At 45.5% G+C, this 144179-nt stretch overlaps 2 protein-coding genes across 4 annotated transcripts; one reads left to right on the top strand and one right to left on the bottom strand.

Annotated features, from left to right (window-relative positions):
• The first annotated feature begins 34624 nt into the window (after nt 1–34624).
• On the top strand, nt 34625–88378 carry NUBP1 (NUBP iron-sulfur cluster assembly factor 1, cytosolic). Its single transcript, XM_073647744.1, has 11 exons — nt 34625–34752; nt 34830–34934; nt 45930–46063; nt 68583–68651; nt 70732–70764; nt 75965–76055; nt 77404–77558; nt 80818–80928; nt 85307–85409; nt 86682–86765; nt 88114–88378. Exons 1-11 carry the CDS (start codon nt 34722–34724, stop codon nt 88143–88145), a joined length of 948 nt encoding a protein of 315 aa, XP_073503845.1. The 5' UTR covers nt 34625–34721; the 3' UTR covers nt 88146–88378.
• A 7218-nt stretch (nt 88379–95596) lies between these two features.
• On the bottom strand, nt 95597–128062 carry TVP23A (trans-golgi network vesicle protein 23 homolog A). Of its 3 annotated transcripts, XM_073647738.1 has the most exons (7): nt 127976–128062; nt 125262–125341; nt 117089–117233; nt 116509–116598; nt 99214–99339; nt 96678–96806; nt 95597–95764 (listed from the first exon to the last, which is right to left on the bottom strand). In XM_073647738.1, the coding sequence occupies exons 1-7, from the start codon at nt 127982–127984 to the stop codon at nt 95756–95758; spliced, it is 588 nt and encodes a 195-aa protein (XP_073503839.1). In that variant the 5' UTR covers nt 127985–128062; the 3' UTR covers nt 95597–95755. The 3 variants fall into 3 exon arrangements, 2 of the variants coding, with proteins under 2 accessions (XP_073503839.1, XP_073503838.1); XM_073647737.1 differs by having other exon boundaries at nt 95597–96806; XR_012250735.1 differs by lacking the exons at nt 95597–95764; nt 96678–96806; nt 117089–117233 and having other exon boundaries at nt 99296–99339; nt 127976–128032.
• Nucleotides 128063–144179: the final 16117 nt, after the last annotated feature.

Raw genomic sequence — 144179 nt, 5'->3', positions numbered from 1 at the left:
TATTTGTCACTGTATATTAGTATAAGGGAGGACACTATATGCAATAAAATAATGCTGCACATAATAAAGCAGGACACTGTAAGCTAAGGCATATTATAGGGGTTCAGCACTGGGGCGGAGATGTGTTACAACCTAGGTTTGGTAAAAAATTGTATATATACCTGCCATATATATTTCTACTTATGGGAAGCTACGCCTCCCATTAAAACCCTAATAACAGTAAGGGTATGCTGAGAGTTGTCTGGCAAACAGAAATGTTGTAACCTATCACCACTATGCAGACTAAACAAGGACCACAGTTTTATCAGACACATTCAGAGAAAGAATAACCATTTACATTCAGTCACTTACGGGTGGTGACCCCATGAACTCAAATATATCCCTAGAAGAAATATGCGGATCGATTCTTGTGACTTTGGCCAGATCAGTAGTCTCTGGCTGCTGGATGGGAGGCTCACGAAGCTTTTACCTTCAGCATTCCCTGGCACAGCTTTTGATTAGCCATGGCTGGCATGACGTTATCTTTATGGCATGCCGCTATGATGGCATCGGCCCAGACCAGCTAATAAAAAGCCAAGCTGAGGATTCCTGAAGACAAGATTCACAAGCCTCCTATCCAGCGGCCAGACACTATTGACCTGGCTAATTGACCAGAGTCCCACAAATCAATCTGTCACTCTCTAATCCCTATCTATCCCACTGTGACCCCCAACTAGTCAATGATTAGCCAGTCAGTCCGCTATATTGTAAAATATAGCCAACATATAATATAGAATTAACCACTTTGCCCCCACTTAAGTTATAACTAGCCACTGTTCCCCCAAATAAAACAAAATAGCCACTTTGCTGCCTGAAAATGTTATTAGCCACTACGTACCATATCTGGAAATATAATTGACTATTGTGCCACCTAAATATAAGATTTGGTAAATTTAGCCACTGTGGCCCTTGAAAATGTTTGCTGCTGTGACCTTTGTAATGCAGCGACTTGCTGGCATTACGGTAATGGTCCAGGATGTGTTTTACCAGACCATGTACCTTCCCCCTCAGGTGAATGGTCACATGACTGTGACATAGCACAGGTCCTGCGCGCACAGAATGTCTGTCTGATCACATGACTGTGACATCAGAAAGGTCCTGTCTGTGTCTGTGTGTGTGTGCACGGGATGGATATATAAACCCTGCTTGATGGGAGACAGGTGTGTTCTGTGAGAGAGGCATAAGGCCTGTTCCCGTGTGTGTGGGACACCGACCGTGTGAGGCCTAGTGAGGCCGAGTGAAGCCTGGTGCCTGAAAGGTCGAGACTGGATCCTGTGTGGATGCTAGTGGCCTTGAAAGGCAGAGGCTTGATGAAGAGTCCTGAAAGGCAGAGCCTGGATCCTGTGTGGATGTCAGTGGCCTTTGAGGGAACGACGGCTAGAGACCCCCACCTGGGAAGCCGCAAAGCCACAGTGGTGGCGGATTAAAAGGACTGCAGCAGCTAAACCCGGCAAAGGTAATACCCTGTGTTATATGGACATTAATATGGACATTGCTATGTTATTACCTTGCTGAAGGCTGTACCTGGAGCAAGTGGGCCGGTCTGCCACTTGGCTCGTGAACATTATATATATATGTGTGTCGGCGTGCCACTGAGTTGGACCCGGTGAACTGTGGTTTATGAAGTGCAATAAACTGCAGCATTGTGAAATACCGGAAGTACATTGCTGGTGTGCTTTGATTTACCCGGTGCAGCGAGTATCCCCAATTATGATGACTAGTGCTGCCTTACACCTTCTAAAGAAAAATGACGCCAATAAGAAAAATGCAGTTATTGTTTATGCCTCCAGAATACAGGTGCATCTCACTAAATTAGAATATCATCAAAAAGTTAATTTATTTCAGTTCTTCAAAACAAAAAGTGAAACTCATATATTATATAGAGTCATTACACACAGAGTGATCTATTTCAAGTGTTTATTTCTGTTAATGTTGATGATTATGGCTTACAGCCAATGAAAACACAAAAGTCATTATCTCAGTAAATTAGAATAATTAACAAAAAACACCTGCAAAGGCTTCCTAAGCGTTTAAAAAGGTCCCTTAGTCTGTTTCAGTAGGCTCCACAATCACGGGGAAAACTGCTGACTTGACATATGTCCAGAAGGCAGTCATTGACACACTCCACAAGGGCCCAGAGTTCCAATTTTCATTTGGAAATCAAGGTCCCAGAGTCTGGAGGAATAGTGGAAAGGCACACAATCCAAGCTGCTTGAGGTCTAGTGTGAAGTTTCCACAATCAGTGATGGTTTGGGGAGCCATGTCATCTGCTGGCGTAGGTCCACTGTGTTTTATCAGGACCAAAGTCAGTGCTTCTGTCTACCAGGAAATTTTAGAGCACTTCATGCTTCCCTCTGCCGACAAGCCTTTTGGAGATGGAAATTTCATTCTCCAGCAGGACTTGGCCCCTGTCCACACTGCCAAAAGTACCAAGACCTGGTTTACAAACAACAGTATCACTGTGCTTGATTGGCCAGCAAACTCGCCTGACCTTAACCCCATAGAGGATCTATGGAGTATTGTCAAGAGGAAGATGAGAGACACCAGACCCAACAATGCAGATGAGCTGAAGGCTGCTATCAAAGCAACCTGGGCTTCCATAACACCTCAGCAGTGCCACAGGCTGATTGCCTCCATGCCATGCCACATCAATGCAGTAATTGATGCAAAAGGAGCCCCGACCAAGTATTGAGTGCATTTACTGAGCATACATTTCAGTAGGCCAACATTTCGGATTTTAAAAACTTTTTCAAGCTGTTATAAAGTATTCTAATTTACTGAGATAATGACTTTTGTGTTTTCATTGGCTGTAAGCCATAATCATTAACATTAACAGAAATAAACACTTGAAATAGATCACTCTGTTTGTAATGACTCTATATAATATATGAGTTTCACTTTTTGTTTTGAAGAACTGAAATACATTAACTTTTTGATATGCTAATTTAGTGAGATGCCCCTATATAAAAAAAGAAATAAGCACCCACACCTTAGAACATCTCATCCATGCATAAAAATATTTTTGTATCTCCATTTTGTATTCATTTTTATAGAATGCTAAATTTATGAAGAAGAGTTTTTTGTTTTTTTTTAAAGCTTCTTTTTAAACCTAAATCCAGGAATTTTCCACATCTGCCCATTTGCAGACCAAATCTTGGTTTTATAAAACCTAACATACAATATTCACATTAAACTGTGCCAGTGTTTCTCCAGACAGGTTATTACAAGCTGCACAGTGATCCCTCTGGCACAGCTATTACTATAGTGTGACTTTATAGACTGATTTCAGGGCAGGGAATTATTATACATGTTCTCACAAGCTATGTGTATTACTGCAAATAATGCAAAATTGATTTTGCATGATATAACCTAATTACAGCAGTGATGTTTCCTTCTTTTTAGCTTGTAAAACTTGAATGACCATGAATCATTATGACCAATTTGCTATTGACATTCATCACAATGACATTCATCACATTGCACTATTACACATTTTTAAATTCTAAATCTATAAAATCACATTTTATAAATCATTTTGTCTCAAATATATTTGCAAATTTATATTAAATCTTAAATTATGTAGCCTTAATGTTCTTTACAGATATCTCATAAGTGCTACATCAATATCAGCCTCATTACCATCTACTGTAAATGCAGTATACTATAATTCCCCAGAAATAAAGAGATTTTTCACTTGGAGTGTTTATTTTTTCGCCTGTATGAAAGTGCCCAATCATAAGCAGGAGGCATCATGCAGGTGAAAAATAGAAAACATCCCCAGAGAATGTCAGAACCAGTTTTCTCAATTTGATATGGTAAGACTGATTTCCAATCAGTTCACACAGTTCTAGCTATGCAGGGGGAAGAGAGGAAAGCTGTGTGTCACTATATACACCATTTTACATGTGTCACAGAGATACCACCACAGAGAGGGGCTAGAAAATTGCGGCGTCTGGTTACACAAACCCCTGCACGCATTAGATCTTCTTCTCCTTCCTATTAGGAGTGCAGGTTTTACTTGCTCTGTTATTGCAAGGGTTAATGAGTTCTGTATATCTCCTGAAACTCTCCGTCCTGAATTGTCTCAGCAGTTCAGTGTTGGCCACTCCTCTCAGGTATATATGCTCACCTTTTGCACTAGGGAATTGCGGATGATAGTTACAACTTCCTGTTTTGGTGGTGAAGGAGAGCTCTGAATTAGTAGCAGTTGGTTGGTGTAGTTTACAGGAGATATCTGTGTGGATTTGGTATTGTGCATTTATCCTAATCCTTTCCCATTTGGTTTACCCCTCCTAGTGTTCCCTTGATTTCCACTCGGTTGTTTGGTGAGTGTATTTGTATGATTGTAGTTTTCTTTTATCCCTGTCTGTTTTATCCTATACACTTCCATACCTATCTGGGTAGGGGAGGAAACAGATCAGTGTGCATATAGGAGCATAGCAAGGTACGAGACCGCAGTATCTCCACCTTCAGGGATAATCTGGAGTACAGGGATAGCCTAGGGTCCTACTAGCTTCAGGGACAGAGAAGGAGCCCAATGTATCTTAGTTAGAGGGGAATAATGTCCCTCTTACTGGCATAGATGCAGAGCACTGTATGTGAAAAGCACTGATTACACATTACAGCTTTCATCTCACAGATCTGTCATGCTGTGAAATGAGAGCTGTAGCATGCAATCAGGATTTTTATGTAGATTTTCAAAGTAAATTCAGCAATTTAATCAGGCCTAAGAGATCTATTTAACATTGTATAAAGTTTGTATTGTAAAATCTGGTGACAGATTTTGTTTAACATACCCCCAACACCCCACAAAGTATACATATTTTTATAGTGGGAGCGCTGGTCCCTATAGCATTATATCTTCTCTTGGATCACTTTCCGTAGGTACTAACTACTGCATATTAAGAATACCCCACAAGATCTGACTATGTGATATGTTGTGACCCAATTCTCTAGTCATCTCAATTTAACCCTGATACCAAGTAATTATAAAGTTGCTCAGATAACTATTTTTTTTTCTTTTTCCAACACATCAACTTTAAGAACTGACTATTGACTTGCTGTCTGATTTATCCTACCCCTTGACAGAAGCCAATGTAATATGATAATCAAGAATATTTATTTCAAATATCAATGGTCTTAATGTAAAGATTCATCTACATAAAATATAATATAAACTAAAATCTGGATCACACATCATCAATAAGGATTGTAGGATACTCAGGTCATAGTTCATACACACAAATAACAAACACTTTAAAATATTTGACATATGATAAAGCATCAATTTTTTGCCTTTCTGGAATTGCACACTATTGTAATATTCATGTACTTAGCCACCGTACTTTCAATATGTCAAAGGCCGTGTTTGTGAATTCTCATAGCTAGTGTTAATACTTTGTTTATTTAATTAAATGGACTATTTCAAGAAAAATGCAAATTATTTGAACACGTGTTAAACTTTAATTTGGACAAATGTTGTCAATAGTTTCTCTTTGACAAAATAAGGAATGGTCACATATTTACCCCATGAGAAGCATTTAGTGTGACCATGTCTATTTTTACAAATTGAGATAGAAATTTATACAGGAATGCATTAAAAATCACTACTGGATGCATTTTACTCTATTAATAAGGAGATTTAACAATGTATAATGAAATCTTAAAGTGAAACTAGTCCATCACTAAGACTCCAATAAAGGCCCGGACTGGCAATCTGCCCTGGAGGGCAAATTCCCAGTCAGCCAATCAGTCTGTGGGCTGATTTCACTGATAATGCCCACCGTGATTTATCAATGTAGTCTCAGTAAGTGCACAGGTTGAAGGATGTGTGATGACTATCGCAGGTCCTGAACCATGTCGGCAGAGAGAGCTTTGAAGTGTCATATCTCCTCCTGGACCTGCTCCTAGGACATTTACTCTGTAACATATTGCCACTGTATTCATTCTGTGGGCAGCACTAGTGATGACATTAGGACCAGAAGCTCCGGGTGGCAAAGCTCTTTTCAGCCACAGAGAATTGGGGGGATGGGACCTAAAGGGCCATCTAGTCTGGCAGTATGGGTGTATGTGCTGTCCAGCTGGAGGAATTAGTTGCTTGCTTTGGCCAATAGTACAGCACAACACTCTTCTAAAACTCCCAATTAACTGCTGGAAGTTGCCAGTTATAGTATATTCTAGCTCTGGTTCGCTCCTGCTATTCTGCACTTGCTTTGCCTTTTTGATTCAGCCTGTTTACTGACAATTCTTCTGACTTTCAGTTTTTTCCTTTTATGTTTGGGATTGCTTTTCATCCAAAGGAGTGGGCTAACTTATAAAATTTGCCTAAGAACGCTGCCATGAATAAAGAATAGTATCTAAACATCCATCAAGAGCAACTTCTCCCAATGATCCAGAAGCAAATTGATGATGAACAATGATTTTCCCAGCATGATGGAGACCATGTCACAAAACAAAAAGTGATAACTAAGTGTCTCGGTGAACAAAACATAGACATTTTATTTAATTTCCATGCCTAGGAAACTACCCTGATCTTAATCCCATAGAGAACTTGTGGTAAATCATTAAAATGTGATTGGACAAACAAAAAGTCAGAAATTGTGATAAATATCATGCACTGATTAGGCAAGAATGGGCTGTCTTCAGGATTTGGCCCAGAATCTGATATCCAGCTGCCCTGGAGAATTTCAGAAGTCTTGAAAAATGAGAGTCAACACTGTAAATATTGGGTATTTGCATAAACTTGATCAATTTGTTAATAAAACTGTAAAAATGTATGAAATGCTGACAATTGTACTTCAGTAACCATAGAAACATGTGACTAATAGATCTAAAAACACTGAAGCAGTAAACTTTGTGAAAAACAAAATTTGTTTCTCTCAAAACGTTTGTCCACAATTGTACACTCTCTCTCCCATCTACATTATCCCCTAAACTGCTACCAGTGAGGGGAGTATTAATCTGCTACCAAAGTGGGGGGAGCATTGATTTTCGACATGTGATTGGCAGAGGGTTGATTTGTTTACAGAGGAGCATGTTGATCTCTTACCAGTGGTAGGGCGTGTTGGTGTTTTTCTGCTAACAATGCAGTATGGTGTTGATCTTCTACTAATGGGTAGGGGTGATCTGCTACCAGTGTATGGGAGTGGATGTTATTCTACTACCAGTGTGGGATTGTGTTGATATGCTACCAGTGATAAATTACAACTGGGTAAGGTTGATCTAATACTATTGTGGGGGGTGTTGATCTGTTACTAATGAGTGGAGGGGGGCATGTTGATCTGCTTCTGTTGAGGGTGGGAGTGTTTAACTGCTACCAGTGAGGGGGAGATGTTGATCTTCTACCAGGTAAAGGGAAGTGTAGATCTGTTCCCATTGAAAGGGGAGTGGTGATCCGCTTCGAGTGGAGGGCTGGGTGTTGACCGGCTACCAGTGGAGGGGTTGTTAATCTGCTACTAATAAGAGGAAGGTGAGTGCTCATCTGCTACTAATAAGGTGAGGGTGAGTGTTAATCTGCTACTCGTAAAGTGAGGGTGAGTGTTAATCTGCTACTAATAAATTGAGGGTGAGTGTTAATCTGCTACTAATAAAGGGAGGGTGAATGTTAATCTGCTACTAGTAAGGGGAGGGTGAGTGTTAATCTGCTACTAATGAAGGGGTGTTGAATGTTAATCTGCTACTAGTAAGGGGAGGGTGAGTGTAAATCTGCTACTAATAAGGTGAGGGTGAGTGTTAATCTGCTACTAATAAAGGGAGGGTGAGTGTTAATCTGCTACTAATCAGGTGAGGGTGAGTGTTAATCTGCTACTAATAAAGGGAGTGTGAGTGGTGATCTGCTACCAGTGTGGAGGGTGTTTATTGACTACAAGTGCAGGATGATGTCGATCTGCTACCTGCAGAAAGATATCTTAACTTTTGTGGGGGTATGTGTGGCAAGGCTCGTGAAAGGGTCCATATTGACCTTTAGGATTGCTACTTCCAATAGGTGGCACTGGAGTTCTAGTCCTCTTTCTCTCTGAAGGGACAATTTGCATATTTAATGTCCCAGATGAGAATTGCAAGGCTTAAAAGCCTCCTCACATTGGCATGCCAGGCTTGGCATGTCAATCTCCACAAGGAGAAATGTTACCCCTTGGAATCGAATCAGAAGCCTCTCACCCAGCCAAATCAGAACTTTGCACTGATGAGGGGCAGCTCCCCGAAACACAGTGTCTGCAAACTTAGTTTCTGTTTTGGCTTTTATCCTTAGTCATGTGGTAAGGCTCGTTAAAGGGTTGATATTGACTTTTAAGATTGCTACTGCCTATAGATGGCACTAGAGTTCTAGTCCTCTTCCTCTCTGAAGAGGCAACTTGCATATGGGGTAGGTGTGGACACAGCTAGCAGTATATCTAGGGAGAGGGGGTTTATTCTGATACCAATGAGGGAAGGTGGGTAGAGGGGTGGAAACAGATAATGAATTAATTAATTAATTGATGATAATGCTGCTGCCACTAGTAAGTAGGGTGGATGGCAAAGGGGATATGTTTAGTGGTGCAGAGGAGATATTTTGTGCTATACTCTGGTATTTATTTATACTGCGGTGGTTATTTGCTGCACAGAGGTATTTTGTGCTGTTTTTAGAACTCCTATAAAACGCATTGTATACAACACCATTGCAGGCACCGCTCCACTGACAGTAGCTGAGATAGCAAGAACAGCTATGATGGGATTACGGGGACCCCCACTTTTAAAATAGATGCATGTTCTAGTAGTGGGACCCAGATTGACCAGAGATTTAGGGCTGATCCTGTGAATATTTCATAAATGTCTAAGATCAGATTTCAATTGTAGGAGATGTGAGTGTGCTGCGCTGCTGGTTGGTGTGAAATAAGAAATATCCAGAGTCCAGGGTATGGTGAAAAGATTGCGGTTTTATTCTCAACGCGTTTTAAAGTATCTATAACTTCTTCATCAGGAGAAACCGTAGAAAGTGACCACATGAATGTTTGTGGTGCAGCGACCATGAGGTGCGGAGTGACTATGTGACTGGTGCAACCTCACAGTTTGCATTAGGCCACGGTCCCACTATCAGTATTCGGTCAGTATTTTTTCTCAGGAGTGGGAGCCAAAACCAGGTGAGGAACAATCAGAGAAAAGGTATAATAGAAACAAGTCACCAATTCTGCATTTATCACCCACTCCTGAGAAAAAATACTGACCAAATACTGATAGTGGGGCCGTGGCCTTTGGGTGGGACTGGTGTGACAGAGATTTTTCAGAGACTCATATTGACACAGGATGACAGGCTGTGAGCCAACAGTGACTTTGGCAGAAGACGGCTGGGCCTTCAGCAGGGAATGACATTCTCCTGTGCTGGTTTAAGGACTGCTTCTCTCATTTTTTGGATGGAGATCCCTTCACAATTGTTTGAGTAAAGCAGGAAGAAAATACATGAATGAATATACACTGTTTTTGTCATGACATGCATCTTATTCCTCATGCTTTACATAGAGAGGATTTATAATATCATTGACATGATACACTCAATCACAGTGCAAAAAAAACCAGGTAGATGAAGGTGATGCTGATTGTTGATTTCACGTTGTCCCTAAGGCTCATGCAGATGACCGCATAACTCGGACAAGTGCTAGCCGTCATTTTGATAGATCTCACTCGTCCCCATATTATCCTACCGGGCTCTGCACATGTCAAATTTTTTCTTGGGGCTAACTCGGAATTGCAGCTTGCACGATATGCCTCCGAGAATCGGATGGCACTCACTCCTTCAACTCAATGAATTTGTGGAAAAAGCTCGGAAATCGGAAATTTTTACGGACTGACATTATAGAGAAGGCGGATAAACTTTTTTTTTTTCTCTCCACCTGGGAACACATTCTGATCAAACTCTGATCAAAATCTAACCCTTGTAGTAAAATGAGAAGACCCCAATCCGTTCCATAAGAAATGAATCCCCCCCCCTCCATATTCTGATCCCACAATGACAATCATCTCTCTTCTCATGTTTCCTGACACCTGCGCATATTGACAACATTAACCAATATTTATTGCATCTGAAATAAATGATGTGGTCAGATCTGTGGAGCAGAAATAACTATTATTTAACATTGCTTAACATACAGGCTTATAGCATATCTTTCCAATTTCCTCAGTGGGTCATATACATATAATCCAGATGTTCACTTATTTTATGGATGCATTGCAGGAAAATGTGTGAAGCAGAATTCACAAGAGTTGAAAGACATCCAGATTCAACACTGCAAATCTACTTAGCAGTATCACTTTAGCTTCAGAAGGAATGTCAAGTAATACTTTCCATGGAGCAGCCAAAACTCAAGGATTTCTTACTGTGTGTAGGATTTTTGCAAAGTTTGTGTGAAGAAGAGGGTAACTGAGGGCACTGTACCCCATTAATTCATCACAAGGTGATAGGATACTTCATGCCCCTTCACACTTAATAATTTTATACAGCTATTTCCCAATGCAAAGATAGAAGAGAAGATAAATTGACAGATCCCATGAAATAAACTGATATAAATTTGTAAAATAATTTACAGCTATGTGTATAGATTTACAAAAAGTTTGCTTAAAACTAAGGCCATGTGCACATGTTGCGGACTTGTTGCACATTTGCGGTATGGATTCCGCACAGCAAGTTTACAGGACAATACAAGTACAGTAAATAGGTTTTTTCAAACTCCCAGTCACATGTTGCGGAAAAATAATCTGCATGAAAACAAAAGCATGGTCCCTTTTCATTCCGGTTTTCACACTATTCAATGCTTTGTAAATGGAGTAGGGTGAAATCCGTAACTAAATCCGCAACAAAATCCACAAGTAACACATACAAATCCACAGCGGAAATTTTCTGCAATGTGTGACCATAAGCCTAAGTCTAAAAGAGTTATCATATGGACATTCTGGAGAGGAGTACACATGTCCGGATCCACCTTAGTAGGTAGCGTTCATACGTTCAGTATTTGATCAGTATTTTACATCAGTATTTGTAAGCCAAAATCAGGAGTGGAACAATCAGACAAAAAGTAGAATAGAAACATGTGCAGGTGAAAGGGTGTGACCTGCCATGTTCCTGTCCCTTAAGACAGTTGTCGCATGATAAGAATAGTGTTGTGAGCTTTTACTGCGTTTTTGTCATGGGTGTATCAAGTGTGACAGTCGTTCTGGATCCGGCTGTAGACACTTGGCATTGCAGACGTCTTCTTGATCCTCTCATCTCTGTAGTGTAGTGATATCCTTCTTGCTTTAGGACCCAGCAGCGACCTCCACCTTCTGCTGCTAATTGACACACCCTTGCTTCGTAGTTAAAAACATTCAGTGTCTCCAGAGAGTCGCCAGTGATAGTTCTATGTTTCTCTGTCCATGCCTAGAGTGCTAGTAATTGGCTAGTTTCTTCTTGGACTTCCCTTGGAGGACAGTTGGCGTTATCTCTCTGGTGTCTTCTCAAGCTAAGTATATCCCCTTTGTTTGTTTACCTTGTTGTCTTTAGTTACAGTGGGGCCTAACTAGTGTTCACCCTGTCCCCTCCCTACCTAGGGCCTATCGCTAGGGGCAGTCAGGGATTATTTTACCTACTCAGTGTCATGTGCGGAACCTATATAGGGACGATAGGGTAGGCAGGGTGATATTAGATCTGCCTAGGGGTCTTCACTCCCCCTTTCCCTAGTTGTTGGGCTCCCTTCCCCCATTTTCCGTCATTGTACACTTGTTCCTTCCCTCAACTTGCGTGACAGTTTTATTGTGTCATGTGAAGTGTGAACTACGTCATGCGGTTTTTAGGAATGTATTGTGATATTGCATAGTGTTACAGGTACTGAAGCTGCTGTGAGGGTACTGTGAAGGTAATGCCTAAGGTTACTCAGATACACTCAGCTCAGGTATAAGGAAAGTATAGGAAAATACACAAATTAGTACATAGGATAAGAGGTAGTCAATACTTGGTACTAGCCCACATTGGGTGGGGGAAGGTGGTGATAAAAAGGGGAATCACTTTCTAATTAAAGGAGAAGTTAGTTAGAGAGTTTGTTGGTAACAGGTTCAAGGTGCAGTGGGCTGAAAGCACAGTGTGTAAAGTCGTTCTGGCAGTATAAGGTCGCACAAAACTCCCTGCGGACTTTCCTGCAATGTCCGGAGCATACAGCTCGATACAAGTACTATGGAGAGAACCCTAACCCTTTCCGTACAGAGGAAGATGGATGTAGGACTGCATGAGGGAAACGTAGTAGATCTCGGGAATACAGTCCCTCCTATCAGTCCCTGAGGCTGATAGGAGGATCAAGCGTAGAGATAGTCCGAGGTAAATGTGAGGAAATGATGGAAATGTACTGCGTTAATGAAGCAAGTGGCGAAGGGTGCTGTGCCCGATACTGCATGGTAAAGATTGATGTACTTGAACCGTCCAGTAAAGTTGAACTTGTTAAAACTAACCGAGTGTCCCCTGATATGTGTACGGCTAGAACTGGAACTGAAGACATGGAGACAGTGAAGGCCTCCAGCCTGCAAGTGAGTGAAGTGCTCCATATACCGCACAACACATAAGGAATGGGACACAATATTTTTGTAATGTGCCAGGGAGACATAGAGCAGCAGCTCGACCACGGCTACCACTCTCTGGTACTTACACACCACTTCTGCATTTATCACCCACTCCCGGTTTTGGCTTTCAAATACTGATGTAAAATACTGACCAAACACTGAGTGTGTGAAGATGGCCCACTGCCATGGCCCACCAGAGCCTACTGCAAAAAGATGTTCTGGCTCTCATGAGCTCAGTGGAGCTAACTACATTATTCAGATAATGTTTTTCTATACATTAAGGATCAGTTCACACTAACAAAGCTCTTAATGGGAGTCTTTAGTGTCAGAAAAGTATACTAAAAGGATGACCTTGAATACAATATCCTTAGATTTCAGTCCTATTTCAGTGCCCCACTGCACCCCACTCCTGGTCCTACTTCCTCTACTTCCACATTTGTTCCAAGTTCCAACATAGGAAGGGAGCTTCCTCTCACCTCTCCGTTGTACAGGTTGGGCCATTTATATGGATACACCTAAATTAAATGGGAATGGTTGGTGATATCAACTTCCTGTTTGTGGCACATTAGTATATGGGAGGGGGAAAACTTTTCCAGATGAGTAGTGACCATGGCGGCCATTTTGAAGTCGGGCATTTTGGATCCAACTTTATTTTTTTCAATGGGAAGAGGGTCATGTGACACATCAAACTGATTGAGAATTTCATAAGAAAAACAATGGTGTGCTTGGTTTTAACGTAACTTTATTCTTTTATGAGTTTTGTACAAATTTATGACCACTTATAAAATGTGTTCAAAGTGCTGCTCATTGTGTTGGATTGTCACTGCAACCCTCTTCTCCCACTCTTGACAAACTGATAGCAACACCACAGAAGAAATGCTAGCACAGGCTTCCAGTATCTGTTGTTTCAGATTCTGCACATCTCGTATCTTGATGGTATGGTGTGGTTTATGGGGTACAAAGATAGTGGGGCCATTCTTCATCAATGGAAACCTCAATGCCACTGGATATCTGAAATTGCTACATGATGATGTGTTGCCCTCTTTATGCACTGAAGATGGCACGTTCCCTGAGTTTTTCCAACAAGATGGTGCACCACCACATTATGGGTGTCAGGTCCGAGCATTCCTACATGAACAGTTTCCTGTAAAGTGGATTGGTCGTCGTGGGCCAGTTGAATGGCCACCAAGGTCTCCCGATCGAACCCCCTTAGACTTTTATCTTTGGGGTCATCTGAAGGCAACTGTCTATGCTGTGAAGATACGAGATGTGCAGCATCTGAAACAACGGATACTGGAAGTCTGTGCTAGCATTTCTTCTGCGGTGTTGCTATCAGTGTGTCAAGAGTGGGAGAAGAGGGTTGCACTGACAATCCAACACAATGGGCAGCACTTTGAACACATTTTATAAGTGGTCATAAACTTGTAAAAAACTCATAAAAGAAAAAAGTTATGTTAAAACCAAGTACACCATTGTTTTTCTTATGAAATTCTCAATAAGTTTGATGTGTCACATGACCATCTTCCCATTGAAAAAAATAATGTTGGATCCAAAATGGCCGACTTCAAAATGGCCGCCATGGTCACCACCCATCTGGAAAAGTTTTCCCCTCCCATATACTAATGTGCCACAAACAGGAAGTTGATATCACCAACCATTCCCATTTAATTTAGTTGTATCCATATAAATGGCTCACCCTGTAGAATCAATAAACATAGATATAATATAAAAAATGGCGTTTTCAAGCATAGTTTATCCAGACATTTATTATTAGAACACAAGAAAGACAGCTCAAGTCTAAGACTTACTATATTAGAGCACATACCTTATCACATTACAAATAGATATAAGAAAATAATAAATCGAGAGTTCTACTAGATTTTCAAGTTAACCACACTGGTACCTGAAGGGTTAAATGAAACCATTGAAAACCCAAGATAGGGTCTGAAATTCCCTCAGATCCACAGTCAGAAAGAGTCCCCTAATATAAAATTATTTTTTTTTCTTTTTTTTATTATTTGTATACAATTTTAAACATCATACATATACTCAACATAATTCACATTTATACACAACAAATGGTTCTTTTCTGCAAATTTGACATATGTGACTTGTAGAAATTGTTGGTTTTAATTAGTCATTGTTTTAAGCTGTGCAGAAGTTTCTTCCCTCCGCTATATAAGGGAGGTGGCTCTGTATAACACACTATACCTGATGAAGGAGTCAACCCGACTTTGAAACACGTTGTATGAATGAATAAAGATCCAGAGAATATACACCCTTGTCTTCACTCTGTGGCAGTGCCCAGGAATGACCGCTCCTTTCCTATTTGGCCGGCAATACTAGGGAATTGTGACAGTGTGAGAACGGTGCCCCAAGTCTAGACATCCCCTTTAATATTTCATTAATGATATAGTAAAACATTTTTCTGGTGCTCGATAACAGCATTAATGGAGCCAACACAGATATGTAACATACTGTTTTCAAAAGTAACCCAACAAATCTTGCTGTATCCCACTCTGGCGTTTTTTTTTTTCCACCGCTGGAGTCTTCCACCATCTTCACCGCTGGAGTCTTCCACAGTCTTCACCACTGGAGTCTTCCACAGTCTTCACCGCTGGAGTCTTCCACCATCTTCACCGCTGAAGTCTTCCACTGTCTTCACAGTTGGAGTCTTCCATCATCTTCTGCTGTTCTTAATGCTGCTCCAGTTGTCTTCTGCAGGTTTTGACCTGCCAAATCACTCCAGTGTTTGCTTGGCGAGCAAGAAGTCACTACTCAATGTAAGTCTATGAGAGCCAGAACGAGGCTCTCACAGCCTTACATTGAGAGTTTGTGACTGTTACCTCTGACTTCCAGTCACTCAGAAGCTGTGGTCTCAAGATGGCAGATTGGGTCCATTCATTTCTTTGGGAGCCATGTAGTACAACATTACCCCTGCTGTACAGTAGACAGGAAAATGTGAAGGTGCCCAAGGCTTCCCTGACAATATCAGGTTCCAGCAGCAGGACCTGCAGTCTATGTGCAGACTTAGGTAGACAACAAATTAAGTTTTCATATATTATTCTCACAAAATTCTGTACAAAGTGCTGGATTTTTTTTACTTTGCATTATTACTCTTAGTGCACAGGTCTATAGTAAGGTGAAATGGAGCCTGCAGGCATGGGACTTTGTAACACACCCAATAGTGACATTCTGAAGAATAAAAAATGTTGCCGTTCTGTGCGTTCCATTAACATGAACGTGTTGACAGTTTTATCTATGGAAAGTAGATCTGTCACTTCCAAAAGTCAGAAATTACATGTGTGATCCAGTTTAACAGTTTGTGCAACTGTAGACCGTGTACCGGGGTATGCGCCCGAGGATACGGTGAAGCCGTGGACAAGGAAAGCAGCCAAACTTGCCAGGTGGACTTTTACTGAAGAATTTAGATAGAATGGTTTTACAACAACCAAAAAGATGAAACAAGTTAACTCACACACAGTCAGGACTGACCAGGACCACTGTGCTGCACCACTTAGTATGCCCGAGAGTAGTGACTACGAAGCCGTAATTTATATAGTCGTGCACCTGCCTAATGTGGTCACCCAGCATCTACCTGGGACTCTGGAACAATCAAATGAATGTCAGAGGTGGCCTATTGGTGATGCAGCAGAGCAGCTCACAAACTTAACGAAATGACTGGAAACCCATAAGTTAGAACCTGGTTATCGATTTATATGCCATTGTGTTCACTTTAAGAACCGCATAGGCACGATGGGGCCTCTCCCCAGAACACCTCTGTATAGTCTCATAGATTCCGCTTTACTACTGTGGTTTCTATGAGGCTCAAGTGGTTCAAAAAGTGGTGTCAGAATACCCAACATGCAGAGACCAGCGCCGCTCCCGCAAGTGAAGTCTCAGGTCTCTAGGTATTCTGACATAGATCTGGTGCCGACTCTTAACTGCTGATCTCAGCCGACAACAGAGCGCGCGCTGTCATTGTGCACATCATGCAGGGACTAGCCCAGTCCATGAAGGTCACCGATGACGCTTTGTTTCAGGGAGGGGGCAGCAGCTGTGGCAGGGACCGCAGCCTCTGCCCCCTGATGATGCTTTGTGTGAGTATCCCAGCATGCACTGGGATTCTCAAATGAAGCGTCATCAGAAAAAAGGAAGTAGGGAAAAAAATAGAATAGCAGTAAGATTAAGACAGTGTAGATAGGGAAGGATATGGAATCCTTAAAGCAAGTATATTAGAAAATAGTTTAGATGATGGCACGAAATAGATAGGGATTTAGAAATGAAAATTACTTTGCCTTCGGATCACCCCTTTAAACACAATTTCGCTCATGTACAGTATGTAACTTACACATGAAATACTCATACTGAGTTATTTTTTTAACAGCTCGATCAGGTACCCACCACCCGTTTTAACAGAGGGGGGTCTTCAATCAAATCAGGACTTCTTCTGGTGTCAGAACTGATGTCCATGCTGCAAGAGTAGATCCTTCCCTGTTGGACTGTTGGACCTGGCCTGTCCATGCATTATGTGGAGGGAGATTTATTTTAAGCTAAGGCATCCATGGAAAAAGTGTGTGTAGTCATGGCTTCCTCTGGGTACGACAGCTAACTGCAGGAGTTATAAAAAGGGGTTGCTTTTGTGACACAATCCCTTTAATATTGACATCCTATTTTCTTGGGATGGCACCATCGAGAGTTACACTATAGTGCTCCCTACTGATTTTCCATTGATCATAAAGGACTGATAATACTGATTTTTTAGCAGTGCACTTTTCTATCTTACAGTGTATTTGATTATTTTCTTGTTGAGGTTTATTTAGGCTTTTGTTTAGGCGTTATTTCTGAGATTACTTAGTGCCATAAAAAGGAGATGCACTGCCCCCTGGTGTCAATAGAGTTAGCAGGTACTTACAAACGGGTGTTTTCCATCACAGTGTATGTCCATCCAAAACAAATAATGCTCATCACTGGGTGTACCTATGAGCCTAGTAGTAGTAGAAGTATTTTTAGTTGTCTTTTTAAGAGCTAAATACAGTAAATTTCATCCTGATATTTTTGCTTCTACCTTTAAGTATTATTTCAGTTTTGGTGTTTTTTTGTGGCTTGTATGAACAAATAGATATATTAAAAAATAAATCAGCAACATAAGGGACATTTATCAAGACCGGGCGTTTTGGACTGTCTTAAACCTCTAGGCCATTGGAGTAAGGTGCACCAACTGTATTAAGGCTATGTTCACATGTCTAGTAGTTATTTACGTTTTTGAGATGACAAAATCCAGTACAGGACCTAATCATTTGAATGGGGAAGGAAATGTCCTAATACTGTATGTCTTCCATTTGACTTCAATACAGCTGCAATCCATTTTTAGCTGGATCAAAAAAAGTGCACTGCACAACATTTTTGTCAGCCCAAAAACTGGGTCCATTTTTTTGAACGTTGAAGTGCTTGAGAAATAGATCATTATGGATGGTCATCTGTTATGTTGTCCATTATGGGATTAGTTTTTGTAGCGAAGCATATGCCCAAATGAATAGGGGTGGACCTGCAGTACCGTGCTGTGGCCTCTATGCAGTTGATGGAGCTGTGCTGTTCCACTCCACAACTAAGCACATCTGGACACTGATGGCATCAGGGACAGCTGATTGACGGAGGTGCCACTCCCACCGATCTGATACTGATTTATCTGAAGGCTATCAATATTAAATCCTGAACAATCTGTTTAATTTGTGGGTAAAATCTGAGTCTATGAATAGACTTTCCAATTGCTGAGATAGGAGATGACAGTATAATGCAATCCCCATAGGCCTCCATATAGTATAATGCACTCCCCATAGTCCTCTATGCAGTATAATGCACTCCCCATAGGCATCTATGCAGTATAATGTACTCACCATAGGCATCTATATAGTATAATGCACTCCTCATAGGTCACTATATAGTATAATGCACTTCCCATGGGCCTTTATATAGTATAATGCACTCCCAATAGTCCTCCATATAGTATAATGCATCTCCCATAGTCATCTATATACGAGGGTCAGTCAATAAGTAATGCCTCCTATTTTTTTTCTCCTTAAATAAGGTATTTATGTTAAATATTCGAATTTGGCACAATTCCTCAAACCTTCTTCTCCAATCCACAGCAATTGCAACTTCCTGCACCAACAGGTGGCAGGACTGTATCCGTTTGCAAAATGGCTGACCTCGATGTTCGTATTAGACAACGTTCTGTGATTGAATTCTTGCATGCAGAAGGTGAAACGCCCATTCCAATTCATGAGAGACTGAAAAATGTGTACGGTGATGCAACAGTGGATGTCAGTACTGTTAGACGATGGGTTCGTCGCTGTAACACAGCTGAAGGGCCATCACCGTTGGCTGACAAAATGCGGAGTGGCAGGCCAGTAACCGCAGTGACTCCAAGCAACATTCAGCGAGTCGATGACATCATTCGTGGTGACCGCCGCCGGGTGACTGTAGATGAATTGTGTGGCATTATCTGCCTCAGTAAAGGCAGTGTGATGAAAATTATTGGACAACTGGGATACAGAAAAGTTTGTGCACGGTGGGTCCCAAGAATGCTTTTTACCATGCTGGAATACATGCCCTTGTTAAACGGTGGACCAAGACTGTGGAAATGGATGGAGATTATATTGAAAAGTGACAAATTAATCGTTAATGTTGTGGTTTTCAACCTATGTAATTGCATTTGAATTTCTTGCCAATTAAAAGGAGAAAAAAATAGGAGGCATTACTTATTGACTGACCCTCGTAGTATAATGCACTCCCCATATGCCTCTATATAGTATAATGTACTCCCCATAATCCTCTATGAAGTATAATGCACTCCCCATAGGCATCTATGAAGTATAATGCACTCCCCATAGGCATCTATATAGTATAATGCACTCCTCATAGGCTACCATATAGTATAATGCACTTCCCATTGGCCTTCATATAGTATACTGCATCCCCCATAGTCCTCTATATAGTATAATGCACTCCCCATAGGCCTCTATATAGTATAATGCACACCCCACAGCGCTTTACAGACATTATCAGCACTGTCCCCATTGGTGCTTACAATATACATTCCCTATCAGTATGTATTTGGAGTTTGGGATGAAACTGGAGAACCCGGAGGAAACCCACGCAAACACGGGGAGAACATACAAACTCTACAGTGCTGGCCAAAAGTATTGGCACCTCTGCAATTCTGTCAGATAATACTCAGTTTCTTCCTGAAAATGATTGCAATCACAAATTCTTTGGAATTATTATCTTCATTTAATTTGTCTTCAATGAAAAAAACACAAAAAGAATTGTCCTAAAGCCAAATTGGATATAATTCCACACCAAACCTAAAAAAGGGGGTGGACAAAAGTATTGGAACCCTTTGAAAAATCATGTGATGCTTCTCTAATTCGTGTAATTAACAGCACCTGTAACTTACCTGTGGCACCTAACAGGTTTTGGCAATAACTAAATCACACTTGCAGCCAGTTGACATGGATTAAAGTTGACTCAACCTCTGTCCCGTGTCCTTGTGTGTACCACATTGAGCATGGAGAAAAGAAAGAAGACCAAAGAACTGTCTGAGGACTTGAGAAACCAAATTGTGAGGAAGCATGAGCAATCTCAAGGCTACAAGTCCATCTCCAAAGACCTGAATGTTCCTGTGTCTTCCGTGCGCAGTGTCATCAAGAAGTTTAAAGCCCATGGCACTGTGGCTAACCTCCCTAGATGTGGACGGAAAAGAAAAATTGACGAGAGATTTCAACGCAAGATTGTGCGGATGGTGGATAAAGAACCTCGACTAACATCCAAACAAGTTCAAGCTGCCCTGCAGTCCGAGGGTACAACAGTGTCAACCCGTACTATCCGTCGGCGTCTGAATGAAAAGGGACTGTATGGTAGGATACCCAGGAAGACCCCACTTCTTACCCCGAGACATAAAAAAGCCAGGCTGGAGTTTGCCAAAACTTACCCGAGAAAGCCTAAAACGTTTTGGAAGAATGTTCTCTGGTCAGATGAGACAAAAGTAGAGCTTTTTGGGAAAAAGCATCAACATAGAGTGTACAGGAAAAAAAAAGAGGCATTCAAAGAAAAGAACACGGTCCCTACAGTCAAACATGGCGGAGGTTCCCTGATGTTTTGGGGTTGCTTTGCTGCCTCTGGCACTGGACTGCTTGACCGTGTGCATGGCATTATGAAGTCTGAAGACTACCAACAAATTTTGAAGCATAATGTAGGGCCCAGTGTGAGAAAGCGGGGTCTCCCTCAGAGGTCATGGGTCTTCTAGCAGGACAATAACCCAAAACACACTTCCAAAAGCACTATAAAATGGTTTGAGAGAAAGCACTGGAGACTTCTAAGGTGGCCAGCAATGAGTCCAGACCTGAATCCCATAGAACACCTGTGGAGAGATCTCAAAATGGCAGTTTGGAGAAGGCACCCTTCAAATATCAGGGACCTGGAGCAGTTTGCCAAAGAAGAATGGTCTACAATTCCAGCAGAGCATTGTAAGAAACTCATTGATGGTTACGGGAAGCGGTTGTTCGCAGTTATTTTGGCTAAAGGTTGTGCAACCAAGTATTAGGCTGAGGGTGCCAATACTTTTGTCCGGCCCATTTTTGGAGTTTTGTGTGAAATGATCAATGATTTGATTTTCGCTTCATTCTCTTTTGCGTTTTTTCCTTGCAAGCAAATTAAATTAAGAGAATAATACCAAAGAATTTGTGATTGCAATCATTTTCAGGAAGAAACTGAGTATTATCTGACAGAATTGCAGGGGTGCCAATACTTTTGGCCAGCACTGTATATAGTATAATGCACTCCCCGTAGGCCTCCATATAGTATAATTCACCCCCCACGGTCCTCTTTACAGTATAATGCACTCCCCATAGGCCTCCATATAGTATAATGCACTCCCCATAGGCCTCTCTACACTATAATGCAGTGGGTGCTCATAAGATTCTTTGGAGAGGGGAGGAGGGAGATAGAGGCAGGAGGAGCTAGAGGCAGACACAGACTTTCTGCTTCTTTGCCTGAAATGACAAGTGCACTTTTAAATGTTAATTAGAGGTTACTTGATTAATCCCACCAGAACATACAGTTTATCCAGTTCATAAACAATAAAGATTTGTTCTGTGAGAAAACACAGATCTCACATACATCAAAAGCAGAAGAGGATTAATTAGAAGTCCAAAGTAATGAATAGGATTTAGAATCGGTAAAATATTTACGTTTCCTGGGAATGAGTCTCTTTGAAAGGGGTTTACTAGAGAAAATGAGTCTCTTCTTCATGAACTCGGTTTAAAAAGTAAATTATAATTGGGTGCTAAAGAGATTCAGCTCGGTTTTCCTTGTTGTTTTAACATAGCCTTGGCAGAATGAGGACTGAGGTCGGGAGAGAAGGTTTAATATAAAACAGTGCGAGAAAAAAAAATCTGAACAAACATGCATCACAGGATTATGAATCAGCCCTAAACTCAGCTCTATCGACAGCCAAGATATGCTTTATAATTTCCACATGTCGTCTGGCACAGTCAGAGAAATGTAGCAGAAAACCAATTTGTGCCGCTTTGCCAGGAAAAATATCAAAATTACTATCAAATGACATGAGATGGAAACGTCAAAATGTGCAGTAGATGAATGCAAACAGCGAATCCAAGAACTTGTTTTATTTTTTTATGGCCTGATGTGTTTGGTGTGTTTAGAGGAAATCTTGGCTTGTTGAAGTCTTTATTAGCACCCTGAGCACCATTTCATAGTGAAGACAAGCTAGAGTACATACAGTAGAGTTAGCTCATACTTGTCAAAGTCCAGCAGGCAGGGGAACATTATAATGAGGGTAATCTGGGCTATCTCCTGGGGCCCAGGGCTCCGGAGGAGCCCATGGTCAGATTGCCCTTATTATAATATTTTGTGTACCTATATCGGTGGTGCTTATCACTAGGCAGGGAGACCTGAAGCTCTGTTGCCGTAAACACCTTTTTGTAAAAAAAAGGTGAATGAAATGGGGGTGGCAGAGAGGACATTATATTATAATGAATTGAGGGTTGGAGAGAGGACATTACATAAGGAATTGGGAGGTGGGAGAGAGGACATGGCAATGAATTGAGAGGAGGACATGTAATTATAATGAATTGGGGGACATGTTATTTAATCCCCCAAAAATGATAAGGTTAAGTTCACACTATGAGTTTTTGATACACTTTTAACGCTACATATTTTCACTGGGCAATAAACCAGCATATTATGGTTCCAGCAAAGTGGAGGGGATTCATAGAAATCTCATGCCTACTGTGCTTATTTTTTACGCAGCGTAAACTGACTTGTGGCTCATGTTCAAAATCCATAACAAGTCAATTTCTCTTGCGGGTATGTAATGTGGCGCGTTACGGTAGCTGTGGGCGAGGAACTTGTCTGTAGTACCCTGGCACGTTACATGAAAGTGGGGCTCCAGGCTGGGTGTGTGGACCTTTGCTGTGAGGGCGCCAAACATGCAGGACATATGTAACTGATGACGTTGGTTTGCCAGAACCAGATGTTAACCAGTTCATGAAAGGAGACCACCAGTGATTAACAAACGAAGCTTTGCTAAACAGCCATTGCGTGGCAACTATGTGCACAGGATAGCGGGTACACAACTTCTTGCACATTTCTTCATTAATACAGAGCATCTCAATACACAGTCTCATTACTTCTTCGGTCTCACACATTCCTGCCTCCACTGGTCTCATTTTCTTCACCACCACCTAGCTTAGCACCACAGTACACTCTCTGAAAGTAATTTCCTCTTCCCGCGATTCCGGTCTGAATCTTCTCGTAGAGGAGAGGATTTATCAATATGGCCGGACTCAGCTTCAAGCTCTCTGATGCTTAAGGAATTCACACCCGGGGCACTCACTTTGTCTCGCATTTTATTCCATCCTAGCCCATTACCTTTAAGAGCTGTAAGCTACTTGGAGCCTTGCTGCTAAGAGTACCATCTCCACACCCATATCACTTGGTCATACTGCTCACTGATCAGTCCTCTGAGCTGGCACTGTCCTTCTCTCTGCATCTCTATAACTCTCTTTGGCACGGTCTGTTTCTCAGGATCATGCTATCTCTGTTCCGATCTCCTTTCTTTCTTGCCACAAAACACCCACAGCATTCGGTCTTGCTGAGCACTTAGACCAAATATCTGCTGTAGCTGCAACCTAGGCCCTGTCTGACTCACTACTACAGTGTCCATTTTAGGACATGATCAGATATCAAAATCAAACATCAGAATGATGTCAGTTTGAGGCTATATACCCTGTCTGAGAACTGATTCTGACAAGTGATTTTGACGAGTGATTCTGACGAGTGATTCTCACGAGTGATTTGTGACGAATGATTTTGACGAGTGATTTTGACAAGTGATTCTGACGAGTGATTCTGACGAGTGATTTTGTCAAGTGATTCTGACGAATGATTCTGACGAATGATTTTGACGAGTGATTCTGACGAATGATTCTGAAGAATGATTTTGATGATTGATTCTGACGAGTGATTTTGATGAGTGACTTTTACAACTGTAATAATAATAATTTTAAAAAAAGTAACTGTTCGCTGATGGGACTTGAACCTAAAATTCTGTGTCCCAAAATCAGTGCACTAACAACTAAGCTATTAACTTAGTTGTAAAAATCTATTTGGTTATATGATTTTCAGTGCAAACTTGTCTAAAACTCATTGGGACGTATGCACAGACTTCAAGCAAGCCAAATTCAAATTATGTTTGATTCTGATGTGTGACTTTCTTCAAACATCAGAATCAGAATAATGACTTTTAGTCACCCTGAGTATTTTCATGGTTGATCTCATAACACAGGAAAAGCTACCAGCTAGTATCATTTGACTGGATAGAGCAATGGTAAACCATTAGTCTCTGAAACTATAGGGTCAGAGTTCAAATCCTGATAGGAATAAGATTATTTATTTATTTTTTTTTTAATTATGACTATTTAGCACACAAACTACAGGGGTGTTTTACTTTTAATATCTGACACTCTGATTGTCATCCTGATGTGTTAAGAGTTTCAGACACGCTGTCTATTTGCATGGTAAATTACATAGCCAAAGTAAATTGGGAGGCAATAATTTACTACACATCTATTTCCAAGTGACTTTATATTTGAATAATTTCTTAAAGGGGTCTAATGATAAAATGTCTTTATTGTAAATTTTTATTTCCATCCACCCAAGTACTGGCTGCAAGCTCCCAATTTACTTTGGCTATGTAATTTACCATGCAAATATACAGCGTGTCTGAAACTCTTAACACATCAGGATGACAATCAGAGTGTCAGATATTAAAAGTAAAACACCCCTGTAGTTTGTGTGCTAAACAGTAATAATTAAAAAAAAAAAAATCTTCTTCCTATCGGGATTTGAGCTCTGATACTGTGGTTTGAGAGACTGATACCTTACCATTGCACGATCCAGTCAAGTGACAGCAACTAGTAGCTTTTCTTATCTTATGAGATCAACCATGAAAATACTCAGGGTGACTAAAAGTCATTGTGATTCTGAAGCTTGAAGAAAGTCACACATCAGAATCAAACATCATTTGAATTTGGCTTGCTTGCAGTCTGTGCATAAGTCCCAATGAGTTTTAGACAAATTTGCACTGAAAATCAAATAACCAAATAGAACTCCAAGGTTTTTACAACTAAGTTAATAGCTTAGTGGTTAGTGCACTGGCTTTGAGGTACAGAGTTTTGGGTTCAAGTCCCATCAGCGAATAGTTCCTTTTTTTTTTATTATTATTACAGTTGTAAAAGTCACTCGTCAGAATCACTCATCAGAATCACTCGTCAAAATCATTCGTCAGAATTATTCGGCAGAATCACTTGTCAAAATCACTCGTCAGAATCACTCGTCGAAATCATTCGTCGAAATCATTCGTCAGAATCACTCGTCAGAATCACTCGTCAAAATCACTTGTCAGAATCAGTTCTCAGACAGGGTATTTAGCCTCAAACTGACATCATTCTGATGTTTTATTTTGATATCTGATCAAGTCCTAAAATGGACACTGTACACTACCAGGAAGTCCTCTCTGATCTTGCTACATAGCTCTTCCCTCTCTTGGCTAGTCTCAACACTTAACTATGTCTTACCCTACTCACTGTCTGTTGCTCGGCAGAACTCAGCTTCCTCCAGTACAGTGCAAAACATTACAATACACCACATCACAATTCATATTACACATCACCATCACAATAACGCATGACATTATACACAGTACTGATGTCTTCAACAGGGAACAGGGCAATAGCATGTTCATTTTCTTACAGGTATGCTGAGTTTTCTGTGCAGATTTTCCCCATAGAATTGCATTTGTGACGCCTCTACTCGTAAAGCCCGTGTTTTACCCTGGGTGTTGGGGGACTCGGTGTCAGGCCCTGTGATGGAGAGATGGGATGCAGCCGTGGCCCGGGCCCGACCCGTGCTCAGGGCTGTCACATTAGAAAGAGATGGTATGGGCTTGTCCAGGTTGAGTGGCTTATTTAACGACTACGCCACCTGTGGTGCCTGGTGAAGGGTCACCAGCGCCGCTGCAGTCCGCCGAGGCCTGGTGTCATGGCGGCCTAAGTTCTCACTGCTCCCCACAGGCGGAGCAAGGCCTCAGGGCAGAGGGACAGGATGGAGGGGGTAGTAGTTGAGGAGAAGGGATCCCACGTCCCGCGGTGTGACGCAGAAATAACAATCCAGAGGCCATAGGGGTGAACTTCCAAGGCTTTACTCACTTAGATGGCAAAGGAAGACGACTCCCTGCTCCCCGCAGAGTCCTGCGCTCACCAGAGACGGGGGTCCAACGACCTCCAAGTAAGTCCATCATTCAGTCGTGACCCCACAGCAGAGTGTTCCTGAACTACAGACCAATTCCCTTCCTGTCCGTGTGTGTGCAAATAGGCCGGGTCTCCCTCTGAACTCCTCTCAGAACAAGGGCACGGGGGCAGCTCCGCTCCGTCCGATACCCGGTGGGATCCTCTGGGCCTAACCGGGCTTTCCCGTCCAGGACGTAGAGTAGCAAGGTCGGGTGTCGGTACCCCTCTCGCAGCCGGAGTCCCTCTGAATATATTAGGTCGGCGAGGACAGGTTGCGTACACCGCTCCGTCTGCATCCTGCCTGGGATCCATTTGCTGTGGAGCCACACTCTTAAGCTCCGGGCCCTCTTGATCTTGGTCCTTGGCCGGGTTGAGACATTCCTTGTCTGCAACCTACCTCTCGTCCCAAGGCCAGGGTACAAGGGCTGTGTCCCTTGCCGGTGCAGGCCCACACAGGATCTGCGCTCCCGGAGGGAGGTCACATTACACACAGTAGTCTGACAACACAGTACGACCACTAAAAGAGAGACAGACCAACTAGCAAAGGCTAGACAAAAGACTAAAGGACAAAGATCAAAGATGGCTTTCTATTAAATATGAAATCTAAAGTGTAACTAACTTGTAAGTCCTCCACCCTCACCCACTAACTGGTTCCTACCACTTTGTGTTCCCCAGTCTCCCTGTAACCAGGGGAGCAGCACCTAGTGCATACTAGCTCCCTCTGGTGGAGAAGTGTGGTGTTGGATGCAAAAGGTTGGGTCACGACTATCACACCGGCCTTACCTCAGAGGAGGAACACCACACTCCATTAAAGAAGTGCAGCATTCCTGTGGCAGTCGAACCCTCAGGGGCGCCACACATTCACTGAAGAATATCTGCAGGCAAAAAACACGTGTTTTTAGTGTGCTTTTACTGCTGAAACACACTAAAAACATATGTGATCCTCACATCAATGTATCAATAAAGTTTTCATAAAGCCAAATACTGGAAAGTATCAAAATCAAAGCAGTTTTATTTAAAGCATGACATAAAAAACACAGCGTAAAAAACACAATGAAAATGCATGTAAAAAAAACATACTCAAAAAGAAATGGAAAAAAAAAGCAAGTAATCTAATTTACCTAATAGGTGCCTTAGGCTATGTTCCCACAATGAGTATTTACATAGCTCTCAACTGTCCTGGATCTAGGGGGACAGTCCCAATTTGAAGAAACTATCCTGCTGTATTGGGAGGTCAGGGTAATGTCCCGTCTTCCACTAACTCTGTGCATTGTCTCCTGTCCTGCCGTCTTCACTGCTCAGTGGTTCCTCCTTCCCTGACTTTGGGGGGACACTAGCATCTCTCTGATCTCTACATAATTGCATTCAATTAAGTAACTTATTATTCTCTTTTCTTGAAATCTGGTCTCCCAGAGATTCGTACACCCAACCTGTATTATTATAAGCAGCAACAAAATCTATAAGTCACAGGCGGCACTGACTTGTCCAGGCAAATTTTCTCTACTTGAATGTGCACTGTATTCTCCCATTTTACAAGTAAATTGTATTGGTATACAGAAACACATATGTATATACCAGTGCATTTTTATCTACATGTATTCCAGAGGTCAGACATTTTTTCTTCCTATAAAATTACTAAAAAAAATAGTAAAAAAACAATTACAATAATGAAATTTTAGTGCAATTAAGACAAAATGTCACAAATCAGCAAATAACATGTACTAGAAATGCTGCATTTTTTCTGGTTTGGTTTTTTTTTGCACAGAAATTCAGCTGTGTTTATCTGTCGGAACAAAATGGATGTGCTTTTCTGAAAACTCTGGCACACTGTGTCTAAAGACATTGTTGAACTGTGCATTTTTGGTGCTTTTTTTTTCTCTATAGGCTTCTATGGGGAGCCTGAAAAAGCATATAAAAGGAAAATCTCATTTGTTTTTTAAAGTGCAGGATCAAAGTTGTACTATAAAAAGACACATTACAAAAGCAGTTTCACATCTGCTCCAAAGACGCATCAAATAATAGGGAAAATGCAGCAAAAATGCGACAAAAATGCAATAATCAGAAAAGATTGTTATTTCATTGTTTGGTGCAGAAAAAAAAAGTATTTACGTAATGTATGAACACGGTCTTAGAGATACTAAAAAGCACAGTCATCTCATCTAGAAACACAATTCTTCATGACTTAACCATTTTATTGTTTTAATTATGGGTTCCTATGTGCGTGATATATCCCATCAGGACATTCACCTTGGTGATGAAGGAAGCAGTTCAATTCTGAATTATTTGATGTGAATAATTATTGATATTTGGTTTGGTTTGTTACGATTAAATGATGTAATTGCTTTTATTTTGTTGTGCTGACACTGTCCCTGGCCAGATAATGTCTGCATGGCTTTGTAATTTGAATATATGTAGTCCCTTGGGACTTGATAGATTGATTATTATATTAGAATAAATAACTCGAGCAAGCCATGTATCATGTTGTCTGGATGGGATAGTGTGTACGCACATGAAGTTAAACCATTTTTGAAGATCATGACAATTAATATGAATGGGTTTAGGTGTAATAAGTATATTTACAAAATTGTTTGTGTATCATGATTGTGAGGAGGATGATAATCTATGGTGCGATTATTATAGGAGATTATATATGTTAATTATGCGTGTTAATATTTACCTGCAGGGGGGAACTCATTAGTGTACGCCCCTTGCCTAGAAGGTGAGATGATTGGTGGAGGATGTTTCTTTGGGGACCTTTGTGTCCCTATGTGGCGTATAGATGACATGATGGCGGCACCCTTGGACTCCCACAATATGGCGTCGGAGGTGCGCATGCGCTCTGTGGCAAGCGCCGCCGCGCGGTCTCCGTGGTTCCCCGCGAGGCGCGCGCACAAGGGTCATTGGAAGTGCACCCCCTGACCCACGCGCGTCATTGCGATTACCCGGATGCTGTGCATGACTCGGCGCAGACATGAGCGAATGTGCCAATTAATTTGACGCCGTGAAACTTTTCCACACTGCACATATAAAATGAGAGTCAACACATTGAAAACTTCAGACATGATACTTTCCCATTGAAAAAGGTGCAGGAGGCACCGAAACGTGCGTAGGGGCACTGAAGTGGACAGGAAAGTGCGCCGATAAGGTAACCATTATACTAATTTGGTGCAGCAGTCAATTAATCCCTAAACATACAATGTGTTAACAGCACTAGTTACAATGCCGTGATTTTTGATTATGAGATTATTGTATCGGTCCCTAAGTTACACCTCAAGCATCCTAATTTTCTACAACAGGAGATTGCTAGTATCAAACATTATGATTAAATGCTTGAGGACATGTGGATGCAGGGACTTGTACATTGAATCTTGATATGCTCTGTGGAATTCATCATAACAGCCATTAGTATTTTTGTTGTAGCGAAATAGCTGAAATATGAATCATATTTTGCATTGCGTTCAGGATAACTTACTCATATTATTGAGATTGTTTGACTTATGACAAGTGATACAGTGATTGAATGTTGAATCTTTACATGCTGCACCTGATTGAGATTTAAGAAACTACTTTAGGTGCTTTATATCACTTTTCTATGTCCTTTTGTTCTTGTTGTGAACTATTGCTGATACCTCTATACAAATAAAAAGGAATTTTCCTCATAAACTCATGCTAATGAGCATGATGATATATACAGTTATATGAAAAAGTTTGGGCACCCCTATTAATCTTAAGCTTATTGTTTTATAAAAATTGGTGTTTTTGCAACAGCTATTTCAGTTTGATATATGTAATAACTGGTGAACACAGTAATGTTTCTGCCTTGAAATGAGGTTTATTGTACTAACAGAAAACGTGCAATCTGCATTCAAACAAAATTTGACAGGTGCATAAGTATGGGCACCTCACCAGAAAAGTGACATTAATATTTAGTAGATCCTCCTTTTGCAAAAATAACAGCCTCTAGTCGCTTCCTGTAGCTTTTAATGAGTTCCTGGATGAAGGTATTTTTGACCATTCCTCTTTACAAAACAATTCCAGTTCAGTAAAGTTTGATGGTCGCCGAGCATGGGCAGCCCTCTTCAAATGATCCCACAGATGTTCAATGATATTCAGGTCTGGGGACTGGGATGGCCATTCCAGAACATTGTAATTGTTCCTCTGCATGAATGCCTGAGTAGATTTGGAGCAGTGTTTTGGATCATTGTCTTGCTGAAAGATCCATCCCCTGCGTAACTTCAACTTTATCACTGATTCTTGAACATTATGGTCAAGAATCTGCTGATACTGATTGGAGTCCATGCGTCCCTCAACTTTAACAAGATTCCCGGTGCCGGCACTGGCCACACAGCCCCAAAGCATGATGGAACCTCAACCAAATTTTTCTGTGGGTAGCAAGTGTTTTTCTTGGAATGCTGTGTTTTTTTGCCGCCATGCATAACGCCTTTTTGTATGACCAAACAACTCAATCTTGGTTTCATCAGTCCACGGGACCTTCTTCCAAAAAGAAATTGGCTTCTCCAAATGTGCTTTTGCATACCTCAGCCGACTCTGTTTGTGGCGTGCTTGCAGAAACGGCTTCTTTCGCATCACTCTCCCATACAGCTTCTCCTTGTGCAAAGTGCGTTGTATAGTTGACCGATGCACAGTGACACCATCTGCAGCAAGTTGATGCTGCAGCTCTCTGGAGGTGGTCTGAGGATTGTCCTTGACTGATCTCACCATTCTTCTTCTCTGCCTTTCTGATGTTTTTCTTGGCCTCCCACTTCTGGCCTTAACAAGAACTGTCCCTGTGTTCTTCCATTTCCTTACTATGTTCCTCACAGTGGAAACTGACAGGTTAAATCTCTGAGACAGCTTTTTGTATCCTTCCCCTGAACAACTATGTTGAATAATCTTTGTTTTCAGATCATTTGACAGTTGTTTTGAGGAGCCTATGATGCCACTCTTCAGAGGAGATTCAAACAGGAGAACAACTTGCAAGTGGCCACTTTAAGTAGCTTTTCTCATGATTGCATACACCTGGCTCTGAAGTTTAAAGCTCAATGAGGTTACAAAACCAAAAAAAGTGCTTTAGTAAGTCAGTAAAAAGTAGGTAGGAGTATTTAAAACAAGAAAATGATAAGGGTGCCCATACTTATGCACCTGTCAAATTTTGTTTGAATGCAGATTGCACATTTTCTGTTAGTACAATAAACCTCATTTCAAGGCAGAAACATTACTGTGTCCAACAGTTATTACATATATCAAACTGAAATAGCTGTTGCAAAAACACCAATTTTTATAAAACATTAAGCTTAAGATTAATAGGGGTGCCCAAACTTTTTCATATAACTGTATATATATTTTAAATGTATGTCTATTAATGTATGTGTGTTATTTAATAAAGCGATGACTTGATTAGATATATTTGAGTTATAATTTTTTATTTTTTTTTGGGGTTCCGTATGACTCAAAATGGTGCTTTGTAGGGGTGAATTACTGTGAGTCGTTGCGGTCAATAATGAATTGGCGTGTTCAGGTTTGCTTCGTTATGTATTCTAGAGGTCAGACATTTTTTCTTCCTATAAAATGACTAAAAAAATAGTAAAAAAACAATTACAATAATGACATTTTAGTGCAATTAAAACAAAATGTCACAAATCAGCAAATAACATGTACTAGAAATGCTGCATTTTTTCTGATTTGTTTTTTTTTTGCACAGAAATTCAGCTGTGTTTATCTGTCCGAACAAAGTGGATGTGATTTTCTGAAAACCCTGGCACACCGTGTCTAAAGACATTGTTGAATTGTGCACTTTTTGGTGCTTTTTTTTCTCTATAGGCTTCTATGGGGAGCCTGAAAAAGCATATAAAAGGAAAATCTCAGTTGCTTTTTAAAGTGCAGAATCAAAGTTGTACTATAACAAAACACATTACAAAAGCAGTTTCACATCTGCTCCAAAGACGCATAAAATAATGGGGAAAATGCAGCAAAAATGCGACAAAAATGCAATAATCAGAAAAGATTGTTATTTCATTGTTTGGTGCAGAAAAAAAAAGTATTTACGTAATGTATGAACACAGTCTTAGAGATACTAAAAAGCAAGACCTCAAATAGTGAAGCGTAAGTAAAAATAAAAAAGCTATGTCTGCTATGTCTATGAATGAATGAACAAAAAATAAATCTACATGTCCCAAGTGTCCTAGATACAACAGGATAGTCCTGGATTAGTCCTTGCAGTCCCCGCCCCTCTGACTTCTCCTCCTCTCAGGTTAGAGAGAAATGGTTAATGGGGGTGACCAGGGGCGTGGTCACAATTTGCAGCGGCTCGCACAGTGCGCCACGTAATTTGTCCCTCTTTCTATTCTGTAAAAGTTGGATTCGGTGAATTCTTCACGTTGCAGATTTTCTGCACCTATTATGTTAAATTAGGTTACTTGTGCTTTTTTACATGCATTTTTGATATTTTTGTCTCTTTTGACTACATTCACACCATGAGTTTTGTTATTGTAAATATTTATACTTTGCATTTATTATTACTTAAACAATTCATATATCTTTGATAATTTTGTATTTTAGTATTAGCTTTCTGCTATTCATAAGGCAATAACACAGGGCGGTGTATGTTATATAGAGGTGTCTTTGTGTAAAGCTTTCCTTGTTTCTAAAAGTATAGTTAATTAGACAGAGCCAGCTTTCAAGGACTTCTGGAGAATCCATCATTTATGACTCTGTTACTTCCAATTAAAATACTTCCTGTGTTAGGTAATGGAGGTAGCCATCCCTTCTTCTGGGGGTGTAATAAAATACGCATTGCTTGGGATCTGAGGGCAGACAAGAATTGTACACTCAGACACTGGCTGTGTGTTATTTTCTTAGCTCCGATGCATCGTATTTATTTATTTTTTTATTTAATTTGAACCAAAAATGGCAAATTTGGAGATAAATTGTATCTTACTCAAAATGAGCTCTTCTTGGAAGGGGCTACCATGACAATTTTTAATGTTGTAGATATTCTGCGCCATTTCAGCACCCATTATTTAAAGTGGATTACTTGCATTTTTTCATTGCGTTTTTGAATGCATTTTTGTCACGTTTTTGACGCTACATTTTTTTTGTCACTTTTTGATGTTTCCTGTTTTAAACAAAGCTGCTTTGTTTTTTTTTTATATTTCCTGATAGTTGGCTTTGAATAAACTTTACTAATACAGTCATGTGCGGATTACAAGCGCTTTTTCCATCGTGGAAGTGCACTAAAAACACACGTGCGTTTTTTTTACCTATGGATTTTCTGCATCTAATGCAAGTCTATCGGAAAAAAAACATCTGCACAGAAAACTCAGCGTATCCGCAAGAGGAATTGTGATGTTGCGGATTTCACGCTCCGCAGGTCAGTTTACTTTGAGTAAAAAAGAAGTATAGTGAGCAGGAGATCTCTATAAATCCCATCCACTCGGCTGGAACTGTAAGGCTATGTTCACACATCATGTTTTTTTCAGCGTTCATTTTCTGCAGCAAAACCTGATCTCTTGCCAGGAGGTTGTTCAGGATTTTTGTTGTGGTTTTCTTGCTTTCTTTTTTTTGGTGCGTTTTTCTCACTGTCCTTTTGTCTCTGTTATGCATGTACATAAAGTTCAGTGGAAAAAAAAAACCTCATTCTGGTTTAGGCACAAAAAACACAGAAAAAAACATTATGTGTGAACATAGCCTAAGACGCTGCATTTTCTGCTCAGCGAACTCTGATGCACCCCAAAATGATATCAGTAAAAATGATGACCTATCCTAAAAAAACAAGCCGCCATGCAGCCCCGTCATTGCCCCCATCACAGCAGGATGGCTCTTAGGAGGCCGGGGCAGAAACCACAACCCGTCACTACCACATAAAAGATTATGTCTGCTGGAGTACAGTGCAGAAATAACGGACTTGCCCAAAACTATTAACGGCTAATAGGATTAACTAAAAGGCGTTGCCCATAGCAACCAGTCAAGTGACCACTGTCATTTCCATCAGGTAGTTAGAAAAAAATGATAAGGAATTCTGATGAGAAGGACAATAAGCAGGAGTAAAGTCACAGCACAGATCACAGGAATGGTGTGCTCAGAAGGTATGGACACAAAGGAGCACGTATTGAACTTGAAGTGTTCCTGAAAGATGCTTGTTAATAAAGTTGTTGTAAAAAAAAAAAAATCATAACCAAATTGAGGCTTGGAACGCGACAATGCCGGAAGTAAACAAGTAGGAGCTAGTAGGAACAAGTGTTGTGCGGCTCACGTGGTGCGATGGCTGCTGTCCCGGAGAACGCTCCGCAGCGTGAGTGGGGCCGGCACGGCGGAGGCTGCGGTGCTTACTCCGTTCTTCGTGGGTTACGTGTCGTGTTTCTCTTGCAGACTGTCCGGGCACTGGAAGTAGTGATGCGGGGAAGAGCTCTGCGTGTCAGGGATGTCCCAATCAGTCCGTGTGCGCCTCAGGGGCAGCGGCAGGACCGGACCCGGGTAAGAAATGGCGGATGCTGCAGAGCAGTCGGTGACTGTCCACGTTTTGCATCACTATATCTCCCAGCATGTCCTTACAGGGCATGCTGGGAGATGTAGTATTACAATAGATGAAGAGGAAAGGATGTGTCATCAGTAAGTATGCCTGTCTGCTACTGACTGAGCAGATACACGAGCAGGAGAGACATAGGATACTGCTGATGGCACATGTACGGGGGCAGCGCTCGCCATCACCAGGGACTGCTGCCAGTCATCCCCAGCAGAGCTGCAGGTGGCCACACAGTCACTGGGATGTGCTACATGGAGGAACTGCATGGCCGCTCCTTATAGCCCCCCGCGTTCAGGGCGGCTGCGCGTGGCTCCCCCCGCGTTCAGGGCGGCTGCGCGTGGCTCCCCGCGTTCAGGGCGGCTGCGCGTGGCTCCCCGCGTTCAGGGCGGCTGCGCGTGGCTCCCCGCGTTCAGGGCGGCTGCGCGTGGCTCCCCGCGTTCAGGGCGGCTGCGCGTGGCTCCTCCCGCGTTCAGGGCGGCTGCGCGTGGCTCCTCCCGCGTTCAGGGCGGCTGCGCGTGGCTCCTCCCGCGTTCAGGGCGGCTGCGCGTGGCTCCTCCCGCGTTCAGGGCGGCTGCGCGTGGCTCCTCCCGCGTTCAGGGCGGCTGCGCGTGGCTCCTCCCGCGTTCAGGGCGGCTGCGCGTGGCTCCTCCCGCGTTCAGGGCGGCTGCGCGTGGCTCCTCCCGCGTTCAGGGCGGCTGCGCGTGGCTCCTCCCGCGTTCAGGGCGGCTGCGCGTGGCAACCCCCGCGTTCAGGGCGGCTGCACAGGTAAACAAGGAAAGAATATCACATGAAAATTCACATCATAGTAATGATGCACAGTGACATAGAATACACTTGGCACAAGGAAAATGCATCTGATGCACGTTTCACATTAAACTTCATCAGGGGTCTGTGTCACTTACTTGGCTGCTTAGTATAGTTTTTATAAAACTATTGTTTTAGCAGCAGGAGATTATCACTTGAGGACTAGTAAACCTGTTGCTAGGTAGTCCAGCCATGTATAGAGGGATATGGGTTGTGCATTATATTATATGAAGGATATGGGCTGTGCATTATATTATATGAAGAATATGAGCTGTATATTATACTAATATGGAGGACTATGTAGGGTCCAATATACTGTGTGGGGGGAGGACGCTGGGCATTATACTGTGTGGGGGGAGGACGCTGGGCATTATACTGTGTGGGGGGAGGACGCTGGGCATTATACTGTGTGGGGGGAGGACGCTGGGCATTATACTGTGTGGGGGGAGGACGCTGGGCATTATACTGTGTGGGGGGAGGACGCTGGGCATTATACTGTGTGGGGGGAGGACGCTGGGCATTATACTGTGTGGGGGGAGGACGCTGGGCATTATACTGTGTGGGGGGAGGACGCTGGGCATTATACTGTGTGGGGGGAGGACGCTGGGCATTATACTGTGTGGGGGGAGGACGCTGGGCATTATACTGTGTGGGGGGAGGACGCTGGGCATTATACTGTGTGGGGGGAGGACGCTGGGCATTATACTGTGTGGGGGGAGGACGCTGGGCATTATACTGTGTGGGGGGAGGACGCTGGGCATTATACTGTGTGGGGGGAGGACGCTGGGCATTATACTGTGTGGGGGGAGGACGCTGGGCATTATACTGTGTGGGGGGAGGACGCTGGGCATTATACTGTGTGGGGGGAGGACGCTGGGCATTATACTGTGTGGGGGGAGGACGCTGGGCTGGGCATTATACTGTGTGGGGGGACGCTGGGCATTATACTGTGTGGGGGGACGCTGGGCATTATACTGTGTGGGGGGGGACGCTGGGCATTATACTGTGTGGGGGGGGACGCTGGGCATTATACTGTGTGGGGGGGGACGCTGGGCATTATACTGTGTGGGGGGGGACGCTGGGCATTATACTGTGTGGGGGGGACGCTGGGCATTATACTGTGTGGGGGGGGACGCTGGGCATTATACTGTGTGGGGGGGGACGCTGGGCATTATACTGTGTGGGGGGGGACGCTGGGCATTATACTGTGTGGGGGGGGACGCTGGGCATTATACTGTGTGGGGGGGACGCTGGGCATTATACTGTGTGGGGGGGGACGCTGGGCATTATACTGTGTGGGGGGGGACGCTGGGCATTATACTGTGTGGGGGGGGACGCTGGGCATTATACTGTGTGGGGGGGGACGCTGGGCATTATACTGTGTGGGGGGGGACGCTGGGCATTATACTGTGTGGGGGGGGACGCTGGGCATTATACTGTGTGGGGGGGGGGACGCTGGGCATTATACTGTGTGGGGGGGGGACGCTGGGCATTATACTGTGTGGGGGGGGGACGCTGGGCATTATACTGTGTGGGGGGGGACGCTGGGCATTATACTGTGTGGGGGGGGACGCTGGGCATTATACTGTGTGGGGGGGGACGCTGGGCATTATACTGTGTGGGGGGGACGCTGGGCATTATACTGTGTGGGGGGGACGCTGGGAATTATACTGTGTGGGGGGGGACGCTGGGCATTATACTGTGTGGGGGGGACGCTGGGCTGGGCATTATACTGTGTGGGGGCGACGCTGGGCTGGGCATTATACTGTGTGGGGGCGACGCTGGGCATTATACTGTGTGGGGGCGACGCTGGGCATTATACTGTGTGGGGGCGACGCTGGGCATTATACTGTGTGGGGGGGACGCTGGGCTGGGCATTATACTGTGTGGAGGGGGACGCTGGGCTGGGCATTATACTGTGTGGAGGGGGACGCTGGGCTGGGCATTATACTGTGTGGGGGGGACGCTGGGCTGTGCATTATACTGTGTGGGGGGGGACGCTGGGCATTATACTGTGTGGGGGCGACGCTGGGCTGGGCATTATACTGTGTGGGGGCGACGCTGGGCTGGGCATTATACTGTGTGGGGGCGACGCTGGGCTGGGCATTATACTGTGTGGGGGCGACGCTGGGCTGGGCATTATACTGTGTGGGGGCGACGCTGGGCATTATACTGTGTGGGGGCGACGCTGGGCATTATACTGTGGGGGGGGACGCTGGGCTGGGCATTATACTGTGTGGGGGGAGGACGCTGGGCTGGGCATTATACTGTGTGGGGGGAGGACGCTGGGCATTATACTGTGGGGGGGGACGCTGGGCTGGGCATTATACTGTGTGGGGGCAACGCTGGGCATTATACTGTGTGGGGGGGCGCTGGGCTGGGCATTATACTGTGTGGGGGGGCGCTGGGCTGGGCATTATACTGTGTGGGGGGGCGCTGGACTGGGCATTATACTGTGTGGGGGGAGGACGCTGGGCATTATACTGTGTGGGGGGAGGACGCTGGGCATTATACTGTGTGGGGGGGCGCTGGGCATTATACTGTGTGGGGGGGGCGCTGGGCATTATACTGTGTGGGGGGGGGCGCTGGGCATTATACTGTGTGGGGGGGGGCGCTGGGCATTATACTGTGTGGGGGGGGCGCTGGGCATTATACTGTGTGGGGGGGGGCGCTGGGCATTATACTGTGTGGGGGGGGACGCTGGGCATTATACTGTGTGGGGGGGGGCGCTGGGCATTATACTGTGTGGGGGGGGGCGCTGGGCATTATACTGTGTGGGGGGGGGCGCTGGGCATTATACTGTGTGGGGGGGGACGCTGGGCATTATACTGTGGGGGGGAGGACGCTGGGCTGGGCATTATACTGTGGGGGGGGACGCTGGGCATTATACTGTGTGGGGGGGGCGCTGGGCTGGGCATTATACTGTGTGGGGGCAACGCTGGGCATTATACTGTGTGGGGGGGCGCTGGGCTGGGCATTATACTGTGTGGGGGGGGCGCTGGGCTGGGCATTATACTGTGTGGGGGGGGACGCTGGGCATTATGCTGTGTGTGGGGGGGGACGCTGGGCTGGGCATTATGCTGTGTGTGGGGGGGGGACGCTGGGCATTATGCTGTGTGTGGGGGGGTGACGCTGGGCTGGGCATTATGCTGTGTGTGGGGGGGGACGCTGGGCTGGGCATTATGCTGTGTGTGGGGGGGGACGCTGGGCTGGGCATTATGCTGTGTGTGGGGGGGGACGCTGGGCTGGGCATTATGCTGTGTGTGGGGGGGGACGCTGGGCTGGGCATTATGCTGTGTGTGGGGGGGGACGCTGGGCTGGGCATTATGCTGTGTGTGGGGGGGGACGCTGGGCTGGGCATTATGCTGTGTGTGGGGGGGGGACGCTGGGCTGGGCATTATGCTGTGTGTGGGGGGGGACGCTGTCCTGGGCATTATGCTGTGTGTGGGGGGGGGACGCTGGGCTGGGCATTATACTGTGTGGGGGGGGGGGACGCTGGGCTGGGCATTATACTGTGTGGGGGGTGGGACGCTGGGCTGGGCATTATACTGTGTGGGGGGTGGGACGCTGGGCTGGGCATTATACTGTGTGGGGGGGACGCTGGGCATTATACTGTGTGGGGGCGACGCTGGGCTGGGCATTATACTGTGTGGGGGGAGGACGCTGGGCTGGGCATTATACTGTGTGGGGGGAGGACGCTGGGCTGGGCATTATACTGTGTGGGGGGAGGACGCTGGGCATTATACTGTGTGGGGGGAGGACGCTGGGCATTATACTGTGTGGGGGGGGCGCTGGGCATTATACTGTGTGGGGGGGGCGCTGGGCATTATACTGTGTGTGGGGGCGCTGGGCATTATACTGTGTGGAGGGGGACGCTGGGCATTATACTGTGGGGGGGGACGCAGGGCATTATACTGTGGGGGGGACGCTGGGCTGGGCATTATACTGTGGGGGGGACGCTGGGCTGGGCATTATACTGTGGGGGGGACGCTGGGCTGGGCATTATACTGTGGGGGAGGACGCTGGGCTGGGCATTATACTGTGTGGGGGGAGGACGCTGGGCTGGGCATTATACTGTGTGGGGGGAGGACGCTGGGCATTATACTGTGTGGGGGGAGGACGCTGGGCTGGGCATTATACTGTGTGGGGGGAGGACGCTGGGCTGGGCATTATACTGTGTGGGGGGAGGACGCTGGGCTGGGCATTATACTGTGTGGGGGGAGGACGCTGGGCTGGGCATTATACTGTGTGGGGGGAGGACGCTGGGCTGGGCATTATACTGTGTGGGGGGGAGGACGCTGGGCTGGGCATTATACTGTGTGGGGGGAGGACGCTGGGCTGGGGATTATACTGTGTGGGGGGAGGACGCTGGGCTGGGGATTATACTGTGTGGGGGGGACGCTGGGCTGGGGATTATACTGTGTGGGGGGCGACGCTGGGCTGGGCATTATACTGTGTGGGGGCGACGCTGGGCATTATACTGTGGGGGGGGGGACGCTGGGCATTATACTGTGTGGGGGGGGACGCTGGGCTGGGCATTATACTGTGTGGGGGCAACGCTGGGCATTATACTGTGTGGGGGGGGCGCTGGGCTGGGCATTATACTGTGTGTGGGGGGCGCTGGGCTGAGCATTATACTGTGTGGGGGGGCGCTGGGCTGAGCATTATACTGTGTGGGGGGAGGACGCTGGGCATTATACTGTGTGGGGGGGGGCGCTGGGCATTATACTGTGTGGGGGGGGCGCTGGGCATTATACTGTGTGGGGGGGGCGCTGGGCATTATACTGTGTGGGGGGGACGCTGGGCATTATACTGTGTGGGGAGAGGACGCTGGGCATTATACTGTGTGGGGGGGACGCTGGGCTGGGCATTATACTGTGTGGGGGGGACGCTGGGCTGGGCATTATACTGTGTGGGGGGGACGCTGGGCATTATACTGTGTGGGGGGGACGCTGGGCTGGGCATTATACTGTGTGGGGGGGGACGCTGGGCTGGGCATTATACTGTGTGGGGGGGACGCTGGGCATTATACTGTGGGGGGGGACGCTGGGCTGGGCATTATACTGTGTGGGGGCGACGCTGGGCTGGGCATTATACTGTGTGGGGGCAACGCTGGGCATTATACTGTGTGGGGGGGCGCTGGGCTGGGCATTATACTGTGTGGGGGGGCGCTGGGCTGGGCATTATACTGTGTGGGGGGAGGACGCTGGGCATTATACTGTGTGGGGGGGGGCGCTGGGCATTATACTGTGTGGGGGGGGCGCTGGGCATTATACTGTGTGGGGGGGGACGCTGGGCATTATACTGTGTGGGGGGGGCGCTGGGCATTATACTGTGTGGGGGGGGCACGCTGGGCATTATACTGTGTGGGGGGGGACGCTGGGCATTATACTGTGTGGGGGGGGGACGCTGGGCTGGGCATTATACTGTGTGGGGGGGGCGCTGGGCTGGGCATTATACTGTGTGGGGGCAACACTGGGCATTATACTGTGTGGGGGGCGCTGGGCTGGGCATTATACTGTGTGGGGGGGGCGCTGGGCTGGGCATTATACTGTGTGGGGGGGGGGACGCTGGGCATTATGCTGTGTGTGGGGGGGACGCTGGGCTGGGCATTATGCTGTGTGTGGGGGGGGGATGCTGGGCTGGGCATTATGCTGTGTGTGGGGGGGGATGCTGGGCTGGGCATTATGCTGTGTGTGGGGGGGGGACGCTGGGCTGGGCATTATGCTGTGTGTGGGGGGGGACGCTGGGCTGGGCATTATGCTGTGTGTGGGGGGGGGACGCTGGGCTGGGCATTATGCTGTGTGTGGGGGGGGACGCTGGGCTGGGCATTATACTGTGTGGGGGGTGGGACGCTGGGCTGGGCATTATACTGTGTGGGGGGGACGCTGGGCATTATACTGTGTGGGGGCGACGCTGGGCTGGGCATTATACTGTGTGGGGGGAGGACGCTGGGCTGGGCATTATACTGTGTGGGGGGAGGACGCTGGGCATTATACTGTGTGGGGGGGCGCTGGGCATTATACTGTGTGTGGGGGGCGCTGGGCATTATACTGTGTGGGGGGGGGCGCTGGGCATTATACTGTGGAGGGGGACGCTGGGCATTATACTGTGGGGGGGGACGCAGGGCATTATACTGTGGGAGGGACGCTGGGCTGGGCATTATACTGTGGGGGGGACGCTGGGCTGGGCATTATACTGTGGGGGGGGACGCTGGGCTGGGCATTATACTGTGTGGGGGGGGGACGCTGGGCTGGGCATTATACTGTGTGGGGGGGGGACGCTGGGCTGGGCATTATACTGTGTGGGGGGGGGACGCTGGGCTGGGCATTATACTGTGTGGGGGGGGGACGCTGGGCTGGGCATTATACTGTGTGGGGGGGGACGCTGGGCTGGGCATTATACTGTGTGGGGGGGGACGCTGGGCTGGGCATTATACTGTGTAGGGGGGGGACGCTGGGCTGGGCATTATACTGTGTAGGGGGGGGAACGCTGGGCATTATGCTGTGTGTGGGGGGGGACGCTGGGCTGGGCATTATACTGTGTGTGGGGGGAACGCTGGGCATTATGCTGTGTGTGGGGGGGGGGACGCTGGGCTGGGCATTATGCTGTGTGTGGGGGGGAACGCTGGGCATTATGCTGTGTGTGGGGGGGGGGGGACGCTGGGCTGGGCATTATACTGTGTGGGGGGGGACGTTGGGCTGGGCATTATGCTGTGTGTGGGGGGGGGCGCCGGGCTGGGCATTATGCTGTGTGTGGGGGGGGACGCCGGGCTGGGCATTATGCTGTGTGTGGGGGGGAGGACGCTGGGCTGGGCATTATACTGTGTGGGGGGAGGACGCTGGGCTGGGCATTATACTGTGTGGGGGGGGGGACGCTGGGCTGGGCATTATACTGTGTGGGGGGGGGGACGCTGGGCTGGGCATTATACTGTGTGGGGGGGGGGGGACGCTGGGCTGGGCATTATACTGTGTAGGGGGGGGACGCTGGGCTGGGCATTATACTGTGTAGGGGGGGGGACGCTGGGCTGGGCATTATACTGTGTGTGGGGGGGAACGCTGGGCATTATGCTGTGTGTGGGGGGGGACGCTGGGCTGGGCATTATACTGTGTGTGGGGGGAACGCTGGGCATTATGCTGTGTGTGGGGGGGGGACGCTGGGCTGGGCATTATGCTGTGTGTGGGGGGGGACGCTGGGCATTATGCTGTGTGTGGGGGGGGGGGGACGCTGGGCTGGGCATTATACTGTGTGGGGGGGGACGTTGGGCTGGGCATTATGCTGTGTGTGGGGGGGGATGCTGGGCTGGGCATTATGCTGTGTGTGGGGGGGGATGCTGGGCTGGGCATTATGCTGTGTGTGGGGGGGGACGCTGGGCTGGGCATTATGCTGTGTGTGGGGGGGGACGCTGGGCATTATGCTGTGTGTGGGGGGGGGGACGCTGGGCTGGGCATTATACTGTGTGGGGGGGGACGTTGGGCTGGGCATTATGCTGTGTGTGGGGGGGGATGCTGGGCTGGGCATTATGCTGTGTGTGGGGGGGGATGCTGGGCTGGGCATTATGCTGTGTGTGGGGGGGGGACGCTGGGCTGGGCATTATGCTGTGTGTGGGGGGGGACGCTGGGCTGGGCATTATGCTGTGTGTGGGGGGGGGACGCCGGGCTGGGCATTATGCTGTGTGTGGGGGGGGGGACGCTGGGCTGGGCATTATGCTGTGTGTGGGGGGGGGGACGCCGGGCTGGGCATTATGCTGTGTGTGGGGGGGGGGACGCTGGGCTGGGCATTATGCTGTGTGTGTGGGGGGGGGGACGCTGGGCTGGGCATTATGCTGTGTGGGGAACTAATCTTGCATCGGGGCCCATCAGACTCTAGTTACCCCACTGGTGAAATGATCTTTTGCGCTGCACAAAAGATCATCATTCTTGGCTGCGCGTCATCCTATTTAAACAGGACCTGCACTGCTGATTACGATGGCAGCCTGTACACACTGAACAATCTATTATACACTGCTCAAAAAAATAAAGGGAACACTCAAATAACACATCCTAGATCTGAATGAAATATTCTCATTGAATACTTTGTTCTGTACAAAGTTGAATGTGCTGACAACAAAATCACACAAAAATCATCAATGAAAATCAAATTTATTAACCAATGGAGGCCTGGATTTGGAGTCACCCCCAAAATTAAAGTGGAAAAACACTATAGGCTGAACCAACTTTGATGTAATGTCCTTAAAACAAGTCAAAATGAGGCTCAGTATTGTGTGTGGCCTCCACGTGCCTGTATGACCTTCTTACAATGCCTGGGCATGCTCCTGATGAGGTTATGAATGGTCTCCTGTGGGATCTCCTCCCAGACCTGGACTAAAGCATCCGCCAACTCCTGGACAGTCTGTGGTGCAACATGATGTTGGTGGATGGAGTGAGACATGATGTCCCAGATGTGCTCAATCCGATTCAGGTCTGGGGAACGGGCGGGCCAGTCCATAGCTTCAATGCCTTCATCTTGCAGGAACTGCTGACACACTCCAGCCACATGAGGTCTGGCATTGTCCAGCATTAGGAGGAAACCAGGGCCAGCCGCACCAGCATATGGTCTCACAAGGGGTCTGAGGATCTCATCTCGGTACCTAATGGCAGTCAGGCTACCTCTGGCGAGCATATGGAGGAGGGCTGTGCGGCCCTCCAAAGAAATGCCACCCCACACCATTACTGACCCACTGCCAAACCGGTCATACTGAAGGATGTTACAGGCAGCAGATCGTTCTCCACGGCGTCTCCAGACTGTCACATCTGTCACATGTGCTCAGTGTGAACCTGCTTTCATCTGTGAAGAGCACAGGGCGCCAGTGTCGACTTTGCCAATCCTGGTGTTCTGTGGCAAATGCCAAGTGTCCTTCACGGTGTTGGGCTGTGAGCACAACCCCCATCTGTGGACGTCAGGCCCTCATACCACCCTCATGGAGTCTATTTCTAACCGTTTGTGCAGACACATGCACATTTGTGGCCTGCTGGAGGTCATTTTGCTCGGCGCTGGCAGTGCTCCTTCTGTTCCTCCTTGCACAAAGGTGGAGGTAGCGGTCCTGCTGCTGGGTTGTTGCCCTCCTACGGCCCCCTCCACATCTCCTGGTGTACTGGCCTGTCTCCTGATAGCGCCTCCAGCCTCTGGACACTACTCTGACAGACATAGCAAACCTTCTTGCCACAGCTCGCATTGATGTGCCATCCTGGATGAGCTGCACTACTTGAGCAACTTCTGTGGGTTGTAGAGTCCATCTCATGCCACCACAAGAGTGAAAGCACAACCAACATTCAAAAGTGACCAAAACATCAGCCAGAAAGCATTGGTACTGAGATATGGTCTGTGGTCCCCACCTGCAGAAACACTCCTTTACTGAGGGTGTCTTGAAAATTGCCAATAATTTCCATCTATTGTCTATTCCATTTGCACAACAGCATGTGAAATTGATTGTCAATCAGTGTTGCTTCCTAAGTGGACAGTTTGATTTCACAGAAGTTTGATTTACTTGGAGTTATATTCTGTTGTTTAAGTGTTCCCTTTATTTTCTTTGAGCGGTGTATATCAGATCGGCCTGTGAAAAAAAAAAAAAACACACCTTTAATCTGACACTCGGCACCCCCCCCCCCCCCCAATCAACTGATAAAATCACTGGATGTAAACGGTGCACAAAGCAGAGCACCAGGAGATCCGTCACACTCTGTAGTGGCCGCTGCCAGATTCTGCAGATTAGTTCCCATTCATATCATAAGAGTTGACCTGCCGTACCTGGCAGAGGACACTATAAACAGTGTGACAGATCGGTGGTGCTCTTTGTGCACTGTTCAGACATGGCTACTGGTGGGAGTGCAGGGAGTCTGCTTCTCACCAATCTCCTAGTGATGACCTATCCTGGGAACAAGTAATCATCTAGGTGATTTATAATGGAGTGAATAGAAATATCTTGCGGCTGAATCCTTACGTCCCATGGACACTTTTGATGCCGGAACTGTGCGCTTTCATTTTGTACAAATATCTTCAATAGTCAATGTGAGGTTTTATCCAGTGCCATTGACATTGCTACACTGCCGTCCTTTGCCTTTCCGTAGACCTGATCTGAACCTACTTTATGTATTATATTTTAGCAATCGAAGAAATCAAAGAGAAAATGTCTTCAGTGAAACACAAGATTCTGGTTCTCTCTGGAAAAGGAGGTGTTGGGAAGAGCACATTCAGTGCACATTTGGCTCATGGCTTGGCTGAGGATGAAGGCAAACAGGTCAGCTCATTAGTATATCTGCTATGTAGTATTGGGGGTAGACAATGAGGTTTCCAGTTGCTGACTGTAGTTGGAGATCTCTACTATCTGAGAACATTGAAAATAAAGTGTAGACATTGCATAACCGAATTATTTAGTGGTTCGGCTTTATGTACATTTTTCGGCTTTTGTGCGGATTACCTTACCTATGATCCCAGGATCTATATTCTTGATGCAGTGGTTCCTGTTCTATGGATCTGCATCATATGAGGGGAAATGCTGCAAGTGACATCAGAAAGATCCCAGCCTGTTACAGTGGTCTAAAGGAAGATGCAGGAGCTTTTCATCATGTTATCACCTCCTTTTACCAGTCACAGAAAATATATTCCCTAATTGTCTCATAAATAAATAAATGGTCATCAGCAGATGAGCTGCTGCACCTAATCGGGGCATTTGTCATCACTCAAAAGTTTTAACAGTGACTGGCTTGGACTATTAGTACTGAATAAGTGATGATTCGTGCCTGCGGCGGCCATGGTCTTCTGTCTGATTTTTATCTGCTGAAAATGACTTTTAAAGACTACACATATTATTGGATTTATTACTGAAAAAATGTGCATTTGTAAGAGCAAAATATTTCAAAGGCTAGTTGAATATTTTGTGAATTCCAACATTCTTACTATTGTTGTGTCCTTTACACTATATTGTAACCAACCCAGTGTAAAATGGCTGGCATACTATGATCCAGAGCTAATGCCATTTAAAGGGTCACTACTTTCAGACAATTTATCTAATGTGCTAAGTGAACAATCCACAAATCACTTGAACACCTTGGAGTCTCAGACAATTTGCGTTTTGTTTCCATTTTTTTTTCCAATTTGTCTTCTAAGAGCCATAACCTTTTTTTCCATATACAGAGGGCTTGTTTTTTGCAGGCCAAGTTTTAGTTTTGTGTAACACCCATTCACTTTCTCATATAATGTGCTGCAAAACAGGAACACAAATTCCAAGTGCGCTAGAATTTAGAGATGATAATAATAAAATACTACACTTATTCACTACATGTACATTTTTCACTTTTAGGAAAAATGACACGCTAACTTTTTTTCTACTCGTCATTGCGGTTTTAGTGATAACAAATTTGTTGAGTTTTTTTAATAAATATTAAAATATGAATACAACTAAATAGGTTTAGGTCATCATATTCTAAAAGTCTTAACTTTTTTATTTTTTTGAACAATGGAGTTATATGAGGACTTGTTCTTTGCAGAACAAACTATAATTTTAACTGTTACCATATTGGGGTACATGCAACTTTCTATTTTTTTTTTTTGTTGGTTTTTTTGCAGGAGGTGAAGTGACCAAAAAAGCATAAATTCAGTAATTGTGATCCCTTTTTTTCCATTTCAGCATTTACCTTACAGGATAAATATTTTGATATTTTATTAGTTAGGACAATTACACACACATTGATGCCAAATGTCTTTTTTTTTTTATTATTTTCATCCTGTAGATTTTGTTTTGAGAAAAGTGGGAAATCTTTTTTTTTTTTTTTTTTTTTATTGTGCTTTTTTTAACTGATTTTCTTTATTTTTACTAGTTTTCCTAAGAGAATTGTACCTGCGATCTCTCCATATAATCTTCATAATAATCTTTTTATTTATATAGCACCAACATATTCCACAGCGCTTTACAATTCAGTTTACAGACATTATCGTCACTGTCCCCATTGGGGCTCACAATCTAGATTCCCTATTAGTATGTCTTTACAGTGTGAGAGGAAACCGGAGAACCCGGAGGAAACCCACACAAACACGGGGAGAACATACAAACTCCTTGCAGATGTTGTCCTTGGTGGGATTTGAATCCAGGACCCCATCGCTGCAAGGCTGTAGTGCTAACCACTGAGCCACCATGCTGCCCTTTGTGAGCATTTGTGAAATTGACAATCTCTATTGAAGCCCACAAGATGGGTTTCATTGGAGTAAAAATATGGCACATAGGAGCCTTCAGTAGATCACATTGGGAGGAGAGGGGTGAAGAGCACCCCGTTCCCCTTGTTTCCAGTCATTTAAATGCCACAGTTTTAATTTAATGTAACCTCTTAAAGAGTAACCATTGTTTTAATTTTCTTTAATAATTAATGGTACACATGAGAGTAACACACTCTGCAATATATTATCAGAGAAATCTTCTTTCTTCCGGCCTGACCATTTCTACTCAAAATTCTCAATTATGAAGTAAAATCTGTAATCAGTGAACAAAGATTTTCCTATTACTGAGACCGCAAATAACAGATGGTGCTTATAAAATTCTATGGAGAACTGCTTCCTCCCCTGCCCAGGAGATGTGGTATGATCAGACCATGTTCCTGTACGGTCAGACACAGCCATTACACAGTACACAGCAGGTGCCCATTTATAAGATTATCTCAGCACAGGAACATTTTAGTTAAACACATCCAATTGTGGAACTAATTTTTATTGCAAGCTCTATTAAGTAAATTGTACTCTGTTAATGGGAAAACCCTTTTAAAGGGATCCTGACAGGTGACACATGCTGCCCACGGATTGGGGAGCATGTATCAGCCACTGGCTGTACAATCACAGCCATGAATGTTTTGAATGAAACGCTGCAGCATTTCAGAGGAAAACATACTTTTAATAGCTGCCAGGGACCGAGCCGCACTGTGCACTAGTCGTACAAGCAGCTCCCCGGCGGCTTCTCTCCGCCCGCTGACAGTCACTGACAGGTCTCTGGCTATTTGCACGTGTATGCAGAGACTTGTCAGTCACTGTCAGCGCCACAGTGTTTTAGAGTCCAACGTACATGGCTGTGATTGTATCACCAGTGGCTGATACATGCTGCTGACTGTTTGGGCCGCATGTACCATTTGTCAGGTTTCCTTTCACAGTGAAGACACTAATCCGTCTTACAGGAAGTGTAGGGCTGTTTGTTGCCCTGTTACTGCTCTTCTGTCTGTTAAACTACATACACTCAAAACAAAGAAGTGGGCTGGAAAGCCAGCGGAGAATGCATTCTGGGAATTAAGAGAAGGGAGGTTTAGTCACCTATAGTGCTGGCAGGATGCTGCTGAAGCGGAATCCCCAACTAAAACAATAGATGTTACAGAGCGTGAGAACTAGGACAGTTCATAGTCCTTATTAGTTTGTATATGTGCCCAAAGCAAGTTTTATCTTGGGGGAGGGGTGGGGTGAGGGTGTTTTTGCAGGTTGTGTGTGACAGGACAGGTACCCTTTGAAAGAGGCCTTATGAGAGGACTGTACAAGGTAAAATCTATATGGAGTTGTAATGCAGCACCATATCATTCATCTGTGGGGGCTGATTGGACAGCTTGTATGGCTTTTACTGCATATAGGGCTATTCGATAGAAAAGTCATGCTCCGTCAGAAGCCTTGTTGCTGATTCCCCACTACACATAGTTTGTGTGGGAGACTATCTCTGTGATAATTTGCTGTCCAGTGACTCCATCCAGCTGCACATTAGGTGCTTTTATCTCTGAAGGACCACCATGCAGGCCCTGTGTATATGGCGCAGCCCTGTGCATGAACCCTAAAGCACACAGCAAATGTTCCCCTGTGACGTTGATGGAAATTTACAATAACATTTTGTTTCTTTTTTAATTTTGCATTTAAATGAGTTGATGAAAACCACAAAACTTGGAATCGGGTTTAAATGTCAAAATTGTCATTTGATTTAGAGCAAAAAATAAAAAATGTAGAAGTGATCATGAGCTGTCCGTATCTCTCTGGACTGTTTGCTTCCGTCTGGACAGTTGTGTGGCTTGTGTCCAGGTAGCGACTATTTTAGCATCTTGCTGAAATATTTTTTTATGTTCAGCAGACAGATGGTGAGAGTGGAAACGTGTTTTAGATCAGATCCTGTTTCCTGGGATTATTAACCCCCCGCAGTATTCTTGTCTGTGTCTCCTCTGTAATATCCATTACAACTTATATAATGGGGTGTAACGTTTGCCTGGACACTGCTCCGCGTCACACCTGCGTACCTCGTGCTTCCCCCTCATGGAAAGTCAAAATGGCAGCCAATGCGTAGACTTGTGGGATTACCCTGTAATGCTCTCACCTTCCTGTTTATCATTGACATTTACTTACTCAGGAAGTGTCCAGATATCTTCATTCTCCAGGAAGGACTGAACCTTGTGTTTAGTTTCCCGTATCTGGCGCCATACAAAGGAGGATAACTGCGGCTGGGGACGGCAGGGCATGTGCTCTACCCCCGGCAGGGTATTTAGATACAGAGCTAGGTAGGATATACAGTTGTGCTCAAAAGTTTACATACCCAGGCAGAATTTTTCCTTTCTTTGCCTTGTTTCAGAGAATATGACAAAAAAACTTTTTTTCCACTCATGGTTATTGGTTGGGTGAAGCCATTTATTGTCAAACTACTGTGTTTTCTCTTTTAAATCTTAATATCTTAATGACAACCAAAAACATCCAAATGACCATGATCAAAAGTTTACATACCCCAGTTCTTAATACCGTGTATTGCCCCCTCTAACATCATTGATAGCTTGAAGTCTTTTATGGTAGTTATGGATGAGGTTCTTTATTTTGTCAGATGGTAAAGCTGCCCATTCTTCTTGGCAAAAAGCCTCCAGTTCCTGTAATTTCCTGGGCTGTCTAGCATGAACCGCGCGCTTGAGATCTCCCCACAGTGGTTCAATGATATTGAGGTTGGAGACTGAGATGGCCACTCCATAACCTTCACTTTGTTCTGCTGCAGCAAATGACAGGTCGACTTGGCCTTGTGTTTTGGATCCTTGTCATGTTGGAACATCCAAGTACGTCTCATGCGCAGCTTTCGGGCTGATGAGTGCAAATTTGCCTCCAGTATTTGCTGATAACGTTCTACATTCATCTTTCCTTCAACTTTTACCAAGTTTCCTGTGCTTTTGTAGCTCACATATCCCCAAAACATCAGCGATCCGCCTCCGTGCTTTACTGTAGGAATGGTGTTCCTTTCATCATAGGCCTTGTTGACCTCTCTCCAAATGTAACGTTTTTGGTTGTGGCCAAAAAGTTCAATTTTGGTCTCATCAATCCAAATTACCTTGTTCCAGAAGTTTTGAGGCTTGTCTCTGTGCTGTTTGGCATATTGTAGGCGAGATACTTTGTGGCATTTGCTCAGTAATGGCTTTCTTCTGGTGACTCGACCATGCAGCCCATTTTTTTTCTAGTGCCACAGCCACACTGCTAGTTTTCAGAGAGTCCTGAATTTCAGCTGATGTTATTTGTGGGTTTTTCTTTGCATCCCGAACAATTTTCCTGGCAGTTGTGGCCGAAATTTTTGTTGGTCTACCTGACTGTGGTTTGGTTTTTACAGAGGCCCTGATCTTCCATTTGTTAATCACAGTTTGAACGCTGCTGACTGGCATTATCAATTCCTTGGATATTTTTTGTATCCCTTTCCTGTGTTATACAGTTCAACTACCTTTTCCCGTAGATCCGTTGACAATTCTTTTGCTTTATCCATGACTCACAATAAAGAAACGTCAGTGGCTGGATACAAGATGCAAGAGTCTGTTTGGATCCCAGAAACTCACTCAGCTTTTATGCTCACACACTGATTACAAGCAAACAGGTCACAGGTGAGGATGTTACCTATAGTAGCCATTCAAACCCATTTGTGTCAAATTTTGTACATGTTATCAGGCCAAAATCACCAGGGTATGTAAACTTTTGATCAGGATAGTTTGGATGTGTTTGGTTGTCATTAAGATTTAAAAAGAGAAAACAGTAGTTTGACAATAAATGGCTTCACCAAAAAAATAACCATGAGTGGAGAAAAAGTTTTTTTGTTATTTATAATCTCTGAAACAAGGCCAAGAAAGAAAAAATTCTGCTGGGGTATGTCAACTTTTGAGCACAACTGTAATCTTCATATAGGTGAGAGAAGGAAAAACTTCTCTGCTCAACAAATAACGTACATGTCATTGGTACAGAAAAATAAATTACCAATATACCATATCTTTTGGACTATAGGACACACTCCAGGTTTAGATAGCAGAAAATAGGAAAAATGTAGCTTATTTTACGGATTATAAGAAGCACCAGTTTATAAAACCCAAAAAAATAAAATGGCGGTGCGTCTTATAATCCGCTTTTACGGTAGCTTACCTGGGGGGCAGTGGCGGAGCAGGGTCCCAGGTGGCAGGGTCGCTGCTGCAGGAAGCTAGCGGAGCGGGTTCCCAGGCTGCAGGGTTGCTGCTCCAGGAAGCTGGCAGAGGCAGGAAATGCTGCGGGCCCCAGGCTGGTAGGAGGTGGTGTTCAGCTGTGTGGGGGCTCTGCCGTCATTTTGTTGAACGCCCGGAGCCCCTACACTTTCCATGCTGTTTATTGCAGTTGACTCCATGAAAATGGCAGCCGAAGACTGCTCATGCGCATTTGAAATCTTGGGAATAGAGATCTCAATCTGCGCATGCGCCACCTCCTGCGGCCGTTTTCCCGGAGTCCACCGCATTGGAAAGTGCGGGGGCTCTGGACTTCCACAAAATGTGGACGGAGCCCCCGCACCGCCAATCACCACCCCCTACCAGCCTGGGGCCTGCAGCATCGCCCCGCTAATGCCGTCGCCAGAAGCTTCCTGCAGCAGCGATCCTGGGACCCCACTCCACCGCAGCTGGTAAGCTCCATGACTCCACTGCAGTTACAGTTTAGATTATAAGACACACCCCCATTTCCCCTAAAATTTGGGGGGAAAAGTGTGTTTTATAATCTGAAAAATACGGTATTTCCTACTAATAACTTCCCTGGCAGTGTAAAGAAGCAGAGGGGCCAGTACCATAAAGTTTAATACACGAAGATAGAATATCGAGGTAATAGTTCTCCCTTTGGTGTTTCTCTGCAATATATACATTTTGTACACTCTGGAGCACACACATATACACAGCACTTCTGTATGTATGTACACATAGTGCTTTGCAAAAGTATTCATACCCTGTGAACTTTAAATGTATTTTATGTGATATACCAACACAGAGTAGCAAGTATTTGTTGTGACGTGTAAAGGAAATGATGCAGAGTTTTCTAATTATTTAAAAAATCTGAAAATTGTGAGGTGTATTTGTACTCAGCCCCCTGTAGTCTGATCTCCCTAAATAGAATCCTGTGTGATCAATTGCCCCCAGAAGTCGTATGATTTGTAAATTAAATCCACTTGCATGTAAGTTATTCTCAGTATAGCTATAGTTGCTCTCTGAAGGCCTCAGAGGATTGTTTGAGAACATTAGGCATCAAACAGTATCATGAAAACCAAGGAACACCCCAGACAGGTCAGGGATAAAGTTGAAAGTTGTGGAAAAGAGTAAAGCAGGGTTAGGTTATTTAAAAAAAGAAATCAGTCCAAGCTCTGAACATCTCCCGGAGCACTGTTCAATCCATCATCCAAAATGGAAGGAGTATGGCACAACTGCAAACCCACCCAAGACATGGCGTTCCACCTAAACAGACATCCCAAGCATGGAGAGCACTAATTAGAGAAGCAGAACCCAAGATAAAAACAAAATGAGCAAATACCCTTTAGTAAGTAAATAGTACATTTAAATAACATGGGGTACTTAGTTAACACTGTTTTGATCAAAAAAGTGTTAAAGCCAACCCACCATGACAAGGTGTACCCCAATCGTGACGGAACCTAACTCTTGTAGTTCAACTCACTATCTGTCAGGGATGTAAAAATATATAAGGGCAGAGCAGAACCTTGGTCCAACTGTTAAAACACCTGTCCATGGAAAGCTATATAAACAAAATGAACAGCCCAAAAGAGAGCAACCACACCCCTGTTTGTGCAAAGTACAAAAAACTAAACCAAACAATTGAGCCAGAACATATGTTGGTATAAGTGGAAGGGAAGCTGGTCAGAGTTGATGAAAAGATGGATGGAGGCTGCAAAGACTTGAGACTGGGGTGTAGATTCACCTTCCAGCAGGTCAATGACCCTAAATATACTGCCAGAGCTGCAATGGACGGTTTAGATCAAAGCATATTCATGTGTGTGAATGACCCAGTCATTGTCCAGACCTAAAAGTTATTGAGAATCTTTGGCTAGATGTGAAAATTGCTGTTCAGGCGTCTCCATCCAATCTCACTGAACTGGAGCTAGTTTGCAAAGAAAAATGGGCAAAAATTTCATCCTCTAGATGTGCAAAGCTGGCAGAGACAGACCCCAAAAGACTTGCTGCGAAAGGTTGTCCTACAAAGTATTGACTCAGGGGGGCTGAATAGAAATGCAATTTTCAGATTTCTATTTTTAAAATGTAAATGGTATAAATATATAAATGTATATCATATAAAATACATTTGAGTTTGAGGGTAACGCAAAAAAATTTGGAACAGTTCACAGGTATGAATATTATTTTAAGGCACTGTACACACACACACACACCTCTGTGGCACACTGTTTACATTACCACATTTTGATCACGCGACCTGGAAAGTTCATCAGTTAGCCAGGATCTGCAGCATCCGTGCCGGTACTGATGGCTTTCTTTCCTGGTCAGGTTGATCACTGTTGGGCAGGAGGAGAGAGAAGTGTGCTGCTGCATAGTTCTCTGTGATCGGGACGGACGCGGTGTCTGCATGCTCTTTGATTAGACGAAACTGCTTCCAGACTATAAGACTCACACTTTTTGGCATGATTAATTTCTTCCTAAAAGTGTCATATAGACCAAAAAATAGTTATGTTTGGCATCTTTGTAATATTTAAAGTTTTTTTTATTTTACATTTCTTTGACTTTTTTCTGGTCTTGTCCAGAATCATCGTCTGATTATGAATCTGGTCAGCCGGGCTTTCCAGTAGAAAACACTAGATGTGTTTGAATGTGAATGCATGACAGGTGAGCATGAATGGGTATGATTGGTAGCTGGGACTATTTAATGGAGTCCTTCCCTGAGTGTGGTAGTACCCCGGAAGAATGCTAGTTAAGCCGAAACATGCGTAGGGTACCTGACACCCTCCAGCCCACATCAGGTATAGTGTATATTTGAAATCTTTGTATGGTATCCCTTGTTTTAGGGGGTTATGGTGTCTCACATATATATTATTATGATGTAAACTAAGTGGGTTTAATAAAATTGTGAATCACCCTTAGGACAATATGGGTTACCTCTTGTGATGTGAGTTATGGTGGGTCAGTAATGGTGTTGGGTGGCATTTCTTTGGAGGGCCGCACAGCCCTCCATGTGCTCGCCAGAGGTAGCCTGACTGCCATTAGGTACTGAGATGAGATCCTCAGACTCCTTGTGAGACCATATGCTGGTGCGGTTGGCCCTGGGTTCCTCCTAATGCAGGACAATGCCAGACCTCATGTGTCTGGAGTGTGTCAGCAGTTCCTGCAAGATGAAGGCATTGAAGCTATGGACTGGCCGCCCGTTCCCCAGACCTGAATCCGATTGAGCACATCTGGGACATCATGTCTCGCTCCATCCACCAACGTCACGTTGCACCACAGACTGTCCAGGAGTTGGCGGATGCTTTAGTCCAGGTCTGGGAGGAGATCCCACAGGAGACCATCCGCAACCTCATGAGGAGCATGCCCAGGCGTTGTATGGAGGTCATACAGGCACGTGGAGGCCACACACAATACTGAGCCTCATTATGACTTGTTTTAAGGACATTACATCAAAGTTGGATCAGCCTGTAGTGTGTTTTTCCACTTTAATTTTGGGGTGACTCCAAATCCAGGCCTCCATTGGTTAATAAATTTGATTTCCATTGATGATTTTTGTGTGATTTTGTTGTCAGCACATTCAACTTTGTACAGAACAAAGTATTCAATGAGAATATTTCATTCATTCAGATCTAGGATGTGTTATTTGAGTGTTTCCTTTATTTTTTTCAGCAGTGTATATTATGTAAGTGGACAATTCTACCATTCAGAAGGCAGCTGACTTCCTGGCAGATTCTTCAGTACATAATATCAGATTTGCCGCTCGGGTCTGTCCTCTTTAAAACTCTGGCCACAAAGCACCCTGGCTTAAGGACTAGTTAGCAGATTTCCTGTCTAAAATGAAGTTATGTAATTTCTTTTCAGGGTAAATATTTATTTGGGCCTGCCTTAGAAGAGATCCTAGAGAAAATGGTGGACAAGAAAAATATTTTTTCCCCCGCTTTTCCTAGATATAGGAGATCCTTTCGGGGCTCGAGAGGTAGAAGAAATCAGAGAGTGGACAGGGGAAGGGGCGGACGTTCCTAGAGGAAGGAAGGGCCAAAATTGGGGGGTTTTATTCAACAAACCCTTCCCCAACAAAGGAGGATCCGAACAGCTATGACTCCAGGCTTCGGGTGGGTGGAAGGTTAAAACTTTTTTATCGTCAGTGGTCCTTAGTGCCAGCTACCCAGTGGATAGTAGATAACCTTCTTTGAGGCTCCTGGAGAAGGTTTCTCTTTAAACCCCTCCACAGAGAATAATAGGGACTTAGGTAGGGTTAAAAAAAGCAAAAAAAAAAGGGGTGTTGGAACTGGAGCTTGTAGAATTTTTAATATAACATAACATGTATTATTCAGGGCACCATAGTCAGACATTGAAGAAGGGTTTTACAGAAACCTGTTTTTAGTAAAAAGAAAAAAAAACACAGATGGTTCCCACATACAAGGATGTCGATACAGCTGAATGTGTAACGCCGGGTGGGGGGCGCGCGCCCAGCGTCTTGGGCCAAATATACTCGCCCTGCGGGGCAGAGTTTGACTTGTGATCTAGAGGAAAGGTTTTATCATAATCAGATGGGATTCTTTACTGTTCGACCAATGAGAAATTGAAACTGCCACATGTCATGGTTAATTCATTGAGCTTGGTCAAGGAGGACCGGGATGCCATTTTTGAAAAATATAATTTTACAGGTGGAGTACTTGACTCTGCTATGGGATGTTAATCCAGGGATCTGATTGCCATATGTGGTGTCAAGGAGTATGTACTGTAATATGGGGCAGTTAGGGTTTTTTGCCTTCCTCTGTATTAACGCGTTGTGTTAAAGGTTGAGCTTGATGGACGTGTCTTTTTCACACCTATGAAACTTGGCAGTGGGAGAATATTTTTGAGCAAACTATCTAGAACTTTTGACACTTTGGCCCTGAATTCATCAGTCTCAAACTATTTTGTGCAACAGAAAGTTGCGCAAAAAATTGTGACACTTGGTATTTTTTTTTTACGCCAGTTTGGGTAGAGCTTGCAAAGTTACTGGATGTAGCTATGCCCTCCTGTCAAGTTCATCAAATATGGCTGCATTTCTTACACTAGAAGTGTTACCTGAATGGTGTGCACCTCTTAATAAATTCCTTGTGTCTTATATTATTAACTCTGGGCTTTCGTTTCAAATTATGTATAATAATTTTTTTCCTTTATTTTTTTGGCAGTAGTCCAGACTGTGCTGCTTCATAAGCAATGTACACACACATAATCTGTAGTTGAGGAGGAGACTGGTGAGAACTTTTGCTAACTCAGTCCGTGTCCTACATTTTTCAGGTTAGAATTTAGTCCTAGCTGTTTACACTGAACGTTCTCTGTCTGTAGATTTGTTTTTTGAGTGGAAAGGTGGAGTCGCTTCCTGTATAAGAATTGGCAGTAATAGTTTAGGAAGTTCAGGGGAGCTTTGCCAGATTTCGAGAAGGGTTGAGTTAAGATGATTTCTCCTTGAGTTGCCTGTAACAATAGTTTGGAATTGCACAGTTTCCACTACATAGTAACATAAGCTTGTTTTCTCACCACTGAGCCGACCAGAGTGTCGCCAACAGAAGGCTAATAACATATTAAGATAAGCTTTGGAGTAGCCGTAAAACTATAAAATCAAGAGCAGAATTCTTCCTGAAGCCACAAATGTTAGTGTAGCAGTGTCGCCCATGAGTCGTGGATCACTGTGATCATAGTGCGACTTCACTGGTCCTTTATAGAAAAGAAATTCTCAAGATTGTAAGACCGTTTCAAAAATGTGGCCAGGTCAGATTTGTTGAAGTAGTAGGTCTGTTTCTTTTGACTCTTTCCCCTTATTGGGAGAAAGAGGACTTGAACTCTTTAGCGCCACCCATTGGAAGCAGAAATCCTACAAGTCACAATCGACCCTTTAACGAGTCGTGCAATATGACTTGGGATAATAGCCAAATCAGAATCTTAATTTGCAGACTCGGTGTTTCGGGCTGTTGGCCCTCGTCAGTGCAAAGTATGAGAACTGATTTGGCTAGGTGAGAGATTCTGGACTGAGGTCTAAGGGGGAGAACGTTTCTCCTTGTGGAGAGTGACATACCAGATCTGGCATGCCAAGGTAAGGAGGCTTATTCACTGTGCAATGCTCCTCTGGGAAATTTAATATGCAAATTGCCTCTTCAGAGAGAGAGAGAAAAGACTTGAACTCTATAGCGCCACCTATTGGAAGCAGCAATCCTACAAGTTTCAGTCGACCCTTTAACGAGTCTTGTAACGTTACCCCTTAGACCTCAGTCCAGAGATTCTCACCTAGCCAAATCAGTTCTCATACTTTGCACTGACGAGGGCCAACAGCCAGAAACATGATCTGCAAATTGAGATTCTGATTTGGCTTTTATCCTAAGTCATATTGCACGACTCGTTAAAAGGTTGATTGTGACTTGTAGGATTGCTGCTTCCAATAGGTGGCGCTATAGAGTTCAAGTCCTCTTCATCTCTGAATAGGTAATTTGCATATAAAATTTCCCAGAGGAGCATTGCATGGTGAATAAGCCTCCTTTACCTTGGCATACCAGAGCCGGTGTGTCACTCTCCACAAGGAGAAACGTTACCCCTTAGACCTTGCCCTATTGGTCAAAGATAAATAAATGGGAGGTGTCGTTAGTATGATTATGCATTAAAGCAACCCTCCACACTGTGAATAAAAAATGACTATCCATTTCTCACATCTTGTCACCTCATCTGTTGTCCTCTGATTGTCTCCTGCTGCCTCCTCCATTCAGATCGATGTTCCATTTCTTCTGCTTCCAAGATGATCGCTGCAGTGGCATAGGGAGCATTGGTAAGTCTGAACCACACCTCCCATGCCTTTCTTGAGGAGGGTTGTTTAGATTTACCAATGCTCCCTATTCCACATCTGTGGCCATCTTGGAAGTAGGGGGAACAGAATGAAGATTTGAGAGGAGGAGGCAAACGGAGGACACCAGATGGAGTGGCAAATTATGACAAATGTTTAATCACCTTTTAGTCCCAAGGTGGAGGGTCCACCCCTAAAATAAAGAGAAGAAAACTAATGCTGCCAAGGGTACCCCGCTAGCTTCTGCTTCCTGTTCCAGCTGGACAGCATCTGACTGCTGTAGTCAGTCATTGTCCTAAGCGATGACTAAAACTAAATAGATATATGGGGACCGCATAGTAAGAGAAGGACGAGGGAATTGGATAGGTGAGTACACTGCCTAAGTTTTGAATGGATTTCCAGATAGTGGGGCTCCTGTTGATGGGGTGCATGGGGAATATTTAGATTTTTCTAATCGACAGCTGTATTGAAAATAGTAGTTTTTAATATGGTTTGAGAAAAGGTGTACTAACATATCCCAGCCAAGTTTATGCCAAAACGACACACTATTGGCTTGTGTATGGGCAGTAGAACTTCAGGGGTACATTACATATATTCATTGGGAGCATTTTCTGTGCATGTACAGTACAGACCAAAAGTTTGGACACACCTCATTTAAATTTTTTTCTGTATTTTCATGACTTTGAAAATTGTACATTTACAATGAAGGCATTAAAACTATGAATTAACACATGTGGAATTATATACTTAACAAAAAAGTGTGAAACAACTGAAAATATGTCTTATATTCTAGGTTCTTCAAAGTAGCCACCTTTTGCTTTGAGGACTGCTTTGCACACTCTTGGCATTCTCTTGATGAGCTTCAAGAGGTAGTCACCGGAAATGGTTTTCACTTCACAGGTGTGCCCTGTCAGGTTTAAAAAATGGGATTTCTTGCCTTATAAATGGGGTTGGGACCATCAGTTGTGTTGTGCAGAAGTCAGGTGGATACACAGCTGATAGTCCTACTGAATAGACTGTTAGAATTTGTATTATGGCAAGAAAAAAGCAGCTAAGTAAAGAAAAACGAGTGGTCATCATTACTTTAAGAAATGAAGGTCAGTCAGTCCGAAAAATTGGGCAAACTTTGAAAGTGTCCCCAAGTGCAGTTGCAAAAACCATCAAGCGCTACAAAGAAACTGGCTCACATGAGGACCGCCCCAGGAAAGGAAGACCAAGAGTCACCTCTGCTTCTGAGGATAAGTTTATCCGAGTCACCAGCCTCAGAAATCGCAGGTTAACAGCAGCTCAGATTAGAGACCAGGTCAATGCCACACAGAGTTCTAGCAGCAGACACATCTCTTCAACAACTGTTAAGAGGAGACTTTGTGCAGCAGGCCTTCATGGTAAAATAGCTGCTAGGAAACCACTGCTAAGGACAGGCAGCAAGCAGAAGAGACTTGTTTGGGCTAAAGAACACAAGGAATGGACATTAGACCAGTGGAAATCTGTGCTTTGGTCTGATGAGTCCAAATTTGAGATTTTTGGCTCCAACCACCGTGTCTTTGTGCGACACAGAAAAGGTGAACGGATGGACTCTACATGCCTGGTTCCCACCGTGAAGCATGGAGGAGGAGGTGTGATGGTATGGGGGTGCTTTGCTGGTGACACTGTTGGGGATTTATTCAAAATTGAAGGCATACTGAACCAGCATGGCTACCACAGCATCTTGCAGCGGCATGCTATTCCATCCGGTCTGCGTTTAGTTGGACCATCATTTATTTTTCAACAGGGCAATGACCCCAAACACACCTCCAGGCTGTGTAAGGGCTATTTGACCGAGAAGGAGAGTGATGGGGTGCTACGCCAGATGTCCTGGCCTCCAGTCACCAGACCTGAACCCAATCGAGATGGTTTGGGGTGAGCTGGACCGCAGAGTGAAGGCAAAAGGGCCAACAAGTGCTAAGCATCTCTGGGAACTCCTTCAAGATTGTTGGAAGACCATTTCCGGTGACTACCTCTTGAAGCTCATCAAGAGAATGCCAAGAGTGTGCAAAGCAGTCATCAAAGCAAAAGGTGGCTACTTTGAAGAACCTAGAATATAAGACATATTTTCAGTTGTTTCACACTTTTTTGTTAAGTATATAATTCCACATGTGTTAATTCATAGTTTTAATGCCTTCATTGTAAATGTACAATTTTCAAAGTCATGAAAATACAGAAAAATCTTTAAATGAGAAGGTGTGTCCAAACTTTTGGTCTGTACTGTATACGCTGTGAATTTAGGCCCCGGTTCATCAAGGACGCCGATGTTCACACTGGTCTCGATGAGGGGCCGTGGTAGAGTCAAAGGAGCCTGATTCATTAGCACTTATAAATCAAAGTGTTGTGAGCCTTGTCACAAATCTTACACTAGTCAGGGACTAGAGTAAGATTTGTGGCGTAAGGTACACCACATCTAATCATGAATTAGTCGCCACACCCCGTCTCGACCCAACTCAATCAGTTTAGGCAGAGCTGGCCAAAGCTGGCGTGTAAGTGCCTAAAGTTATAAAATTTGTGCGCAACCTTCAGTTATGCCAAAAATGTTGCCACTTTTCAAAACGTTTTATCTGATGTAAAAAATCAACTGAACTGCGGCATTGGTCTTTGCCAATTCAGTAACATGGAGCCCTATAATGTGGGTAAAATGAGGTTGACTGTTTCTGGCTCTTGGCACGGGCCTCTGTTGTCAGATCCTGTAGCTCCGTCACATCGATAACAAATAGGACATTCAGAGCTACAATTTATGGAATAGTCATCACATCTGAGAAATCACAAAATATTAGACTGGGTGGGTCAGATTCATGAACTTCTCGCTCAAATCTGTGCCGCAAAAGCTAAAATAAGTTATTAGCAGTAATTCGGAGCAGATGTTTGTTTCTACGCTCTATCGGAAGGCTGGGGTTTTATGAGACATTAATCAGTACATTTGGCCATTAGTCGGGATCATTTACTGGCAGCGCATATCGCTGAACGTCAGGGTTAACCATTCCCGTACAGGCCATCCCCTGTGTGATTACTATAACTGTGCTCATATTTCATCCCGTCGATATATGGGGGAATGAAGTGTATACGTGGTGTGTGGAGTGAGTTTGGGAGTAGAGCTGAAGTGAGCTTTCTTAGACATTTGTGGCTCCTGATGTTAGTAACCTCTGGGTTGTACCTGAGATCTTCTCTATATGTCCATATTCTCTGTGGTGTTTGATCCACTTGAGCAGGGTATTAGGGACATTATTTCTTGTGCGCTGCATATGACGCAGATGAAGTCATACCTGTAATTAAGCCGATTTCCAGCACCTCTTGAAGGCCTATTATTTCCTTTGAACTTTCTGAGCGTCACTTAATCTGTCCTGTCTGCTAAATCTCTCTCGTAATAGACGTCCTCTTTAAAAATGAATAAAGTATTCTTTTGCTATTACTCTTGTCAGTTCTAGATATGTCTAATATATATATATATATATATATATATATATATATATATATATATATATATATATATATATATATATATATATATATATATATATATATATATATATATATATATATATATATATATATATATATATATAATTTAATATTACTGTTCTTTTTTTCCCACCTTCTGCCCTATGGAATATTTATACCACTTGTCTCGCCTCTAAGGGTTTGTGCACAAAACAGGTGGATACCGACTGGAATACTCATGAAAAAGCGCTACCAAACCTCTGCCAAAAATGTACTTCGTGCACAGCAATCTAAAACTACATTACCGTGCACATGTTCCTCCTTTTAACCGCTTCAGGCTACGGGCACACGCTCAGTATTTTACATCAGTATTTATAAGCCAAAATCAGGAGTTGGTGATAAATACAGAAGTGGTGACGTGTTTCTATTATACTTTTCCTCTGACTGTTCCACTCCTGGTTTCGCCTTTAGGTAAAAAACTCAACAAATACTGAATGTGTGGACGTGGCCTCAGGGCTCAGAACTTTGGGGAAGTTAAAAGAAGTAGTAAATGGAAGTCTTCAAACAGAGGCTGGACAGACATCTGTCTGAGATGGTTTAGTGACTCCTGCATTGAGCAGGGGGTTGGACACGAGGACCCTGGAGGTCTCCTCCAACTCTAGCATTCTAGGATTGTAAGTAACATGTCCATTCTTCAGGCTCCTTCTGTTTGGAAGCCGCCCTATAAACTTGAAAGTGTAGAGCTAAAATGCCGGCAAAACCATCTGCCAAGTCACTTCAGCTATAAGGCCACCGGCTTTCTCTTGAAGTGTCTTGGCTGGCCCATCGGCATGTTAAAGACTTTGTGTACACATATCTTTAAAGCTTGGAAAACTATTGTGAGATCTGTTAAGTTTTCTTGTAAACCTGGTATAAACAATAGACCGGTGTTAACGGATTTATTCCTCCTGCCATTGTATACACATACTGTGCACAAATAGTTTAAGAAAAAAAATATTGTAAAACTAAAAGCTTGTATCTGCCGGGCCTCGTAGGTATTGGATTGGACAGCTGGAGTTTACCGGGCTGTTCAGTAGTTGGCTTCTAAGCTTTTCAGAACTTGTACTCTCGACCCATGGCTGCTCTTCTGGTCCTTGACTGATCTCTGTGGAGCCGGTCTCCTTTTATAATGTCTCATCACATGTGACTGCTGTGTGATTGGCTGCAGCAGGTCACTGAAGAAGGCCTGGTATACAGACGTTAACGAGGGGAGTGTAGTTGGGGTTTCTTTGTTTTAAAGTTTATTTCCTTTTAAGCATGTCAGGACTTTGAATTTTGGCACTGATTTACAGAAAAAGTCCGTGTCATTTGGATTTTGGTGCTGATGTTGACTTCCCAATTAAACTCAATGAGGAGAAATCCACAGTAAATTTTCTCAACCAATTCCTTCATTGCTTGTCTGATTTCTGGCGCCTTCTCATGTCTTGTTTCTCCTACTTTTGAGGTTCTTCTGGAAGCTGTGGTCTTTGTCTAAACCTCGTGGCTAGGCTGCCTGCCATTTGCTGGGTTTGTGCAGCAAGTTAAGGTCATAAACGCAATATAAGAATCTTGCCAAATGGCTAGAATATTGGTATACATTGGATGTAGTGCATTTCCCTTATATCTTCTGTATAGGGGCCCTTTTATAGATTTACATAAAATTGTGTCCCTCTCCTACAGCAATATTGTCCTTATGAATGGCAAGTCTATACAGCACCTAGGGCTAGAGCTGCAGTTTTACTAATGCTCGTTTTGGACTAGTTTTTCTCATTTTTATGGCCATTTTAAGGTGTTTTGTTTGTTTGGGTTTTTTTTTCTGCTATGAATGTATTCATATTATTATGTACATGATGTGTTTGTCTGCTGTGAGCGAAATAATTGGAAGCACATTCATGTCGGACCACTCCCAATTTCCCTGGGTTTTTTAATTTTCTAGTAAGCACTGGGTAGAGTAAGGACAAAGTAATAACTTAGTTGATGGCCTTCAATGAAATTTCCTCGAACTTTGCGGATGAGGTCTGACAACAGGTGCTAAGAGGTGCTAAAATAATCCCCATTATGTAACAAATTACTTTTTAAGAAGGGCTGTGTTTTGGGACATAGGCCATTTCAGCTTGGATCAAAGCTGCCTAATGATATTTCAGGCTGGGAAGGGCTTGGATTTGCTTCCCTTTCCTCCCTTGCTCATACATACGTGCCGGTACTGGAGCGCAGCTGCTGACATCACATTGACCATTGGCCGGAGGCTCCGAGTGTTGGGGGATACTTGCTGATTGCTACATGTGCAAGTGTTAAACTAATTTACTGTTACATGGAAATACAGTTACAAGTTGTACCATATCCCCAGATGATTTCTACTTTGAGGTTCATCATATTTGCCATTGTGTAAGGGCGGTTTTATTCATTTAAACTTGTCAATGATTGTATTACACACAGCTGCACTGTAGGTGACGTACCTCCTGTAATGCTTCATATCGGTGCAGTGGGATCTCCCATCCTAACTGGCACGGTCATGGGGAACTATGGAACATTTACCCTTAAGGGAACCTCACAGCTTTTAGAGGATGTCATAAAACACCCTGCATCTGCTAACAGGCGAAGGGAATTCTGTCGTAACTAAACGTTTAAATAATATAGTTATTTCAAATTTTTATTTCCAGAATGGAACATTATAACATTTTACAAATCACTGTTAGTAGGTCATTTATCTTCAATCCTTAAAAAAAAAATGTGTGTTTGTGTGTATATATTATATATATATATATATATATATATATATATATATATATATATATATACACATATATACAATACAGACCAAAAGTTTGGACACACCTCATTTAAAGATTTTTCTGTATTTTCACGACTATGAAAATTGTACATTCACACTGAAGGCATCAAAACTATGAATTAACACATGTGGAATTATATACTTAACAAAAAAGTGTGAAACAACTGAAAATATGTCTTATATTCTAGGTTCTTCAAAGTAGCCACCTTTTGCTTTGATGACTGCTTTGCACACTCTTGGCATTCTCTTGATGAGCTTCAAGACGTAGTCACCGGAAATGGTCTTCCAACAATCTTGAAGGAGTTCCCAGAGATGCTTAGCACTTGTTGGCCCTTTTGCCTTCACTCTGCGGTCCAGCTCACCCCAAACCATCTCGATTGGGTTCAGGTCTGGTGACTGTGGAGGCCAGGTCATCTGGCGTAGCACCCCATCACTCTCCTTCTTGGTCAAATAGCCCTTACACAGCCTGGAGGTGTGTTTGGGGTCATTGTCCTGTTGAAAAATAAATGATGGTCCAACTAAATGCAAACCGGATGGAATAGCATGCCGCTGCAAGATGCTGTGGTAGCCATGCTGGTTCAGTATGCCTTCAATTTTGAATAAATCCCCAACAGTGTCACCAGCAAAGCACCCCCACACCATCACACCTCCTCCATGCTTCACGTTGGGAACCAGGCCTGTAGTGTCCATCCGTTCACCTTTTCTGCGTCGCACAAAGACACGGTGGTTGGAACCAAAGATCTCAAATTTGGACTCATCAGACCAAAGCACAGATTGCCACTGGTCTAATGTCCATTCCTTGTGTTCTTTAGCCCAAACTTGTCTCTTCTGCTTGTTGCCTGTCCTTAGCAGTGGTTTCCTAGCAGCTATTTTACCATGAAGGCCTGCTGCACAAAGTCTCCTCTTAACAGTTGTTGAAGAGATGTGTCTGCTGCTAGAACTCTGTGTGGCATTGACCTGGTCTCTAATCTGAGCTGCTGTTAACCTGCGATTTCTGAGGCTGGTGACTCGGATAAACTTATCCTCAGAAGCAGAGGTGACTCTTGGTCTTCCTTTCCTGGGGCGGTCCTCATGTGAGCCAGTTTCTTTGTAGCGCTTGATGGTTTTTGCAACTGCACTTGGGGACACTTTCAAAGTTTGCCCAATTTTTCGGACTGACTGACCTTCACTTCTTAAAGTAATGATGGCCACTCGTTTTTCTTTACTTGGCTGCTTTTTTCTTGCCATAATACAAATTCTAATAGTCTATTCAGTAGGACTATCAGCTGTGTATCCACCTGACTTCTGCACAACACAACTGATGGTCCCAACCCCATTTATAAGGCAAGAAATCCCACTTATTAAACCTGACAGGGCACACCTGTGAAGTGAAAACCATTTCCGGTGACTACCTCTTGAAGCTCATCAAGAGAATGCCAAGAGTGTGCAAAGCAGTCATCAAAGCAAAAGGTGGCTACTTTGAAGAACCTAGAATATAAGACATATTTTCAGTTGTTTCACACTTTTTTGTTAAGTATATAATTCCACATGTGTTAATTCATAGTTTTGATGCCTTCAGTGTGAATGTACAATTTTCAAAGTCATGAAAATACAGAAAAATCTTTAAATGAGAAGGTGTGTCCAAACTTTTGGTCTGTACTGTATATAATATATAATTTTAATGTGTATACGTACACACACACACACACACACACACATTAAAATTATATAATTTTAATGTGTGTATCTATAATATACCTGGGGATGCGTGTCTCTGTCTGAAGCCTCGATAGACTGCGCATGCGTGACGCGCAGTCTGGCTCCAGACAGAAGACCGCATCCAGTCGTTACAAGTAAGAGGAGGTGTATGGCGCCTGAGATCGCGGTATACGTAGATGCTGAACGTATACCACAATCTCCAGCGCCATACTTACCTGACCGGGAGGAGCGTTGCCGCGGCACCTCTCTTCGGAGACGGGGCAGGAGTGAGGCGTCGAATCGGCGCATGCGCATAGCGCTATCCGGCGCCATTTTACTGAAGACACATTTACAGTGTGTCTTCAGCAAAATGGCGCCGGACGGCGCGGTGCTCCGGCTCTGCACTCCTCCCCCGGCCTCTGGCAGAACAGGACACAGCAGTGCTGCAGCACAGAGAAGAAAGGGGAGTATAACTGTTTATTTTTTTTTTTTTGTATGTGTACAGTGTGAAAGGGATGAGGGTGCCATTCGTGCCGGGATTGTGTGGGGGGTGAGGGGGTGCCACGCGTGCCGGGGTGAGGGGGTGCCACGCGTGCCGGGATTGTGGGGGGTGAGGGGGTGCCACGCGTGCCGGGATTGTGGGGGGTGAGGGGGTGCCACGCGTGCCGGGATTGTGGGGGGTGAGGGGGTGCCACGCGTGCCGGGATTGTGGGGGGTGAGGGGGTGCCACGTGTGCCGGGATTGTGGGGGGGGTGAGGGGTGCCACACGTGCCGGGATTGTGGGGGGGGGGGGGGGTGCCACGCATACCAGGCTAGGATGGTGTGGACTGTATGGGGGCAGCACATACCAGCATGGGAGACCATATACCAATAAAAATGCTATGTATACATATATACAGGGTGGGCCATTTATAAGGATACACCTAAATTACATGGGAATGGTTGGTGATATCAGCTTCTTGTTTGTGGCACATTAGTATATGGGACGGGGAAAACTTTTCCAGATAGGTGGTTACCATGGCAGCCATTTTGGATCCAACTTCATTTTTTTCAATGGGATACTGTATATAATTTTAGTGTATGTGTACACACACACACGTACACACACGTACGTATATATATCATTTTAATGTATATATGTAAGTGGTTAGCAAGCCCCTGCCTCCAGCTATTAGAAATGATTCATTTGGAATAGATGGTAGCAGTAAAAGGGTCAGTGTCTCCTCCTTTTGAGTCTTGTGCTTATCAGAACAATCAAAATTGCCACTTTTATAAAAGAGAAAAATTCTACAAGAATGAAGATAAATCCCCACAATAAAGTGATTTGTAAATTGTCAGAACTTTCCATACTAGACAAAATTAGAGGGGAAAAAAAGGAGTGAAACTGTTTTTTTTTCTCTTTCTTCTGTGCCCCTCCATTCCAAATTTATGCCTGTGGTAGTAAAACAAAAAAAAAGGACAACTGCTTTACATGAATAAACCCATTAATATATTGTCTGTCTACATAGATATATAAACACGCTTCTAAAGAATTTTTCTTTTCTTTCTCTTTTAGATTGCTTTACTTGATGTGGACATCTGTGGTCCGTCAATTCCAAAAATAATGGGTCTAGAAGACGAACAGGTAACTGCATGAGCTGCCTCCTTTAAAGACAACCTGTCATCAGGATTGTATACCCCATACTAATGATAAGCATGTGAAGGTTCTTTACTGCTGAGTAAATCCTTACCTTTCTTATAGACATCAGTTTTGCTAGTTTAGAGAAATCCATAGTTGAAACTGTATGCTAATGAGCTGCAAGTGCAGTGGGCGGGCCCTGCACCTACAGCTCTCCTGCCTCTCTCCCAATTCCCCACCAACTGCCTGCCTCCCCTGACTCTGAAACATGAGGGACCAGCAGGGAGGGATATGGAGAGAGGAAGCAGAGCTGTAGGTGCAGGGCCCGCCCACTGCACTTGCAGCTCATTAGCATACAGTTTTAACTATGGATTTCTCTAAACTAGCAAAACTGATGTCTGTAAGAAAGGTAAGGATTTACTCAGCAGTAAAGAACCTTCACATGCTTATCATTAGTATGGGGTATACAATCCTGATGACAGGTTGTCTTTAACACCTTCCTGACTTGGCCAATTTCAGTTTTTTGTTCTTTTCCTCCCTTCCAAGAGCCATAGTTTTTTTTTTAGTTTTTTTTTTTTTTTTATCTTTTTTAATAGGGCAAAAAGGGGGTGATTTCAACTTTTTTTATTTCTTTTCATATTGTTTTACTTTTTTTTTTATTTTTTTTTATTGTATTTATTTAGTCCCCTTAGGGGCCTTGAACCTGCAATCGTCTGATATACTGTGATACAACAGAATTACTGCATATAGTAAAACAAACAGTCTCCTTTGAAGCCTGGCCTCAGGCAGGGTATCAAAGGAGCTCTGTGTTGACAGCCACATAAGTCTTCAACAGACACCCATCTGTCATAGCAAGCCATCGGCATCAAATGATTGTATCATGATGGAGTTTGGTAGTTGCATTTAACAGGTTAAATACAGCTTGTATTTACCTCCCATGCCAGCGCTGTTCCAACAATGTCCGCTCCAGTTCTCCTGGGACTCGCATAACTTTGATGCATGAGCCATTCAGTCAATTGGCAACCACCTCACTCTCACCCGGCCACAGTACAGGAAATGCAGGACCTGCGAGAAAATGAACTTTATTTCTCCTGGGAACTGCTGGCTTTCAGTCATACAGGCTTGCCAGTGCGGCTAGTCATTGCTTGGTACACAGTGAGCGGTGGCTGTAACCGCACCCTGGCACTTAGACAGCCGTCTCTTCAATCATGCACTGCTGAGCTGGCTGACAGTCAGTGATGGGTGTGCTTACAGCCGCCGCTCACTGTGTCCTGACTGTAGCCGTGCCACAACTATATGACTGAAAGCCGGCAGCTCCCAGGAGAAATAAAGTTCATTTTCACCCGGGTGTCGCATCTGCAGTACAGCGGCCGGGCACCTTCCTAGCGCTATTAACCTGCAGATTTACCTTATGTCTGCAAGTTAGAGGTTGTCCACTACTTTATCGTTGATGACCTGTCGTTAGGATAGGTCATTAATGTCTGATCGGTTGGGGTCCGGCACCCCCACCAACCAGCTGTTATTGGCATTGGAAGCCGCCAGCTGGAAGTGCTCAATTGCCAAGCTGCTGTCTTCTGATAGTGGCCGTGGCAGGGTACTACACATCTGCCTCCTATTCACATCAATAGAAAGCGGATGTGCAGTACCCTGCGGCGGCCACTATCAGAAGATGGAGCAGCACCTCAATTGAGCATTTGCAGCTGTCGACACAGAGAACAGCTGATCGGCAGGGGGAGCCGGGTGCCGGTCCCTGACCAATTAGACATTGACCATCCTAAGGATAGGCCATCAATGCTAAAGTAGTGGACAACCTCTTTAACAGTGTTATCTGACATGACAGGTTCCCTTTAAGTGTTTTGTCACTCTATTTTTCAGTACTGTTTTTTGTATTTTTAGGAGGGGGGGGGGGTCCTTAATCCTTAAGGAAAATATAGCAATGAGAAAATTTAAATATTCAGATCCATTTTTTTTTTTTCAGTCTTGCTTTGTTAAACAGAAGTTCATCCACCATAGTAAAATAGGTGAAAATCTGATTTTGTGGTCTTACTACTTGTACTAATTACTGTTAATCCTATATTACCCTTAGGTTCACCAAAGTGGCTCAGGATGGTCACCTGTTGTAAGTATCTGTCACCCTGAATGCACTGTCGGATGTCTGTATATTATGGGAGTACAAGTGCACAGTGCCGCACCAAAGCCTACAGTGACCCCTAGTGGCCACACTGCACCTCTATCTATAGCTATCACAGTGTCCATGCTGATGTGTGTACAAGCTGCTGACCTTTAGATACTACGTAGGATGAGCTTCACGGGCTGTACCTTTTTTTTTTTTTTTCTTTTTTTTTTTTTCTTTTTTTTTTTTTCTTTTTTTTTTTTTCTTTTTTTTTTTTAAACCCATCTCAAATGATACATTTTTGTACAGCTAGATTATGATTAACCTTTAATGCTTTTTGTTAATAAAAAGTTGATATAATGTCTGCCATTATTACAGAGGACGTTTAAAAAAAGTTCTGGAGTTTTCTCTAGCATTTTCTAGTTTTTATAAAATCCTTTTTTTTTTTTTTTTTTTTTTCTCCGTTGAATAATGAAGACACTACATATTAAGGGAAAAAGTGATGGCAAAACGCTCCATAAAACGTGCAGTCGTCTTCCGTGTGTCTTTTGAGCTTTCACTTTTTTTAACCGTTTGCCATTTGTAGAAGCCTGAAGTGGTTGAAAGACGTTCCAAAGCCTGAACATGTGCACAGCAAGTCGTTTTTACATAGAAATGATTATTTTTATTCTTTTGAGTGTCCTTTTAGGCGCTTTCTGCAGTGGAATTCGTCTGAATAAGACATTATATACACACAGCCTGTTTGTTAAACCTGAGATTCCTCCCAATATCCATGGTTTACTCAGATGACTGTTGTACCACCCCCCTCGGCATTCTGTCAAGCAGCTTAATCAGGTAGTCACCTGGAGTGGCTTCCAGTGAACAGGTATGCCCCGAATAGTTCATTAGTGGAACCCCTGGCTTTTAGCAAGTGTTTGTGACCATCTGGGTGTGTTTTTCAGATCCAGTGTTGGTACACAGCTCCATACAGTGCTGAGCCCAATTCCACAACTGTTCTAAGCCAGAATATGGCAAGAACCACTTAACTAAGTAAAGAGAAGCAACAGTCCATGATTACTTTGACGTGAAAGTTAGTCATTCTGTAAAATTGCTAGAACCTTGAAGGTAACCCCAAAGTTTTATCTTGCATGCTGACCAACGCAAGAAGCCTGACCAATAAGGCGGATGAGCTGCGGGCGCTTATATCGGAGGAGAGGTATGACATCGTAGGTATAACAGAGACTTGGCTAGACGATAGCTACGACTGGGCGGTAAATTTAACAGATTATAGTTTATTTAGAAGGGACCGGAAACAGGGGAAGGGCGGAGGAGTCTGCATATATGTAAGGTCACGTCTAAAGCCCAGACTAAGGGAAGATATAGGAGAGGGAGAAGAGGGGGTCGAGTCCATGTGGGTAGAGATAGAGGGGGCAAAAAATAAAAATAAAATATTACTGGGGGTCTGCTATAAGCCACCTAATATAACAGAGGAGAATGAGAAACTGCTATTAGGACAAATAGACAAAGTAGCAAAACATAATGAGGTGATTGTAATGGGGGACTTCAACTACCCGGATATTGACTGGGAAACAGAAACCTGTAGATCTCAGAAAGGAAAAAGGTTCTTGACAAATATCAAGGATAATTATCTCTCCCAACTAGTGCAGGAACCAACGAGAGGGAAGGCCGTGTTGGACTTAATATTGACTAATAGGCCTGATAGAATAACTGAGGTACAGATAGGGGGGCACCTAGGTAATAGCGATCATAATATTATCGACTTCAAAATGCCCTTCAGTAGGGTTATCAATAAGGGAACAACTAAAACATTAAACTTTAGGAGGGCGAAGTTTCATCAGCTGAAAGAAAACCTTCAACTTATAGACTGGGACAAAGTTCTTAATCAAGGAAATACGAATAGTAAATGGGAAACCTTCAAAAGAATTCTGAATACTCAGTGCGAGAGGTATATACCGTATGGGAATAAAAGGGCCAGAAATAAGAGGAAACCAATATGGTTGAATAAGAACGTAAAAGGGGCGTTAAATAGCAAAAAAGAGGCATTCAAGAGATTAAAACAGGAAAACAGTAAGGAGGCACTAATGTGTTACAAGGAAAAAACGAGAACCTGTAAAAAACAAATAAAAATAGCAAAGGAGGAAACAGAGAAACGTATTGCTAGGGAAAGTAGATCAAATCCCAAACTGTTCTTTACGTATATAAATAGTAAAAGGATTAAATCGAATAATATTGGACCGATAAAAAGTGATGAAGGCAAAATCATAGAGAAAGATGAGGATAAAGCTAATCTATTAAATAAATTTTTTTCGTCAACTTTCACAAAGGAAAAAGAACTAACAGGCGAAATGAGAAGTGACAAACTTAATCCTCCACTAAGTATGACTAATCTAACCCAAGCTGGGGTACAGAAACGCCTCAGTAACATTAAAATAAACAAATCACCAGGACCTGATGGCATACACCCACGGGTACGAAGGGAGTTAAGTAATGTGATAGACAGACCGTTATATCTTATATTTAAGGACTCTGTTGAGACTGGGTCTGTGCCACTTGATTGGCGACAGGCGAATGTAGTGCCAATATTCAAAAAGGGAGCAAAAAGTGACGCCGGAAACTATCGGCCGGTGAGTCTGACGTCCGTTGTGGGCAAAATTTTTGAAGGCTTCATTAATGAGGCAATTACGGAGCATCTTGATGCTAATAATCTATTAACCCCGAACCAACATGGATTCATGAGGAATCGCTCCTGCCAAACAAACCTGATTGACTTCTACGAGGAGGTTAGCTCTCGAGTAGATCAGGGGGAACCAGTGGATGTCGTGTATCTCGACTTCTCAAAAGCGTTCGATAGCGTGCCACATAATAGGTTGGTATACAAAATGAGAATGATGGGGCTGGGGGAAAATGTCTGCAAGTGGGTAGCTAACTGGCTAAAGGATAGAAGGCAGAGGGTGGTTATAAATGGAATATACTCAGATTGGGTAAGCGTCACTAGTGGGGTACCACAGGGGTCTGTACTAGGCCCAATGTTATTTAATATCTTTATTAACGACATAGTCAACGGGATAAATAGTAAAATATCAATATTTGCAGATGACACAAAGTTATGTAAAACAATTAATACAAAAGAGGATAGTGAAGACCTACAGAGGGATTTGGATAAGCTGGGTAGGTGGAGCATTAAATGGCAAATGAGGTTTAACGAGGAGAAATGTAAGGTCATACATATGGGAAGGAAAAATGGAAGTCACCAGTACTCACTGAATGGGAAATCATTGGGGAATTCAGAGATGGAGAAGGACTTGGGCATCTTGATTGATAGCAAACTAAATTGGAGTGCCCAAAGTCAGGCCGCTGCTGTAAGGGCAAACAGGGTAATGGGATGTATCAGAAGAGGTATAGCTGCAAAGGAGGAGAACATTGTTCTTCCACTGTACAAAGCACTGGTCAGACCACACTTGGAATACTGTGCTCAGTTATGGGCCCCAATATATAGAAAGGATATAAATGAGCTTGAAAAGGTACAAAGGAGGGCAACAAAATTAATAAGGGGAATGGAGGGACTGCAATACCCAGAGAGGTTGGCAAAACTAGGACTATTCAGCCTGGAAAAGAGAAGGTTGAGGGGGGACATAATAAATGTGTACAAATATGTTAGGGGACAGTATAGAGACCTTGCCCGGGATTTGTTCAAAAGGAGGGATATTACGGTAACAAGAGGGCACTCACTAAGACTGGAAGAGAAAAGGTTTCAGCACCAGCATAGGAAGGGGTTCTTTACGGTAAGAGCAGTGAGAATATGGAATTCACTGAGTGAGGAGACGGTAATGTCGGATTCACTAAACCAGTTCAAGCGGGGACTGGATGCATTTCTAGATACCAGGCAGATTTCTGCATATACTTAAAAATAGAATAAAATAGTAGGTTGATACAGGGATTTATTCTGACTGCTGGTTTGAGTCGGGAGGGAATTTTTCCTCAGGTGAAGATTGGCTAAATCATTTGGGGTTTTTGCCCTCCTCTGGATCAACTTTAGCAATTACAGAACTAACAGGTCGAACTTGATGGACGCAAGTCTTTATTCGGCTTTACTAACTATGTAACTATGTATCCTCAAGTGCAGTTGTGAAAAGCATAAATCCCTGAGACTAAATTGGCTCTAGTGAGGCCCATTCCAGGAAAAGAAGTCCAAGAATTGGCTCTTCTGCAGAGAATAAGTTCATCAGAGGTACGATCCTAAGACTTCTCAGATAACAACCCTCATAAGTGATGCATAAACTTCAAGTAGCAGACACAACTCAACATAAACTGTCCAGAGAAGACTGAGAAGCAGGCATTTTCCATCAAATTGCTGAAAAGAAGTCATTACTGAGGACTGCAAACAAGAAGAGGAGACTTGTTTGGTCCAAACACCATAAGGACTGGACATTTGATAACTGAAAGTTGCTACTGTGGTCTAATGAGTTAAAATCTGAGATTTTTGTATACCAACTGCGTTGTCTTTGTGAGATGCAGAAAAGGTGGATGGATGGTTTCTACATGTGTGGTGTCCATCGGGAAGAATGGAGGAGGAGGTGGTGTGGGGTTTCTGTGCTGGTGACACTGTTCATGATTTATTCCAAATTCAAAGCACACTTACCCAGCATGGCTACCACTGAATTCTGCCACGACATGCCATCCCATCTGGCTTGAACTTAGAGGGATTATCATTTGTATTGCAACAAGACAGTGACCAAAAATGCATCCATGCTATGTAAGGGCTGTGTAACCAAGGAGAGTGATTGAGTGGTGCATCAAATGACATGGACTCCACAATCACCTGGCCTCAACCCTATAGAGATGATTTGGGATGAGTCTGACCTCAGAGCGAAGACAAAGCAGCTAACAAGTCCTCAGCACTTTTGGGGATCTCCTTCAAGACTTGAAAAGCCATTCCAGGTGACTAGCCGATGAAGCTGCTGAGAGAGCGCTAAAGGTGTGTGAAGCTGTCTGCAGAGTAAAAGCGGTATAGTGTGAGCAATTGCCATACTGTAGCATTAATGTTTATATTACACCGACATTTCCCATAAAAGAGTATGTGACATCACTTATGTACAGTTGTAATTACTCCAGAATGTAACTTATATCACCACTTGTCAAGTGTAAAGTATAGAAGCAGTATTACAGTTCTCGGGTCAGTTGTGACTGTCCTGTGCTTGTATTTCAGTACGTAGAGGACAACCTGGCGGTGATGTCTGTCGGCTTCTTACTTGGAAGTCCAGATGATGCAGTTATATGGAGGGGCCCCAAGAAAAATGGTTTGTACGAAATTAATCTGTAGAAAGTAGATTTTTCATTCCCTTCATCTAAACCCCTGCCCTACCAAATTCATGTTAAAGCAGGACAACTCCTTTGTTCAATAAAGCGATCAGATTATAAACTAAGTTCAATGCAATAAAGATCAGACCAATCAAACATTTCACCATCAGCACTGTTGTAGTGTGACATGGAGGTCCTTGTAGTGGAGCGCAGGCTGGGCCTAATTGGAGGATCTTCATGGCAGTAACAAGGGGCTTCAGCATCATTTAAATGGAGCTCCTACAATGGGCAGATGTCAGCTGTGTAACCTAGCCAGTGTCTGCCAAGTGTGCCGCGGGCTCCGTGTCTGAGCCATCTTCGTGTATCCAATGCACCCACATGACATAAGTTTATGACACAGTCACTTTGCACAATCCTACACTTTTTTTTATTAAATTGCCTCTCAAAACCCTCCAACCCCAATTTAGTGTTACATGTTGATTGTTTGATCGCACCATCCGATGATTGTTTGATCGCACCATCCGATGATTGTTTGATCGCACCATCCGATGATTGTTTGATCGCACCATCCGATGATTGTTTGATCGCACCATCCGATGATTGTTTGATCGCACCATCCGATGATTGATCAGTCAGCCACATTTTGGCAGTTCTATCAGTTTCTTTCCAAACTCAGCGGAGCATCAGTGCACATTATTGTGCCTAGCCTGCTGATTAGCCCTGGTCACTTCATCCCTTATTAATCTATCCTGAAGATAGGCCTTTGGTTGCTAAGCCTGGGGGGAAAAAAGGATTAGTACCACTTAACGTTTTCTAAAGTGACTACATATGAATTGCTTTTATACATTTTCCATTTATTACTTTTTATAACTCTGGGAAGAAACAAAAAACGTGTTTTTGCCCAAACTTGTGTGTAGTCTTTCCCATAGCATATGTTGTACACTACAAGACTTGGGTCTCCTCTGGCTGTACAATATATGTGATAACTAGTGTTGAGCGAGTATGTTCTGTTAACCCTTTCACCAAGTATGCTCGGGCCGAGCACCGAGTATTTATAGCTGCTCGGTGATGTATTTAAATCGCTCCCGTGTGTATGATTTGCGACTGTTTGACAGCTTTATTACATGTGAGGAATGTCTATTTCTTACACATTCCTCACATGTAATAAAGCTGTCAAACAGTTGCAAATCATGCACACGGCAGCGATTCAAACACATCACCGAGCAGCTGTAAATACTCTGAGCTCGGCCGAGCATACTCGGAACAGAACATACTCGCTCAACACTAGTGATAACAATGAATGGCTGGGGAATGTTTGATGTATTGTTTGCTTCTCCAATCCTTCAGGAATGATTAAACAGTTTTTAAGAGATGTAGACTGGGGAGAAGTGGACTACCTGATAGTGGACACTCCTCCGGGCACCTCTGATGAGCATCTGTCAGTTGTTCAGTATCTCAGTGCTTCCCACATTGATGGCGTGGTCATCATCACTACCCCTCAAGTAAGACGTTACATTTTTTTTTATGCTGTTTGCTCAGTTGTTACATAAATAATTCTATGAAAAAAATAATATTATGGGAAACTAGGTTGTCAGATTTATGGCAAATAAGGCTGAGGGAGAATTTGAGACAATTTTCAAAAACGGACCCAATTTTTTGTGACCCGCAACCTAGTTTCCCTTGTGCCGGACTCCGAGGTCACACCAACTATTCATGAGACTGAATGCGAAGCAGAAGAAGAGCGCACAGCCATGGAGCCATGGAGGCTGCAGATACTGGAGTGCGGGCAGCAGATCTGCTGCACACTGATGTATTGCTCACACTACCGGTCTCTAGTTTGAGAGAGTGGATGGCTGCTGGGTTTTCTCCTCCCAAAGCGATGGCCAGGAGATAAAGCTCTTGGCGCACAATACATGATCTATGTGGCTCCTAGTGGGGTCTGCGCCAGCTCTCCTGGAGATGGCAGAGCAGGTGTGAGTGGTTAGCGCAGGCGATTACAGTCGTCATGGAGACCAGTTCTGCCAGGGAATGCCAGCTAGTGGCTCTGTGAGTGAGACCGGGGCCGCTGCTTGAGGGAACGATGAGAGGACAATTTATGAAGGATTTTGGTGGTGGAGATACTGCTAAACCAGATGACACTGCAGAGTGGTGGGGTACTACACTGGACATTCTAAGGAGGAGGCGAGGATATACTGGTGGGAGATAATATACCACGGATACAGAACGGGAGGGAGGGGGAGAATATACCAAGGATACAGAAGGGGAGAGGGAGAATATACCAAGCATACCGAAGGAGGGGGAGAATATACCACGGATAGAGAAGGGGAGGGAGGGGGAGACTATACCAAGCATACGGAAGGGAAGATGGGGGGAGAATATACCAAGGATACAGAAGGGGAGGGAGGGGAAGAATATACTACGGATAGGGGAGGGGGGGAGAATATACCACGGATAGAGAAGGGGAGGGAGGGGAAGAATATACTACGGATAGGGGAGGGGGGGAGAATATACCACGGATAGAGAAGGGGAGGGAGGGGGAGAATATACCACGGATACAAAAGGGCAGGGTGGGGGAGAATATACCAAGGATACAGAAGGGGAGGGTGGGGTAGAATATACCACGGATAGAGAAGGGGAGGGAGGGGGAGAATATACCACGGATACAAAAGGGCAGGGTGGGGGAGAATATACCAAGGATACAGAAGGGGAGGGTGGGGTAGAATATACCACGGATAGAGAAGGGGAGGGAGGGGGAGAATATACCACGGATACAAAAGGGCAGGGTGGGGGAGAATATACCAAGGATACAGAAGGGGAGGGTGGGGGAGAAAATACCAAGGATACAGAAGGGGAGGGTGGGGTAGAATATACCACGGATAGAGAAGGGGAGGGAGGGGGAGAATATACCACGGATAGAGAAGAGGAGGGAAGGGGAGAATATACCAAGGATACAGAAGGGGAGGGAGGGGGAGAATATACCACAGATAGAGAAGGGAAGGGGAGAATATACCACGGATAGAGAAGGGAAGGGGAGAATATACCACGGATAGAGAAGGGGAGGGAGGGGGAGAATATACCACGGATAGAGAAGGGAAGGGGAGAATATACCACGGATAGAGAAGGGAAGGGGAGAATATACCACGGATAGAGAAGGGGAGGGAGGGGGAGAATATACCACGGATAGGGAGGGGGAGAATATACCACGGATAGGGAGGGGGAGAATATACCACGGATAGAGAAGAGGAGGGAAGGGGAGAATATACCACAGATAGAGAAGGGGAGGGAGGGGGAGAATATACCATGGATAGGGAGGGGGAGAATATACCACGGATAGAGAAGGGGCAGGAGGGGGAGAATATGCCACGGATAGAGAAGGGCAGGGCGAGGGAGAATATGCCACGGATAGAGAAGGGCAGGGAGGGGGAGAATATGCCACGGATAGAGAAGGGCAGGGAGGGGGAGAATATGCCACGGATAGAGAAGGGCAGGGAGGGGGAGAATATGCCACGGATAGAGAAGGGCAGGGAGGGGGAGAATATGCCACGGATAGAGAAGGGGAGGGAGGGGGAGAATATGCCACAGATAGAGAAGGGGAGGGAGGGGGAGAATATGCCACGGATAGAGAAGGGCACGGAGGGGGAGAATATGCCACGGATAGAGAAGGGCACGGAGGGGGAGAATATACCACGGATACAGAAGGGGAGGGTGGAGGAGAATATACCAAGGATACAGAAGGGGAGGGTGGGGGAGAATATACCAAGGATACAGAAGGGGAGGGTGGGGGAGAATATATCCATTGTCCTGGCTGACATGTCTTGGTAAGCAGCCTCCTGTAAATATGGTGCTGCCGGGTGATCAGATACTCTGGGGCTGGGTTAGTGGTTGCCCAGTCGCTGAACTTTCCTTACTGACCAGTGACCAGCCCTGCCCAGCCCCCATTTTAACACCCTCTTCCACTGTGAAAGTGGAAGTTAAAGTTGAGGCTGGGCAGTAGTGGAAGTGAATGTTAAAGCTGGTCCTGGTGGCTCGTCACTATTGGATGTCAGTGGTCGTCCAGTACTGGACTCGCCTTTTGAATGTTTTGGATGTGCTGAATTAAAAAATAGCATATTACGCTGATGGAGCTGTAAAGGCTGCAGTTCATCGATGGCCAATGGACTGCATCGCTCACGTGACAAAATTTCACAAGGTCAGTGGAGGTCACAGCGCTGCAGCTTTCACAGCTCCGTCAGGGTGGATGTTGAACTTGTGCCAGTAATGACCTATATCGCCTGTCCACAGGATAGATTAAAAATATCTGACTGCCGGCAGTTTGTCACAGCGGACAGATACCATCCATCAGGCGTTCAGTATTTATCCTAAAGCGTGTTTAAAATAGAAAATCTAATCTATCTGGACTAATAGTTGCCAAAAGGTCACCATGTAACTAATATTCAATAAGGCCAGGGCTACACTGCAACTTTTTGTAGCGCTACTTATTGATTTTAACTACATAGCTATAGCTGCAGTCCAAGGAGTATATTGAGTTGAAAGCAATTAGGTGGTCTGCAGCTGCCATTAAAGTATTAAGCTGCATTCAACTCAATTACATACGACTCAGCTATAACTAAATAGTTAAAATCAATCAGTAGCGCTACAAAAAGTTGCAGTGTAGCTTACACTTAGATATGAATTTTGCAGCAGGCTAATCATGTCATTAAGGTTATATACGGAAAATCTGCTGCTTACAAGTTTTCTACTGTTTCCGCTTTACTTTACCAGGAGGTGTCACTGCAGGATGTGCGGAAAGAAATCAGTTTTTGTCGCAAAGTAAAATTACCAATTATAGGAGTAGTGGAAAACATGAGCGGTTTTATCTGCCCAAAATGCAAGGTGCGTGCTTGGACTTCTTATAGATATCAATATAATGTAAGTTACATTACAGTAGGAATGCAATTTCCACTGGCTGAAATTTAGTAACGTGTAATGTAAAATAATTGCAGTGTCATGGACAGTAAATGGAGTGGTGGTCGTACATGCTCCATTCACAGCGGACTGTGGGAACTCCATTCTCGTAACTGTGGTATCCCCAGAAATCATATATTTAACACCCATCATGTGGAGACATGTAAATAAGGATTATGGGAAACCTCCTTTAAAGAGGACCTTTCACCAAATTTTTCATCTTGAACTGGACACAGGATGAAATAGTGGCTGCAGAGCGGAAAAAAAACATTTATTTATTTTTTTTATTTTTTTTTTTTTTATGAAGGGTTTCTAATGACACCACTAAACTCAGCTGTACTGCCCCTCCCCCACACTGACTCACGCAGGAGATCAGAGCTGTATCATTACACTCACACACTGAAAGGTCTGCTCTAAGATATGGCGGGGGCGTGTTCTTTTGTCATTTGTGTTGCTGCCTGCTTATGATTGGTCCGCATCATACAGGGGAAAGAAGTACACACCCCCCAGTGAAAACTGTCGGACAACACCCACTTTAATTATTATTATTTTTTTTTAAGTTTATTAGATGCTAAATTATTTGTTAATGTCTATGCAACGGAGAGACAAAAAAAATAAAAAATTCCGTTCTGCAACCACTATTACATTGTGTGTTCAGTTAAACATGAAAAATGTAGTAAAGGGTCCTCTTAAATATTACAATGTAAAAACCTTCTTTAAAGAGTCTCTGTAAATTAGGCTGTATTACTTTTGTAATATGAACGCTGTTCATCTCGATTGCTATGGTTAAACGCTTGCTTAACATACAGATCTACTTTTTTAGCTTTGTACTGTTTAGTAAGCACAGTGATGTTTATTGGCATAATAAAAGAAACTTGTCCCTGTGTGCTACCATGGCAACCGGAATGAACGCGCCATTGTTTACGCTGCAGGCTGCACTCGGAGACCTGCAACCCTCCACAAAATAAGAGTGTTTATATCACAGAGTCGCTTCTTTTTGTCACTGGCTATGGCTTTGGCACAATATGTCAAAAAGCCCCCTCCAAATGTATCCCTAGGGGAATAGTGTGTGTGTATATAGTCATGGCCGAAAGTGTTGGCACCCTTGAAATTGAAGTATTTCTCAAAGAAAATTATTGCAATTACATGTTTATTTCCTTTTGTGTATATTGGAACAGCACAAAAAAAAACAGAAAAAAAAGCAATTTGGATATCCTTTCACACTAAACCCCAAAAATGGGCTGGACAAAAATATTGGCACCTTTCCAAAATTGAGGGTAAAAATCTTTGTTTCACGCATGTGATGCTCGTTCAAACTCACCTGTGGCAAGTAACATGTATGGGCAATATAAAAATAACACTGGAAACCAGCTAAAAAGGGGAGGAGTTGACTCAATCTTTATATTGTGTACCACAGTAAGCATGGAGAACAGAAAGAGGAGGAGAGAACTGTCTGAGGACTTGAGAGCCAAAATTGTTGAATAATATCAGCAATCTCAAGGTTGCAAGTCCTTTGTCCACGGTGCACAACAGAATCAAGGTTACAACCCATGGCACTGTAGCCAATCTCACTGGATGTGGAGGACAGAGAAAAATTTATGAAACGTTGCGACGTAGGATAGTCCGGATGGTGGCAGGGCTGTGGAGTCGGAGTCCTTTTTGGTGCAGTCAGAGTTGGTATAAAATGGACCGACTCCTAAAATATATAATAAATTGGGTACAGTAGTTCAATGCAGTTTGTGGGGAATATTTTTTTCGTAAGAATTTGGGAAAGTTATGAAATGTCCTATAAATGTCTGTCCTATTCCTGATCTAAGGGTCTAGACTTTTAGCTGAGATGAATCTGTGCTACAGTAAATTTATCACTTAAACATGAGCCATGTATGAGGGAGTTGGAGGTTTGGCTTACTGACTCCACAGCCCTGGATGGTGGATAAGCAGCCCCAATCAAGTTCCAGTTGAACACATGTGGAGAGATCTTAAAACTGCTGTTGGGAAAAGGCGCCTTCAACTATGAGAGACCTGGAGCAGTTTCCAAAAGAAGAGTGGTCCAGAATTCCAGTTGAGAGGTGTAAGAAGCTTGTTGATGGTTATAGGAAGCGATTGATTGCAGTTGTTTATTCCAAAGGTGTGGAACTAAATATTAAGTTGAGGGTGCCAACAATTTTGTCCGGCCCATTTTTTGGGTTTTGTGTGAAATTAAGTCCCATTTTTTTTTTTTTTTTTGTGTTCTTCCAATACACACAAAGGAAATAAACGTGTGTATTACAAAACATGTGTAATTGCAATCATTTTCTAGGAGAAATACTTAATTTTCAAGGGTGCCAACACTTTTGGCCATGACTGTGTGTGTGTGAGCTCACCTCTAGACAATATGGCATATTGACTAGTGGTAACCAAATCTGCCAAAATTCAAAATATTCACTCAAATTCAGAGGGGAAATTCGATCTACATAGCATGTATTCTATGCAATTCGAATGAGGCCCGATTTGCAGTAAAAAAAAAAAAAAAAAAATATCATGCTTTAAGGTCTCCCAACCCCATAATTGTATAGGCCAGGAATAAAATCTCATACTTGCCTTGCTTCTCACTTATCCCTGCCCCTGCAGCTTGCTCCCAGTCTTCCGCTGGCTTCCTAAGGCACCCACTCCTCCTCCGGTCTCCTTCACTCTTTGCTGGAACTCCATCACCTTATAGGCCTTGACGCTCATCATAAGATGCGCTGCCCCACGTGAACGCATGGGGTAACGCACTCAGACCATGCGTTGATGACAAGCCAATGCCAGCAGGACTAAAGAGCCTTAGGCTAAGTGCCCACGATGCAAAAATGCTGCATATTTTTTCCGCTTCTCCCTGGCAGGAAAAACGCATGCGGTTTTTACATGCATATTTCCCGCCAGGTAGAAGCGTTTGTCAAGCTTTCTTCACTTGCATTTCCGCATGCGGGTTATCAAGCGCTTTCCAGGCGATTTTAGCATCACATGGAAAAGTGCTTGACAACGTGGTCACACTATATAAATCCATGCAACCGGCATATATAGTGTGACAAAGTAATAGTTAAAAAAAAAAAAAAAAAAAAGAATAAAATGGTAAAAATTAAAAAATAAAGATTATACTTACCTTCCGATGTCCCCGGTATTTTCTTCGCTCCGTTTGGTCTGTTGTATGGGCCGCGGTGGTGTGAAAGGACCTGCCATGACGTCATTGAGTCGCGTGACCTGTCACATGACGTCATGGCAGGTCCTCACACCACCGCGACGCATACCACAGACCGGACACATCACTGAGGAGACTGGGGGCCATCGGAAGGTAAGTATAATCTTTATTTTTTATTTTAAGTTCTTTTTTTCTATGGTACCCGGGTACCTTCTGCACATAGAATCGCTTAATATCCGTGTGTGCAAATGTGTTGACAAGGATATTATGCGATTCAATGCAAGTCAATGGCGGCAAATACGCTGCGTGTCTGCAAAATTAATGGACATGCTGCGTATTTTTCCACAATGATAATCCGCAGCGGAAATTTCCGCAGCATGTGCACAGCACATGTGGATTATCATTGGTGACCCTGGGGCACGTATTACCAAGCGTTTAAGCGTTTTCGCTGCAGAAATTCCGTGGCCAAAACGCTTGAAAAACGCATAGTGGGCATGCTGCCTTAGGACGCCGGCGGAGGACCGACGAGGAGATAACGTGGCTGGGACATGCGAGTAGATTTGGTCTTTTAGCAGCCCTTTTGCTGGATGCGCACTTAATTTCTAAAGTTTGGATTCGCCAAAATCCGCAGTTAGGTAAAATTCTAAAGGAGTGTCCTTCATTTATAATCAGTTTGCTTGTTCTTAAAGGGGGGGTCCAAAGTTGTCAACATTTTTGTTAAAACACAATTGCAAAAATGATTTTTAGCCCCAAATACATACAGTTTAAGCTTAAAAAAATGTAATTGTTCCAAAAGGTGGACAATCCCATTTAATATTGTCTGGATTCACCATGAATGTCAGACCGTTAGTGCGGACACAATATAGTAGCACCTTGGTGATACCTTGGAGGTGCAACATATTGGAATGAGGCTGTTTTCTAATTTTAAACGTAGTAGATGTCAAAAAAATCTTAAAAAAAAAAAAAAAAGTGCACGCTGTCTATCTGGAGTGCCCAAGTAAGCATCTGATATTTGCTGAAAAAATTATAGACTAAAATAAGTAAGGCTGGAGTCATGTGTTAGGAGAGTAACTACTTGCTCCGATGATGATGAATCTTTGTGCAGAGCTCGATGTAATGACCTTTTTTTTTTTTTTTTTCTCCTTTTAGAATGAATCTCAGATTTTCCCTCCAACTACGGGTGGGGCAGAGAAAATGTGCAGCGATCTCCACATTCCCCTGCTGGGTCGGGTTCCCTTGGACCCAAATATAGGTAGGTGACAGGTTATTCCACATTCTGTTTTACAACCGATTGAGCCCTAAAGTAAATAATACAATTTATTCAGCATTTCACTATAGTTTTAGGCATTTCTCAGCAATATGAATTTAATGTAAATGGGAAACTTCCTCCAAAGAGCCATGAAGAGGTTGTAGGGGACGATCTGTAGGATAGATAATCAGTATCAGATCGGTTGGGGTCCTACACTCCACGCCCCCATAATCAGTTATCTGCTTTCTTGGCGGCTGCATGTAAGCATTGTACGGAGCTGTAACAACGTGGCCCCATACATTAAGTGATTACTCTTAAAGGGACTCTGTCAGCACAGAATGACTGATCAAACCAAGCACGTGGCAGCATTTTTCCCACTCTCACCTAAACCTTTTGCACAGTACCGTATAGAGAGAGATCTATACAGCTATAGAGGGAGGGAGATATTCTCTAGAATCCCCTTTACATATTCCATCTAACTATAAAATGCGATAACTTGGCTCTTAGGGTTACCACCCTGCTGCTGACAGGCTGATTGGCCACAAGTCTGGAATCTGGTGCCATGTCCTATTAGAAGACAGCAGGCTGAGCTGCCAATCCCAAGATGGCTGCTCTCATGAACTGTATTAAGGATGGCTTTCTTCTCACTATAAATGATTGTTTCCAGTCATTATGCTTCCAAAAGTGAATTATTCCATGTTTAGTTGTGATGGTGAAGGCCCTCTATAAGGTTGCTGCTGCAGCCACTGTAAGGCTATGTTCACATGCAGCGGTTTTTTTGCAGCTTTTTATGCAAATTAAAAGCTTTTTACAGTAGCAGGAAAAGCTATGAGAATTCAGAAATCTCATACACAGGGGTTTTTTTTTCTCGCAATTTAATTTGAGAACTGTATCTGCAGCATGTCGTCAGTTCTTTGAGCATTTTGCAGCATTTTTTCACCCATAGAAAGCAATAAGAAAGTGTGGGGGGGGGAATCAGCAAGAACACAAACATTTTTCCAGCGGTTTTGGTGAATGAACCTAACTTTATTCAAACATGTACAGTAGACAAAGCACAAGTAATCCGCACCCAAAAAAATCTGCCAAAGTTCCAAAAATGCAATGAAAATATGTTAAATTGGGCGTTTTTACTGACCGGAGAGCAGCTTTTGTCTGCTGAAAAAAAAAAACATGGCAAAAACGCTGCATATGAATATAGCCTAAGAAATACCGATCTTTAAAAATACTTGTAGTAGAGACTCAGAAATAATTGTACTTTTATTTTTCTGTTTTAAGGAAAGAGCTGTGACACAGGCAAATCATTTCTTACTGAAATTCCAGATTCTCCAGCAACGTTGTCCTACAGAACCATAATACAAAGTATGTACTAAACCATTTTTGTTTTACACTGGACACTTCCCATCATCCTATAGGATCATGCAGACGTCTGTGGATCTCTGTCCGATCACGGGCCACAATGCACAAATTGGCCAAGGGTCTCACGATCCAATTAGGACACCCTCCAATATATGAACCTGTCACACTCTGGTCGAGAGACCCGCGGCCAGTCTGTGATCGGACCGAGATCCACAGACGTCTGCAAGAGTCCTACGGCTGTTGTAAATTGGTGCTGGATCCTACCTGCCCTTTTAAATTTGTAGGCTTTTAGCCAAGGATCGGCATGTTTGATAAATATTAGGTTAGGGTTTCATCAATGAAAGGTCACCTTGCCATGACTGATGGGCTCTTATGAATTGGCCAATTTGTGTACTCAGTACCTTCATTTTTGTCAGTATGTTCTGTATAGCAGAAGGTGTTGAGCTGAATGCGTTCAGTGAACAATTTTTATTCATTAAAGTGCATTGTTCCAGTGCTACAGTTTGAGGAACACTTTACCCCTCATTCATTGCTGTTACAAAGTTCATTTACTTACTTACTTTACATACAGTTGTATCTATAAGGAATGTTATTTCAGAGGATGTTTTAGAGATTTATCAAGGTGTTTTGCCAGTTTTCTGGCATATAAGCCAAACCTCTGACTCCGACTCTCTAACACCTTGGAATATTGGAATTGCGCAAAAAATTGTTGTCACTTTTGGGGTTTCTACATCAGTCATAGTCAGTTTTTTCCAAAATGATGCCAGAATTGTACTCCTGTCCCTGACTGGAGCGACATTTCTGGCAGAGGTGCACAGCATGCGCTTCTTAGTAAAGGAGTAAGATGCGCCTAATTTTTTAAGACTGGCATACAAAACGCAGGTCTTAATCGGATCCTTCAGTTAAGTGCACACGTTCAGGATTTCTAGCAGATCAAATTTACAGTGCATGAACAAGGCTTAAAAGAGGTATTCCTATCCTAATGATAGTAGGTATAATAATAATATCAAATACCTCCAGTTAGAAATGTAGTTTAGTTCTTCAGATTTGCTATGTTGCTTACCCCATGTGCAGGGCATTGTAGTAGCTTAGATATCCATGGTTACGACCACTCATATAGTGAGTTAGTTGTTAGTGGTTGTATCATGGATACTTCAGCTGCTGCAATGTCCTGCACATAGGGTAAGCAACATGGGTGCTGGGCCGCTCACTGTGCTCAAAATTGTTTGAGATATAAAATCCCGATGACAGGTGGTCTTTAAAGGGTAACTAATCCAAAAGACAAAATAACATTGAGCAGAGTTATTACTAACCTTTTCTAATATGGTCTTTTTTTTTTGTTTTTTTACAGAAATTCAAGATTTTTGTTGTCCGAGGCAATGAGGATCCTTTTTCCTGATTTGAAGAATGTTATTATGTAAAACCGGAGTTGCTTCATCATGAAAAGTTGTCATTTTCTAGGCATTGACATATTGCTTAGAAAAGTCCTGGACTATTCAAATAAGAATCTGCTGACACTGAGCAAATAGGATAAGAGATCTGATGCATAACAGGTGATCATATATGGTCACTGTATCCAAAATAAATAATGTCTGATGATTTGGGAAGAATTTGTATCATCTTTCCCTGACCATGTGTTAAGCAGTGCTAAATATCTAGGGGCTGATACCCAGTAAATGTGAATGAAGCTCAATTTACACTTATGTCCAATTTTACTGCGGCTGTGCAAGACTGCCGAGCCCTGTGATTGGCTGCAGGGGTCATGTGCTGTAGATTTAACATTACCACTACAGCTGTGGCAATGAGGAGCTTCTGGGAATAGCTGAGACACGTTCCTGGAGTGGCGGGGGCTTCAGGAAAGTACTGCTTGTTTTGGGGATTTTCACCGCAGATCCAGCCTGCGGGCCATTTTTTATGAAACCAGACAACCCCAGGAATAATCCCTTAGTACGGTCTGTAGATAATGAAAATCTGATAACTCTGTGTAAAGAGAAGCAAAGGGTTTGAAGCTCTAAACCCCTATAAAAAATTATTAAATAAATCTACCTAGATAATGAAATGTATACACTTAAAGCAGCCGAAGCCTTAAAGGGAACCTGAAACCTATGAAAACACTGTTTACCTGCAGATATAGAGATAATCTACAGGTAAATGGCATTACAGTGCTGTCCTGCCATCCAACTGAAGGTGCGGCTACCGTGAGAAAATGAACTTATTTCCAACCAGAAGCCGCCAGCTTTCAGTCAGAGACGCACATAAAGCGGTCAGTCACCGGTCAGAGTACAGCACTATACTGTGAGCACGCCTCGTCACTTTAAGTGCCAGCTTTACATAGATGTGCTGTAAATCAAAGTGCCGAGCCGTGCATACAGCCGCCGCTCACAGTATAGTGCTGTGACTGTAACCGCACTGTGCACGTCTCTGACTGAAAGCCGGCTGGACCCGGTTGAAAATAGGCTAATTTTCTCCCGATAACCAAACTTTCAGTAAGACGTCTGGACAGAATTGTAATGCTATTTACCAGAAGATTGTTGTTAAATAACATTTTTAAAGGTGACTGGATCCCTTTTAAAGAGTAACTTTTTAAAATTTTTCTTTCATAAATCAATAGTGCTCATGAAATTAAGCATCTTACTACATAAAGAGCTTAATGTTGAGGTGAGTCCGAGAAATACATCAGCTGACGTTGGAGCGATGACTGTGTTGTTGTAGATGACGACGATGAAAGGGAACATTCTCCTATTGAATTTTTAAATAGCTTAACCCCTTCAGGCATGCCAAGTCATTGTCTTAAGGTGGGCAGCATTATTATGTTGAGAAATTAGAATACAAAACGAGAACTCTGATTCAATGATGTTACAACACGATTAGTTGTAACATCATTGAATAGAAATGTTCTTGAGGCAGAGATTTTCACAGGATCAGCTGGAGGTGATAAGGCATACAGAGAGATTTCCATGCGATCTGCCCTGGGCTATTCACTTTTTGAATTGGCAAATGTCTCTGTAATCTTCGTTTTTTTTTTTTTGTTTTCCGTAATGACCTTTACTAATTTATTTAATTATGACAACTTTGTTGTTTATCGTGAAAGTGAATAGACATGGGTAATTTGAGTTAGTTTATTATGTAGAGCACACTTTTCTAGCTTCCAAAACTTATTTATTTCGAAACTCGGGCTGTTAGTCTTTGTAACATATCATTAGAGAAATCCGCTTTTCTTCCTAGATTGATCTTTTACTTTCAATTCATAGGTAAAATATTTATTCACTGAAGACCGATATTACCCGTGATTTGAAACTCTTGGGAATGAATGATCAGTCCAGGAGGAAAAAGAAGCTGATATCTCAGATAAGATACACACGTGGTCAAAATTGTTGGTACCCCTCATTTAATGAAAGAAAAACCCACAATGGTCACAGAAATAACTTGAATCTGACAAAAGTAATAATAAATTAAAAATCTATGAAAATGAACAAATGAAAGTCAGACATTGCTTTTCTGCTTCCATGGAATTTAAAAAAAAATTTAACTCATGAAATAGGCCTGGACAGAAATGATGATACTCTTAATATTTTGTTGAACAACCTTTTGAGGCAATCACTGCAATCAAACGATTCCTGTAACTGTCAATGAGACTTCTGCGCCTCTCGACAGGTATTTTGGCCCACTCCTCATGAGCAAACTGCACCAGTTGTCTCGTGTTTGAAGGCTGCCTTTTCCAGACGGCATGTTTCAGCTCTTTCCAAAGATGCTCAATAGGATTTAGGTCAGGGCTCATAGAAGGCCACTTCAGAATAGTCCAATGTTGTCCTCTTAGCCATTCTTGGGTGATTTTAGCTGTGTGTGTTTTGGGTCATTATCCTATTGCAAGACCCATGACCTGTGACTGAGACCAAGCTTTCTGACACTGGGCAGCACATTTCTCTCTAGAATCCCTTGATAGTCTTGAGATTTCATTGTACCCTGCACAGATTCAAGACACCCTGTGCCAGAAGCAGAAAAGCAGCCCCAGAACATAACAGAGCCTCCTCCATGTTTCACAGTAGGGACAGTGTTCTTTTCTTGATATGCTTCATTGTGAACATAGAGCTGATGTGCCTTGCCAAAAACTTCCATTTTTGTCTCATCTGTCCATAGGACATTCTCCCAGAAGCTTTGTGGCTTGTCAACATGTAGTTTGGCAAATGCCAGTCTGGCTTATGATTTTTTTTCAACAATGGTGTTCTCCTTGGTCGTCTCACATGAAATCCACTTTGGATCGAACAACGACGGATGGTGCGATCTGACAGGATGTTCCTTGAGCTTGAAGTTCACCTTTAATCTCTTTAGAAGTTATCCTGGGCTCTTTTGTTACCATTCGTATTATCAGTCTTTGATTTGTCATCCATTTTCCTCCTGCGGCCACGTCCAGGGAGGTTGGTTGCAGTCCCATGGATCTTAAATTTCTGAATAATATGTGCAACTGTAGTCACAGGAACATCAAGCTGCTTGGAGAGGGTCTTATATCCTTTACCTTTAACATGCTTGTCTATAATTTTCTTTCTAATCTCCTGAGACGACTCTTTCCTTTGCTTCCTCTGGTCCATGTTGAGTGTGGTACACACCATGTCACCAAACAGCACAGTGAGTATCTGTAGCCCTATATACAGGCCACTGACTGATTACAAGATTGTAGACACCTGTGATGCTAATTAGTGGACACAACTTGATTTAACCACTTCGCACCAGAGCCTGTTTTTGCCTTCGTGACCAGGCCAATTTTTTCAATTCTGACCACTGTCACTTTATGAAATAATTACTCTGGAACGCTTCAACGGATCCCCCTGATTCTGAGATTGTTTTTTCGTGACATATTGTACTTCACGATTGTGGTAAAATTTCTTCGATATCACTTGCGTTTATTTGTGAAAAAATCGGAAATTTGGCGAAAATTTAGCAATTTTCAAACTTTGAATTTTCATGCCCTTAAATCAGAGAGATATGTCACACAAAATAGTTAATGAATAACATTTCCCACATGTCTACTTCACATCAGCACAATTTTGGAACCAAAATTTTTTTTTGTTAGGAAGCTGTAAGGGTTAAAAGTTGACCAGCGATTTCTCATTTTTACAACAAAATTTACAAAAACATTTTTTTAGGGACCACATCTTATTTGAAGTGACTTTGAGGGGCCTTTATGACAGAAAATACCCAAAAGTGATACCATTCTAAAAACTGCACCCCTCAAGGTGCTCAAAACCACATTCAAGAAGTTTATTAACCCTTCAGGTGTTTCACAGGAATTTTTGGAATGTGGAAGAAAACAATGAACATTTAACTTTTTTTCACAAAACTGCTACTTTAACCTCAAATTTTTAATTTTCACAAGGGCAGCCAGAAAAAAATGGACCCCAAAATGTGTTGTGCAATTTCTCCTGATTACGCTGATACCCCATATGTGGTGCAAAGCCACTGTTTGGGCGCACGGCATGGCTCGGAAGGTAAGGAGCGCCATTTGACTTTTGGAATGGAAATTTGACTGGAATGGATAGCGAGACGCCATGTTGCATTTGGAGAGCCCCTGAGGTGCCTAAACAGAGGAAACCCCCAACAAGTGACCGAATTTTACAATCTACTCCTCTGTATATAAGTTAATCTAGTGGTGGGAAAATAAGTAGATAGGTAAATGGTCACTAAACCCGTAGATGAATTCCCAGAGAGGTGTCATTTCCAAAATGGGGTCACTTCAGGGGGGATTCTGCTGTTCTGGCACTTTTCAGAGGCGCTAAGTACCAGAACTAAAGAATCCCCCCTGAAGTGACCCCATTTTGGAAATGACACCCCTCTGGGAATTCATCTATGGGTTTAGTGACCATTTTAACTCGATGGATGATTTCCAGAAACAAGCACGCAATGGAAGGTTTAGATTCTGGAGAACCCCCCCTGGAAATTAAGTGAGCTCTACTCGAATGTGTCATTCACTAAATGAACCAAATGTTTGGATGACAAATTGGGATACATTTTTACAGTTTAAAAACGTGGTTCTGTGTGGAAGATTTTAAAGCAGTCAGTGACGCATAAGGCTGGCAATGATGGGCATTGTGGGCAATAGTAGCGGGTATCACGCCTCATTCCTCTCTTAGTACATACACGACATCTTTTCTGGGGGTTCCTTCTTGTTTCCGTTGCTGGAATAAGTGCAGTAATATGTCGCTCAGTGAGTCTTTTCACATCCTCAGATTCTAATGGATGAGCGGGGCTAACACTTTGAAAGACAAGATTTTCAATGACCTTTTCTTGATAATCAAGAAAAAGATCTGAATTTCCTGCTTTTTTGTACAACACAAAAGAATTGTATGTGGCCACCTGAAACAAATAAATAACCAACTTTTTATACCAGGTATAGGACTTTCTTGATACCTGGTATGGCTGTAGAACCTGGTCTGCAAGGTCCACACCCCCCATGTGTTTGTTGTAGTCAATGACTGACACAGGTTTTTGCTTCGGAGTGGTGGATCCTGGTTCTACAGTGGCCCTTGTGGAATCTCTGTGGATCGAGCGGAGGACAAAAATATCCCTCTTATCCCTTTATTTCAGGGCAAGCAGCTCTCCGTTGCGTACAGCCCCTGACTGCCCCTTTTGAAACTTTTGGTTGACCAATGGTTGTGGAAACCCCTGACGGTTTTTACGGATGGTCCCACAAGCTCCGATGTGGTGTTCAACCAGACTTTTAAATAGGGGTATGCTGGTGGTGTAATTGTCCACATATAGATTGTAGCCTTTTTGAAAAAATGGACTTATCAGCTCCCAAACAATTTTTCCAGATGTCCCCAGATAAGTAGGGCATCCTGGTGGGTTTAGTTGGCTTTCTTTCCCCTCATATATGCGGAAAGCGGATGTGTATCCAGTTGAACTTTCGCACATTTTATAGAGCTTTATTCCAAACCTTGCCCTTTTAGATGGGATAAATTGCTTGAGGTGCAGTCTTCCTTTGAATTTTACAAGGGACTCATCTATAGAAATATTGTGTTGGGGTGTAGAGACTTCAGAATTTTTCTGACAAATTTTCAATGATGGGTCTAATTTTATATAACCTGTCATGTTCTGGGGCATTTCTGGGCAGGCATTGACTATTGTCGTTAAAATGCCAAAACCGCATGAGCATTTCATAACGGGTCCTAGGCAGAACGACTGAAAACATAGGGGTGGCTTGAACAGGGTGGTTGGACCAGTAGGATCGAATGCTCGGTTTTTTAACAAGCCCCATGGCAAATGTAAGTCCTAAAAAAAATTTTATTTCCGGGACATTAGTTGGTGTCCATAAATTTTCCCTAGCATAGTAAGATCGGGGATTCTGGCTTATGAATTGGGACGCGTATAAATTTGTTTGCACGACAATATGCTCTAGCAAGCTGTCTGTAAAAAACTAATTAAAAAAATGAATTGGTCCAAAATCTTCCACCTCCACATTTATACCAGGAGTGGCGTTGAAATCAGGGCTGAATGGAGCAGCCGAATCCGAAGCCTCCCATCTGGGAAATGCTATATCACGTGGCAAAGCCCTTTGTACACTGGCGTGCGCCAATTCACTAGTAGCAGGGACAGCGCTTGTACTGGGCAGTGTTCCCTGATTTGGAGACGTTTCTCCAGTAGCGCTATTTGCCCCTATTGTTGTACTGGTCCTTGGGCTTGAGGATGGAACAGAATCACTGCTCATTTCTGGGCTCTCAGTGTCGCCGCTACTAAAGCCCTCAAAATCCATATCTCCATCTGAGATTGCACTGTCATCAGTGTCAGAACATAGCAGGGCATACACCTCTTCTGCGGTATAAGTCTGACGGGCCATTTTATTTTTATATTTTTTGACTGGACTGGACCGGACCGGACTGGCCTGGACCGGACAGAACCGACAGGACAGGACCAACAGGACAGGACAGGACTGACTAACCTTAATCTTACTTTCTTTTTTGATTTTTTTTTTTTTTTTTTTTTTTTTTTTCACTTTTACTGTGGCAAGGCTGACAGCTCTTGTCACAGTGTTTCTCCTCTGCTCTCTCACTGAGATCGGAGGAAAAACGATGTATTTATCAGGCAGATCGCCCGGGAAAGTTTGTTGCTAAAACAAACTTCCCTGGTGATCTCTCTGATTCGCTGGCCATTCAGGTCTCGATGATGTGAGAGGTCACAGCACCGGGATCCCCGCCGCTGGTAAGGTATGTGGGGGGTCCCGATCGCCGACCACCGGCTGTCACTATCTTTTAAATGCTGCGATCGCTATGGATCGCGGCATCTGGAAGATTGGATCAGGTCCCCATGATGTTAACCTGTTCCTATCAGGTCCCCATGATGCCACGTCAGAGATATCGCTCTGAACCGGTACCGCAGCGCTAGCAGGACCCTGGGGGTCCTGAGCGCTGCGGGACCACCCACCGTTTTTAAACGTCGGCGCTGCACAGAGCCTAGGCAGCGCTGACGTTCATGTACAGTGGGCGGTCGGGAACCGGTTAACATGTCCCTTTCGTCACATTATTTTCAGGGGTACCATCATTTCTGTCCAGGCCTAACTTTTTTTTAAATTCTGTGGAAGCAGGGTAGAAAAGCAATGACTGACTTTCATTTGTTCATTTTCATAGAGTTTTAATTTATTACTTTTGTCAGATTCAAGTTATTTCTGTGACCATTGTGGGTTTTTCTTTCATTAAACGAGGAGTACCAACAATTTTGACCACATGTGTATGTTACAAAGTATTTTATTTTTCACGCATGCTATTGATTTATGGAGAAAAAAAACGATTTAATACAACGGTTATTCTTTCAGCCCTGTACTTAACAAAATGATGCAACTGCTAGTCTTAAAGAAAAGAAACTTTAATATATGTGCAAATAAAAAGAAATAAATTATGAGTGACCATTATAAGGCACTAAGATTTATACCGGTTCACGACATATTGTTACATGTCCTCTTGATGACAAAGCGAGATCTGATTTGTAAAGGTGCCGTCTCCTTCAATTCACAAAGTCTGAAAGATAAATAAGCAAATGGTCACAGTAAAGGGTTACCTTGTGGATAATACGAGTACATTGTGGACAGTTAGTGGAGTGAGGCTGTTCTTAGTGTGCTTTCACATTGCATTCAGTGGCTCACTTTGAGGCTTATGTCTGAACCCCCCACAAAACGGGATTCTGACGTATGCACCGACAGGGCCATAGACTGTAATGGTGCCGATAGTGAAGGTGCGCTGTGGTGTGCATCATTTTTGGGTGTCTACGCCACCTGGAGACTGATGCCCAAATGCAGTCTACTTCGTCTGGGTGTCTGCCCCCAGTAGGTGTATATGCCTTAAAATGATGTACGGCAGAGCACACGTTCGCTCTGCCGGTTCCATTATAGTCTATGGACCCGTCAGCATGTACGCCTGAATTCCGGTTTTGGGGGATTTAGACGTAAGCCTTGACGGGGCCACTGAACTGGTGCCAGAACGCAATGTGAAAGCACCCAAACCCTTTTGGGTTCTGAGTCTGTCCTTGGGGTTCTGCTGATTGCAGAAGCGATAAATCAGCTACAGACTGCCATTGATCACGTCTTCTGTCTGCCCTTTGGCCATCTATGTAAGCTCCAATGAGTGCTATGTAATGAACAGACGTATTGATTATGCATTGGATCGGACGATCATTTGATCACTATAGAGAGGTCTTTCCAACAGCCGGGCCCTTATAGATGCCTGCTAAAATACGGAGCAGCTAAAATAATGGTCAGCCATGAAGGCCTTTTCGAGGCTGGCCATTTTGGGGTTTATATTTCCCTATTTACTTACAACACATGACCACATGTCTTTTTCCATCAAAAAACATGGCATAACCCTCATTGTACATTTACTCTCCATCGTCCCCCCACAGTGATATCAGATGGGGCGGCACTATGACATAACTCACCCGTTGGAAGAGCTGCTGGGACAGAAAGCGAGAGGCTGTCTTTCCCACGTTTTGCTGGCCTCCATTTTTACAGTGAATATAACCATAAAGATTTGCCGATTGGAGGGAAATGCCAGCAATCACTAAGGCCTGCGTGGATGGAAGAAATGACCGTTAATAATTAGCAGCCTTTTGTTTTTTAATTCTTTTCTTTCTTTGTGAGTACGGTCATTTTACCATGTCTGGATCTAAGACCTTATGGTGCAAAGATCAGGATGTATGACATTATCCCTCGGGGAAAGACTAGGCTCTCTTGATTAGTGAAGCACTGAAAATTTCCAGTAATTTATTTAAAAATAAAAATCTCATGATGTTGAACATTTCTCCTTTCACAGAAAGAGGAAGGAAGGTGGTTCTCGTGAGTTTAAGGTCTGCACACTGTCACATTGTATCGGTCTCGTGGCAAATGCTTAAAAACTTTTCCCTAATATATGCTCGGTCAGTGATCTAACTAAACTAATATCATTTATATAATATATATTTATATATTCTGCCTCTACAAGTGAGCCTGCATTCAAAACAGACAGTAGATGATTGGCTCTTATATCTTCCTTCCATGTTTTTTGAAGGCATTTCCATCAGTACAATCAATGGTCACTTTGCAATATTCTTAAAGGGAATATGTCAGCAGGTTTTTGCTATGCAGTCTGAAGACCGCATGAGGTAGGGGTTAAACAGATTTCTGTGATGCCCCTCTGATCAAGCTCTATGGTTTTGTTTGCTTGCTGTGATTGTTTTATCACCAGGAGCTTATCATGCATGCTAGTCTGACACGCCCCCTCCTGTGATAGGCAGCTCATTGTTTATGGACATTGTAGATACAGAGTCTGGTGTGGGCGGGGTTAGCTTTCTCAGCTCTGCTTCATTGCTTAATCTAAAAGCTCTGATTGTGTGAGAATGGCTGCACCCAGTAATCTAAGTGATACATCATTGGATTCAGCTTCTCTTTGCCTACAGAAGGCTGCTCTCAGATGAGGTAGCAAAAACCTGCTGACAGATTCCCTTTAAGTTTGGAAATTAGCCCCTCTCCGTGGGATTGCTGGGGGTGAAACTGCTGGGACCAACACTGATTCTCAAGAACCATTCTATGGCTATTCAGATGGAAGCCCTCACTGGAAGTGCTGAGCGAGGAAGAAAATATATTGTGAGACTGGCCCATATCAAATATTTTACAATAAATACACACTATATGAAAGTTTTCTATAAGTAACAATTCTTTACCCAACTAGCTGTGTCTATGTTTACAACACGTTTCTTGTAGGTATGACATGTTCTCAATTAGTTGATTAGTAACATCAGTGATCATTCAATCTGAAAGGGTTCATAGATTTTTGCAAACCTCATTTAGATATGATATGGGACGGATTTGAGTTACAGATATTTCTGCACATAACCTGTTACCTGTGAAAACGCTCATCCAGGTATAGTCAATAGCTGATTTGTTGCCAAAGTTTTGGACACTCATATCCCACCAAATGGGGTTTGCAAAAGTTCATGTACTTGCCACAAAAATAAACCCATTTAGGTAAATGTAACTGACTTTCCAATACACACATTTCGTCAGCAACAACCATATACATAGGAATTTAGTATAGGACAAATACAGCCATAAATAGCAGTCTGGATTGATCCAAACATCGACATGGCAAACGTAACTGGCCGATTGGTGAGACAGTGGATAAAATAAATGTGAAAGTGCAGCGTGGCTTGTGCAGTGATTGTATGATTGGGCATACACATGGAGTTACCGCGGACATGATCGCTCATGTATGATTTTCATATGGTGTTGGGTAAAATCAAACTCCGGGAGCTGTATATTATGCCCTTGAGCAGCTTTAGAGTATATTATAGAGTATACTTCCAACTGATGTTCTTCACGATTCTATGAAGGAAAACAGCGTTTTGACGCATGCAGCTAAATCTGTAATAAAGTGGTCATAAAAGGTCTATCTGCTGCCAGAATAAACATTATCATGTTTGGGTCTCTTCTAAGGCAACCAAAAGAATGAGCCCATACTATAAGGAATCTTAAAGCACCACTCCAGAGTTTATTTTAATTTCACCGCTAGAGTGGTGCTACTAATGTACGCTCCCTGCCTCTAGTCTTGTACTCACCAGCCGCCATCTTCATCCGTTATCGGCACCGCTCTGGTCGTCTTCTGCAGGTTGTGACCTGTCGGATCGCTCCAGTGTTTGCTGGGCGATCCAGAAGTCACAACTCAATGTAAGTCTATGGGAGGCAGAACGAGGCTCTCAAAGACTTACACTGCGGTCACAAGATGGCGGCGTCGGGAAAAGCTGAAGACGGCGGCTGGTAAGTATAATACTACAGTCAAGAAAGTTATATTAGTGGCACCACTTCAGCTTCTTTTTTTTTTTGTTTTAAAGATTTCAGGGTGAAAAGAAGTTATGAGCCTGTGCATAAGGACAAGGTGACCTAATGATGAAAGGTTTGGTACAAGGTGATCCATGTTGTTAATCTTCCTGGAGAACATACCAGCCATTTTAACTTCAGAGAGAATAATGTGCTGAAGAAGAACACAGTCCAGATCATGGGGCAAATAATCAACCCCAACCAGAAGATCCGAGCTTCAACTTCTGTGGATATGGAATTGGCTGGAACCTGAAAAGGAGAGAAATGTGTCAGCCAAACAACTACAGTGTGAACTGTACATGATCACTGGGCCTTACCCCCACACCCCCAAAAGATAGGCCAGAAAAGTCTGATAGCTGGAACCTGTGATGATGTTCAAATGGGATCAGGGGTCTCTGTTCTGAACATGGGAGTTAGGTAAAATCTGAAAATATCAAACATTTATGGCATATACTTATTTTACTCACTTATATAGTGCTATTAATTCCACAGCACTGTACAGCATCCATCATCACTGTCCCCATTGGGGCTCACAATCTAAATTCCCTATCTGTATGTCTTTGGAGGGTGGGAATAAACCCACACAAACACAGGGAGAACATACAAACTCCTTGCAGATGTTCTCAGGTCTGAACTTTTGAGCTAGCGCTAAAAGCATGTACAGCGCCCTCAGGTGGTATACAGTGTCATAGCCACAAAGCTGAACTTCTGGGGAAGGGATCGTTGCATTTATGCTGGCATATCTACAGCAGGGTTCCCCAACTCCAGTCCTCAAGGCCCACCAACAGGTCATGTTTTCAGGATTTCCTTAGTATTGCACAGGTGATAATTCCATCATCAGCACAGGCAATAGTTACATCACCTGTGCAATACTAAGGAAATCCTGAAAACATGACCTGTTGGTGGGCCTTGAGGACTGGAGTTGGGGAACCCTGATCTACAGGACTGAACTTCTGGGCTAGGGCTCTCAGCATGTATAGCGCCCTCAAGTGGTGTACTGTGTAATATGCACAGGTCTGAACTTCTGGGCTAGGGCTCTCAGCATGTATAGCGCCCTCAAGTGGTGTACTGTGTAATATGCACAGGTCTGAACTTCTGGGCTAGGGCTCTCAGCATGTATAGCGCCCTCAAGTGGTGTACTGTGTAATATGCACAGGTCTGAACTTCTGGGCTAGGGCTCTCAGCATGTATAGCGCCCTCAAGTGGTGTACTGTGTAATATGCACAGGTCTGAACTTCTGGGCTAGGGCTCTCAGCATGTATAGCGCCCTCAAGTGGTGTACTGTGTAATATGCACAGGTCTGAACTTCTGGGCTAGGGCTCTCAGCATGTATAGCGCCCTCAAGTGGTGTACTGTGTAATATGCACAGGTCTGAACTTCTGGGCTAGGGCTCTCAGCATGTATAGCGCCCTCAAGTGGTGTACTGTGTAATATGCACAGGTCTGAACTTCTGGGCTAGGGCTCTCAGCATGTATAGCGCCCTCAAGTGGTGTACTGTGTAATATGCACAGGTCTGAACTTCTGGGCTAGGGCTCTCAGCATGTATAGCGCCCTCAAGTGGTGTACTGTGTAATATGCACAGGTCTGAACTTCTGGGCTAGGGCTCTCAGCATGTATAGCGCCCTCAAGTGGTGTACTGTGTAATATGCACAGGTCTGAACTTCTGGGCTAGGGCTCTCAGCATGTATAGCGCCCTCAAGTGGTGTACTGTGTAATATGCACAGGTCTGAACTTCTGGGCTAGGGCTCTCAGCATGTATAGCGCCCTCAAGTGGTGTACTGTGTAATATGCACAGGTCTGAACTTCTGGGCTAGGGCTCTCAGCATGTATAGCGCCCTCAAGTGGTGTACTGTGTAATATGCACAGGTCTGAACTTCTGGGCTAGGGCTCTCAGCATGTATAGCGCCCTCAAGTGGTGTACTGTGTAATATGCACAGGTCTGAACTTCTGGGCTAGGGCTCTCGGCATGTATAGCGCCCTCAGGTGGTGTACTGTGTAATATCCACAGGTCTGAACTTCTGGGCTAGGACTCTCAGCATGTATAGCGCCCTCAGGTGGTGTACAGTGTAATATGCACAGGTCTGAACTTCTGGGCTAGGACTCAGCATGTGTAGCGCCCTCAGGTGGTGTACAGTGTAATATGCACGGGTCTGAACTTCTGGGCTAGGACTCTCGGCATGTATAGCCCCCTCAGGTGGTGTACTGTGTAATATGCACAGGTCTGAACTTCTGGGCTAGGGCTCTCGGCATGTATAGCCCCCTCAGGTGGTGTACTGTGTAATATCCACAGGTCTGAACTTCTGGGCAAGGACTCAGCATGTGTAGCGCCCTCAGGTGGTTTACAGTTTAATATGCACAGGTCTGAACTTCTGGGCTAGGACTCTCGGCATGTATAGCGCCCTCAGGTGGTGTACAGTGTAATATCCACAGGTCTGAACTTCTGGGCTAGGACTCAGCATGTGTAGCGCCCTCAGGTGGTGTACAGTGTAATATGCACGGGTCTGAACTTCTGGGCTAGGACTCTCGGCATGTATAGCGCCCTCAAGTGGTTTACAGTGTAATATCCACAGGTCTGAACTTCTGGGCTAGGACTCAGCATGTGTAGCGCCCTCAAGTGGTGTACAGTGTAATATCCACAGGTCTGAACTTCTGGGCTAGGGCTCTCGGCATGTGTAGCGCCCTCAGGTGGTGTACTGTGTAATATGCACGGGTCTGAACTTCTGGGCTAGGACTCTCAGCATGTATAGCGCCCTCAGGTGGTGTACAGTGTAATATCCACAGGTCTGAACTTCTGGGCTAGGACTCAGCATGTGTAGCGCCCTCAAGTGGTTTACAGTGTAATATCCACAGGTCTGAACTTCTGGGCTAGGACTCTCAGCATGTATAGCGCCCTCAGGTGGTTTACAGTGTAGTATCCACAGGTCTGAACTTCTGGGCTAGGGCTCTCAGCATGTATAGCGCCCTCAGGTGGTTTACAGTGTAATATCCACAGGTCTGAACTTCTGGGCTAGGACTCAGCATGTATAGCGCCCTCAAGTGGTGTACAGTGTAATATCCACAGGTCTGAACTTCTGGGCTAGGACTCAGCATGTATAGCGCCCTCAGGTGGTGTACTGTGTAATATCCACAGGTCTGAACTTCTGGGCTAGGACTCTCAGCATGAATAGCGCCCTCAGGTGGTGTACTGTGTAATATCCACAGGTCTGAACTTCTGGGCTAGGACTCAGCATGTATAGCGCCCTCAGGTGGTTTACAGTGTAATATCCACAGGTCTGAACTTCTGGGCTAGGACTCTCACCATGTATAGCCCCCTCAGGTGGTGTACTGTGTAATATGCACGGGTCTGAACTTCTGGGCTAGGGCTCTCGGCATGTATAGCGCCCTCAAGTGGTGTACTGTGTAATATCCACAGGTCTGAACTTCTGGGCTAGGACTCAGCATGTATAGCGCCCTCAGGTGGTGTACAGTGTAATATCCACAGGTCTGAACTTCTGGGCTAGGACTCTCAGCATGTATAGCGCCCTCAGGTGGTGTACTGTGTAATATCCACAGGTCTGAACTTCTGGGCAAGGACTCCGCATGTGTAGCGCCCTCAGGTGGTTTACAGTTTAATATGCACAGGTCTGAACTTCTGGGCTAGGACTCTCGGCATGTATAGCGCCCTCAGGTGGTGTACAGTGTAATATCCACAGGTCTGAACTTCTGGGCTAGGACTCAGCATGTGTAGCGCCCTCAGGTGGTGTGCAGTGTAATATGCACGGGTCTGAACTTCTGGGCTAGGACTCTCGGCATGTATAGCGCCCTCAAGTGGTTTACAGTGTAATATCCACAGGTCTGAACTTCTGGGCTAGGACTCAGCATGTGTAGCGCCCTCAAGTGGTGTACAGTGTAATATCCACAGGTCTGAACTTCTGGGCTAGGGCTCTCGGCATGTGTAGCGCCCTCAGGTGGTGTACTGTGTAATATGCACAGGTCTGAACTTCTGGGCTAGGACTCTCAGCATGTATAGCGCCCTCAGGTGGTGTACAGTGTAATATCCACAGGTCTGAACTTCTGGGCTAGGACTCAGCATGTGTAGCGCCCTCAAGTGGTTTACAGTGTAATATCCACAGGTCTGAACTTCTGGGCTAGGACTCTCAGCATGTATAGCGCCCTCAGGTGGTGTACTGTGTAATATCCACAGGTCTGAACTTCTGGGCTAGGACTCAGCATGTATAGCGCCCTCAGGTGGTGTACTGTGTAATATGCACGGGTCTGAACTTCTGGGCTAGGACTCAGCATGTATAGCGCCCTCAAGTGGTTTACAGTGTAATATGCACAGGTCTGAACTTCTGGGCTAGGACTCAGCATGTATAGCGCCCTCAAGTGGTGTACAGTGTAATATGCACGGGTCTGAACTTCTGGGCTAGGACTCAGCATGTATAGCGCCCTCAAGTGGTGTACAGTGTAATATGCACAGGTCTGAACTTCTGGGCTAGGACTCAGCATGTATAGCGCCCTCAAGTGGTGTACTGTGTAATATCCACAGGTCTGAACTTCTGGGCTAGGACTCAGCATGTATAGCGCCCTCAGGTGGTTTACAGTGTAATATCCACAGTTCTGAACTTCTGGGCTAGGACTCAGCATGTGTAGCGCCCTCAAGTGGTGTACTGTGTAATATCCACAGGTCTGAACTTCTGGGCTAGGACTCAGCATGTATAGCGCCCTCAGGTGGTGTACAGTGTAATATCCACAGGTCTGAACTTCTGGGCTAGGACTCTCAGCATGTATAGCGCCCTCAGGTGGTGTACTGTGTAATATCCACAGGTCTGAACTTCTGGGCTAGGACTCTCAGCATGTATAGCGCCCTCAGGTGGTGTACTGTGTAATATCCACAGGTCTGAACTTCTGGGCTAGGACTCAGCATGTGTAGCGCCCTCAGGTGGTTTACAGTGTAATATCCACAGGTCTGAACTTCTGGGCTAGGACTCAGCATGTATAGCGCCCTCAGGTGGTGTACAGTATAATATCCACAGGTCTGAACTTCTGGGCTAGGACTCAGCATGTATAGCGCCCTCAGGTGGTGTACAGTATAATATCCACAGGTCTGAACTTCTGGGCTAGGACTCAGCATGTATAGCGCCCTCAGGTGGTGTACAGTGTAATATCCACAGGTCTGAACTTCTGGGCTAGGACTCTCGGCATGTATAGCCCCCTCAGGTGGTGTACTGTGTAATATGCACGGGTCTGAATTTCTGGGCTAGGACTCTCAGCATGTGTAGCGCCCTCAGGTGGTTTACAGTGTAATATCCACAGGTCTGAACTTCTGGGCTAGGACTCAGCATGTATAGCGCCCTCAGGTGGTGTACAGTATAATATCCACAGGTCTGAACTTCTGGGCTAGGACTCAGCATGTATAGCGCCCTCAGGTGGTGTACAGTGTAATATCCACAGGTCTGAACTTCTGGGCTAGGACTCAGCATGTGTAGCGCCCTCAGGTGGTGTACAGTGTAATATGCACGGGTCTGAACTTCTGGGCTAGGACTCAGCATGTATAGCGCCCTCAGGTGGTGTACAGTGTAATATCCACAGGTCTGAACTTCTGGGCTAGGACTCAGCATTAGTGTTGAGCCACCCCCGTAGTGTTCGGGTTCGGTTCGGTTCGTCGAACACCGGGATGTTCGAGGAACTGTTCGTCGAACACCTTAGAACACCGTCGAACACCGTTAAAACCAATGGCAGGCAAACAAAAACACATAGGAACACATAGAAAACACCTTCAAAGGTGTCCAAAAGCTGACAAACTGCTCAGAAGACGCTTTCTTTAAAAAAGCCGGCCGGCAATTCAGCAGCGGCATACACCGGTACCCGACAATTTAGACATGAAGGAATAGAGCATCACACATAGATTAGATAGATAGAAACATGTCAGTCACATATATATGAAGTACAGTGACAGTGTTGCTTACTGTACTTGTCATTTAGTGTAAAGGATTAAGGCTGTGTGCCCACGTAGCATTTTTCAAGCGTTTTTGATGCGGAATTTCCGCAGCGTAAACGCTTGAAAAACGCTTGGTAACACGCACCCCATGGTCCCCAATGGGATTCCGCAAGTTCTATGCACATGCTGCGGATTTTTCCGCAGCGTTTATGCTGCGTTCAAAAATCCGCAGCATGTCATTTAATTTTGCGTTTCCGCAAGCAGAATTGCCTTTGTTCAATGCATAAAAAACGCAAGGCAATTCCGCATGTGGAAAACGCGTGATAAACGCGCGAAAAAAGCGCGATAAACGCGTGCGGAATTCCGCATGCGTTTTTCCGGGAGAGGACTTGCATTTATGCAGCAGAAATTTTCTGCTTCATAAATGCAACGTGGGCACATAGCCTTATTAAAAAATATAATAGTGTTTTCGTGCACCGTCTCTTTAAAAAAGCCGGCCGGCAATTCAGCAGCGTACCCGACAATTTATAACAGACAGAATAGAGCTTCACACATAGATTAGATAGATAGAAACATGTCAGTCACATATATATGAAGTACAGTGACAGTGTTGCTTACTGTACTTGTCATTTACTGCAAAGGATTTATTAAAAAAAATAATAGTGTTTTCATGCACCGTCTCTTTAAAAAAGCCGGCCGGCAATTCAGCATCTGTACCCGACAATTTATAACAGACAGAATAGAGCTTCACACATAGATTAGATAGATAGAAACATGTCAGTCACATATATAATAAGTACAGTGACAGTGTTGGTTACTATACTTGTCATTTAGTATTAAAATAAAGGATTTATTATTAAAAAAAATTGGCGTGGGGTTCCCCGTAATTTTAGTCTCTAGCGGAGGTTAAGCAGACAGCTGGGGCAGATGTTTGAAGCCTGGGAAGGGGGTAATACCCACGGAGCTTCCCAGGCTACTAATATCAGCCCCCAGCTGAATACCTAGCCTTTACTAGCTATTAAAATGGAGGACCCCCCCCAAAAAAAATGACGTGGGGTCCCCCCTAATTTAATAGCTAGCAAAGGCTAGGCAGACAGCTGGGGGCTGATATTAATAGCCCAGGAAGGGAGCCATGAATATTGGCCCCCTCCCAGGCTAGAAACACCAGCCGTCAGCCGCCCCAGAAATGGCGCATCCATAGGATGCGCCAATTCTGGCACTTAGCCTCGCTCTTCCACGCTGCCCTGGTGCGGTGGCAGGGGGTAATAGGGTTGGGGTTGATGTCAGCTTATAATGCCAGCTGACATCAAGCCCAGGTTAGTAATGGAGAGGCGTCTATAAGACACCCCCATTACTAACCCCATAGTCAAAGTTAAAAAAAAAACACAAACACCCAGAATAAAGTCCTTTAATTGAAATAAAGACACAATTCTTTATTGTTCTAAATTAAACCATACTTACCATCACGCCCATTCCAGCTGAAGCCAACGATCTCCTGCAATAAAAGAAAAATAATAAAGCAACCTCATCCTTACCTTTCCATGGTTCCCAGGACAGCTTCAGCTCTGCTACATCGAGATGACAGGCTGGACCGCAGCAGAACCCTGCCATCCAGCCTGTCATCCCGCAGACACTGAGAAGCGCAGGCATGCTTGCGCTCCTCAGTGTCTGACTGTGACGGCATCCAGATGAGCCGACAATGAACTCGGCTCACCTCATGTACGTCACTGACAGCGTGGGAAAATTCTCCTGCACTCAGCGCTTCAGCGTGAGAATTTTCCCACGCTGTCAGTGACGTGCATGAGGTGAGCCGAGTTCATTGGACATGACCTCGGCTCATCTGGATGCTGTCACAGCCAGACACTGAGTAGCGCAAGCAAGCCTGCGCTTCTCAGTGTCTGCGGGATGACAGGCTGGATGGCAGCGTTCTGCTGCGGTCCAGCCTGTCATCTCGATGTAGCAGAGCTGAAGCTGTCGTGGGAACCATGGAAAGGTAAGGATGATGTTGCTTTATTATTTTACTTTTATTGCAGGAGATCATTGGCTTCAGCTGGAATGGGCGTGGCGGTAAGTATGGTTTAATTTAGAACAATAAAGAATTGTGTCTTTATTTCAATTAAAGGACTTTTTTCTGGGTGTTGTGTTTTTTTTAAATACTTTACTAGAAATTCATGGTGGTCATGTCTAATATTGGCGTGACCCCATGAATTTCGGGCTTAGGGCCAGCTGATAATGCCAAGCTGGCCTTAACCCCTTTATTACCCAGTGAGCCACCGCACCAGGGCCCTGGATGAGTTGGGTACAGCGCCAGAAGATGGCGCTTCTATGAACGCGCCATTTTCCGGGGCGGCTGCGGACTGCAATTTGCAGCGGGTGGGGCCCAGAAAGCTTGGGCCTCCCTGCGCTGCGGATTCCAGCCCCCAGCTGCCTAGTTGTACCTGGCTGGACACAAATATAGTGCGAAGCCCCACGTCAATTTTTTTTAAATTATTTCATGAAATAATTTTTTTAAAAAAGGGCTTCCCTATATTGTTGTGTCCGGCCAGGTACAAATAGGCAGCTGGTGGTTGGGGGCAGCCCGTTCCTGCCTGCTGTACCTGACTGGACACAAATATAGTGCGAAGCCCCACGTCAATTTTTTTTTCATTATTTCATGAATTTCCTGAAATAATTTAAAAAAAATTGACGTGGGGCTTCGCACTATATTTGTGTCCAGTCAGGTACAGCAGGCAGGAACGGGCTGCCCCCAACCACCAGCTGCCTATTTGTACCTAGCCGGACACAACAATATAGGGAAGCCCTTTTTTTCTTAATTATTCCATGAATTTCATGAAATAATTAAAAAAAAAAATACGTGGGGCTTCGCCCTATTTTTGTGTCCAGCCAGGTACAACAAGGCAGCTGGGGGCTGGAATCCGCAGCGCAGGGAGGCCCAAGCTTTCTGGGCCCCACCCGCTGCAAATTGCAGTCCGCAGCCGCCCCAGAAAATGGCGCGTTCATAGAAGCGCCATCTTCTGGCGCTGTACCCAACTCATACAGGGCCCTGGTGCGGTGGCTCACTGGGTAATAAAGGGGTTAAGGTCAGCTTGGCATTATCAGCTGGCCCTAAGCCCTAAATTCATGGGATCACGCCAATATTAGACATGACCACCATGAATTTCTAGTAAAGTATTTAAAAAAACACAAACACCCAGAATAAAGTCCTTTAATTGAAATAAACACACAATTCTTTATTGTTCTAAATTAAACCATACTTACCGTCACACCCATTCCAGCTGAAGCCAATGTCTTCTGCAATAAAAGTAAAATAATAAAGCAACATCATCCTTACCTTTCCATGGTTCCCACGACAGCTTCAGCTCTGCAACATCGAGATGACAGGCTGGACCGCAGCAGAACGCTGCCATCCAGCCTGTCATCCCGCAGACACTGAGAAGCGCAGGCATGCTTGCGCTCCTCAGTGTCTCGCTGTGACGGCATAAAGATGAGACAAGCTCATGTCCAATGAACTCGGCGCACCTCATGCACGTCACTGACAGCGTGGGAGAATTCTCCTGCACTCAGCACTTCAGCGTGAAAATTCTCCCACGCTGTCAGTGACGTACATGAGGTCAGCTGAGTTCATTGGACATGAATGAGCTCACCTCATGCACGTCACTGACAGCGTGGGAAAATTCTCACGCTGAAGCGCTGAGTGCAGGAGAATTTTCCCACGCTGTCAGTGACGTGCATGAGGTGAGCTCATTCATGTCCAATGATCTCAGCTCACCTCATGCACGTCACTGACAGCGTGGGAAAATTCTCCTGCACTCAGCGCTACAGCGTGAGAATTCTCCCACGCTGTCAGTGACGTGCATGAGGTGAGCTCATTCATGTCCAATGAACTCAGCTGACCTCATGCACGTCACTGACAGCGTGGGAGAATTCTCACGCTGAAGTGCTGAGTGCAGGAGAATTCTCCCACGCTGTCAGTGACGTGCATGAGGTGCGCCGAGTTCATTGGACATGAACTCGTCTCATCTTTATGCCGTCACAGCCAGACACTGCAGAGCGCAAGCAAGCCTGCGCTTCTCAGTGTCCGCGGGATGACAGGCTGGATGGCAGCGTTCTGCTGCGGTCCAGCCTGTCATCTCGATGTAGCAGAGCTGAAGCTGTCGTGGGAACCATGGAAAGGTAAGGATGAGGTTGCTTTATTATTTTTCTTTTATTGCAGGAGATCGTTGGCTTCAGCTGAAATGGGCGTGATGGTAAGTATGGTTTAATTTAGAACAATAAAGAATTGTGTCTTTATTTCAATTAAAGGACTTTATTCTGGGTGTTTGTGGTTTTTTTAACTTTGACTATGGGGTTAGTAATGGGGGTGTCTTATAGACGCCTCTCCATTACTAACCTGGGCTTGATGTCAGCTGGCATTATAAGCTGACATCAACCCCAACCCTATTACCCCCTGCCACCGCACCAGGGCAGCGTGGAAGAGCGAGGCTAAGTGCCAGAATTGGCGCATCCTATGGATGCGCCATTTCTGGGGCGGCTGACGGCTGGTGTTTCTAGCCTGGGAGGGGGCCAATATTCATGGCTCCCTTCCTGGGCTATTAATATCAGCCCCCAGCTGTCTGCCTAGCCTTTGCTAGCTATTAAATTAGGGGGGACCCCACGTCATTTTTTTTGGGGGGGTCCTCCATTTTAATAGCTAGTAAAGGCTAGGTATTCAGCTGGGGGCTGATATTAGTAGCCTGGGAAGCTCCGTGGGTATTACCCCCTTCCCAGGCTTCAAACATCTGCCCCAGCCGTCTGCTTAACCTCCGCTAGAGACTAAAATTACGGGGAACCCCACGCCAATTTTTTTTAATAATAAATCCTTTATTTTAATAGTAAATGACAAGCACAGTAACCAACACTGTCACTGTACTTATTATATATGTGACTGACATGTTTCTATCTATCTAATCTATGTGTGAAGCTCTATTCTGTCTGTTATAAATTGTCGGGTACAGATGCTGAATTGCCGGCCGGCTTTTTTAAAGAGACGGTGCATGAAAACACAATTATTTTTTTTAATAAATCCTTTGCAGTAAATGACAAGTACAGTAAGCAACACTGTCACTGTACTTCATATATATGTGACTGACATGTTTCTATCTATCTAATCTATGTGTGAAGCTCTATTCTTTCTGTTATAAATTGTCGGGTACAGATGCTGAATTGCCGGCCGGCTTTTTTGAAGAGACAGTGCATGAAAACACTATTATTTTTTTTAATAAATCCTTTGCAGTAAATGACAAGTACAGTAAGCAACACTGTCACTGTGCTTCTTATATGTGTGACTGACATGTTTCTATCTATCTAATCTATGTGTGAAGCTCTATTCTTTCGGTTCTAAATTGTCGGGTACCGGTGTATGCCGCTGCTGAATTGCCGGCTTTTCATGTTTCACTGTGAGCACTGTTCCCATCGATTTGGGCAATCACTGTAATGCCACAACCACCATGGCTGTGGCATTACAGTGAGTGGCAGACAATCCCTGCATGATTGGTGCTCTAAATAGCGCCAGACATGCAGGACACGCTTTTGGTGCACGAACAGTTATCGAACATAACCTCGAACAGCCGAATTTTTTGCAAATCGTTCGGGTTCGTCGAACAACTCGAACACCGCCCAAAACAGCTCGAATTTGAGATTGGCGAACAGTTCTAGTCGAACACCGCTCATCTCTACTCAGCATGTATAGCGCCCTCAAGTGGTGTACAGTGTAATATCCACAGGTCTGAACTTCTGGGCTAGGACTCAGCATGTATAGCGCCCTCAGGTGGTTTACAGTGTAATATCCACAGGTCTGAACTTCTGGGCTAGGACTCAGCATGTATAGCGCCCTCAGGTGGTTTACAGTGTAATATCCACAGGTCTGAACTTCTGGGCTAGGACTCAGCATGTATAGCGCCCTCAAGTGGTGTACAGTGTAATATCCACAGGTCTGAACTTCTGGGCTAGGACTCAGCATGTATAGCGCCCTCAAGTGGTGTACTGTGTAATATGCACGGGTCTGAAATTCTGGGCTAGGACTCAGCATGTATAGCGCCCTCAGGTGGTTTACAGTGTAATATCCACAGGTCTGAACTTCTGGGCTAGGACTCAGCATGTATAGCGCCCTCAAGTGGTGTACAGTGTAATATCCACAGGTCTGAACTTCTGGGCTACGACTCAGCATGTATAGCGCCCTCAGGTGGTGTACTGTGTAATATCCACAGGTCTCAACTTCTGGGCTAGGACTCTCAGCATGTATAGCGCCCTCAGGTGGTGTACTGTGTAATATCCACAGGTCTGAACTTCTGGGCTAGGACTCAGCATGTATAGCGCCCTCAGGTGGTGTACTGTGTAATATGCACGGATCTGAACTTCTGGGCTAGGACTCAGCATGTGTAGCGCCCTCAAGTGGTTTACAGTGTAATATGCACAGGTCTGAACTTCTGGGCTAGGACTCAGCATGTATAGCGCCCTCAAGTGGTGTACAGTGTAATATGCACGGGTCTGAACTTCTGGGCTAGGACTCAGCATGTATAGCGCCCTCAAGTGGTGTACTGTGTAATATCCACAGGTCTGAACTTCTGGGCTAGGACTCAGCATGTATAGCGCCCTCAGGTGGTTTACAGTGTAATATCCACAGTTCTGAACTTCTGGGCTAGGACTCAGCATGTGTAGCGCCCTCAAGTGGTGTACTGTGTAATATCCACAGGTCTGAACTTCTGGGCTAGGACTCAGCATGTATAGCGCCCTCAGGTGGTGTACAGTGTAATATCCACAGGTCTGAACTTATGGGCTAGGACTCTCAGCATGTATAGCGCCCTCAGGTGGTGTACAGTGTAATATCCACAGGTCTGAACTTCTGGGCTAGGACTCTCGGCATGTATAGCCCCCTCAGGTGGTGTACTGTGTAATATGCACGGGTCTGAACTTCTGGGCTAGGACTCTCAGCATGTGTAGCGCCCTCAGGTGGTTTAAAGTGTAATATCCACAGGTCTGAACTTCTGGGCTAGGACTCAGCATGTATAGCGCCCTCAGGTGGTGTACAGTGTAATATCCACAGGTCTGAACTTCTGGGCTAGGACTCAGCATGTGTAGCGCCCTCAGGTGGCGTACAGTGTAATATGCACGGGTCTGAACTTCAGGGCTAGGACTCAGCATGTATAGCGCCCTCAGGTGGTGTACTGTGTAATATGCACGGGTCTGAACTTCTGGGCTAGGACTCAGCATGTGTAGCGCCCTCAGGTGGTTTACAGTGTAATATCCACAGGTCTGAACTTCTGGGCTAGGACTCTCAGCATGTATAGCGCCCTCAGGTGGTGTACAGTATAATATCCACAGGTCTGAACTTCTGGGCTAGGACTCTCGGCATGTGTAGCGCCCTCAGGTGGATTACAGTGTAATATCCACAGGTCTGAACTTCTGGGCTAGGACTCAGCATGTATAGCGCCGTCAGGTGGTTTACAGTGTAATATCTACAGGTCTGAACTTCTGGGCTAGGACTCAGCATGTGTAGCGCCCTTAGGTGGTGTACAGTGTAATATGCACGGGTCTGAACTTCTGGGCTAGGACTCAGCATGTATAGCGCCCTCAGGTGGTTTACAGTGTAATATCCACAGGTCTGAACTTCTGGGCTAGGACTCTCGGCATGTATAGCGCCCTCAGGTGGTTTACTGTGTAATATGCACAGGTCTGAACTTCTGGGCTAGGGCTCTCGGCATTTATAGCGCCCTCAGGTGGTGTACAGTGTAATATGCACGGGTCTGAACTTCTGGGCTAGGGCTCTCGGCATTTATAGCTCCCTCAGGTGGTGTACAGTGTAATATGCACGGGTCTGAACTTCTGGGCTAGGGCTCTCGGCATGTATAGCGCTCTCAGGTGGTGTACAGTGTAATATGCACGGGTCTGAACTTCTGGGCTAGGACTCTCAGCATGTGTAGCGCCCTCAAGTGGTGTACAGTGTAATATGCACAGGTCTGAACTTCTGGGCTAGGGCTCTCGGCATGTATAGCGCCCTCAGGTGGTGTACTGTGTAATATCCACAGGTCTGAACTTCTGGGCTAGGACTCTCAGCATGTATAGCGCCCTCAGGTGGTGTACTGTGTAATATGCACGGGTCTGAACTTCTGGGCTAGGACTCAGCATGTATAGCGCCCTCAAGTGGTGTACAGTGTAATATGCACGGGTCTGAACTTCTGGGCTAGGACTCAGCATGTATAGCGCCCTTAAGTGGTGTACTGTGTAATATCCACAGGTCTGAACTTCTGGGCTAGGACTCAGCATGTATAGTGCCCTCAGGTGGTTTACAGTGTAATATCCACAGGTCTGAACTTCTGGGCTAGGACTCAGCATGTGTAGCGCCCTCAAGTGGTGTACTGTGTAATATCCACAGGTCTGAACTTCTGGGCTAGGACTCAGCATGTATAGCGCCCTCAGGTGGTGTACAGTGTAATATCCACAGGTCTGAACTTCTGGGCTAGGACTCAGCATGTATAGCGCCCTCAAGTGGTGTACTGTGTAATATCCACAGGTCTGAACTTCTGGGCTAGGACTCTCAGCATGTATAGCGCCCTCAGGTGGTGTACTGTGTAATATGCACGGGTCTGAACTTCTGGGCTAGGACTCAGCATGTATAGCGCCCTCAAGTGGTGTACAGTGTAATATGCACGGGTCTGAACTTCTGGGCTAGGACTCAGCATGTATAGCGCCCTTAAGTGGTGTACTGTGTAATATCCACAGGTCTGAACTTCTGGGCTAGGACTCAGCATGTATAGCGCCCTCAGGTGGTTTACAGTGTAATATCCACAGGTCTGAACTTCTGGGCTAGGACTCAGCATGTATAGCGCCCTCAGGTGGTGTACAGTGTAATATCCACAGGTCTGAACTTCTGGGCTAGGACTCAGCATGTATAGCGCCCTCAGGTGGTGTACAGTGTAATATCCACAGGTCTGAACTTCTGGGCTAGGACTCTCAGCATGTATAGCGCCCTCAGGTGGTGTACTGTGTAATATCCACAGGTCTGAACTTCTGGGCTAGGACTCAGCATGTGTAGCGCCCTCAAGTGGTGTACAGTGTAATATCCACAGGTCTGAACTTCTGGGCTAGGACTCAGCATGTATAGCGCCCTCAGGTGGTGTACAGTGTAATATCCACAGGTCTGAACTTCTGGGCTAGGACTCTCGGCATGTGTAGCGCCCTCAGGTGGTTTACAGTGTAATATCCACAGGTCTGAACTTCTGGGCTAGGACTCTCGGCATGTATAGCGCCCTCAGGTGGTTTACTGTGTAATATGCACAGGTCTGAACTTCTGGGCTAGGACTCTCAGCATGTATAGCGCCCTCAGGTGGTTTACTGTGTAATATCCACAGGTCTGAACTTCTGGGCTAGGGCTCTCGGCATCTATAGCGCCCTCAGGTGGTGTACAGTGTAATATGCACAGGTCTGAACTTCTGGGCTAGGGCTCTCGGCATGTATAGCGCCCTCAGGTGGTTTACTGTGTAATATGCACAGGTCTGAACTTCTGGGCTAGGACTCTCGGCATGTATAGCGCCCTCAGGTGGTTTACTGTGTAATATGCACAGGTCTGAACTTCTGGGCTAGGACTCTCGGCATGTATAGCGCCCTCAGGTGGTTTACTGTGTAATATGCACAGGTCTGAACTTCTGGGCTAGGGCTCTCGGCATTTATAGCGCCCTCAGGTGGTGTACAGTGTAATATGCACAGGTCTGAACTTCTGGGCTAGGGCTCTCGGCATTTATAGCGCCCTCAGGTGGTGTTCTGTGTAATATGCACAGGTCTGAACTTCTGGGCTAGGACTCTCAGCATGTATAGCGCCCTCAGGTGGTGTACTGTGTAATATGCACAGGTCTGAACTTCTGGGCTAGGACTCTCAGCATGTATAGCGCCCTCAGGTGGTGTACAGTGTAATATCCACAGGTCTGAACTTCTGGGCTAGGACTCAGCATGTATAGCGCCCTCAAGTGGTGTACAGTGTAATATCCACAGGTCTGAACTTCTGGGCTAGGACTCTCGGCATGTGTAGCGCCCTCAGGTGGTTTACAGTGTAATATCCACGGGTCTGAACTTCTGGGCTAGGACTCTCAGCATGTATAGCGCCCTCAGGTGGTTTACAGTGTAATATCCACAGGTCTGAACTTCTGGGCTAGGACTCAGCATGTGTAGCGCCCTCAGGTGGTTTACAGTGTAATATCCACAGGTCTGAACTTCTGGGCTAGGACTCTCAGCATGTATAGCGCCCTCAGGTGGTTTACAGTGTAATATCCACAGGTCTGAACTTCTGGGCTAGGACTCTCGGCATGTGTAGCGCCCTCAGGTGGTGTACTGTGTAATATGCACAGGTCTGAACTTCTGGGCTAGGACTCTCGGCATGTATAGCGCCCTCAGGTGGTTTACTGTGTAATATCCACAGGTCTGAACTTCTGGGCTAGGGCTCTCGGCATTTATAGCGCCCTCAGGTGGTGTACAGTGTAATATGCACAGGTCTGAACTTCTGGGCTAGGGCTCTCGGCATTTATAGCGCCCTCAGGTGGTGCACAGTGTAATATGCACGGGTCTGAACTTCTGGGCTAGGACTCTCAGCATGTATAGCGCCCTCAGGTGGTTTACAGTGTAATATCCACAGGTCTGAACTTCTGGGCTAGGACTCTCGGCATGTATAGCGCCCTCAGGTGGTTTACAGTGTAATATCCACAGGTCTGAACTTCTGGGCTAGGACTCTCGGCATGTGTAGCGCCCTCAGGTGGTGTACTGTGTAATATGCACAGGTCTGAACTTCTGGGCTAGGACTCTCGGCATGTATAGCGCCCTCAGGTGGTTTACTGTGTAATATCCACAGGTCTGAACTTCTGGGCTAGGGCTCTCGGCATTTATAGCGCCCTCAGGTGGTGTACAGTGTAATATGCACGGGTCTGAACTTCTGGGCTAGGGCTCTCGGCATTTATAGCGCCCTCAGGTGGTGTACAGTGTAATATGCACGGGTCTGAACTTCTGGGCTAGGGCTCTCGGCATGTATAGCGCCCTCAGGTGATGTACTGTATAATAATTCTGTAGCCTTGATTCATGCTTTAAGTCATTTTGGCAGGGGTGGGTATTAGTTTGTTTCACCTGGTTAACCACATAATTAGGCGGTGATAGGGCGGCCTACACTACACCACCGTGTCGCCATACCGCAGCCACCGTATGAGACTTCCCTGTCACCCTGACCAATAAAAGACTAGCCACACGTACCTTTCCTGTACCAGACAGTGGCACATGGTGACAGAAGTGACAATCCTCCTCCGTGAGAAGCACGGCTAGCTCTTACTCCCAGACATGGGACACAGGTGGGTCACACCTTGTACATTAGAACTGTGGAAGGCGCTGGGACCCCTCGTCTGACCTCTAGGCAGCACAGACCCCCCTGGGATCCACTTACTATACAAGTTAATCCCTTACAATAAAACCTAACCTGCATTTTATACCTTTTTGGCTTCAAATATCCAGTGACTTTTTCCATCTTCATCAATCTGGTTCCACCAGCGTAATCCGACCAGTAGTCGACCAGTAACGTTCTGACGGTAAGAAGCACAGAACTGGTTAATGCCGTCTTTTACAGGAAACATTTCTTTCTAGTGAATAACTTCTGTAAAACTTCTTATAGTCAATGCAATAAAAATATTCAGATTCTCTGCAGCTAATTACTATTGTATGCCTGAGATGAGCCAGCAGTATTAGGCTGTGTTCACACCTTGTGGTTTTGTTGCATTTTCAGCCACAGCAGTATTGATGCTCTTTAGCACAGTGGGGCCGCAACGTGTGAACGCAACCTTAGGCTGTATTCAGACGTGTGAGCATGTACCGTGATGCCAGGACTGGCCATAGGTCTCCTGATCTTAATTCGACAGTCTTATAGGCGTATGTGCGGTTGCTGAGTTTGGGTCAGGAGACCTGATGCCAGTCCGTGCACTGCGGTAAGTCCTCTTCTGGTTTCAGTACCGGTTAGGTTAGGTTAGTGCAGTCATAGAAATGTTAATGGAATAAGCAATAATGACAGATCCTTACCTTAACAGACCAAAAGTCAAAGGACAGAAGAAGCAGGATAGTGACAAAACACGTAACAAAGCTTTTGCTGAACCAGTCACAGAACAAATATGCAACAATAGCACCAACTCGAAAAAAGAGATGAAAAAATGTGGCCAGAGGATGCCTACGGAGACAACCCAGAAGACTTCAGAGGCAAGCACAGTATTTAGGGTACACAGCATATGTCACAACTTCTACAGTCATCGGAATTAAAGGGTTATTCCCCAGATCATAATATAGGGATAACGTACTGATTACTGGGATCTCCAGTGATCCCGTGCACTAGCCTACGCAGAGCTCCGTCTGCAATGGAACAGAGATGCTATTCCTCCACTCCTTCCGGCAGTCCCATAGACAATGGAGCAGAGATGCTATTCCACCACTCCTTCCGGCACTCCCATAGACAATGAATGGAGCAAAGATGCTATTCCGCCACTCCTTCCGGCACTCCCATAGACAATGAATGGAGCAGAGATGCTATTCCACCACTCCTTCCGGCACTCCCATAGACAATGAATGGAGCAGAAATGCTATTCCTCCACTCCTTCCAGCAGTCCCATAGACAATGGAGCAGAGATGCTATTCCGCCACTCCTTCCGGCACTCCCATAGACAATGAATGGAGCAGAGATGCTATTCCTCCACTCCTTCCAGCACTCCCATAGACAATGAATGGAGCAGAGATGCTATTCCTCCACTCCTTCCGGCACTCCCAAGGACAATGAATGGAGCGGAGATGCTATTCCTCCACTCCTTCCGGCACTCCCATAGACAATGAATGGAGCAGAGATGCTATTCCGCCACTCCTTCCAGCAGTCCCATAGATAATGAATGGAGCAGAGATGCTATTCCTCCACTCCTTCCAGCAGTCCCATAGACAATGAATGGAGTGAAGGTCGAGCGATCACTCCACCGCTGTATTTATATCAGGGCTCTGCACAGTTCCAGAGCCCTGGACTCGGGTCCCTAATGATCTGGGAATAACTCTCTGACAGTTAATTAAAATAGTGTATTCTTCATCAATATACATGAATAAACACATTTATATACAGTCATGGCCAAAAGTGTTGGCACCCTTGAAATTGTTCTAGAAGATGAGGAATTTCTTTTAGAAAATTAATGTAATTACACATGTTTTGTTATACACATGTTTATTTCCTTTGTATGTATTGAGACAACACAAAAAAAACTGAGGAAAAAAGGCAAATTGGACATAATTTCAAACAAAATCCCAAAAATTAGCAGGATACAATTGGTGGCACCTTTCCAAAATTGTGAGTAAACAACTTTGTTTCAAGCATGTGATGCTCGTTCAAACTTCCCTGTGGCAAGTAATAGGTGTGGGCAATATGAAAATCACACCTGAAACCAGATAGAAAGGGGAGAAGTTTACTCAATCTTTGCATTGTGTGTCTGTATGTGCCACACTAAACATGTAGAAGAAAAAGAGAAGAGAACTGTCTGAGGACTTGAGAACCAAAAGTGTTGAGCAATATGAACAATCTCAAGGTTACAAGTCCATCTCCGTAGAGCTTGTTGTTCCTTTGTCCACGGTGGGCAACATAATGAAGATGTTTACAACCAATGGCACCGTAGCTAAACTCCCTGGATGTGGACGGCAGAGAAAAATTGATGAAAGGTTGCAACACAGGATAGTCCGAATTGTGGATAAGCAGCTCCAATCAAGTACCAAAGAAACTAAATCGGTCCTGCAGGCTCAGGGGACATCAGTGTCAGCGTGAACTATACGTCAACATTTGAATGAAATGAAACGCTATGGAAGGAAACCTGGGAGGACCCCACTGCTCACAGACATAAAAAAGCTAGACTGGAGTTTACCGAAATGTATGTGACTGAGCCAAAATAGTTCTGGTAAAGCGTCTCGTGTGGAGATAAGATCAAGATAGAGCTTTTTGGTAAAGAACATCATTCTGTTGTTTACCAAAAACAAAATGAGGCCTACAAAGAAAAGAACACAGTACCTACAGTCAAATATGGTGGAGGTTCAAAGATGTTTTGGGGTTGTTTTGCTGCTTCTGGCACTGGGTGCCTTAACTGTGTGCAAGACATCATGAAATCTGCAGATTACCAAAGGATTTTGGGTCGCAATGTAGTGCCCAGTGTCAGAAAGAGGGTTTGCGTCATGGGTGTTCCAGCAGAACAATGACCCCAAACATACTTCAAGAAGCACCGAGAAATGGATGAAACAAAGCGCTGGAGAATGGCTAGCAATGAGTCCGGATCTAAATCCCATTGAACACCTATGGAGAGATCTTAAAATTGCTGTTGGGAGAAGGTTCCTTCAAATATGAGAGACCTGGAGCAGTCTGCAGAAGAAGAGTGGTCCAAAATTCCAGTTGAGAGGTGTAAGAAGCTTGTTGATGGTTATAGGAAGCGATTGATTGCAGTTATTTATTCCAAAAGGTGTGGAACTAAATATTAAGTTGAGGGTGCCAACAATTTTGTTCAGCCCATTTTTAGGGTTTTGTGTGAAATTATGTCCAATTTGCCTACTTTTTCTCTGTTTTTTTTGTGTTATTCCAATACACACAAAGGAAATAAACGTGTATAACAAACATGTGTAATTGCAATAATTTTCTGGGAGAAATACTTCATTTTCTTGAACAATTTCAAGGGTGTCAACACCTTCAGCCATGACTGTAAGTCCCTGTCTGCGTTAAGGTTCACTTTTCCATCTAAGACACATAAGAGGCTAGTTTTTATATACAGCCTATGTGAAAGAAAACCAATAAGAGACACAGAGAGAACACAAACATCTGTAACTTGGGGCGGTCGGGGAAACTTTGCCTTTTAGGTGCTTTTTTATTTTTTAAATATATTCAAAGTGAGCCTGTCAGCACAAAATGACCATTCAAACCATCCTTGGTGTGTCTGAGCAGTTCTGCGCACCTTCGTCCTTGACAACTTTGGCTTTACAAGAGTCAGGAGGGAAGAATTTGCTGGAAAACAATTGAGTTAGGAAGGTGCACTGCTTGGCCACAACAATAGTGCACTCAGAGCATGTGCTTTGTTTGAACAGTCACTTTGTGCTGACAGAATCCTTTAAAGAAAATGTGCCATTCTCTTTGTAGTGAGTCTTCAGAGTACACAATACTCAGGCTCTAACAGCAGGCATCATAGTAGATCCATTAAAAGCCCTTTGCCATCTCCGTGAATTCTGATATAAAGGTCGCCAGAGTCTATGGTGTAGGCCTCATTCACACAACAGTGATTTTTCTCGACAGCAAAAAAACGGTCTGAGTTTCATGAGTGAATCTATCAGAGTGTCATCAGAATTTAATTGGATGAAGAGTAAAACTGATATCGGTTTCTCAAGCTTCTCCTTTCAGTTAGGGAAAAACTGATGACTTTGGTTAATGTCCAAGTGCGGTCTGATTTTTTTCATGGATCCATAGACTTGCATAGGTGACATTAATCCAAGACTCAGATCAAATTGGGACATGTCTCCGTGACTATTTGTGGACCACTGAATCCACGAAAGTACATGGACATGTGAACTACCCCATAGACTATAATGGGCACACAGAAAAAGTGACGCCCGAAGGAGCTCCTACTCCTGGTATGTTCCTACTCCGGTATGTTCCTACTCCTGGTATGTTCCTACTCCGGGTATGTTCCTACTCCCGGTATGTTCCTACTCCCGGTATGTTCCTACACCGGGTATGTTCCTACTCCGGGTATGTTCCTACTCCCGGTATGTTCCTACTCCCGGTATGTTCCTACTCCCGGTATGTTCCTACACCGGGTATGTTCCTACTCCGGGTATGTTCCTACTCCCGGTATGTTCCTACTCCCGGTATGTTCCTACACCGGGTATGTTCCTACTCCGGGTATGTTCCTACTCCCGGTATGTTCCTACTCCCGGTATGTTCCTACTCCCGGTATGTTCCTACTCCTGGTATGTTCCTACTCCGGGTATGTTCCTACTCCCGGTATGTTCCTACTCCCGGTATGTTCCTACTCCGGGTATGTTCCTACTCCCGGTATGTTCCTACTCCTGGTATGTTCCTACTCCAGTATGTTCCTACTCCTGGCATGTTCCTACTCCGGGTATGTTCCTACTGTTCCTACATCGGGTATGTTCCTACTCCCGGTATGTTCCTACTCCCGGTATGTTCCTACTCCTGGTATGTTCCTACTCCGGGTATGTTCCTACTCCCGGTATGTTCCTACTCCCGGTATGTTCCTACTCCGGGTATGTTCCTACTCCTGGTATGTTCCTACTCCGGTATGTTCCTACTCCTGGCATGTTCCTACTCCGGGTATGTTCCTACTCCCGGTATGTTCCTACATCGGGTATGTTCCTACTCCCGGTATGTTCCTACTCCGGGTATGTTCCTACTCCCGGTATGTTCCTACTCCCGGTATGTTCCTACACCGGGTATGTTCCTACTCCGGGTATGTTCCTACACCGGGTATGTTCCTACTCCGGGTATGTTCCTACTCCCGGTATGTTCCTACTCCGGGTATGTTCCTACTCCGGGTATGTTCCTACACCGGGTATGTTCCTACTCCGGGTATGTTCCTACTCCGGGTATGTTCCTACTCCCGGTATTTTCCTACTCCCGGTATGTTCCTACTCCCGGTATGTTCCTACTCCCGGTATGTTCCTACTCCGGGTATGTTCCTACTCCTGGTATGTTCCTACTCCTGGTATGTTCCTACTCCGGGTATGTTCCTACTCCGGGTATGTTCCTACTCCCGGTATGTTCCTACTCCGGGTATGTTCCTACTCCCGGTATGTTCCTACTCCCGGTATGTTCCTACTCCCGGTATGTTCCTACTCCGGGTATGTTCCTACTCCTGGTATGTTCCTACTCCTGGTATGTTCCTACTCCGGGTATGTTCCTACTCCCGGTATGTTCCTACTCCCGGTATGTTCCTACTCCGGGTATGTTCCTACTCCTGGTATGTTCCTACTCCGGGTATGTTCCTACTCCTGGCATGTTCCTACTCCGGGTATGTTCCTACTCCCGGTATGTTCCTACATCGGGTATGTTCCTACTCCCGGTATGTTCCTACTCCGGGTATGTTCCTACTCCCGGTATGTTCCTACTCCCGGTATGTTCCTACACCGGGTATGTTCCTACTCCGGGTATGTTCCTACTCCCGGTATGTTCCTACTCCCGGTATGTTCCTACACCGGGTATGTTCCTACTCCGGGTATGTTCCTACTCCCAGTATGTTCCTACTCCGGGTATGTTCCTACTCCTGGTATGTTCCTACTCCGGTATGTTCCTACTCCTGGTATGTTCCTACTCCGGGTATGTTCCTACTCCCGGTATGTTCCTACATCGGGTATGTTCCTACTCCCGGTATGTTCCTACTCCGGGTATGTTCCTACTCCGGGTATGTTCCTACACCGGGTATGTTCCTACTCCTGGTATGTTCCTACTCCGGTATGTTCCTACTCCTGGTATGTTCCTACTCCGGGTATGTTCCTACTCCCGGTATGTTCCTACATCGGGTATGTTCCTACTCCCGGTATGTTCCTACTCCGGGTATGTTCCTACTCCGGGTATGTTCCTACACCGGGTATGTTCCTACTCCGGGTATGTTCCTACTCCCGGTATGTTCCTACTCCGGGTATGTTCCTACTCCGGGTATGTTCCTACACCGGGTATGTTCCTACTCCGGGTATGTTCCTACTCCGGGTATGTTCCTACTCCCGGTATTTTCCTACTCCCGGTATGTTCCTACTCCCGGTATGTTCCTACTCCCGGTATGTTCCTACTCCGGGTATGTTCCTACTCCTGGTATGTTCCTACTCCTGGTATGTTCCTACTCCGGGTATGTTCCTACTCCGGGTATGTTCCTACTCCCGGTATGTTCCTACTCCCGGTATGTTCCTACTCCGGGTATGTTCCTACTCCCGGTATGTTTCTACTCCCGGTATGTTCCTACTCCTGGTATGTTCCCTACTCCGGGTATGTTCCTACTCCCGGTATGTTCCTACTCCCGGTATGTTCCTACTCCGGGTATGTTCCTACTCCTGGTATGTTCCTACTCCGGGTATGTTCCTACTCCTGGCATGTTCCTACTCCGGGTATGTTCCTACTCCCGGTATGTTCCCACATCGGGTATGTTCCTACTCCCGGTATGTTCCTACTCCGGGTATGTTCCTACTCCCGGTATGTTCCTACTCCCGGTATGTTCCTACACCGGGTATGTTCCTACTCCGGGTATGTTCCTACTCCCGGTATGTTCCTACTCCCGGTATGTTCCTACACCGGGTATGTTCCTACTCCGGGTATGTTCCTACTCCCAGTATGTTCCTACTCCGGGTATGTTCCTACTCCTGGTATGTTCCTACTCCGGTATGTTCCTACTCCTGGTATGTTCCTACTCCGGGTATGTTCCTACTCCCGGTATGTTCCTACATCGGGTATGTTCCTACTCCCGGTATGTTCCTACTCCGGGTATGTTCCTACTCCGGGTATGTTCCTACACCGGGTATGTTCCTACTCCGGGTATGTTCCTACTCCCGGTATGTTCCTACTCCGGGTATGTTCCTACACCGGGTATGTTCCTACTCCGGGTATGTTCCTACTCTGGGTATGTTCCTACTCCCGGTATTTTCCTACTCCCGGTATGTTCCTACTCCCGGTATGTTCCTACTCGCGGTATGTTCCTACTCCGGGTATGTTCCTACTCCTGGTATGTTCCTACTCCTGGTATGTTCCTACTCCGGGTATGTTCCTACTCCGGGTATGTTCCTACTCCCGGTATGTTCCTACTCCCGGTATGTTCCTACTCCGGGTATGTTCCTACTCCCGGTATGTTCCTACTCCCGGTATGTTCCTACTCCCGGTATGTTCCTACTCCTGGTATGTTCCTACTCCGGGTATGTTCCTACTCCTGGTATGTTCCTACTCCTGGTATGTTCCTACTCCGGGTATGTTCCTACTCCCGGTATGTTCCTACTCCCGGTATGTTCCTACTCCCGGTATGTTCCTACTCCGGGTATGTTCCTACTCCTGGTATGTTCCTACTCCTGGTATGTTCCTACTCCGGGTATGTTCCTACTCCCGGTATGTTCCTACTCCCGGTATGTTCCTACTCCTGGTATGTTCCTACTCCGGGTATGTTCCTACTCCCGGTATCCTGACACATGGAGAACACTCTGAAGCTTTTTGGAGGAGGAAAAACCCCAGTGCATTTTACCAAATCGAATCCACATGCTAAAGAAAATATCTGTGGATTTAGACACACAGAAAGTCAATTTATGATGCAGATAAGTCGTGTATTTTTCCCGTTAAATTCAATGGGAGAGAAAACCTCAGCACATCCAGTTTGTTACTGAATTCTCTGGGCATCGCTCGTGCATCCATAGGGAAATCTGCAAGATTTGTGTGCTATACTTATGTCAGCCAGAAGTGCGCTCCTTTGTCCTCCTTCTATAGACACACTGTGGGCTCGTACACACGATTAATAATATCAGACGAATGCTATCTGTGGTTTTCATGGATAGCCCTTGTACCCATGACATTCTATGGGGCTGTGCACGTCTGATTTTTTTCCTTGGTCCAAGGAAAATTTGGAGATACGTCCGATTTTGATCCGAGTGTCGGATTAAAATCGGCAGTGCAAGTCTATGGGTTTGTGAAAAAATCAGACTGCACTCTGATGACTTCTGAGTGTGGTCCGATTTTAACAGACTGACAGAATGGAGAAGGTGGAGAAAGTTTCTTTTTTTCCACCTCCGATAAAAACTAATGCCATTCTGATAAAACTCTGATCAGAATAATCGGACCTTTTTTCTTACATGGAGAGAAAACAGTCATGTGCACCCCCCCTTAGACTGAACAAGGAGGGCTGGTTAGGTGCACATCACAATTGTCTTGTGAACCCAGTAGAACGATTGTAGTTTTCCTTTGCACTATAATATAAGATAGGTCCTTCATAGTAAATTAGTCCAGTGGAAACACTGCCAAAAGATGTGCACATAGCCTAATGGTGTCCATACACTAATTGTACTGGGTGTCCCGACACTCCCTTACATTAGATGTTGGAGGATAGAAGAATAGGACATTGTGGATTTCAACATCCAATGCTTTGTTGTGGGAGATAAACCACTACTTTTACTACTGTAAAATCCTGAGCCTTCACCAATCTGTCGGCATTTACTGCACCTGATTTTCGCTTTCCTTAGTGCAAGTTCTTCTTCATTTCCGATATCCAAGCAGACGTCCTCAGTATCATCTACGGGAACCTGAAAAATCACATTGCTCAGCAGGAATTATTAGAAAATATAAAGTACAATATAGAGTGCCATATTTAGGATACCGCTACCATTTGTGTACTTCTCAGTGTTTCTACAGGAGACTACGTCCAAAATGAGTCTTTTGACAGTGCATTATATTATGGGCACCTCTAAAAATAAGTAGGAGGGCAGTCATCCTCATTTCTAGTCTCATTCACACAAGCTTAGTATTTGCCTGTGTGTTCTGCATCTAGAAAATCCTAGAAAATGCCCACACCCCACCATATAACAGCCCATAAGGGTCTACAGGAGAGGATTTTATACTAGTTCCTTGAAAATCATATAAAATCCCACTGGAAACAAAACGAGCCATGTTCGATTGCGCACCATGGCCTCGATCCATCACTTGCGTTTTTGTCCCTTTCCTTTTTTGTCTTCTGGTATTAGTTGCGTTTTTTGCTGCCAAATTAATCAAAATGGCGCAGGCAATTCATGAATTTGCGGAAAAGTCAAAAATGGTCTTGAACTGCTATTGTGACTGTTGGCGCTAAAAGTCGCTATTGGGCAGCAAAGGTTACAAAAAGGCTGCCAAATTTTTGGCGTACTCAAAAACACTCCAGGGCGCAATAAATGAATCAGGTGAAAACATCTGGAATCTCTAAACTCCGATCCATAAACCGTGTGTGGGTTCACTAAGGCTAAGTTCCCACAATGAGGATTTGGTGCGTTTTTTACACTTCGAATTTTCATGCGCAAAAAAATGCACTAAAAATACATGTAAAAAACAGAGGTACATTAATTTAGCTAGTTAAGGCTATGTTCCCACAATGAGATTTTAGTGAGTTTTTTACGGTTTTTACGTATTTTTTAAAAAATGCAAGTGACCCATTTTACTTAATGGGTGCAGAAATCTGCAACATCAAAAACTCACCAAATACTCATTGTGGGAACCTGTTCACAGTCTGCACAGTCCAAGTATATTTCAATGGTAAAAATGCTGCACTTAACATGACCAGAAAAAGTGAATTAGATTTCTACAATCTCATGCACACGCTGCTTTTTTCTTGCAGATTTGAACCTTCAAAGTGTTTTTTCGCATCTGCAGGATGTTAATTCTTTCAGCGTTTTCGCAGCATTTTTTACTCATTCAAATAATTAGAAAAAAAATTAAACTAAAAACACATAAAAAAAACGCATGTGAAAACGAGCATATTTTCCGCAGCGTTTTTTCCTGCTAACACTCCGGTTTTTGTGCAGAAAAATCTGCTGAAAATACTCATCATGTGCACACACTCAAAAACGAGTCTCTTGGCAGGAGAAACGCAGCATAAAATGAGCAATTTTTTTCTATACGTGTCTATGGAAAAACGCCTGAAAAAAAACCTCTACACAAAAAGAATCAGGATCCAAGGGGTGACGTTTCTCCTTGTGGAGAGTGACATGTCAGGCCTGACATGCCGAGGTGAGGAGACTTTTAAGCCTCAATGCTCCTCTGTGAAATATGCAAAAAGAATTAAAACACCAACAGTAAGATGCTAAAAAGAAGGCCCAGCTTGTCATAGTCCTCCACTGAGCCGCACTGCAGGGTGTGACTGTCCACAGTGGCGTAGAGTGGGGTGGAGGCGCAACATTACAAGGACGTTCTACTTTTTTTTTTTTTTTATATGCTGCGCCCCAGAACTCTGAGCAAGCGCCACGCTGAACTGTGTGCACATGAGGCTGGTACAGGGGGCTCCTGTGGTGGAGAGGAGCCGTCCCAATACTGCAGGCCACTGCTATGGGCTCTAGCCTACACGACTTCAGTGTCCGATGAAGGCGGCACAAAGAAGTGACGGCATTACACCACCTGTGGCGGCCGCGCTCAGTGCAGGGGAGTGCCCACTTCATTTATTGTGGTAGCATTATTACTTTTGGAGGGGGCAACACTACTTTTTAAGGGGGCATTAATAATATCTATAGAAGACACTCTGGGCACTATAATGGGTTATGTCTTGCCCTGGAGATTGCCACTCCTCCCTACACCACCGGTTGTCCCAACCCAAAAATGCGGCTCTCAAACGTCCCATTGGTGGAGAAGTTGCTGCCCCTTCACTGTCTATGGGGTCATCACCGACTGCCACAGACAATGGGGCTGTGGCACTGTGTGCGGCCACCACTGCATTCTGATGGTGCACTCCAGGATCGGTGGTGGTCCCAATATTCGGACCCCCAGCAATCACTTATCTTGTGGACTTCCCTGTATAGCCCTTTGGCCCCATTCTTTTGCCCGTCTGCCATTACTCTGCCCATTTGCCATGGCCCCATTCTTTCGCCTGTTTGCCATGGCCCCATTCTTTTGCCCATCTGCCATGGCGCCATCCTTTTGCCCGTTTGCCATTCTTTTGCCCATCGGCCATGGGGATGTGGGGGAGGAGAGTGCAGGGACCTCAGTGTGTGAACAGACCCCAGAGCTGATCTAGAAGGGACGAAACCATTGCAGGCGGGGGTGCTGCTCCCGGTATACAGGCCATGTCACCCCTCCCCTGCACACAGTGGTGACGGCCCGCGTTATCATGTCCCCGGTTCCTCACTATCTCTCCCCCTGGTACATCTGCCCTCTCCGGGTGTCAGAGCTGCGGGTGAGCCGCAGAGCTCCGGCATTACCTGCTTCATCCTCTCTGCAGTGACGATGCCTAGTCACACGTCCTCTCCTCTGTTGCTATGGGAGCCTGGGCGGGTACTGTTGGCAAGGAATGTCCGCCTCCTGATTGGAGGAGGCAATGTGACTGCTCACATCTGATTGGTGGGCGTCTCCTGCTTTCAGGCTGATAATGGCGGCCATGTTAGAAGTGGGCACCAAGAATAGGGGATTCCCTGATGCTGGGATTGTTCTCCTGCCACAAAGCGGCTGCGAGGACTGCAGAGTCAGGAACCTGATAGATATCTACAGCATCACATCAGTGATATATAAAGCTGGAAGAGTTGTCCATAGCAGTCAATCAGGTTCCAGCTCTTATTTTCTTAAAGGGGTTGTCCACTGGAGCCATCTATTGCACGTGATCAGCTGATATTCTGTATAAGAAAGTATTCACTTACTGTGCAGCAATGTAGTAAGGCAGCACCTTGCGACACCCCTGGGTGTGGGCACAGGGGCAACATGGACGAATTGTCCTGGTGCACAAAAGTCCTGGAGTTGGTGCGGTCTGGCCGGGTATTGCCCGAGTGTCGCCCCTCAGATCACGCGGGAGGACTGTGGTAGAAGCCTCTGGCGTCTGCTATGGACAGACCCTTTTCTTCAGTCTCCTGTCATGCGAGTGCCCCAATTATAGCCACAACCTGGCTCGGGGTCGTACAGCGACCTTAAAGGGGTTGTCTGAGGAGTGGCTACGCCATAAATGTCCGATAGATGCCTGTGGTGCAGTCCGGGCCCTATAATACCTATGATTTATTGGGGCATTTTGAGAGATCACTTATCTTGTGATCGTCTTGGGCAGTGCTTCCCAAACCCCATCCTCACGGCCCCCAACACATCATGCTTTCAGGATATCCTTAATATTGCACAGGTGATAGAATATTTCACGGTATCTGATGCCTTAATGGGGTTGTCCGGTCCCAATCAATAAGTCTGCAGTCACTCTTGTGAATCCCCCCAGAGCACGCACTGGGCACTGCGGGGATTCACCGATTTCTGAGCCGGGACCGGTATTTATGTGTTACACATAGTTGGACAGTGGGCGTGGCCTAGCTCCAGACACCTGTATTGAACGAGGCCGCACCCTCTAGTTGGACACGCCCACTGGACAGCCACATATCTAGACATAGCGCGGCCTTGCTCAATACAAGTGTATGGAGTGAGGCCACGCCCACTAGACGGGCTCTGGCTGGGAGTATGTATAATGCATACATACCCTCCAGTCCTGGGTCTGAATCCTCGCAGCGCACAGTGTCTGCGCTGGGGGGAATCATAAGTCTGTAGTCACACAGAGGGATTGCTGACTTATCAATTTGGTATTGGGGATGGATATTCCCATCTCCAAGATTTTATCCGAATAAGTAGTAGGCATAATAATATTATAAATACCTCCAATTAGAAATGTAGTATAGTTCTTCTGATGTGCAATGCCCTGAAAGAGACATAGCGAATCAGAAGAGCTATACTACATTTCTAATTGGAGTTATTTGCTAATATTATTATTATTACACCTACTGCATATCTGGATAGGATCTTGGAGATGGGAATACCCCTTTAAATCCTTAGATCAGGAATAGAATAGACATTTATAGGACATTTCACAACTTTCCCAAATTCTTATGAAAACATTTACAGCACATCCTGCATTGTACTACTCAACCCAATTTATTATATACTAGCTGTACTACCCCTCTTCGCCCGGGTTAATAACTGCTGTTAGCAAACTAGAATGTGTTAACAAAAATTTATTCTCCACAAAAAACACACAAAACAAATAGATAGAAAGTTCATTGGCTCTTGAGGAAGCAGCTCTTGTTTTCATGTCTGCAAGCCTCGCTTCCCTGTCCTCAGAAAGTTCATTGGCTCTTGAGGAATCAACTCTTGCTTTCATGTCTGCAAGCCTTGCTTCCCTGTCCTCAGAAAGTTCATTCGCTCTTGAGGAAGCAGCTATTGTTTTCATGTCTGCAAGCCTCGCTTCCCTCTCCTCAGAAAGTTCATTTTCTCTTGAGGAAGCAGCTCTTGTTTTCATGTCTGCAAGCCTCGCTTCCCTCTCCTCAGAAAGTTCATTGGCCCTTGAGGAAGCAGCTCTTGTTTTCATGTCTGCAAGCCTCGCTTCCCTCTCCTCAGAAAGTTCATTCGCTCTTGAGGAAGCAGCTATTGTTTTCATGTCTGCAAGCCTCGCTTCCCTCTCCTCAGAAAGTTCATTTTCTCTTGAGGAAGCAGCTCTTGTTTTCATGTCTGCAAGCCTCGCTTCCCTCTCCTCAGAAAGTTCATTGGCCCTTGAGGAAGCAGCTCTTGTTTTCATGTCTGCAAGCCTCGCTTCCCTCTCCTCAGAAAGTTCATTCGCTCTTGAGGAAGCAGCTCTTGTTTTCAAGTCTGCAAGCTTCGCTTCCCTGTCCTCAGAAAGTTCATTCGCTCTTGAGGAAGCAGCTCTTGTTTTCATGTCTGCAAGCCTCGCTTCCCTCTCCTCAGAAAGTTCATTTTCTCTTGAGGAAGCAGCTCTTGTTTTCATGTCTGCAAGCCTCGCTTCCCTCTCCTCAGAAAGTTCATTGGCCCTTGAGGAAGCAGCTCTTGTTTTCATGTCTGCAAGCCTCGCTTCCCTGTCCTCAGAAAGTTCATTCGCTCTTGAGGAAGCAGCTCTTGTTTTCATGTCTGCAAGCCTCGCTTCCAACTCCTCAGAAAGTTCATTTTCTCTTGAGGAAGCAGCTCTTGTTTTCATGTCTGCAAGCCTCGCTTCCCTCTCCTCAGAAAGTTCATTGGCCCTTGAGGAAGCAGCTCTTGTTTTCATGTCTGCAAGCCTCGCTTCCCTCTCCTCAGAAAGTTCATTCGCTCTTGAGGAAGCAGCTCTTGTTTTCATGTCTGCAAGCTTCGCTTCCCTGTCCTCAGAAAGTTCACTGGCTTTTGAGGAAGCAGCTCTTGTTTTCATGTCTGCAAGCCTCGCTTCCCTCTCCTCAGAAAGTTCATTCGCTCTTGAGGAAGCAGCTCTTGTTTTCATGTCTGCAAGCCTCGCTTCCCTCTGCTCAGAAAGTTCATTGGCTCTTGAGAAAGCAGCTGCTGTTCTCATGTGTGTCAGCCTTGTTTCTCGGTCTTCACATTTTTCATTGGCCCGTAATGCAGCTTTTCTTTTCGCATCAGCTGACATTCGTGCCATGAAATTCCTTTTCTTATGAGGCATTATTGTGGTAAAAATAGTCTGTAACTGGCAGTTTCTACACTGCTCAAAAAATAAAGGGAACACTCAAATAACACATCCTAGATCTGAATGAATGAAATATTCTCATTGAATACTTTGTCCTGTACAAAGTTGAATGTGCTGACAACAAAATCACACAAAAATCATCAATGGAAATCAAATTTATTAACCAATGAAGGCCTGGATTTGGAGTCACCCCCAAAATGAAAGTGGAAAATGTAGCGCCGGCGTCCCTGCCCTCTGCTAGGCAGGGACGCTGTTCCCCTCACCTCTCTGCTCCGTGCCCGGCGTCCTCCTCCCGCTCTGCTGGCAGCGCGCGCTCCTTCCCGGCCACTGTGCTTAGGGCGCACGCGCGCGCTCTCCCTCCCTCTTAAAGGGGCCGCGCGCACCGTCCTAAGGAGTCCCCGGCCAATGGCCGGAGGACTTCACCATATATAAGGCACCTCCTCCAAAATGGAGGTGCCCGAGCAATGTTGTTGCACTGTTCACTACTCTGCTTCAGCCCTCAGGTCCCGTTGCCAGTTACCTGCCAGATACCTGCCAGATTCCTGCCAGCTTGCTGTCTTATTCCTGCCTGATATTCTGCTACCTGCCTGCTAGCCTGAGGTCCGACGGTCTGCCTTACTACTCCTGTCAGTCTGTCTAAGGACCAGCTTGCCCGCTCACCTGGGAGCGCACATCAACTACCTGCCTGCTTGCCTGAGGTCCGACGGTCTGCCTTCCAACTCTTGTCAGTCTGTCTATGGACCAGCTTGCCCGCTCACCTGGGAGCGCACATCTGCTACCTGCCTGCTAGCCTACCTGGAGGCTCTGCCGTCACGTGCTGTGACCACCTGCCTGTCCAGTGACTCCTGCCCGCTCACCTGGGAGCGCTCATCTGCTGCCTGTCTGCTAGCCTACCTGGAGGCTCTGCCGTCACGTGCTGTGACCACCCGCCTGTCCAGAGACTTCTGCCCGCTCACCTGGGAGCGCTCATCTGCCGCCTGTCTGTTGGTCTTCCTGGAGGCTCCGCCGTCACATGCTGTGACCACCGGTTTATCCAGAGACTCTCGCCTGCTCACCTGGGAGCTCACGTCTACCATCAGCCGCCACAGGTCGTACCAACCCTTTACCCAGAGACTGCCCCGGTCACTTGCCGTGACCATCTGCCCGTTCACCCAGAGACTGCCCCGGTCACTTGCCGTGACCATCTGCCCGTTCACCCAGAGACTGCCCCGGTCACTTGCCGTGACCATCTGCCCGTTCATCCAGAGACTGCCCCGGTCACTTGCCGTGACCTCCTGCCCGTTCTTCTAGAGACTGTCCCGGTCACCTGCTGTGACTGCCTGCCTGGTCGCCACCAGCTCCCTTACAAGGACCGCCCCCTTGTATAGTAGCTCAGAGGTTCCGCCTCCCAGACCCATTACAGTTTGCTCGGGCCATGGAACCCGGTGGCACCCAAGCTCCCTCGCTCTCGGACCTGTGTCATGAACTGTCCCGTCAGAGGTCCCAACAGGAGTCCATCCTAGGTCACCTGTGGAATGTCAATTCTCGCCTGGACACTCTGACTGCTCCGCCAGCAACCTCCGCCAGTGCCATGACTCGCAATCCGGCAGCTCCGCTGTCCACTAATACCATGGTATCCTACCCCGGACCCCGGCTTTCTGCACCTCCTCGCTTCGGAGGCGACTCCGCCCAGGCTCGGGGCTTCATAAATCAGTGCACCCTGCACTTTGAACTCCTGTCCCACCAGTTTAACTCCGACCGGGCCAAAATTGCCTTCATCATGTCCCATCTCACCGGGGAGGCCCTGGCCTGGCTAAATCCTCTATGGGAGAGAGGAGACCCCCTGGTGTCCGACTTGCCTGCCTTTCTCATGGCTTTCCGGAAAGTCTTCGACGAACCCGGACGGAAGACCTCATCCGCATCATCACTGCTACGCCTCCGTCAGGGAAGTCTCACCGTGGGCCAATATGCCATACGGTTCCGTACCCTTGCCTCGGAGCTGGCCTGGGATAACGACGCTCTGGTATCCGTCTTCTGGGAGGGTCTGTCCGGCCGTATTAAAGATGAACTTGCCGGTCGGGACATTCCTACCACTCTCGATGACCTAATAACTCTTGCCACCCGGATTGACCTACGGTTCCAGGAGCGTGCCAAAGAGGTCACCCGTGAGAGGAGGTTTCCACGTCTAGCTCCTACTTTTCAGAAATCCGTCTCTCCCCAGGTACACTCTCCTGAGCCTATGCAGGTCGACCAGACCAAGATGGTCAAAACCCGTCAGGACTTACGCCGTGCCGAGGGGAGCTGCTTCTACTGTGGCAGTAAGGAGCACCGCATCCGTGCCTGCCCGGAGAGGTCGGGAAACGCCTGTGTCTAGGTTCGCTCAGAGAGGTCGACCTAGACAAGAATAAATCCTCTCCATCTCTGCTGCTGTCAGTCTCAATCGTCTGCGGGGAGAACCGTTATTTCGAACTAGCCCAACTTGACTCTGGAGCAGCCGGGAATCTTATTTCACAGTCCCTGGTAGAGAAATACCGCATCCCCACCAAACCTCTGGCTGTACCCTTGTCTGTTGCTGCCGTGGATGGGGGTCTCTTACCACGCCCCATCCAACTCATCACCGAATCCATTACTCTGCAGGTGGGAATGCTGCATTCTGAGAGTATCTCCTTTCATGTTCTGCCTGGACTCTCTCACGCCCTCTTGCTAGGTCTACCTTGGCTCCAGAGACATGCACCCGTGCTTGACTGGCAGACCGGAGAAGTCCTTCGCTGGGGACAGGACTGCCATAAGACCTGTCTGGTTCCCGTCCATCCCGTCCGTCCTTCTCCTACCCCAGCTAATCTACCTGGACTTCCGATTCCTTATTGGTCTTATGCTGATGTCTTTAATAAAAAGGAGGCAGAGACACTACCCCCTCATAGACTATACGACTGCCCTATCGACCTGTTACCTGGTACTACTCCTCCCCGTGGGCGTATTTATCCATTATCCGCTGCTGAGACCCGGTCGATGTCCGAATATATTGAGGAGAATCTGGCCAGGGGATTCATCCGGAAATCTACCTCCCCGGCGGGAGCAGGCTTCTTTTTCGTCAAAAAGAAGGACGGCTCTCTCCGTCCCTGTATAGACTATAGAGGCCTTAACCAGATCACGGTGAAGAATAAGTACCCCCTTCCGCTCATTCCGGAGTTATTTGATCGTCTGAGGGGGGCTAGAATCTTCACCAAACTGGACCTCCGTGGGGCGTACAACCTGGTTCGTATCCGTCAGGGGGATGAATGGAAGACGGCATTCAACACCCGGGACGGCCACTATGAATATCTGGTAATGCCCTTTGGTCTCTGTAACGCTCCTGCCGTCTTTCAAGAGTTGGTCAATGACATCTTCCGGGACCTTCTCTACTCCTGCGTAGTGGTGTACCTGGACGACATCTTGGTCTTCTCTCCGGATCTCCAGACTCACCGGAGGGACGTTCGTCAGGTCCTGCTCAGGCTCAGGCAGAATCACCTCTTCGCTAAATATGAGAAGTGCCTCTTTGAGCAGACCTCGCTTCCGTTTTTGGGCTACATTATTTCTCAGACCGGGCTACGAATGGATCCAGAGAAACTGTCTGCCATCGAGAAATGGCCTCGACCGGAGGGGTTGAAGGCCATTCAGCGGTTCCTGGGCTTCGCCAACTACTACCGCCTCTTCATACCGCACTTCTCTTCCCGGACTGCCCCAATTTCCGCGCTCACCCGTAAGGGTACTAATCCCAAAGAGTGGCCGCCCGAAGCAGAGGAGGCCTTTCTTTCCTTAAAACAGGCCTTCTCTTCCGCCCCGGTGCTGCATCGCCCGGACGGCAACAAGCAGTTCTTCCTGGAAGTTGACGCCTCCTCCTCTGGAGCCGGAGCGGTACTTACTCAAAAATCATCTTCCGGGAGGATGGTAACTTGCGGCTTCTTCTCTAAACTCTTCTCCTCCTCAGAGCGCAATTATTCCATAGGAGACCGAGAGTTATTGGCCATCAAACTGGCATTGGAGGAGTGGCGTTACCTGCTCGAGGGGGCTCTTCACGCTGTAATAATTTACACTGACCACAAGAACTTGGCTTACCTCCAGCATGCCCAGAGACTTAACCCGCGCCAAGCCCGGTGGTCCTTGTTTTTTGCTCGCTTTGATTTTGTTCTTCATTTTCGCCCGGCTGACAAAAACGTCAAGGTGGACGCCTTGTCTCGATCCTTTCTGGTGTCTGATCTCGAGGAAGATCCGAAACACATCATCGATCCCGCCAGAGTAATGCAGGTGGCTCCCGTGAGTCTAAATCGTCTCCCTCCCGGAAAGACGTTCGTATCAGTACCTGATCGGGAGAAGATCCTTCACTGGGGTCACTCGTCTAAACTGGCTGGCCACGCCGGTCAGAAAAAGACCCTCCAGCTTATTACCCGGCACTACTGGTGGCCTACCCTGCACAAGGACGTAATAGACTTTGTTTCTGCCTGTGTGTCCTGCGCCCGCAACAAGGTTCCGAGACATCTGCCAGCCGGTCGCCTCCTTCCACTTTCTGTACCTGCTGCCCCCTGGCAGCATATAGCAATGGACTTTATAACTGACCTCCCAGTCTCTGCCGGTTGTACGGTCATTTGGGTGGTCGCTGACCGCTTCTCCAAGATGGCTCATTTCGTTCCCCTGCCAGGCCTCCCGTCTGCACCCGAGCTAGCTAAAGACTTTATTCGTCAAATCTTTCGTCTTCATGGCCTGCCCCTCCACATCGTGTCGGATCGTGGGGTACAGTTCACCTCACGCTTCTGGAGAGCCACTTGTAAACTGCTAGACGTCACCCTGGACTTCTCTTCCGCTTATCACCCACAGTCCAATGGTCAAGTGGAGCGGATCAATCAGAACCTGACCAGTTACCTCCGGCACTTCGTTAATGCCCATCATTCAGACTGGGTGGATCTCCTACCATGGGCCGAGTTCTCTTATAACAATCACGAGAGCGAATCCTCCTCCAAATCCCCGTTTTTTGTAGTCTTCGGTCAGCATCCTCGGATTCCTATTCCTGTCTCCACCTCTGTGGACAACCCGGCTGCGGAATCTCTCGTTAGCAAATTTTCCTCCATTTGGGAGAGTACCCGATCCGCACTCCTTCAGTCGTCCGAACGGATGAAAAGACACGCTGACAAAAAACGCCTGGATCCTCCACAATTTCGTCCTGGAGATAAAGTCTGGCTCTCATCTAAATATGTCCGACTCAAGATACCTTCTTACAAGTTAGGGCCTCGGTTCATCGGTCCTCTGGAGGTCATCAGTCAGATCAACCCGGTGGCCTATAAATTGAAACTCCCGGCCAACTTACGGATCCCTAACTCCTTCCATGTATCTCTCCTCAAACCTGTGGTACATAACTCTTTTTCCAAGTCGACAGGTACGCCTCCTGCTCCGGTTTCTGCTGAGGACGAGTTTGAGGTAGAGAACATTCTTGCCACCAAAAGGGTAAGAGGAAAGACCTTTTTTCTAGTAGATTGGAAGGGGTTTGGTCCTGAGGAGAGAACGTGGGAGCCCCGGAAGAACATCCATGCCCCGCTCATCCTTGCTAAATTTCTGTCTGGCCTAAAAAAGGGGGGGCCTAAAGGGGGGGTACTGTAGCGCCGGCGTCCCTGCCCTCTGCTAGGCAGGGACGCTGTTCCCCTCACCTCTCTGCTCCGTGCCCGGCGTCCTCCTCCCGCTCTGCTGGCAGCGCGCGCTCCTTCCCGGCCACTGTGCTTAGGGCGCGCGCGCGCGCTCTCCCTCCCTCTTAAAGGGGCCGCGCGCGCCGTCCTAAGGAGTCCCCGGCCAATGGCCGGAGGACTTCACCATATATAAGGCACCTCCTCCAAAATGGAGGTGCCCGAGCAATGTTGTTGCACTGTTCACTACTCTGCTTCAGCCCTCAGGTCCCGTTGCCAGTTACCTGCCAGATACCTGCCAGATTCCTGCCAGCTTGCTGTCTTATTCCTGCCTGATATTCTGCTACCTGCCTGCTAGCCTGAGGTCCGACGGTCTGCCTTACTACTCCTGTCAGTCTGTCTAAGGACCAGCTTGCCCGCTCACCTGGGAGCGCACATCAACTACCTGCCTGCTTGCCTGAGGTCCGACGGTCTGCCTTCCAACTCTTGTCAGTCTGTCTATGGACCAGCTTGCCCGCTCACCTGGGAGCGCACATCTGCTACCTGCCTGTTAGCCTACCTGGAGGCTCTGCCGTCACGTGCTGTGACCACCTGCCTGTCCAGTGACTCCTGCCCGCTCACCTGGGAGCGCTTATCTGCTGCCTGTCTGCTAGCCTACCTGGAGGCTCTGCCGTCACGTGCTGTGACCACCCGCCTGTCCAGAGACTCTCGCCTGCTCACCTGGGAGCTCACGTCTACCATCAGCCGCCACAGGTCGTACCAACCCTTTACCCAGAGACTGCCCCGGTCACTTGCCGTGACCATCTGCCCGTTCACCCAGAGACTGCCCCGGTCACTTGCCGTGACCATCTGCCCGTTCACCCAGAGACTGCCCTGGTCACTTGCAATGACCATCTGCCCGTTCATCCAGAGACTGCCCCGGTCACTTGCCGTGACCTCCTGCCCGTTCTTCTAGAGACTGTCCCGGTCACCTGCTGTGACTGCCTGCCTGGTCGCCACCCGCTCCCTTACAAGGACCGCCCCCTTGTATAGTAGCTCAGAGGTTCCGCCTCCCAGACCCGTTACAGAAAAACACACTACAGAGTGATCCAACTTTGATGTAATTTCCTTAAAACAAGTCAAAATGAGGCTCAGTATTGTGTATGGCCTCCATGTGCCTGTATGACCTTCCTACAACACCTGGGCATGCTCCGGATGAGGTTGCGGATGGTCTCCTGTGGGATCTCCTCCCAGACCTGGACTAAAGCATCCGCCAACTCATGGACAGTCTGTGGTGCAACGTGACATTGGTGGATGCAGCGACACATGATGTCCCAGATATGCTCAATCAGATTCAGGTCTGGGGAACGGGCGGGCCAGTCCATAGCTTCAATGCCTTCATCTTCCAGGAACTGCTGACACACTCCAGCCACATGAGGTCTGCCATTGTCCTGCATTAGGAGGAACCCAGGGCCAACCGCACCAGCATATGGTCTCACAAGGGGTCTGAGGATCTCATCTCGATACCTAATGGCAGTCAGGCTACTTCTGGCGAGCACATGAAGGGCTGTGCGGCCCTCCAAAGAAATGCCACCCTACACCATTACTGACCCACTGCCAAACCGGTCATGCTGAAGGATGTTGCAGGTAGCAGATCGCTCTCCACGGCGTCTCCAGACACTGTCACGTCTGTCACATGTGCTCAGTGTGAACCTGGTTTCATCTATGAAGAGCGCAGGGCGCCAGTGGTGACTTTGCCAATCCTAGTGTTCTGTGGCAAATGCCAAGCGTCCTCCACGGTGTTGGGCTGTGAGCACAATCCCCATCTGTGGACGTCGGGCCCTCATACCACCCTCATGGAGTCGGTTTCTAACCGTTTGTGCAGACACATGTGACTCGCCCCCTGGGCCTGTGTTGTGCAGGGAATACCCGGAGCCGGATCGCTGGGGGTTGTAGTCTCCGTGGCGCTGACCCGGTCCGTGCCCAGGGTGGTCAATTCAGTGGCAGTCTTATTAGTGAGATAATAGTCCGACTACGCCACCCGTGGATTGCGGTCAGTGGGGACCGCCGCTGCAAGGCAGACCGCTGAGGCCGGTGTTGTGTGTGCAGCTAAGAACGGGATGACTCCCCACGGGAGGAGTATAGCCTCAGGGCAGTTAGTGTGGATGATGGGAGTGATGGTGCACGAGCGCAGCAGGAATAACTCAGAGTCCGTGCAGTGCAGTTCAGGGTCTTTACTGATGTTATAAAGCAGACCCTCCCGGGAGTACTGGCTAGCAGTAGAGGCCTGGTCAGTCTGAGAGCTAGCAGGATCTCCCCTGGCCAGGTGGAGTTGTAGGCCTCCCCGTCTATCTGTACTCTTTCCTGGCTACCTTGCTGTGTGCGGGTAGAAGTAGCCCACGTCCCTGAGTATACTGTGTGGTACTCAACCATACGGCCGGCGACTTGGGGCAACTTGGGGCCTTCTGTTAGCCTCCGCTTCACGATGGCGGTGCTGGTCCCTCCGTGTCCGGTCTTAATGTCTTCAGCCAGGGCGAGCTATCTAGCTTCCAGCCCCTGGCACTCCCTCCTGCTCCTACAGAGCTCCTTGCTGACACTTTCCCTGTGTCTGGAACTGTCTCCAGGCTCTAACTCTCCTAATCCCGCCCCAGACCCAGTTTATAAGGGCAGATTCCTCCCCTCCCAGGTCTGGGCGGGCGGTGTTGCATGCTTAGGGCTCCTGACCAGAGAAACCTCCCACTTGCTCTCAGACGTAATATTTCTATTGCTGTGGTAACCAGACCCCTGGGGTGCCACATTCCCCCCTAGTAAAATTTTGTACTCCGGGACTAAACATATTTTTAAAGAAACATAAATGCAGGGTATAACAATAACAAGACAACATGAAAAAGTACATTTTGTGGTCACGGCGTTTCCGTAACCGGGTGTCCATATCACCCAAGGTGAAGTTTTAAGCGAGGTAGGGGACCTGTCCAAAGAAAACCTCTTGCATTGGCCTTGGGCGTGGCTGCAAGGCTGAAGCTAGCTACTTTGGGCCGCAAGGAGGCCACGCCAGACAGGTTTTCTCTTCCGCGGCCGTCTTCGCAAGAGGCACAATGTGCAACTATCTACAAAATTGTTCCGGTTATCCAGCGTCCATAACCTGTTAGTCCATAGAAATCTGCAGGGTAACTGAGAAACATAATTAATAACAGGCAACAACAAAAACAGTAAACATTTTCAAGAAACAGGTAAATTTACAGTGCATTACTTTATATTCTCCAGCGAGCGAGCATCTGACCTCTAGTGACTCTAGTGGACCTATGGAGCTCACTAACTGGTCCTGCACTACAGGGTGCAGGAGGTGTTATGGGTAAGCTGGGCAGCTGTCTGCGTACTCTTTGGCTCACTAGGGGCACGGCAGGCTCACTACTAGCAGAGGGTTGATCCTCCTGCGCTGCTGGTGTGGACTCTTCTGCCTCCTGGGCCGGCTGCTCTTCCAGCTCTACCTGGTCTTCTGTAGGCACTTGAGGGGCTGGCTGGAGAAAGGTGAGGACGGGCACCACGATAGCGTTGTTTACTCGTGTCCAGGACCGGGGAAAGTCTCCGAGTACAGTGTTGATCATTTCCTCCTTTTCCTCTACGGGTTGAGGGTTTTCCTGATCTTCATCCATGCTTTGCAACTTCTCGGGGCACTTTTTCAGGTGGTCTCTGGAGACAGTGGCTGTGGTCTCTCCTCCATCCTTGCTGATGACGTACACCTTTGGATTATTGTGGCTTGAGGGCAGTACGGTGTACGGGTCCTTTTCCCACTCGTCGTCCAACTTATGGAGCCGCCTTTTTCTTTTCAAGACCTGCTCTCCAGGTACCAGGGGAACAGGTGGAGCATGTTGGCTATAAGTCCTCTCCTGCCTTTCTCTTGATTGACAGAGACTTCGCTCGACGCTCTCCTGTACTTTCCGGTACTGCTGCTGCCGTTCTGTATCCCAGTCTGCCTCTGGCAAGGTGTCCTCGGGTGTCAGGACTCCCATATCCAGGTCAACAGGCAGCTTACCAGGTCTTGCTCGCATTAGGTAAGCCGGGGTACAGTTGGTGGAACCTACCGGGATGTGGATATACAGGTCCACCAGGTCGGCAGTTTCTCAGGCCACAGACTGCGTTCTTCCAGGGGCAATGTTTTTAGCAGATCTATCACCACCTGGTTCATCTTCTCACAGAGTCCATTGGTTTGGGGGTGATAGGGCGTTGTTCTTATCTTCTTGCAGCCTTACAGGTTGCAGAACTCCTGGAAGACCTCCGCTTCGAAGGCTGGTCCTTGGTCCGTCAGCACTTGGTTCGGGTACCCGTGTGGGCAGCAGAAGTGCAGCTGGAAGGCTCTGGCTGCTGTCTGAGCCGTCAAGTCTTTGACAGGGACCACCACCAGGAACCAGGAGTAGTGATCCACGATGGTTAGGGCGTAGACATACCCGCTTCTGCTTGGAGCCAGTTTAACATGGTCCAGAGCGACCAGTTCCAGCGGCTGCCTGGTGAGGATGGGCTGCAAGGGAGTCCTCTGGCTGGCACGGTCCCTCCTTCTTAGATTGCACGGGCCACAGTCTCTACACCATCTCTCAATGGCTCCTCTCATGCCTATCCAGTAGAACCGTTCACGCAGCAGGAACTCCAGCTTCTTCCATCCGAAGTGCCCTGCCCCATTGTGGTAGGCCTCCAGCACCATAGCTGCGTCACATCTCAGTGCCACAACCTGCCAGATCAGTTCATGTGTCCGGGAATTGACCATTCTGCGGCACAACTTCTGCTTGTAGAGAAACAGTCTGCTTTTTTTCGTCCACAGTTGCTTGGTCTCTTCCAGAGCGTCTGGGTCCAGGCGGGCATCAGCCTGGGTCAGCATCTCCTTCACCAGACGGACTGCGGGGTCACTGTCTTGCGTCTCCGCCCAGTTGTAGTGGGGTAAGGGGTTGAACGTAGCTGATCGCTGGCCCATCACACGGTGGGAATACTGGGTAATCCCATGACGGTGGAACGCAGGGAGTTCGACCTCTTCCAGTTCTTCTGGATCTTCCCTCCGTCCGGTAGGTTTGGCATCCTGGACAGGGCGTCCGCGTTGGCATTGGAGCGTCCTGCCCGGTATTTGATCGTGAACTCATAATTGGACAGGCGGGTCATCCATCTCTGCTCCAGGGCACCCAGTCTTGCAGTGTCCAGGTGTGCCAACGGGTTGTTGTCCGTGTACACGGTGAACCTGGAAGAGGCAAGGTAATGCTTAAAACGTTCGGTTACCGCCCACACCACTGCCAGGAACTCTAGCTTGAACGAGCTGTAATTCTCAGGGTTTCTTTCCGTGGGTCGCAGTTTTCGGCTGGCTTAAGCAATTACCCGTTCTCTCCCCTGCTGGATCTGGGACAGTACGGCTCCTAGCCCGATGTTGCTTGCGTCCGTGTGGAGGATAAAGGGCTGGCTTTAATCAGGGTATGCCAGGATTTCATCCCCCGTGAGGGCCATCTTCAGCTGGCGGAATGACTCCTCTTCCAGCTTTTCCTATCTGAAGGGTGGCTTCTGGTTTTTGGCCTTCCTGGACTGGCCTATCAGGAGGTCCTGCATAGGAGCTGCCTTCTTGGTAAAACCGGGAATGAATCTTCGGTAGTAGCCTACCAACCCGAGGAACTGCCGCACTTCCTTTATGCTGGATGGTCTTGGCCAGTCCTTAATCACGGTGATCTTGTCAGGGTCGGGGGCCACTCCGTCAGCACTCACCACGTGTCCCAGGTACTGTACCTTTGGCTTCAGTAGATGACACTTTGAGGGTTTTACCTTTAGGCCATAGTTTGCCAGGGCTTCAAACACTTCTGCCAGGTGTTCCAGATGGTCCTCATAGGTCTTGGAATAGACGATGACATCGTCCAGGTATAACAGGACCGTCTCGAAGTTCCGGTGTCCCAGACAGCATTCCATCAACCGTTGGAAGGTTCCTGGTGCGTTGCGGAGCCCGAACAGCATACAGTTAAACTCGCTGAGTCCCATCGGGGTGGTGAATGCGGTCTTCTCCCGGTCTGCCTCTGCTACAGGAACCTGCCAGTACCCGCTAGTGAGATCCAAAGTAGAGAAGAAGTTAGCAGATTTTAATGCAGCTAAGGACTCTTCTATCCTTGGTAACGGGTACGCATCTTTGCGTGTGATACGGTTGACCTTCCTGTAGTCTACACACATTCTCATGGTGTTGTCTTTCTTTTTCACTAGGACTAGTGGAGCTGCCCAGGGGCTACAGCTGTCCCTAATTACCCCAGCCTCCTTCATGTCTTTTAGCATCCCCTTGGCGTGTTGATAGTGTGCAGGGGGTACGGGTCGGTATCTCTCCTTTATGGGAGGATGGTCTCCCGTGGGGATGTGATGTTCTACCCCCTTTACTCGCCCGAAGTCCAGCGGGTGTTTACTAAACACTCTCTCGTACTCTTGAACCACCCGATAGACTCCCTGTTTTTGGTGTGAGGGAGTGGAGTCAGAACCCAAATGCAGTTGCTGACACCAGTCCTCCATTGGTTTCTTAGAGCCGTTACCTTCCTCTGGTTGAGATGGAGGCAAGGGTTCCACGGCCTGTACAGAGTTCTGGTTGATGGTGAACAATTTGGCTAGCGTGGCATACCGGGGCAGGTATACTTCTCTCTCCCCGATATTTATGATGCCGACGGGCACCTTCCCATGGCGTACATCGACCACCCCCGTGCTGTCAAAATGGTGGGCCTACTGTCTGAGTAGACGGGTTCTACCATTGCTTGGTAGTCTCTACCTCTTAGACCAATAGCTGTCCGCCACCAAATCATCATCTCACTTTTCGGGGGCATGGCAATAGGGAACGGGTCACACATTCTCACGCTACCAATCTCACCACCAGATACAGTCATATGAAAAAGTTTGGGCACCCCTATTAATCTTAAGCTTAATGTTTTATAAAAATTGGTGTTTTTGCAACAGCTATTTCAGTTTGATATATGTAATAACTGTTGGACACAGTAATGTTTCTGCCTTGAAATGAGGTTTATTGTACTAACAGAAAATGTGCAATCTGCATTCAAACAAAATTTGAAAGGTGCATAAGTATGGGCACCCTTATCATTTTCTTGTTTTAAATACTCCTACCTACTTTTTACTGACTTACTAAAGCACTTTTTTTGGTTTTGTAACCTCATGGAGCTTTGAACTTTATAGCCAGGTGTATGCAATCATGAGAAAAGCTACTTAAAGTGGCCACTTGCAAGTTGTTCTCCTGTTTGAATCTCCTCTGAAGAGTGGCATCATGTGCTCCTCAAAACAACTGTCAAATGATCTGAAAACAAAGATTATTCAACATAGTTGTTCAGGGGAAGCATACAAAAAGCTGTCTCAGAGATTTAACCT

This window comes from Phyllobates terribilis, unplaced genomic scaffold (assembly GCF_046119375.1).
Source record: "Phyllobates terribilis strain yellow unplaced genomic scaffold, ASM4611937v1 Scaffold_9__5_contigs__length_417890890, whole genome shotgun sequence".
Lineage (NCBI taxonomy): Eukaryota > Metazoa > Chordata > Amphibia > Anura > Dendrobatidae > Phyllobates > Phyllobates terribilis.
This window is presented reverse-complemented; position numbering and strand designations above follow the sequence as displayed.

Bases quoted from the DNA above. Each gene is read 5' to 3' on its own strand.
- NUBP1 (XM_073647744.1), top strand. From the start codon at position 34,722: ATGGCTGCTGTCCCGGAGAACGCTCCGCAGC. The intron at 68,652-70,731 runs GTAACTGCATGA...TATTACCCTTAG, and splicing joins TGGGTCTAGAAGACGAACAG to GTTCACCAAAGTGGCTCAGG. The intron at 85,410-86,681 runs GTAGGTGACAGG...TTCTGTTTTAAG, and splicing joins TCCCTTGGACCCAAATATAG to GAAAGAGCTGTGACACAGGC.
- TVP23A (XM_073647737.1), bottom strand. The intron at 116,599-117,088 runs GTAAGGATCTGT...TCTTACCGTCAG, and splicing joins TTGACTTTTGGTCTGTTAAG to AACGTTACTGGTCGACTACT. The intron at 99,340-116,508 runs GTATAAAATGCA...TCTCCTTTTCAG, and splicing joins GGATATTTGAAGCCAAAAAG to GTTCCAGCCAATTCCATATC.